We start from the raw sequence: 131,728 nt of genomic DNA, 5'->3' as shown, positions 1-131,728 counted from the left end.
CGTGCATGTGTGAGTGTATGTCTCTCTTTTAAGATGCATCATTTTAAGGCAGATAAAAGTAAATCCTTAATCATTACAGACTGCCAAAGACTTTATCCTTTTAGATTCTCAGTCTCTTTGTTGTGTGTTGCAAGTAAATCATCTAGCAACATTTACATTGAATTAGGAAATCTAACTTGCTTTGAAAAGTTACCCAGGTTGTGTATAAAAATCTTGCTATTTGTTGTGTCTTGGCTTTACATAAGCACTTTTGTTCATGTGACTTCGCACTTTGCACTTATTTTTTTTTTTTTTTTTTTGAGACGGAGTCTTGCTCTGTCACCCAGGCTGGAGTGCAGTGGCCGGATCTCAGCTCACTGCAAGCTCCGCCTCCCGGGTTCACGCCATTCTCCTGCCTCAGCCTCCCGAGTAGCTGGGACCACAGGCGCCCGCCACCTCGCCCGGCTAATTTTTTGTATTTTTAGTAGAGACGGGGTTTCACCGTGTTAGCCAGGATGGTCTCGATCTCCTGACCTCGTGATCCGCCCGTCTCGGCCTCCCAAAGTGCTGGGATTACAGGCTTGAGCCACCGCGCCCGGCCCTTTGCACTTATTTTAATCCTCTTTAAAGGGCTACAGGCAAATTCTACTTTGCCATAATCACACTAAGGCATGGAAGAATAGCTTGCCCAAAATCTAGCAGGTTGGTGACAACTGGGTTTAGAATGAGTGAGCACACTTTTCTAGTCCCATGTCATGCATATAAAATTACACTGCCTCAAATTATGAAATTCAGGGATCTTGTACGTAATTCTAAGTTTGGGACAGAAATTTACAAGCATTTCTCATATATACGTACATTTATATGTGTACATGTTACATAAATTTAGATGTATTCTCATATACATATGAAACACATTTATGATGAATAGAATTATAAGATATGTATGTATCTTTTACTGAATCATAATTTGAAATATTCCATGAATTCATTTACTTCTATTGACTCCCAAAATTCTAACTGCAAGCTAGCTTCAGAACCTGTGACAATGCCACCCACCCAAGCAGCTGCCTAGATTTGTCTACTGCTATCATTTTGTGTAAAGCAGTTGCTCTAACTTGAATGAGTCTAGAATTCATCATTAAGATTGTGATATTTATAAAGCATCCAATGTGGAGATCATGATACTTTAAATATAAAAAGGAAAATATGATAGAATTGTTATTGACAAATGCTTGTAATGATTGAAGGAAAGTATCTCAACATTGTATCAGTCACATATATTTCTGTTGCTTTTACCATTTGCTATTTCTGTTGTAAGTTTGGTGGTAGATTTGTTGTTTTGTTTGGTTTATCTGTTTTGTTTGTGTTCTGTCTCCCGGCAATTGATTAGTGTTAATCATTAAATCTATTTTGACACAAGGTTTTATATGTAATTAGATCAGTTTTCCACTTTATTACAATTAAGAAATGAGTAAAATGTGGATATAAAAGGAGAACTGGATTGAAAAAGACAAATACACATTTACGAGGTTATACTTTCGGTAGGACAGACAATCCTATATAGAATATTCTCTTTTGATAATGAAAAAAAGTTAAAGAGAGCGCAAACTTTGGCTATGTCAAAATATTTTTATTTTTAAGTTTTTGCGACAAGGTCTTGCCGTGCCACCCAGGCTGGAGTGCAGTGGTACAATCACAACTCACTGCAACCTGAACCTCGGGGCTCCCACGATCCTCCCACCTCAGCCCCCTGAGTAGCTGGGACTACCAGTGCGCCTCAATACACCTGGCTAATTTTTGTATTTTTTGTAGAGACAGGGTTTCACCATGTTGCCCATGCTGGTCTCCAACTCCTGAGCTCAAGCAATCCACCCACCTCGGCCTCTCAAAGTGCTGGGATTACAGACATGAGCCACCACACCGGCCTGCTGTGTCAAAGTTTTGCATCTTTTTTTTTTTTTCCAGAAGTCTCGCTCTGTCCCCCAGGCTGGAGTGCAGTGGGGTGATCATGGCTCACTGCAACCTCCGCCTCCCAGGTTCAAGCGATTCTCCTGCCTCAGGCTCCTGAGTAGGTGGGATTACAGGCACCTGCCACCACACCTTGCAAATTGTTGTATTTTCAGTGGAGACAGGGTTTTGCCATGTTGGCCAGGCTGGTCTCAAACTCCTGACCTCAGTTGATCCGCCCGCCTTGGCCTCCCAAAGGGCTGGGATTACAGGCGTGAGCCACCATGCCTGGCCCCAAGTTTTGCATCTTTTAACGCCCTCTGAGCGAATAGAGAAAACTCTTAGACCAATTAAAAATTGCAGAGCAACAGTTCTTCCATGTCTTAGGTTTCAAGTTTGCCTCTAAAATTCTAATCCATAGTTTTCTACTTCTCAGATAATTCATATGTGTATACTCTTCCTAGACGTACAGGAGACTTTTTAATGCTAAAAGGTTTGTCAGTGCTTAACAAAAACTCAATTTCACATTACTCATATTGTTTTTGTTTTAACTGAATGTGAATTAAATTTTTGTTAGTTATTTGATTTGGAATGTTATGTATGCCATTAACACTATTAGGGGAATCTCTAGCATTTCTGTATTTTTAAAGAATTTAATTCTTGTGTAGGTTCTGCCTGTGTGGTCATTTTAAAACAAGTGTGACATATATCAGTACCTTCATTCTTTTATATTGTATGTCTCCTCCAACTTTTTTTGTTTTTTGAAAAATGTTTCTCTAACACCTCAACAGTTTAAGGTATTTCAATACACATGTATCAGTATTTTCATGATCTGAAAAAGCAACCAATTTTTTAAATTCATATTTTTCCTAAAACTTTATTATGTTTTTATTTTAAATAAACTTTATACCAAGTGAATATTTATTGCTTGTTTCATTTAAGCATTCTTCCTCATATAATGGCATACAATGAAATACATTAATTAAATCTGAACAACACATTGCGTGTTTTCAAAACAATATTTATGGCATGATGTCGATGTATATCTTTCACCCAATGGGGCTAGCATTCTATTTAGACAATTTAGTTGCAGTTGTGAACGTGGTATTTTCTTTAACAAAATTTTAATATTTAATATATTGTTTGAGGCAAATATATTACTCCTTAATACTAAAATTATTTTGAGCTATATCTATACGTAATCGAAAAAAATCAGTAGTAATGTTATACTAAATGATAAGAGTAATACAGCAAGACTTCCAGCTTAAAAGAGGTAATACAAAGTATCATACATATAAGTGAACACTGATTATTATTCAGTATTACTTAATGTTAAACATTTAGACCACCTTAAATTTTTTTGGATCTAAATGAGTTAGACATAAATGTTAATATTTACACTACTTAAAATTACTTTTATCAAGAGAATGAGAAGACTTCTCCCAGTCTTCTCATTTGTGATATTTGCAAAAGACATGTATGATAAAATGTAATGTGTCCAAAAGTAAACAAAGACCTCTTACAACTCGACAACAAGAAAACAAATGAGCCAATTTAAAAATGGGCAAAAGACTAAGACACTTCACCAAAGAAGAGATGCAGATGGCAAGAAAGCATATGAAATGATGTTTGACATCATAGGTTATTAGGGGATTACAAATGAAAGCAACAGTGGGATGTCACTACGCACCTATTAGTATGCCCCAAATCTAAAACACTAACACCACAAAACATCCTGTTGGGGAGGATGTGGAACAACAGGAACTCTTGTTCATTGCTGGTGGGAATGCAAAATGGTATAGCCACTTTGGAAGACAGTGGTAGTTTCTTACAAAATTAAACATATTCTTACCATATCATCCAGCAATCATGCTCCTATTTACCCAATAGAGTTGGAAACTCATGCCCACACAAAAACCTGCACACAGGTGTTTGTAAGCAGTTTTGTTCATAATTGCCAAAACTTGGAAGCAACCAAGATGTTCTTAAGTAGGTGAATGGATAAATAAACTGTGGCACATCCAGACAATGGAACAAAAAAGACTTTTGAATTCTTTTTTAGAGACAGGGTCTCGCTCTGTTGCCCAGGCTGGAGTGCAGTGCCACAGTCATCGCTCACTGAAGCTCACTGCAGCCTCAAACTCCTGGGCTCACGTGATCTGCCCACCTCAGCCTCTGGAGTCTCTGGGTTTACAGGCTCTAGGAGTATGACTCTTTTAGATTCCACATATAAGTAAGATCATACGGTATTTGTCTTTCTAGGCAATGCGAGTTAGCATGTATTGAACACTATACTAGTTTTCTATTGCTTCATAATAAAATACCACAAATTAGCAGCTTCAAACAACACACATCTCACAGTTTCTATCAGTCAGAGTCCAGGCACAGCTTAGCAGAGTCCTCTACTTAAGCTTTGACAGGGTCGGAATCAAGGTGTCGGCCAGGGTTGGAGTCAAGGTGTTTTCATCTGGAGGCTTTGCTATAGAAACCTCCACTGTGAAAGCTCTCTTGAGTTATTAGCAGAACTCATGCTGATGCATCTGTAAGACTGAAATAGGCCGGAGACAATAAGGCAACCATAGCTCCAAAAGCCACCTGCAGTTCCTAGAAGCTACCTGTAGTTCCTTGCCACATCAGCTTCCTCCGCATGGCCCTCACTCTGTCAAGCTGGCAAAGAGACCTCTAGAATATGCCTACTGCAAAATGAAGCCTTATATAATATGACGTCTTCAAGAGTGACATCTCATCACCTTCTATTAGTTAGAAACAAGTCACGGGTTTTATTAACTCATCAGAAGAAGATTCTACACAGGAGTAAATACCAGAAGTGAGCAAGCCCTGAGAATCACTGTAGGTTCTGTCCACCAAAGGCCCTATCATGTGCCTGTTTCTAGGCCTTCATGTGCCTTCCATATGATCTTTTCTTTCATATAAGCATATTTAAAAAGTCTTTCAGGCCAGGCGTGGTGGCTCATGCCTGTAATCCCAGCACTTTGGGAGGCTGAGGTGGTTGAATCACCTGAGGTCAGGAGTTGGAGACCAACCTGGCCAACATGGCGAAATTCCATCTCTACTAAAAATACAAAAATTAGCCGGGCATGGTGGCTTAAGCCTGTGATCCCAGTTACTTGGGAGGCTGAGGTAGGAGAATCACTTGAACCTGAGAGGCAGAGGTTGCAGTGAGCCGAGATTGGGCCACCGCACTCCAGCCTGGGTGACAAAGCAAGATCTTGTCTCAAAAAACAAATAAATAAATAAAAAGTCTTTCAACTGTAAAGTGATATAAATATCATATAACACCTAATGCTAATATCTTAATGTTTCTTGAAAACTTTGTGACATCTCACTATTTACTAATTTTACCTGTTCATTTCTCTACAATTCCTAGCATTAAATAGCCATAAACTGATTAAAGTGCTCATATCAGAAACAATAAACTGAGAGCAGCTTGGGAAACTGGTCCTACTTCTTAGCTGACCAAGGCAGATTCACCCATATGGAAAGGAGCTGAAGAAGATCTGATCAAACTCACAGTTCTAGAATATCCCTGAATGTCTTCTTTACCCCACATTTGATTTATAATATGGCTGTATATCGTGTTCTAGGTTAAAAATTATTTCCTTTGGCATTTTGTAGATATTCCTCTAATGTCTTCTAGCATTTGATTGCAAAAGAATTCTAACAATATTCTGATTTCATGACTTTGCACATGGCCCTTTATCCCACTGGAACCTTTCAAATATTTTCATCCCTGGTGATCTCAAATTCATGATTATGTCCAGGCATGGTGCCTCATGCTTCTAATTCCAACACTTTAGGTAGGCTTGAGTCCATGAGTTTGAGACGAGCCTAGGCAACATAGTGAGACCTGTCTCTACAAAAAAAAATTTTAAAAATTAGCTCGGTGGTACAAACTCCATACTACTCTGGAGGCTGAGGTGGGAGGATCACTTGAGCCTGGGAGGTTGAGGCTGCAGTGAATCGTGATTGGGTCACTACACTCCAGAATGAGCAAGAGAGAAAGACAATGTCTCAAAAAAAAAAAAAAAAAAAAAGGAAAGGAAAGAAAAAGAAAGCTGGGTGCGATGGCTCATGCCTGTAATCCCAGCACTTTGGGAGGCCAAGGCAGGCGGATCTCTTGAGCTCGAAGTTCAAGATCAGCCCGGGCAACACAGTGAAACAACATCTCTACCAAAAATACAAAAAAAATTAGCCAGGCGTGATGGTGCCTGCCTGTGGTCCCAGCTACTCGGAAGGCTGAGGCAGAAGGGTCACCTGAGCCTGGGAGGTGGAGGTTGCAGTGAGCCAAGATTGCACCATTACATTCAAGCCTGGATGACGGAGTGAGACCCTGACTCAAAAAAAAAAGATTATGATTCTGAGGCTTGGGATAAGTTTTCATTTATTGTTCATAGCACCCAATGCCTCCCTTTACTCTAGAGATCTGTGCCTTCTAATTCCAGGAAATATTCTTGTGTAGTTTTTTGCTAGTCTCCTTACCTTTGTTTTCTCTGCTTTTTCTGTGATTCATATTGGCTGAATATTGTACTTCCTGGGCTGATCCACTATTTTCCATTTCCTTTTCTATTCTACTTTTGGCATAACTGTAACTGAACCCAGGTTCAACTGCTTGCTGCTGAAAAGCCAGACATAAGAGACAAGGGTTGATGGGAGGAAACCACGTTCATTCAGCAAACCAGCAAAACTGACAAGATGGTGAACTAGTGTGCTAAAGCACCATCTTAAATTTTCAGGTTGGCTGGAGAGTTTTTATGGGAGGGGAATAAAGCGAAGAGGAGGAGGTTGGGATCAAAAGGTGACCGAGGACTGCAGATATCTGGGCACCAGCGAGGGTCAGAGGAGGTTGGAAACTTCTTTGTCCTTGGTCAGTTCACAATGCGCTCCTGTAAATCTTTAACAAAACATAGTTAGTTGTTTTGATACTTACCCTTTAATCCCAGACTTAGTTGTAAAAATTACATGATTACTGTTTTTGCATATTATTTCAGTGCTCTAAAATTAGCTGGAATGGGGAAAGACCACTTAAACAAAAATTGAGTTAGTTATGTTAGTTCTTTGCTATTTCACTGTTCAGTTCCCCACTGTCAAAGGTTCATTCCACAATCTTGTGGAATTAGGGACAATGGGATGTTGTCTCTCATCTGGCTACTCCCTGTTGAACAGGGTTGATGTGGGCCAACTGTGAAACGAAACCATTTAACCTGGTAGCAAGCTGACGTTCAGGTCCTTGTTCCTTTCAGGTTTTTAGGAGGACCTGATCTCCTAGTTGAGAAGGATGTAGGGCCACGTTTGTGGGATAAGTGATCCTGCTAGAAGCAAACTCATGAATAGAATTCAGTATAGTGCCTAGAGTCTTAACTCATATTTGGCAATTGCTAAATTATTTATTTCGAGTTTGGTTCATTTTTTTTCAGTTTTTCCCATTGATCTTGGTCTCCAAGATGACAATCTAAAGGTTAAAGGAAGAAGCAAATCAAAGTTTTCCCTGACATTTTCATAACCATCATTGTCTTCTGTCAATCAGGGCATAGATAGGTATTAGCTATAGAATATGTGGCCCCCATATCCATAAGTTAATATACCTGTTCCTCACCGTCAATTGTAGCCAGGGCTCCTGTGGGGATATGATGACAAGTTGGCTAAATATACATATTTAGCAGGTTACAGAAGGAACTATAAATATTTGTGAAGGTGGTCCTGACACATACATATTGAACAAACATATATGTAACATATGACCCATGTTTTCCTTGGAGTGGAGACTTAACTCTTGCCTGGCATGGCCTTAGATCTTATTTATACTTTGGTATCTTATTGCCACAAAGAGTTTGTTATGTTTTAATGTTAACTCTGGTCAGTTGATGTGTCTAAACCATAAAAGGAAAGGGGTATAATGAGGTGTGTCTGACCTCCTGTCCTCTCATGGCTGGGAACTATGTTTTTTTTTAAGTTTTTTTCTTGGGGGTTCACTTGGTCAAGGGGGATCCATTTGATTGGTGGGGTGCTTAGGACTTTATTTTTTAGTTTAAATTTCTGTTTTTTGATCAAGATATGCCAGAGGTAGCATCAATGGCTAAACTTTTATTTTGTCCCATATTGTTGCCAGGATGGTGCGGCTACCTGTCCCAGGTCCATCATGTCCCTTGGTGGGATCCCTATGGCCAAGGGACTTAGAGTAAAAAACTTATAGCCAATTAATCATTCTAAGCCAGGTGGGAACGGAGGTGAGTAGACACTTGACCCTTAACACCCTTTTAAGTAACATAAAAGCCAAAAACCAAAAACCAAAAGGCAAGGTTACAAAATTGACTTATCTAAAAGCTTTACATGTTGAAAGAATTAGCAATGTTTATTTGATTTTGAGGACATTTGTCAAAGAGGTAAAAATCCTCAAAATATTTGATAAAAACAGAATAGTTATTCATTTAACCAAGAGTGACAGTCAAAATAAGAGCAATACAGAAAGTGACATGAAGGTACAAATTTTAACCCTTTTATTTATTTTTATTGTTTTGAGATAGGGTCTCACTCTTGCCCACGCTGGTACACAGTGGCACAATCTCGGCTCACTGCAAATTCTGCCCCCAGTCTCAAGCAATCCTCCCACCTCAGCCTCCCCTGAGTAGCTGGGACCACACGCATGCACCACCACACTCAGCTCTTTTTTAATATTTTTTTGTAGAGACAGGGTTTCACTATGTTGCTCAAGCTAGTCTCAACCTCCTGAGCTCAAGCGATCAGCCTGCCTTGGCCTCCCAAAGTGTTGGAATTACAGGCATGAACCACTGTGATTGGCCTTATCTCTTTTAAAGCTCAAGTTTCCTAAGGAAGCAAAACATTAACACAGACAATATAGGAATTATCTTTTTAATTTAATTTTTATTTTTTTGAGGCAGAGTCTTGCTCTGTCGCTCAGGCTGGAGGGCAGTGGCACTATCCCAGCTCACTGCAACCTCCACCTCCCAGGTTCAAAGGATTCTCTTGCCTCAGCCTCCTGAGTAGCTGAGACTACAGGTACGTGCTACCACACCTGGCTAATTTTTATATTATTAGTAGAGATGGGATTTTGCCATGTTGTCCAGGCTGGTCTCGAACTCCTGACCTCAAGTGATCTGCCCACACTGACCTCCCGAAGTGCTGCTGGGATTACAGGCATCCTGCCAGGCCAGGAATTATCGTAATAAAATGCAAACTCTTGTTTCTTAAGCCATTTGCCAAAAAGGCAAAGAAAAACCATCTGCAGTGTGATTGCTTCTCCTCATGAGAAGCCCATTTAGATAACCTAGAAATCAAACCTGAAGAATAAAGTACCTGAACTTAATCAGACACAGGAAGAGTATTTTCAAAGTTATCAGTATAGCATAGCAAAGGAATACATGACTCTTAGTAATTGCATGAGAAGTTTCCTAATTACATTTAAAAATTTAGACATATCAAGAAAAGTCAAGAGTACAGAATCAAGTTATACTGGAGGAAAGCATTGTTTTTTTAGACTTTCAAGTTACCACTTTTCAGCATTAGGCCACAACAACAGTTAGAACCAGAGGAAAAAAGTTATAGAAGCTGATGAAAAAGCAGAAGGAGAGATTTCTCATTTCAGGCCTTCTCAAGAGGAAAATAAGCTGAAAGCAGTGAGACACAACAAAAGCTGAACTTCTAAGATAAGAATCTGAGAAGTTTTCAAAAGAAATAAGTTTCAGAATTAAAAATCAAAATGTCTTATAATTTCACTAAGATCGGCCATGCCTGGTGGCTCATGCTTGTAATCCCAGCAGTTTGGGAGGCTGAGGCGGGTGCATCACCTGAGGTCAGGAGTTTGAGACCAGCCTGGCCAACACAGTGAAACGCCATCTCTACTAAAAATACAAAAAATTAGCTGGGCTTGGTGGCAGGTGCTTGTAATCCCAGCTACTCAGGAGGCTGAGGCAGGAGAATCGCTTGAACCTTGGAGGCAGAGGTTGCAGTGAGCCAAGATTGCGCCACTGCACTCCAGCCTGGGCAACAAGAGCAAAACTCCATCTCAAAAAAAAAAAAAATTCACTAAGATCAAATTAATACCATAAGAAAATCTAGTTTTAATATAGAGGACCAATATTAGAAGGACTATTATGAATAATTCCTTTTAAATTGTAGTCAACTTAATCACATACAAAATTCCTCTTGTAAATCCCCTTTCACGAACCTTATCACAACTTATACACAACACTCATGACTTGCTTGGACACTCTGATTTGTCCTACGCTTTTTTCTTTTTTAAATAATCATATTACTTTAAGACAAACATGTGCCATACAGAATCCTTTTTTATATACAATCCTTTTCTCTTTATAATTTTTTCTACCAAAAAAAAATTTTTTTTTTTTTGAGATAGAGTCTTACTCTGTCACCCAGGCTGGAGTGCAGTGACACAGTCTCGGCTCACTGAAACCTCCACATCCCAGGTTCAAGTGATTCTCGTGCCTCATCTTCCTGAGTAGCTGGGAGTACAGCACCACCACACATGGCTAATTTTTGTATTTTCAGTAGAGACAGGGTTTCACCATTTTGGCCAGGCTTGTCTTGAACTTCTGGCCTCAATGATCTGCCCGACTTGGTCTCCCAAAGTGCTGAGATTACAGGTGTGAGCCACCATGTGCAGCCAAAAACAAAATTTTTGTTAATTCATAACTTTTCTTATACTTTCCTCTCTTACTTGTTCCTTTCTACCTTCCTTCATAAATAACTTTTAAATAAGCTCTAAATTATATAGAATTTTTTCTCCATTAGAACATAACTTACAAAATTATGTATTAACTAGAATTTTTATTTTTAGTAACCTTAAATTTTAATGAAAATCTAGGAAGCAAGAAATCCTGAACTATTTATCAGATAATAGCATTTTATAGATGAAACCATGCCACAATTTTTAGAAACATGTTGCCCTATACCACAAAAATTTCTTAGTTGGTAGTGAACCAGACATCCAATGCGCATTTGTTATTTAATTTAAAATAATTTTGAGACTTTAAATTACATAAAAAGTTCACCTACAAGCACTTGTTACATTTACATGTAACAATTTTTTCATTTTTAACAGTTTATCTAGATTATTTTATTTCTAAAAACTGAGCTATCACAAAAAGCTAGTCATTATTATTATTATTATTTTTTTTTTTATTTTTTTTTTTTTGAGACGGAGTCTCGCTCTGTCGCCCAGGCTGGAGTGCAGTGGCGCAATCTTGGCTCACTGCAAGCTCTGCCTCCCGGGTTCACGCCATTCTCCTACCTCAGCCTCCCGAGTAGCCGGGACTACAGGCGTCTGCCACCACGCCCAGCCAATTTTCTGTGTTTTTAGTAGAGACAGGGTTTCACTGTGTTAGCCAGGATGGTCTCGATTTCCTGATCTCGTGATCCGCCCGCCTCAGCCTCCCAAAGTGCTGGGATTACAGGCGTGAGCCACCGCACCCAGCCAAAGCTACTCATTATTTAAAGTTATTTTCCTATTAACCATTTTTAAAGTCTGTGAACATCAAGTATTCACCTAAGTAAAAATCTTAAAGTGAAACACATGAGCAAGTTGCTAATAACTCAGAAGATTCAGGTGTTTTCATTGAACCACCAATCCTAAAACAGTCTTATGTATCAAAACACACACACACACACACACACACACACACACACACACACAAAGATTATTCTCATTTTGACTTGGTTTATACTCTTATAATCTTTGCGTCAAACCCTGACATCTTAATAAATCTAGCAGAGACAAATACAAAACTGTTTGGTCAATAAACTCAGATAAAAGTGTATGTTGACAATTCTGAAGACATTTTTATCTTACCAATAATTTTAAAACCAGCTTATTTATTAAAGATTTACTTAAGTCATATGAACTTGAAAAACACTTGGACTTATTTACTTAATTTATCAGTGCTCTTTTATTTATAATCCATTTTGGTATCATGTAGACACAACTTATAATACATGTACAAGATACAAACACGCCTAAACATATATATACACACACGTATAAAGATCCTATAGCTTTTACCTTGGTAATCTAGCCATGAGATAGAAAGACAAACTAACCAGTTTACAAAAGATGGCTAGATCCAAATTATTTCTGACAAAATTGGAACCCGTTCACGTGGTTAAACTGTTTGCCTAATTGGTAATTCAATGAAGGCTGTAGGCCAAATTTTTGGGAAAAGTCATTTTCATGGCAGTTTATTTTTTTTCATATTTTGTATTTATTATTTATTTTACCTTTTTTTGTATTTTTATTTATTCTCTCTGGCAGTTTATTTTTAAAAACTCTCTTACCCTTTTTTCCTTCAGCTTCAAATGAGTTTCCAATGTTTACATTTTAGCTAGAACTGGCTGAACTGTATAAGAAAAACAAAATTTCCAGGTATTCTTGAATTAGTGAGCTTTATCTCAATAGCAGTAGCTTAATAACAGCAGATTCAAAGTAGCCAGGAAAACAGCCAGGCACAGTGGCTTATGCCTGTAATCCTAGCACTTTGGGAGCCTAAGGCAGGTAGATTGCTTGAGCTCAGGAATTTGAGGCCAGCCCGGGCAACAGGGTGAAACCGCTACAGAAAAAAAGCAAAAATTAGCCAGACATGGTGGCACATGCCTGTAGTCCCAGCTACTCAGGAGGCTGAGGTAGGAAGATCGCTTGAGCCCAGGAGGTCAAGGTTGTAGTGAGCTGAGACTGTGACACTGCACTCCAGCCTGGGCACCAGAGAAAGACCCCATCTCAAAACAAACACACAAACACATAAACAAACAAAAACCCAAAACCCCAAAGGAGACAGAAAAGAGAGAAATAGAGAAATTTAAAAGACTCTACTTAACTCTATAGTTGCAGGTGAACCATTTGAACTCAGAATTTTCTTGCCATAATTTGCCAATCAGTTTAAAATGTGCACAAAAATGAGCCATAATGTATAACCAGCTGGAGTCCCAGAAAAATCTAGCATGCCTTTGAACTTTTCTGTTTTTAAATAATTTTTAAAAAGAAGAGAGAAGATCCAAATAAACACAATTAGAAATGATGAAGGGGGCTGGGCATGGTGGCTCAGGCCTATAATTCTAGCACTTTGGGAAGCCGAGGCAGGTGGATCACAAGATCAGGAGTTCAAGACCAGCCTGTCCAAGATGGTGAAACCCTGTCTCTACTAAAAATACAAAAAAAAATAGCCAGGCCTGGTGGTGGGCACCTGTAATCCTGGCTACTTAGGAGGCTGAAGCAGAGAATTGTTTGAACCTGGGAGGCGGAGGTTGCAGTGAGCCGAGATCACGCCACTACACTCTAGTCTGGGCAACAGAAAATGTGGTACCTATACACCATTGAATACTATGTAGTCATGAAAAAAAACAAGATCATGTCTTTTGCAGGAACATGGATGGAGCTGGAGGTTATTATCGTTAGCATACTAATGCAGGAACAGAAAACCAAATCCCGCATGTTCTCACTTATAAGTGGAAGCTAAATAACTCATGAGCACAAAGAAGGGAACAACAGACACTAGGGTCTACTTGAGGGTGGAGGGTGGGAGGAGAGAGAAGCAGAAAAAATAACTATTGGGTACTAGGCTTAATACCTGGGTGATGAAATAATCTGTACAACAAACCCCCATGACACAGGTGTACCTATATAACAAGCCTTCACATGTACCTCTGAACCTAAAAGTAAAAAAAAAGAGTAAAAAATAAAATAAAGTGAAAATAAAATAAAATAATGTGAGTAGAAATAAAGAACTACTTGTGATAAAATAATCCATCAATTTATGGCTCAAAATTAAAGTTTGTTTTAATATAATTTTAAGGTAAGCTATGTCTCAAGATAAACTAACTGAAATTCTTTTGTTTGTTTTGTTTTCCAGACGGAGTTTCACTCTTGTTGCCAAGGCTGGAGTGCAATGGCGCATTCTCGGTTCACTGCAACTTCCGCCTTCCAGGTTCGAGCAACTCTCCTGCCTCAACCTCTGGAGTAGCTGGGATTACAGGCGCGAGCCACCACACCCGGCTAATTTTTGTATTTTTAGTAGAGACAGGGTTTCACCATGTTGGCCAGGCTGGTCTCAAACTCCTGACCTCGGGTGATCTGCCTGCCTCGGCCTCTCAAAGTTCTGGGATTACAGGCGTGAGCCACTGTGCCAGGCCTGAAATTATTTTAAAAAATAATAATTAAGGCCAGGCGCAGTGGCTCACGCCTGTAATCCTAGCACTTTGAGAGTCTGAGGCAGGCAGATCATGCGGTCAGGAGTTCGAGACCAGCCTGACCAACATGGTGAAACCCCACCTCTACTAAAAATACAAAAATTAGCCAGGCGTGGTGGTGCACACCTGTAATCCCAGCTACTCAGGAGGCTGAGGCAGAAGAATTGCTTGAACCCGGGAGGTGGAGGTTGCAGTGAGCTGAGATCGCTCCACTGCACTCCAGCCTAGGCAACAGAGCGAGAGTCCATCTCCAAAAATAAAAATAAAATAAAATTTAAAAATAGTAATTAGGCCAGGCCCAGTGGCTCATGCCTGAAATCCCAGCACTTTGGGAGGCTGAGGCGGGTGGATCACCTGAGGTCAAGAGTTCAAGACCAGCCTGGCCAACATGGTGAAACCCCGTCTTTACCAAAAATACAAAAATTTGCTGGGTGTGATAGCTCCTGCCTGTAATCCCAGCTACTCAGGAAGCTGAGACAGGAGAATCGCTTGAACCCGGGAGACGGAGGTTGCAGTGAGCCAAGATCGTGCCACTGCACTCCAGCCTGGGTGACAGAGCAAGACTCCGTCTCAAAAATAAATAAATAAATAATAATAATAATTTAAAAACTAATAAACACATAGAAACCAAAACAAATGGAGCACTCCCAAACTCATTCCTGAAAAGGGACACTGGAGAAATGTCTTTAAGAATCTTATCTTACACCAAATGGTACACAGGCAACCCATGCTAGGTCCAAATGACACAAAAGCTCAAATAGCATAGACAGAGGATTTCCTGTGTGTGTCTGGTTTGACTTACCCAGTCTTGGGACCCATCAACTCCCTTGGATACGACTTCTTGCACCACCAAAGTGTTCCAGGCTGCTGATTCCATGAAGGGGACAGAAGAGAAGGTCCCAAGGACAAAAAATTTCTCAGTTGCTGCTAGGACACCCCTGGAATCCCAGCCACAGGGGCAGCTAGCCATGAGCAGCAACCGGCACTCATAAGCGGTTGTTGCTCTGCCCGATAACATGAACAGGTAATCCCTGGTGCACTGCTGCTGCCAATTGCTCCATCCATGGAAACCAGGCAGGCTAGACCACCAGAGGGCACACAGCCCCACGTTGGGTGCCAAATTTTGTAACTGAACCTATGTTTGGCTGCTTGCCGCTCAAAAACCAGACACAAGAAATGAGGGTTGGTGGGAGGAAAAGCCAGATTTATTTGGATAGCCAGCAAAACCAATAACATGGTGAACTCATGTTTAAGAAATCATTGTGTACTCAAGGTTGTGAGGATTTTTGTTTGTTTATTTGTTTTTTTGAGACGGAGTCTCACTCTGTTGCCCAGGCTGGAGTGCCGTGGCATGATCTCGGCTCACTACAACCTCCGCCTCCTGGGTTCAAGCAATTCTCCTGCCTTAGCCTCCCGAGTAGCTGGGACTACAGGCACACGCCGCCACCCCCGGCTTTTTTTTTTTTTTTTTTTTTTTTTTGTATTTTAGTAAAGACAGGGTTTCACTGTGTTGCCCAGGCTGTTCATGAACTCCTGAGCCCAGGCAATCTGCCAGCTTCAGCCTCCCAAAGTGCTGGGATTACAGACATTGAGACACCACACCCAGCCAGAAGATTTTTTTTTTAATGTTTTCTTCTAGTCACTTTATAACTTCAGCTTTTACATGTAAGTCTAAGTTCTATGTTTATCAGGTAAGAACTGAAGCTTATTTTCTTCCATGCAACTATGCAGTTCTTTTAGAAACACATCTTTAAAAGGCTGTCCTTTCTCCGCTGAATTATCATGGTCCCTTTGCTGAAAATCAATTGATCACACATATGGGGTTCTGTTTCACTCATCATTGTTTATCCTTATATCAGTATCATATTATCTTGATGACTGTAGCCTTGTCATAAGTCTTCAAAAGAAGTAGTCTAAGTTCTGAAACTTCATTCTTTCCCAAAAATTTTCTGGCTATTTAATACATTTAACATTTGCATACATTTTGGAATTAGCCAGTCAATTTCTAAATCAAAAGACTGCTGAAAATTTGACTAGAATTGCATTTAATTTATAGAAAAACTGGCCGGGCACGGTGGCTCAAGCCTGTAATCCCAGCACTTTGGGAGGCCGAGACGGGCGGATCACGAGGTCAGGAGATGGAGACCATCCTGGCTAACCCGGTGAAACCCCGTCTCTACTAAAAAATATAAAAAACTAGCCGGGCGAGGTGGCGGGCGCTTGTAGTCCCAGCTACTCAGGAGGCTGAGGCAGGAGAATGGTGTAAACCCGGGAGGCGGAGCTTGCAGTGAGCTGAGATCTGGCCACTGCACTCCAGCCTGGGCAACAGAGCGAGACTCCGTCTCAAAAAAAAAAAAAAAATTTATAGAAAAACTTACATGTGTTAAATTAAACAATCCAAGCCGGGCGCGGTGGCTCAAGCCTATAATCCCAGCACTTTGGGAGGCCGAGACAGGCGGATCACGAGGTCAGGAGATCGAAACCATCCTGGCTAACACGGTGAAACCCCGTCTCTACTAAAAAATACAAAAAACTAGCCAGGTGAGGTGGCGGTCGCCTGTAGTCCCAGCTACTCGGGAGGCTGAGGCAGGAGAATGGCGTAAACCTGGGAGGCGGAGCTTGCAGTGAGCTGAGATCCGGCCACTGCACTCCAGCCTGGGTGACAGAGCCAGACTCTGTCTCAAAAAAAAAAAAAAAAAAATCCATAGTATTTTCTCTTTTTTTAGACAAAGTCTTGCTCTGTCACCCAAGCTGAGTGCAGTGGTGCGATCTCAGCTCACTGCGACCTCTGCTTCCCAGGTTCAAGTGATTCTCCTACCTCAGCCTCCTGAGCAGCTGGAATTACAAGTGCATGCCACCATGCCCAGATAATTTTTGTACTTTTTGTAGAGACAGGGTTTCACCATGTTGGCCAGGCTGGTCTCGAACTCCTGACCTCAAATGATCTGCCTGCCTCAGCCTCCCAAAATCCTGGGATTACAGGTGTGAGCCACTGTGCCCAGCCCATAGTATGTTTTCTCATGTATTAAAATCTTTTAAATTTATCTCAGCAATGTTTATAGGTTTCAGTGTATAGGTGTTACGTATATTTTGTTAAATTCATCCTTAAGTACTTAATGTCTTTTTATACTGTTCCAGATGACATCTTTAAAATTTAATTTTCCAACTTTCTTTCCAAGAGAATTCCAATTATGTTTCCAAGAGAATTGAAAATGTATGTTCACATAAAAACTTGCACACAAATGTTTATAGCAGCATTATGCATAATAACCAAAAAGTGGAAACACCCAAATGTTCATCAACCTATGAGTGAATAAACAAAAAGTAGTATATATATACAAGGGGATGTTATTCAGTTATAAAAAGGAATGAAGTGCTGACACATGCCACAACATTGGTGAAACTTGAAAGCATTTCAGTAAGTGAAAGAAGCCAGAAACAAAAGCCCACATATATTGGGTGATTCCATTTATATGAAATGTCAGAATAAGCAAATCCATAAAAACAGAAAGTAGATTAGTCATTGACAGGAACTGTGGGGAGGGGTAAATGATGAACAAGTGCCAATAGATAAGAGGTTTCTTTTTAGGATGATGTAAATGCTCTAGAATTAGATACTGGTGATGGTTACACAATTTTATGTACATATTAAAAACCACTGGATGGGCACGATGGCTCATGCCTGTAATCCTAGCACTTTGGGAGGCCCAGGTCAGGAGTTCACTACCAGCCTGGCCAACATGGTGAAACCAACCCCGTCTCTACTAAAAATACGAAAAAACTAACCTGGCGTGATGGGGCGTGCTTGTAGTCCCAGCTACTCAGGAGGCTGAGGCAGGAGAATTGCTTGAACCCAGGAGGCGGAGGTTGCAGTGAGCCTAGATTGTGCCACTGCACTCCAGCCTGGGCAACAGAGGGAGACTCCATCTCAAAAAACAAAAACACTGTCTTGCATAATTTTAAATGGTGAGTTTTATGGTACAAGAATTATACCTCGATTAAAAAAAGTTATTTTCCAATTGCTTATTGTTAGTATATAAATACAATTAATATTTGGTTATTGACCTTGTATCCTACGATCTTGCTAAATTCAACTTTTAGTGCTATGGTTTGCATGTATTCCCCCAAAAGCATGTATTGAAAACTTAATCCCCAATGCAGCAGTGTTGGCAGCTAAGGCCTAATGACAGGCAATTAGGCCACAAGGGCTCCACCCTCATAAATAGATTAGTGATGTTATTGTGGAAGTGAGTTCATTATTGTAGAAGTGGGTTCATTGTAAAAGGGTGAGTTCAATGCCCTTTTCTCTCTTGCCCTCTTACCTTCTGCCATGAGATCACACAGCAAGAAGTCCCTTGCCAGCCTCTCAGTCTTGGACTTCCCAGCCACCAGAACCATGAGCCAAATAAATTTCCGTTCTTGGGCATCCTGTTACAGTAGCACAAAAAAACAAAAATAGAAAATTGGTACCGGAGAAGTGGGGTATTGTTATAACAAATACCTGAAAATGTGGAAGTGACTTTGAAAGTGGATAATGGGTAGAGGCTGAAGAATTTGGAGGAGAAGCCTAGAAAAAAAAAAAATTGTACAGAGCATTAAGGCTCAGAAGAAGAGAATAGCTGTTAGGAAAGTCTGAAATTGCTTAGAGATTACTTAAAGGGTCATGACCAGAATGTTGGTGGAAATGTGGACCGTGAAGACTATTCTGATGAGTCTCAGATGAAAATGAGGAACAAGGTACTGGAAACTGGAAAAAGGGTCATCCTTGTTATAAAGTGGCAAAGAAGTTAGCTGAATTGTGTCCATGCCCAAGGGCTTTATGGAAGACAGAACTTAAGAACCGTGAACTAGGATATCTGGCTGAAGTTAAAATCTAAGAAGTAAAGCATCATGAAGCTGCGTGGCTTCTCTTAACTATATGTGGTAAATTTAGAGAGGACATACATGATTTAAAGATAGTGATTATCACTTAAAAGGGAAGCAGAATAGAAAGACTTGGAAAATGTCCATTCTGGCCATGTAAAGAGTGAAAAGCCATGTTTAGGAGAGCAAACCAAAGGTGTGGCAAAGCAACTGTTTACTAAAGAGATTAGTAGGGCTGGAAAGGAGTCAGGTGCTATTAATCAAGACAATGAGAGGATGAGGCTGCCCCTCCCATCACAAGCGAGAGCAGGGTATTGAGGGTGAGCTTTCCAGAGAAGCACCAGCAGATGATCAGCATTTACTACCCGCATTCCCCCAAGTCTCTGCCCCCTGCACAGCACTCCTTGGCCACCCCAGCCCTGGCTCAAGTGTGGCCAGGTGCAGCATGTGCTGCTGCTCTAGAGGGCACAAGCTCTAAATCTTGGCAGTATTCACATGGTGCCAACTCTGCAGATGCCAAGAGGGTGCAAGCTATGGGCCATGGCAGCCTTCACCTAGATTTCAAGGAATATCTCGGACAGCCTGAGGGCCCAGGCAGAAATGTGGTATAGGGTCAGAGCCACAGCAGAGAGTATCCTGGAGGTACCAGGGTCCCCATTAGGACATCGCATAGTGGAACTTATTTGATTTCACAGGCTCAAGGCTGGAAGAAGTTTGCCTCAGAATGAATTGTGCCATGAGTCTCTCCCATATCTAATGTAGATGAGACGCTGGACTTTGGACTTTTGAATTGGTGCAGGAATGATTTAAGACGTGGTGTTATTAGGATGAAATGAATATATTTTTCATGTGAGAAGGATGTGAATTTGGGGGGCCAAGGATAGAATACTATGTTTTTAATGTATTCTCCAAAAAGCATATGTTGGAAACTTAATCCTCAATGTAACGTTATTGAGAAGTGGAGCCTAATGAGAGGTGATTAGGCCATGAGGCTCCAACTCTATGAATGGATTAAGGCCATCACCACAGGAGCAAGTTCATTATTTCAGGAATGGGTTTGTTATAAAAGGGCAGGTTCAAGTTTGAACCCCTTCTCTCTCTCTCTTTCTCTCCTTTCTCTCTCTCTGTTGTCTTTTTGCCTTCTGCCCTGAGATGATGCAGCAATAAGGCCTTCACAAGATGCCAGCCCCTCAATCTTGGACTTCCCAGTCTCCAGAACCATGACCCAAATAAATTTCTGTTTATTTTAAATTACTCAGCCTTAGATATTCTGTTATAGCAGCACAAAATGAACGAAGACAATCATTTCTACTTTTCAAATGTAGATTCCTTCAGATTTTTATGACATTCACAAATAAAAAGGGTTTTACTGTTTAATTTTTGTCCTATATATACTTTATTTTTCTATCCTTATTGCTCTAGCTAGATCTCCAGTACAATGTTGAATAGAATGGTAAGACAGAGAGCGATTGATAGCTAATATAAATGTTGATATTTAGGGAATGTTAATAATGGATACAAGGGAGTTCTTTGTACTATTCTTTAACCTTCTTTATGTCAAAATAAATAGTTAAAAAGAAAAAACGGTAAGAAACTATGTGCCACACACTGTTCTAAGTATATTTTAAGTTATTTAATTCTTTCAACATCCCTCTGAGGCAGATATTTTTACCCACTTTTAGAAAGGAGGACCCTGAGGCATAGAAAGGTTAAGTAGCTTTACCAGGATCACACAGTTTGTAGTTAGCAGAAGCAATATCTGAATCAAGGCAGCCTGGCTCCCGAGTCTTTGCCCTTATCCACTATGCTATTCTGTCTATCCAAAGAGCATATCTTTAGTTTTTATTTATTTTATGAGGACATTCACGGGAACTTTCATAATCTCAGCCCCTCTAACTTAATTTTTCCCATTAGGTTAAGTTCTTCAACTAGAATTTCTCTTGGCCTCAGGTTTTGCTTGTTTGTTTATTCATTTGTTGAGGAACTTACGTGATATGTGATAGCTGGAGAAGAACCATGGAACTTTATTGACGTTGATGGATAAGGGTCTGAAAACGTGGCAGAGTGTTGTCACTCTAAATAAGATGGCACAGAAGGTGAAGATGCTCAGGTCAAGAGGATGTCTGGTGTAGGGCTTGAGGCAAAGAGACTTAAATGTAACATTAGCACTATCTAGCACTAACTGTAAACAAAAAAGGGACCAATTATGGTTTTTTGTGTTTTTTTTTTTTTTTTTTGGAGACAGGGTCTTATTTTGTTGTCCAGGCTGGAGTGCAGTGGTGTGATCTCAGCTCACTGCAACCTCTGCCTCTTGGGCTCATGTGATCCTCCCGCCTCAGCCTCCCAAGTAGCTGGGCTACGGGCAAGTGCCATCATGTTCGGCTAACTTTTATATTTATTTGAGGTATTTTTGTAGAGATGGGATTTCGCCATGTCACACACGCTGTTCTCAAACTCCTGGACTCAAGCATTCTGGCCTCAGCCTCCCAAAGTGCTGGGATTACTGGAGTTAGCCACCATGCCTGGTCCCCAATTATGATTCTAAGCTTCTCAAAACCGTAAGGCAAACGACACAAATATGGGTGTTGCAACCTTATTTTCTTTTTTCTTTATTTCTTTTTTTTTTTTTGAGATAGAGTCTTACTCTGTTGCCCAGGCTGGAGTGCAGTGGCACAATCTCAGCTCACTGCAACCTCCGCCTCCCAGGTTCAAGCAATTCTCTGCCTCAGCCTCCCGAGTAGCTGGGATTACAGGCGCCTGCCTCCACGCCTGGCTAATTTTTGTATTTTTAGTAGAGACGGGGTTTCACCATGTTGGCCAGGCTGGTCTCGAACTCCTGACCTCGTGATCCACCCGCCTCGGCCTCCCAAAGTGCTGGGATTACAGGCGTGAGCCACCATGCCCAGCTGCAACCTTATTTTCAACAATATAATTTCAAAGGTATTCATGCACTTGGTGCTGGCACATATGCATTCAAAATAGTACTCTCATGTACTGTGCATGGTAGGGAAACTGATAACAATCTTTCTGGAGAATAATTTGACAATGAGCATCGAAGACATCAAGGCGCATTAAGGATCTGGGCTTGGTGGCTCACACCTAGAATCCCCCACTTCTGGAGGCCGAGGTGGGAGGATGGTGTGACCCCAGGCGTTCAAGACCAGCCTGGGTGACAGAGCAAGATCCTGACCCTAAAACAGAGGGGGGAGCATTCATGTTCCATGACAAAGAAAGTCTCCTTCTAGGACTGTACTCTAAAGAAATCAGACGAATTAGATGTATGCAGAAAGTTGCTCCTTGCAATACTGTTCATAAAGCAAAAAACTGGAAACAACTTAAATACCCAACAACAGCTGAAGGATGAAATTATGGCACGTAAATATAATAGACTGAAATGTAGTTATCAGAATTTTATTGAAATGAGAAGACTTACAGATAAAAATTATAGTACCAAGAATCACCCTCCTGTTTCCTGCATATTAGCAACTCTCATTTCTTTTCTTTTCTTTTTTTTTTTTGAGACAGAGTTTCGCACTTGTTGCCCAGGCTGGTGTGCAATGGCACGATCTCAGCTCACTGCAACCTCTGCCTCCCAGGTTCAAGTGATTCTCTTGCCTCAGCCTCCCGAGTAGCTGAGATTACAGGCATGCGCCACCACACCCGGCTAATTTTTTGTTTGTTTGTTTGTTTTAGACGGAGTCTTGCTCTGTTGCCCAGACTGGAGTGCAATGGCCCGATCTCGGCTCACTGCAGCCTCCGCCTCCTGGGTTCAAGAGATTCTCCTGCCTCAGCCTCCCGAGTAGCTGGGACGGCAGGCATGTGCCACCACCACGCCCAGCTAAGTTTTTGTATTTTTAGTAGTTGTGGTTTCTCCATGTTGGTCAGGCTGGTCTCGAACTCCTGACCTCAGGTGATCCGCCTGCCTCAGCTTCCCAAAGTGCTGGGATTACAGGCGTGAGCCACCACGCCCGGCCACCACGCCCGGCCTAGCAACTCCCACATCTGTGTCCTCCTTTGCTCTCCCGCTGGGCTGTAGCTGCTTGTCTAGCGCAATAGTTTTCAAACTGTTTGCCTAGGGGCTTCAGAGTTCTATCAGGTGCCTTGGGAGCTGTGGGTAAGGGGCAAGAGAGAGGACCCATATGCCTCAGGATTCCACTTTTTTTTTTTTTTTTTTCTGAGACGGAGTCTCGCTCTGTCGCCCAGGCTGGAGTGCAGTGGCGTGATCTCCGCTCACTGCAAGCTCCGCCGCCTCTTGGGTTCAAGCCATTCTCCTGCCTTAGCCTCCCTAGAAGCTGGGACTACAGGCTCCTGCCACTTTTGTATACTGAAGTAACATGTAAGCTTTTGTTTAGAAGGATTGCAATGTTTAAAAAAAAAAAAAAAAAGATGGTCCTGGTGCAGTGTCTCACACCTGTAATCCTAGCACTTTGGGAGGCCAAGTTAGGAGCATCACTTGAGTCTGGGAGTTTGAGACCAGCATGGGTAACATAGGGAGGCTCTGTCTCTACAAAAATAAAACAATTCGCTGGGCGTGGTGGCACACGCTTGTGTCCCAGCTACTTAGGAGGCTGAGGTGGGAAGACTGCTTGGGCCCAGGAGGTTGAGGCTGTAGTGAAGTGTGAGGGCGCCACTGCACTCCAGACTGGGTGACAGAGTGAGACCCTGTCTCAAAAAAGGAAAGAACAAAAAAGACCAAGTTCACTTATTCACCCTCTATGTTGACAGCTTCTTTAATATTGTCCTAGTTCTGACCTCTTGAATATTCTTTTAGGATGAAGCTTTGAGCACTTCTAGCAACATTACTTTGCCTTGTCTCTTTATTCCACTCACAGCTGACAGAAGAAGACCCAACAGGTAATTAGACTTGAGGGCAAGCCCCTTACGAAAGGACATCCATAAAAAGTTAAAATACAAAAACTAAAATTATATATCAAACAGTAATACAAGCAATGTTTCCCCAAAAGCAGATCCCAAGACAAGGATTTAGGTGCAGGTAGCTTATTTGGAAGGAAGCAAGGATGACAGAACAGGGAGAGAGACCGTGAAAACGGACAAGCCAGGGGTATATTATTAAAGTGGCTGCTGTAGGCAACAAGTGCTCACTTCTATGAGCCTCCTAGAGGTATAGGTTGCCTCCTAGAGAAGGGTGCAGAGGCCGGGCGCGGTGGCTCAAGCCTGTAATCCCAGCACTTTGGGAGGCCGAGACGGGCGGATCATGAGGTCAGGAGATCGAGACCATCCTGGCTAACACGGTGAAACCCCGTCTCTACCAAAAACTACAAAAATCTAGCCGGGCGAGGTGGTGGGCGCCTGTAGTCCCAGCTACTCGGGAGGCTGAGGCAGGAGAATGGCGTGAACCCGGGAGGCGGAGCTTGCAGTGAGCTGAGATCCGGCCACTGCACTCCAGCCTGGGCGACAGAGCGAGACTCCGTCTCAAAAAAAAAAAAAAAAAAAAAAAGAGAAGGGTGCAGAATGCCTCCTAGAACAGCCCACCTGGAAGCTGGGAGACTGAAGCAGTTACCCATTGACTTCCTCTATTAATTGAGGATTTATTTTGCTTTGTGGGGTGTGTTGGGAAGGAGATGCACTCAGTGGTGTTAAAGGAGAGCTCAGTGGTGTTAAAAAAAAAAAAAAAAAAAGCAGCAGGCTGGGTGCCCTGGCTCACACCTGTAATCCCAGCACATTAGAGGCTCTCTTGAGGCCAGAAAGTTTGAGACCAGCCTGGGCAAAAAAATGGGAGCCATCTTTACCAAATAATTAATTAACCTGGTGCGGGGTGGCATGCACCTACTCTGGAAACTCAGGTGGGAGGACTGAGGTTGCAGTGAGCTGTGATTGTGCCACTGCACTCCAGCCTGGTGACAAAGCAAGACACTGTTTCTTTTCTTTCCCTCTTTTTCTTTTCCTTCCTTCTTTCCTTCCCTCCCTTCCCTCCCACCCCTCCCTCCTCTCTCTCCTCTCTCTCCTCTCTCTCTCTCTCTCTCTCTCTCTCTCTCTCTCTCTCTCTCTCTCGCGCGCGCGCGCGCGCGCGCGCGCAGGCTGGAGTGCTATGGCACAGTCTCGGCTCACTGCAACCTCCACCTCCTGGGTTCAAGTGATTCTCCTACCTCAGCCTCCCAAGTAGTTGGGACTTACAGGCATGCACCACCATGCCCGGCTAATTTTTGTGGTTTTAGTAGAGATGGGGTTTTACCACGTAGGCCAGGCTGGTCTCAAACTCCCAACCTCAGGTGATCCACCCACCTCAGCCTCCCAAAGTGCTGGGATTACAGGCGTGAGCCACTGCCCGGCCGACACACACCCTCCCTCTTTCTTCCTTTCTTCCTCTTTCTTTCCTTCTTTTTTTCCTTCCTTCCTCTTTCTTTCCTTCTTTTTTTCCTTCCTTCCTTCTTTTTTTTTTTTAATTGTTTTTTTTTTTGAGGCAGAGTCTCGCTCTGTTGCCCAGCCTGGAGTGCAGTGGTGTGCAGTCTCTGCTCACTGCAACCTCTGCCTCCTGGGTTCAAGTGATTCTCCTACCTCAGCCTCCCAAGTAGCTGGGATTACAGGCATGTGCCACGACACCTGGCTAATTTTTGTATTTTTAGTAGACATGGGGTTTCACCATGTTGGCAGGCTGGTCTCAAACTCCTGACCTCAGGTGATCTGCCCATCTTGGCCTCCCAAAATGCTGGGATTACAGCCGTGAGCCACTGTGCCTGCACCACTGTTTCTTAAAAAAATTTAAAAATAGGCCAGGTGGTTCATGCCTGTAATCCCAGCACTTTGGGAGGCTAAGGCAGGCAGATCACGAGGTCAGGAGATTGAGACCATCCCAGCTAACATGGTGAAACCCCATCTCTACCAAAACACAAAAAATTAGCTGGGCGTGGTGGCATGCACCTGTAGTCCCAGCTACTAGGGAGGCTGAGGCAGAGGAATCGTTTGAATCTGGGAGGCGGAGGTTACAGTGAGCTGAGATTGCGCCACTGCACTCCAGCCTAGTGACAGAGCGAGACTTCGTCTCAATAATAATAATAATAAAATAAATAAATAAATAAAGGCCAGGTACAGTGGCTCAGGCCTTTGGGAGGCTGAGAATGGCAAATTCCTTAAGGCCAGGAGTTCCAGACTAGCCTGGGCAAATAAACGAGACCCTGTCTCTATCAAAAATAATAACATTAAAATAAATTAGCCAAGTGTGGTGATGCACACCTGTAGTCCCATCTACTCCACATGCTGAGACAGGAGGATCACTTGAGCCCAGGAGTTCAAGGCTGCAGTGAGCTATGATCACTGCACTCCAACCTGGACAGCAGAGTGTGACCTCGTCTCTTAAAAAAAAAAAAAAAAAAAAAAAGGCTGGACACCATGGCTCATGTTTGTAATCCCAGAACTTTAGGAAGCAAAGGCAGGAAGATCACTTGAGCCTAGGAGTTAGAGAGCAGCTTGGGCAAGATAGGGAAATCCCTGTTTCTACAGAAAAAAAGTAATATAGCCAGGCATGGTGGCGTGTGCCTGGAGTCACAGCTACTAGGAGTCTGAGGTAGGAGAATCCTTCAAGCCCAGGAGGGTCAGGCTGCAATGAGCTTTCATTGAGCTGCTGCACTCCAGCCTGGGCAACAGGTGATACACTGTCTCAAAAAAAAAAAAAAAAAAATGGAGAAAGGAAAAAAGAAAAAGAAAAGAAAAAGCGAAATATAGAAAGACACGTGGCAGGGTCTTGAGGAAAGATGCTGTGAGTGTGAAGTAGGTTTAGAACTGTCTCAGAATTGAGCCAGGGGATGTGACGTGGGCATTCAAGGGGTCTGTTACAACATGCCATGAGCAATGTTCCTCTGAGTTTTTAAAGTTGTGAGCAAGCAACCATATTCCATGAGCAGGAGTAAAATGAGTATACATAAATAGACTGATGGTGCAATAAAATTAAACAGGTGCAATTAATAGTCCAGTGTTCACTTTGTTACTTTCATAAATGTTCTGTGTGTGTATTTTGGTGGAGGGAGGACTCTATGAAGAGGCTAAATTTCAATTTTCCACTGAACAGAGAAAGCACTCATGGAAGCAGAAAGTTGAAGACGTATTGGACAAGAGACTGTAAGCCTCTCCAGAATTTGTAGATATGTGGGAGAGGGTTTTGGACTTCCACAAAAGCTTGAGTCTACCTTTTTGGATCTTAAGAAACAGAAAAATCCCTGTGACAAAATTTAACCTGATATCAAGCAACGATATGTTTAGCGAGTGTATTAGTCTGTTTTCACAAAGCTACAAAGAACTACCTGAGATTGAGTAATTTATAAAGAAAAGAGGTGACTGGGTACAGTAGCTCATGCATGTAATCCCAGCACTTTCGGAGGCTGAGGCGGGCAGATCACGAGGTCGGGAGTTTGAGACCAGCCTGACCCTGGTGAAACCCTGTCTCTAATAAAAATACCAAAAATTAGCTGGCTGTGGTGGCACCACCTGTAATCCCAGCTACTCAGGAGGCTGAGGCAGGAGAATCGCTTGAACCTGGGAGGCAGAGGTGTCAGTGAGCCGAGAACGCACCACTGCACTCCAGCCTGGGCGAGACTCCATCTAAAAAAAAAAAAAAAAAAAAAAAGAGGTTAGGAGGCCTCAGGAAAGTTACAATCGTGGCAGAAGGGGAATGGGAAGAAAGGCACATCTCACATGGCAGCAGGAGAGAGAGCAAGTGGGGAAGTACCACACTTTTAAACCATCAGATCTCATGAGAACTCACTCACTATCATGAGAACAGCATGGGGGAAATCCATCCCCATGATTCAATCACCTCCCACCAAGTCCCTCCCCTGACACATGGGGAATAAAATTCCACATGAGATTTGGGTGGGGACCTATAGCCAAACTATATCAGTTAGTATACATATACTAAAATTAACATGCAGCCTGGTCAACATGGTGAAATCTTGTCTTTACTAAAAATACAAAAATTAGCCAGGTGTGGTAGTGCACACCTGTAATCCCAGCTACTCAGGAGGCTGAGGCATGAGAATTGCTTGAACCTAGGAGGTGGAGGTTGCAGTGAGCCAAGATCATGCCACTACACCAGCCTGGGCAACAGAGCAAGACTCTGTCTCAAAAAAAAAAAAAAAAAAAAAAAAATTAACTTGCATGATGATTAAGTGAAGTCTAGATCTCTCCCAACAAGCTTCCTTTATCACCACCATATCTGGGTCTTTGCAATGAAGGGAACAGAGAAGTACCTAAGGAAAGGGGGAGGATATAACCAGCTGTGCAGAAGGCAGAGTGTGCTTTGGTATCTTAGGCCAGGCTGTAGCAAAGAGAACCTGAGGCTTGAGAATATATGCTCTACAACCCTTAGTTTGGGGCTCAGTTCTCTGGAGACAAACCCTCTGAAAAATATTTGCCTCAAGCTGTGTTTTCAAACAACTGGGACAACAGTTGTACAATGAGACTGTCCTAGGTAATGATTTTTTTTTTTTTAATTTTGTGTGTGTGTGTGTGTGTGTGTAGTATGTGTGTATAAATCTATGAAGGGTCTGTACTTGTCTTGTTGGCATACCAGTTTCAACCAGGCTGAAGATGTAGACTACAGTGGGACATTAGGAAGGGCAAGAGAATATTTTCCATAGCTTTAATCAAATCACCCTCCTGCTTAAAATGTTCTCATGGCTCCCTATTATGAGAAAGTACACTCCCTATTGTGAGAAAGTATATTAAAGTACTTATATGTTTGGATGATGGTCCAAATCTGGGACTATTTGAACACCAAAATAAACAGATGTGGTAATGGATTATAATCCTATGGTTGGGAACCCCTAAGACCACCCTCAATTTCAATGATTTGCTACAAGAACTCAAAGAACTCAGACACATTGTTATATTCATGGTTATGATTCATTACGGTGAAAGGATGCAAATTAAAATCAACAATAGGAAAAGGCACATAGTGCAGAGTCCAAGAGAGACCAGATGCAGGCTTCCAGTGTCCCCTTTCAGTGGAGCTGTGCAGACATTAATATTATGTGACAACACACGGGAAGTATTTTCAATCAGAAGCCCACCTAAGCCTTGGTGTCCAGGGTTTTTATTGGGAGTCATTTGCATAGTCGTAGTAATTGCTTCTATGGCTGACCTGAACTCTCCAGTCCCTCCAGAGGTCAAGCTGATATTATGTGGCCCAAAGCACCCACTATAAATTGCACTGTTAGCATGAATGATCTGGTGTGGCCCAAGGCCTTAACTAAACAAAAATACTCTCTATTAAGAGCCTTGAAACTAGGCAAGGGCCAAACCTTTCTTTGCAAAGTACAGGGTTTGAACAATCCACACCTGCTGAGTTAATCCTTTACAAATCTGCTGAATAAAATAAAAATCCATGAGTACATATTGATATGAATAAACAAGGAATGTTAAATTAAGCTTAGCCTAAAGCTGCTGCGTTACATATTCTAACGTCAGCCTAAAAGTTTCTCCGTACATGGCGAACTACAACCTAACGGGATGTGTAAATAGATTTACCTATTCTTGTGCCAGTCACTGAGTTTTAGCCAACCAAGGGTGGCCAACTGTTCAAACCATGTTCAAATAAGGCAAACACTGAGCCGTAACCAATCAGCTGTTTGTATACTTGTATTAGTCCATTCTCACACTGCTATAAAGAACTACCTGAGACTGGGTAATTTATCAAGAAAAGAGGTTTAATTGACTCGCAGGCTGTAAAGGAGGCAAAGCTGGAGAGGCCTTAGGAAACTTACAATCGTGGGAGAAGGCAAAGGGAAAGCAAGCAATTCTTCACATGGCAGCATGAGAGAGAGCGAGCAAAGGGCAAAGTGCTACACACTTTTAAACAACCAGATCTCGGGAAAACTCACTCACGATCACGAGAACAACAAGGGGGAAACCCGCCCCCATGATCCAATCACCTACCACCAGGTCCCTCCTCCAACACTGGGAATTACAATGCAACATGAGATTTGTGTGGGGACATAGAGCCAAATGATATCAATACTCACTTCCATTTTCTGTATATCACCTTCCTTTTTCTGTCTGTCAATCTTCCACCACCACACAACTGTGCTGGAGCCTCTCTGAACCTATTCTGGTCTGGGGCTGCCCAATCCAAGTCATTTTTTGCTCAATTAAACTCTATTAAATTTAATTTGTCTGAGACTTTTCTTTTTAACAGGGATAAGGAATAATCATTCTTGGAGAATGATAACTAATGATTGTAGAAGGAATGGTGAAGTTAGAAAAATCACTACAGTTGGTCCTCTGTACGTGTATAGCAGAGCCTCCAGAGGGAGCGTGACCCTGCCAATGCCTTGAGTTCAGACTTCTAGGCTTTGGAACTGTGAGATAATGAATTTCTATTGTCATGTAGTTTGGGGTCATTTGTGGCAGCAGTCATAGGAAACTAATGATATGAACGGGAGACAGGGAGATTGGGAAATTCTGGGTAGAAGAGGGTGGTTCCCTGGCAAAGGGCCCAACTTCAAGCCTGGAGATCACGGCCTTAAATGGAGACAGGCATTCCTATTTTCATGCCCAAAACATTGCCTTTTGGCCCACCATGCCCCCTATCTTTTACCCATATAAACCTGGAACCTCAGGCTCCAGAAGCAGATGAGCAGACAAGCAGATGAGGAGACAAGCAGATGAGCGGTGGCACAGCACAGCAGGGAAAGAGAGAAGAGGAGGAACGTCTGAACACCAAGAGGAGTTCAGCTGAGGGCAGTCAGAGAGGAGTTTGGCCGCTGGAAGGTTAAACTCTAGGGGATCATCTTCTCACTCCATCCTCCCTTCCAGCTCCCCATCCATCCCACTGACAGCTACCTCTGCTACTCAATAAAACCCCATATCCATCCTTCAAGCCTGTGTGTGACCTGATTCTTATGGGATGCTAGACAAGAGCTCAGGATACAGAAAGCTGTCACACTGGCCCTCTTGCAAAAAGGCAGAGGGTCCACTGAGCTGGCTAACACTCAAGCTGTCTGCAGATGGCAAGGCTAAAAGGGCACACAGTAACACACAACCCCTGGTGCTCCTGTGCCTGCCTGTCTGCGTGCTCCGCCTCCCCTCAGGGGTTTGAGCAGTGGTGGCAACCAAATAGGCAAACCACACCCCCGTCACACATCCTGCCAGGGAGATTAGGGAACACTCTTGTTTCACTAATACATATGCTAAAAGCAGAGGTGAAAGAATGATGCCTTGGGAATTTGTTTTTGTTTTTGTTTTAGATGAAGTCTCACTCTTATTGCCCAGGCTGGAGTGCAATGGCGTGATCTCAGCTCACTGCAACCTCCGCCTCCCGGGTTCAAGCAATTCTCCTGCTTCAGCCTCCTGAGTAGTTGGGATTACAGGTGCCTGCTACCATGCCCAGCTAATTTTTGTATTTTTAGTAGAGATGGGGTTTCACTATGCTGGCCAGGGTGGTCTCGAACTCCTGACCTCAGGTGATCCGCCCGCCTTGGCCTCCCAAAGTGCTGGGGTTACAGGCGTAAACCACTGCACTGGCCTCAGGAATTTACACAATATTCAAGTATCCACAAAATACTTATTGATTACAAAGTAAAATGTAGTAGTAACTCTTTAGAGGAGAAATCTGGCAGTAACTCCTTAACCAAACTTATTTGATTTGGAGTCAAACAGCTGATTTGAAGCTCCACTTCCATCATTGTCTTCTTTTTTTTTTTTTTTTTAAGACAGTCTCACTCTTGCCTGGGCTGGAGTGCAACGGCAAGATCACAGCTCACTGTAACTTCTGCCTCCCAGGCTCAGGTAATCCTTCTGCTGCAGCCTCTCAAGTAGCTGGTATACAGGAATGCACCAGCACACCCAGCTACTTTTGTATTTTTTGTAGAGACAGGGTTTCACCACATTACCTTGGCTGATCTCGAACTCACGGGCTCAATCAATCCGCCCACCTGGGCCTCCCCAAGTGCTGGGACTACACGCGTGAGCCACCAGGCCCTGCCTGCATCACCGTCTTATATCAGCTTGTACAATGTTGGGAAAGTTACTTCATTTCACTAAGCTTCAATTTCCCATAAAACAGGATTAATAATAATCCATACCCACATCTTAAGGATCTTATGAGGATTGTGACAATTCCACATCAAGCGCTTAGCACAGGACCTAAGACATACATGGTCAATATGTATTGGTTATTCTTATGAGAATCACTCTCATCTACAGAATAGGTTTAAATCTCCTGTAATCTATTTAGGGAGATAAAATATCCTCTCAGTGGAAGACTTCATGATAAGGCCACAGTCCTGTCTTTCCAGTTTATACATAAATTGTACTCCTTTCCCAGATGTCCTGGTTTCTAATCATTCAACCTTGCTTATTGCAGGCCTTGATCAACGAAACCATTCATCAGTGCCCCAAAGTCCCTCCATATCCATAGCTCAGAAAACTACCTCTCCACACAAAATTGATGATCAAGTATGTTTCTTGAAGCTCTTTCAGGGACACCCCCTAGTGAGGCTGCAGCTTCCAGAGAAGCAGGATTAAACAGCAGCTTTCCTGATTCCATTGCTGTCTCCCTGGAGGGATATGGCAGGCAATAAAGAGCAGAGTCAAAGATGACTGATAGGGTCAAGCCTCAGAGACAGAGGAAATTATAGTGGGACTTCGTTTCTTTTTAACTTTTTTTATTTGAATTTTTCTTTAGAGACAGAGTCTTGCTCTGTTGCCCAGGCTGGAGCATAGTGGCATGATCGTTCCTTATGATAACCTCGAAATTCTGGGTTCAAGTGATCCTCCCGCCTCAGCCTTTGGAGTAGCTAGGACTACAGGTGCATCACCATGCCTGGCTAATTTTTACTTCATTTCTGATGTTTTAATTTAATTTATGATGTTGACCTAAGAGATGGAAACTAGGGCTGCTCTGGCAAAGATAGGGCTTACAGTTTCCCTCAATGACAGAAGAGAAGGGAAAAATTTTAAACCATATCTTCTTTCCCTGTTCAAATCACTTCTCACACACATATTCCTTGTATTCTCAGTGAAACTGCAAACTTGACCTTCTTGGATCTTTCTTCTTGATGGTTGGTCTATTTGTAACATAGGAGTGTGTGGACTTAACCTACTACATTTCCAGTTAGGCAACCCCAAATTCTGCATTTCCCAACAAGCTAATGAACAAGGCCACCTCAGTGAAGACAGGGTTTCCTGGGTCTCGCCCCAACTGATTCCCTCCATCACCTTATAAAGCAAGTCACTCAACGCCAGGCCTCAGTTTCCTCAACTACAAAAGGAAGGCAATGAACTATGTACTCAATAGAACTACAGTCTTTCTACCAGTTGAAATACTTACTTTCTTTTTCTTTTTTTTGTTTTCTTTTTTTGAGACAGAATTTTGCTCTTGTCACCCAGGCTGGAGTGCACTGGCGTGATCTCAGCTCACTTTAACCTCTGCCTCTTGGGTTCAAGAGATTCTCCTGCTTCAGCCTCCTGAGTAGCTGGGAATACAGGCACACGCCACCACGCCCACCTAATTTTTTTGTATTTTAGCAGAGAAGGGGTTTCACCATGTTGGCCAGGCTGGTCTCGAACTCCTGACCTCAGATGATCCGCCTGCCTCAGCCTCCCAAAGTGCTGGGATTACCGCGCCCTACGAAATACGTATTGATTTTCTAATGGGATGGGAGTTAGGGTGGAAAATGTGGGGAGATTGTTCAAGGGCATGTTCTAAGGCATGACTAATTCTAGACAATAAACTCAAAAGGAAGTGGGAGATGGAGGTGAGGAAGAAGGAAAGAGCTTTTTTTGTTGTTTTTTTGAGACAGGGTCTCGCTATGGTGTCCAAGACTGGTCTTGAGCTCCTGGCTTCAAGCAATCCTCCCACCTCAACCTTCCAAAGTGCTGAAGATTCCTTCTTAAGTGTAGGATTTACTCCAATTCATCTTACAACCAAACTGCCTTTGCTTTTCAAATCTTGTCCCGATTTTAGAACTGAGATAGAAATAGTCTTTTTTTTGGTGGGGGGGGGGGAGAAGGAAAGGAATATGTAAATTACTAATTGGAACTTCTGAATGGGCATTTTTCAAGTAGCATGCATATTTATTCATTCAATAAATATGCATTTAGAGCCTAATATAGTGTCAAGCATACTACTAAATGCTGCAAATACGAGAGTAAATTTAATACAACCCCTGTCTTTATGGAACTTAAGACCTTTATGAGGAAGTAAGTAATTTATGAGGAAAAGAGGCAGACACCCAACTAATTGTAATGCAATAGGATAGTGTTAAACATAATAGAAATTGGAATAGAGCACCAGAGGACAAATGAAAAGGAAGTAATTGATTTTGCCTAAGGCAGTTTGGATAATGTCATGATAGATGTAATATTTTATTTGGATCTTGAAGGATGAGTAGGATCTGGGCAAAGAATAAAATGAACATTTTTATTTAAAATGAGACCACGGCTGGAGGCTGGAGGCTGAGGCAGGAGAATCGCTTTAATCGGGGAGGCAGAGGTTGCAGTGAGCCGACATCACACCACTGCACTCAAGCCTGAGCGACAGAGCGAGACTGTCTCAAAAAACAAACAAACAAACAAACAATCAAAAAACGGGAGACCAACAATGCTCATTCTAGAGTTTGACACTACCTGGATCAGACTTGAAGCAGTTTGGTTATGAATCATTTGAGAGATCCCGAAACGTTCACAGAGCTGGAAGTGTATTTTCAGTAGGAAAGAAGACATTCTTCAGATAGAATCATCAACTGTACAAATTTTTTAAAGATTTACATATATCAAAGCATCACATTGTACCCCATAAATGTATGCAATTATTTGTCAATTAAAAATAGTATTAATAAAAAATATGATGTTATTTGTAGACATGTAACATTTGAAAATAAATACAATTGTACTGATTTAGAGTGAACTAAGGAAATTTCATTTAAATGGCAAAGGAACATATGGTGACAGAGTAATATTACTAAAAATACTCACTAGAATTTTTCCTTAATATCTTTCTCTGATTTATGTGACATAAACAAACTACATAATGGTATGAGGGACTATAAAGGTTTTATTGCCACTTGTTTGGTATTGCCTGCATAACTCACTCTGAGTGCCAGTTGTGGGTATCTCAAACTAAGTGCCATAAAACATTTATAGCATGCCACTCCATTTCCTATACTTTTCACAGAGACAAAACTTTAGCGCTCACAAAAGTACTTATAATAGGTAGTTGTGAAAACTTTTTAATTTAGATCCCACATTTCCAGTTTGCAGGAAGAAAAATAAATGTAATGAAGATTTACGTTACTTCTCTGCAGGAACTCAGATTAGTCGGCAAATTCCTTTTCCAAGAAAAACCACTTTTCAAAGATATCCTCCGTAAATGCATTTTGTAATTAACATAAAATTGGCAAAGTCGCTGTGCCTACACGTTTGAATTCATTTGTAAATAACGACTACTCACTTCCTTGCTTATCCACCCGGGGACCAGGCTCCAAGCATCACAGGTGCAGAAGACTTGCAAAAAGGAATGAATAGGAACAAAAGGATGTAGGCGCCAGGAGGAAAACAGGATCTTCCAGAACAAAATTAATCTCGCAAGGCATAGCAGATCCAACACCAGATATTATCAAAGTTTAAACTTTTTCAATGGTCATCAGAGATAGTGTATCAAGTTTATTAGGTCTTTCACTACGGCTGTCTGATTTGCTTAAACCTTTACGTTAGGCTTATCTTGAGGGATAGATTTCTGTGCTAAGCACATAATAGGTGTTAAACCAATATTGATTTTTAAAAGGAGGTGGTCATTAAATCGAAACTTTACTGTTATTTTAACCTTTAAATTTATGGCTCAAGGGCCAAACGATGATTTGTACGATTCCCTAGTTTCACTACTCATGTGTTATTACAAGAAATACAAGTCTGCTATGCAACAGAAGAACTGCAAATAGTCATTAAATTACCGCACACCAAACAGCTTGGAAATCAGATAGGAAATGTTTGGAGAGAGAGTCCTGCTTAAGTTCCAAATCTCAAACAAAACCCCTCAACATCAGAGTGCATAGTGAGTTTAAATTTATTGTAATTAAAGTCATCCAGATGGCAGCTGGATTAATCAATGAAGAGGTGGTTGTCTATCTTGGGATAGAAGATTCTGAAACCCAGAGTGAGAAAAATCCTCAAGGTGGGGGTGGGGGCAGCTAATAAGAGCCCTTGGGAAAGGCCCTTTCAGCGAGGATTGGAAAATAATACGTTTGAATTTGAATCTTTTTGAATATAAATCTCCCGTAACAGCAGGAAAAGGCTCCTCTCGCTCAGCAAGCTTTCGGGAGGGAGTAAGCGGAACTGTAGAAGAGCCCGCTCAGCTGTTTCTGGATTGGGGCGCAGGGAAAGAAATCGCGATCAGAGAACTGAGTACTGGAGTCCCTCAAAATAACCTGAAGGGTCAAATAGTGAGCTCCAAGCAAAGCATGACCCGGCCACCCCTACGCAGCGCCCTACGCTGGGTTCCGCTCCACTTCCCCTCCCCCGCGCGGGGCGATAGCCAGGCGCGGTCCCTTCCCACGCGGGACGCGGCGAGTGCGGACACCTCCCTTCGGGGCTGCGAAGGGCGAGAAGTCTGCGGTTCGCGGGCTCCGGCCGGCGGGCGCCCCTCGGAGTCCCTGAAGTCGGCCGGGCCTGGGCCTCCTCGGCCTCAGCTGTCTCGCGAAGCGTCCGGCAGCGGCGGAGGCCTTGCCGCGCCCGCCCCGCGAGCGGCAAGCGCGGGGCTCAGAGGGGAGGCGGGGCGAGGCCGTGGGGCGGAGGGGGGCGGGAGGTGCATCCTGGGAAATCCACCAACATGGGGCGCAGCGGCCGCCGCCGCCGCCGCCGTCGCCGCGAGTCCCGGCCGCGGGTGCCTCCGCTTCCCTGACGCCCAGCTGGGGTCTCGCCGCCCGCCGCGGCCCGGGTCTTTGCGCCCCAGACTCGACAGCGCGCCCTTCTCTCGCCTGCTCGCCGGGGCCATGTGAGGAGGCAGCTCCCTCCGCCGCCTCCTCTTCCTCCCCCGCCCCCTCTCCCTGCCCGCCCCCCTCACACGGAGCCCTGGAGGATCCCCCGCTGCTGCCCGCCCTCCCTACGCCACCCCCACGATGGACAGGAACTACGCGACCTCGGGCTTCACCGAGCCGCCGCCGCCGCCCGCGCCCCCCGCCGCCCCCGCCCCCGCCAGCGCCGCGGCGCAGCCCCCCGCCCCAGCCTGGGCCTACGAACCCCGAGCCGCCGCCGCCGCCGCCAGCAGCAGCTGCAGCAGCGGCAGCTGCAGCAGCGGCAGCAGCCCCAGCCTCAAGGCCAGGTAGGGAGGGTGGGCGGCGGGGTCGCGGTGGACCAGGAAAGGCCGGGGATGCGTTTGGGGCCTTCCCCAAAGGGGCTCGGTTGCAGCGCCGCCCAGAGGTCTGGGCCGGGCGGGGAGCCCTTCGCTCGCCCTCGCCCAGCTCGGGGGAGGCGGCTGATGACTCCTACGGGGTGGTCGCGGGTGGGTGGGGGCACCCGGTGCAGGACTCATGCCTGGGGACGGCAGGTGAAGGGAGAGCTGGGCGGGAGTCGTGGGGCTCCGTCACCTCTGGGGTCCTGGGCTCTCACGTGGTGAAGTTTGGGCTCGTGGCTGAACTCGGGATCTGGGAGACCCAAGATTGGCGCCGGGGGTCCGAAGGGGGCGCCGAAGAGTTTGGGGTAGTGGCGATCCATTGTATTGGAACCTGGGTGGCCGACAATGCAGTCTTGGGGACCCCGGCGTGCGAGGGTTGCGGAGGCGGGAGAGGTGGAGTCGCGGAGCCGCGTCCCGGAGACACTGGGGGACCCGGGAGGGCTGGGCTACGGGAGAACCCCCGGGGCGCAGGGCAGAAGAGGGGGCTCGGCAGGGCGCGAACGCGGCTTCCAGGGCCGGGTGACATATGTTTGCGCTGGTGGCCAAGATTCAGGCGATTTCTCTTCCACTCGTTCAAAGTTGCTCTTTGGTTTCCTCCCCTTTTAACAACAGCAGGAAGTAAGGAATCTTTCTTTGCCTTCTGTGCCTCGGGGTGACGGAGAGTTGGGAAGAAATGGGGCGGAGGTTGGGGTGGGGGTAGTGAAGGCCATAAAGGTTGAAGAACCAAAGCATAGTTCTCCATCTCGGCCTCTAAAGTCCGGGTGCATTATGTAGCAAGAGGTTCAAGAGTTCATCTTTCCTGCAGCATGACCAAGGGAATCTAAAATGTTGACTCCTACTTGATATTTAAGCTCGCGGGAAATGTGTAGTATAGTAGTGCCACACTGTGAAACGGTTCCATTTGAATGATAACTGGAAGGCGTGGTCTGGTTTGGAGGATTGGTGAGCGGGGTGTTTTAAAGCCACCTCTCCCGAACAATACAGAATCTGGTAGGTGCAGCTTCTGATTACATGGACCAGGGAATCCTGGGTTGCTAATGACTTCATCCTCAGCTACCAACAGGAAGCTTCGTGGCTTTATTATCTCATCAGATTTCTTCATTATTTTTCACGACAGAAGTGAACTTTTGTTTTAAGTTTATACATTACCGTGTTCCAGCTTATCTTCTTTGTTTTTATGAAAGTTCCACGGTCATGATTGAGCATATAAGTGTGAAGAGTAGCTGGTCTTTGTCTTAGATTGTCCATTGGGATGATTGTGAAAGCATGAGAAAAATTTGCTTCAAGAATAGGGATATAAGCTTTCTCAGAAAATTTTAGGCCCTTTGTTTGAAAGACCTGGGAGTTAACAAAAATAATGTGATGTGCCAATTTGGAGCTAAGTAATTAAATGCTGAAACCTTTCAGAAATAGCCATAATTTTGTGTTACATACAAGTAAGCCATTTTAAGGAGTTTTATGAAAGACGGTTAGCACTTCACCGTTATTTCTTTTTGATGGTAATTTGACTGTCCTTTTTGAAGTAGCATTTTGCATTGACTAGGATAATTTACAAATTAAAGTTACTTTCTCATCATTGAACAGCATGATAGGTATTTGTGCCACATTTTTTATGTTTTAAATGAAAAGTATTTTATTAGGTAAATGAAACTGAAATACTACCTAGTTACTTCTTTTAGTAGAATACTTCTGAGGCAAGAAACTAAAATCTACTTGTCATGTTTTCCAAATTTGTTTATCAGAGTAACACGGAATGACTTCCCAAACACACTTGAAAACAGTAAGTAGATTCACTTGGCACACATAATCTAAAGGAGATTTATTTTCTGTTTAATGGAAGTTATTGAATCTTAAATGTTACCCCCCATGCCCTCTCCCCCTGCTTTTTTAAAAAATGAGGGGGGCGGGAATTAGCTAAAATACAGCATAGAAAATGCAGGTTTACCCCCCTCCCCCGCCAACCTGCTTTGTTAACATCTTGTATTGGGATCAGGCCATCTGTACAGAGTTACACACACTTCTGAATTAGACCTCATTTTATTCCTGAAACTGTGCAAATATTCCTCTTTGATTTCAGTTATATCAAAAATAGCAAATCTGAAATACGCCCTGTAAGTCTAAATATTCTACATTTCAGAAGCTTATTTATATTTTTATACCATTTTAAAAAGCTTTTTCATAATGCACGTATCAGTTGAATGTTTTTGTTCCCCTTTGTGGCAGTTTCTTCTGAAGGTGCAAATGAGTACTAGTTGTGATGATGTAATATGGATGCTTATCCGTAAAGAATTAGCCTGTCTGACACCTTGTTTCCTGTAACCTATTCAGAAGCTGACAGATGGTAATGACATTCAGTTGTTGCCGACAGGGATCTAACATCCTACTTTATGCCTTCTTGGTCTTGAAATACATCATTTTCATCAGTTTATGGGAAAGTACATGATAAAGAGCTTTTCATGAGTTTGAAACAATACTTTTTTTGAATACAACAGCTCTGTTAGTTATTAGGTAGTTTTATGGTACTAACAGTTGAAAAATACAGTGGGAAACTCGAGCACTTTACCTTAAATAGGGCTTATAGAGAGATTTGTGAATATTTCTCAGAGAGTACTTGCTAGGTACTTGGAAAGTGCAGGAATAAGGACTGGCCATATAAATCTTCATTTATTTGTGCTCTTTTCAGTTAGTGTTAGGAACTAAATGAACGAACATGTCCTTTGCTGAACACCACGCAGTTGGAAATACCTTTTGGGGTGCAGTTTTGGATGTTGTAAATACCTTTGCATGACTTGGGAAATAAGAAGGTCATCAGGAGTCTGCAGATCCACTGCCCTATTCTGTACGTAATACTTATATCTTGGTCACAACAGGAAGAGGCAGGCTGTTTTATGGTGATAATCGATGTGTTTGTATTTGAATATGCACCAGAAAGTAAGGGAATGGAAATATTTTGTATTTAAATAGTTTTATTTATTATTTATTTATTTATTTTTGCGATGGAATTTCACTCTTGTTGCCCAGACTGGAGTGCATTGGCGTGATCTCAGCTCACTGCAACCTCTACCTCCTGGGTTCAAGCAATCATTCTGCCTCAACCTCCTGAGTAGCTGGGATTACAGGCGCCTGCCACCACGCCTGGCTAATTTTTGTATTTTTAGTAGAGTTGGGGTTTCACCACATTGGCCAGGATGGTAATTTTTGTATTTTTAGTAGAGATGGAGTTTCACTACATTGGCCAGGCTGGTCTCGAACTCCTGACCTCAGGTGATCCGGCCATTTTGGCCTCCCAAAGTGCTGGGATTAGGTGTAAGCCACTGTGCCTGGCCTGTTTTTCGCCTTCTAACTTGAAATGATTTTTGGCACCAATTTTTAGAATTCCTAATGCAATTTTTTTTTAGTATGATGTATAATGAGTATGATAAATACTCCTCTGAAAAACCAAAGTAATGATTAGCTCTTCTAAAACCTGTCAGTTTCTATATGATGGACATTTGTTTGGTGCATTTCAAATCTAGAGTTTTCCTCAAGGTTTTTGGAAAAAGACCTTAAAGATCATAATTTGTAAGGAGTAAGAACAATCTCAAGTTAATAAAAGGTTATTTCAGACAAACTTCCACTGTTAGAGTTCAGAAAGTTTTTTCCCATGGAAACCATGTTGTAAGTAATAGTAGCTGTCATTTACCTCACGAGCAACTAATTTGTGCTAGCTGTTTTAAGTCACATATACATACACACATTCATTTATCAAAATTCATTGTAAAAATCCTTTGAGGTAGGCATTCTTTTTACCATCCTTTTATGGATGAGGAAACTGAGGGATAGAGACATGAAGTAATTTATACCTACAGCTATATAGCTAGTAAATAGTGGAGCTGTGATTGAAAACTGGGCATTGTGGATCTGGAGCCTGCGTGATGGCCAGTGTAACTGCACTGCTTTATTGTAAGATAGTGGAATGCTGTAATCCACCTATATGTGAAATGAGCTTCTGTGAGTTGGCCTGGAAACCTAAGCATCATTAATATCCTTATTTCAGTGTTCTTTGTCACTGTTGACCATTTCCTAGTTGAAATATATTCCTTTTCACTTCCATAGCACGGCACTTGCCTGGTTTTCCTCCTACTTTTCTGGCCCACTGCTTTTTCCTGTTCTTCACTGGTGTTTACTCCTCTTCTGTCTAATCTCTGCATGTTAGTGTTTCCTCAGGGCTTGGGATTGGTAAATTTCTTGTTCATTCCTTGCTTTCTCCTGAGGACTCACATCCATGTCCATGCTTTTAAATACTATCTCAGTGGAGATGCCCATATTTGAGCAGACTCCTCTGAGAACCTGATCACATAACCAACTACCTCTTTGACCTTTTACTTGAGCTTAATGATACGCTTTCCCCACGCATCACACCTCTGCTTCTCTAGTGAGGCCCATCTCAGTAAGTCATTAAGTCATACCTCTGTCCACCTAGTTGCCCAGGCCAGACGGTGGGAGTTGTGTGCTTAGTCACTAAGACCTACTGCTTTTGAATCTAATGTCTTGAAACTCTCCGCTTCTTTTGTATCCACTGCTCCAGCTGATCCAAGCCACCATTATTTTTCACTTGGACAACTGCTGTAGCTTTCTAACTTAGTCATCTTGGACCTTTTCTTTCCTCCCTTCAATTCATTCTTCTTAAACCATCCAGAGTGATTTTTAAAAACACAGATCTACAAGTTTGCTCTTGGTCCTTTGCTTAAAGCCTTTCCATGGCTACTCCTACATATTAGGGTCACGTTTTTAAACATCCGTAATATGGTCAGGAGTGGTGTCTCACGCCTGTAATCCCAGCACTTTGGGAGGCTGAGGTGGGAGTATTGCTTGAGCCCAGGAGTTTGAGACCAGCTTATGCAATGTGATGAAACCCTAGCTCTACAAAAAATAAATAGAAAAAAATTAGCCAAGCATGGTGGCTTGCGCCTGTGGTCCCAGCTACTCTGGAGGCTGAGGTGGGAGGATGGCTGGAGCCTGGGAGGTGGAAGTTGCAGTGAGCTGTGATGGTGCACTTCAGCCTGAGCGACAGAGGGAGAACCTGTCTCTCTCTCTGTCTCACACACACACACACACACACAGACACACACACACACACACACACAAACTGTAATGTGCTCTGTATGACTCTGCATTTACTGACCTATTTTTTTTTAATTTATTTTCTTTTTTATTCTTGAGACACGGTCTAACTCTGCCGCCTAGGGTGGAGTAGAGTGGTATGAACACAGCTTACTGTAGCCTTGACCTCCTGGGCTCAAGTGATCCTCCCAAGTAGCTGGGACTACAGGCATGTGCCACCACACCTGGCTAATTTTAAAATTTTTTCTAGAGATGAGGTATTGCTATGTTGACCAGGCTGGTCCGGAACTCCTGGCCTCAAGCAGTCTTCCTGCCTTAGCCTCCCAGGAATGAGCCACCATGCCTAGCACTGGCCCATATTAAATTCTTTGAATCATCCTAAATTCCTTCTTACCTTAATGTTTTCATTCATCGTCTTTACCTTCACCTAGATAACTCTCACCCTATCCCCACCTCACACCCTGACTTCTTAAGGTATCTCATGTGAGAAACCTGCAGTATTTTCAACCCTCACTCCTTGTTGCTTTGTGCAATGGTGTATGTTTTCACAGAATATTTTATTTTACTTTCATATTCTTAGAAATATACCTATGTATTGTCTATGTAATATGTGTCTTCTTCAGAATGGAGGTTATTTGAGGAACCCTATCTGTTTTGCTGTTATATTTGTAGTACTTAGTATTTACTTTAATCCGTGGCATATAGTTGGTGCTTAATACATGCTTATATCATGAAAGCCAGAACTCTGCTTCAGTGTGGGAATTGGAAGCCGCTTTCTTCCTGCTGCAGCCTCTACTGCCATTCCCCCTCTACCCTGTAATTGGGCCCAAGATGAAGGGTAAGTTTGTGATTATCTTTGGTTAGCAGCATGGGGATATGGGCTACTACTTGTTTCTTCCTTTCCTTGCTATGTTCTCTGGAACAATGAGTAGTAAAATATGTGTACCAAAACATAGTTTTCTTTCATTCATTAAACAAATATTTGAGTACCTACAATTGTTAAGGCAGTGTTGCCTGTATCTCCTTGAGTTACTATATTTCTGCAGTGAAAGCTTGAGAAATCAAGTGACAAGCATGCAATCACTCATTAAAATGTAGTGACTATCTCTGAGTTTCTGTTTCTCAGCTAAGTTCTGCAGGGTGCCACAAAAATGAAGAAAACACTGTCTTGCCTCTTAAAGAACTTGTGATCTGGAGGGTGACAGGGTAATGCACTTGCTTCGTCTCTGCTTGGCTTCTAAATGTTGAAGTGCTCAGAAACTTGGAGTTCTGTCCTTTTTTCTTCTCTCTCCACTGACCCTAGGTGTAGTTGCCGTATATATGAGATGACTTTCAAATTTATATCTCTGGATTCATATCTAGCATCTGACATCTTCATTTGAATATTGAATAGGTATTTCCAAAATGACACGTCCAAAACATGATTGTCGATTGTCACCCTGTCAACCTGGGCCTCCTCTAGCCTTCCCCACCTCAGTAATTATTATCACCATTTACTCCATTACTTATGTCCAGAAGGTTAGAGCCACCCATGATTCATTTCATTCCTTCCCATATCGAGTCCCTCAGCAAATCCTGTTGGTTCAGTCTCCATATCCGTAATTTCCTGCATGGATTACTGCAGTTGCCTCTTGTTGCTTTTCTTGCTTCCTTTTAGGCCTTCTATAATTTATTAAGTATGCAACAGCCAGAATTAACTTTTCAAAAGTATAAGTCAGGTAATGTCATTACCCTGCTTAGAACCTTCCAGTGTTAATCAGTAACATCCAATGACTTGGTCGAGTGTGGTGACCCATACCTGTAATCCCAGCACTTTGGGAGACTGAGGCAGGCAGATCACTTGATGCCGGGAGTTTGAAATCAGCCTGGCCAACATGGCGAAACGCTGTCTCTACTAAAAATACAAAAATCAGCTGGGCGTGGTGGCAGGCGCCTGTAGTCCCAGCTACTCGGGAGACTGAGGCAGGAGACTAGCTTGAACCCAGGAGGCGGAGATTGCAGTGAGCCAAGATGGCGCCTCTGTACTCCAGCCTGGGTGACAGAGCAAGACTCCTTCTTAAAAAAAAAAAAAGAAAGAAAAATCCAATGACTTATCGTGGCCTACAAAGCCCTGCATGATCTAAGCCTCAGCTAATTTATCCAACTTCGTGTCATTCCCCTCCCGCCACCATCCTTCAGCCATACTGGCTTTACTTCTGTTCCTGAAACATGCTAAGATTATTTGTGTCTTAGGACTTTTGCACCAGCTGTTCTCTTTAACTGAAGTTTTCTTTCCAGGTCTTTGCTTTGCTGCTTCTGCTTTTGCTGATAGTTAGGTCTTTTCCCACATATTACCTTCTCAGAAAGGCCTTCTCTGACTGCTGTGTCTAAAGTAACGGCACGTCACTAACACATGATAGTTTTACTTCTTCAGAGCATTCTTACTCTCTGGAGTAATTTTGTTGATTTATATGTATCATTTATTACCACCCTTTCCCGATACCACTAACCATCACTGATAGAATGCATGTTCCATGAGAACAGGAACATCTTTGTCTTGTTCACATCTGTACAAGGCAGGTTAGTATAGTAGTTGATAGCATAAGCTCTGGAGTCAGAATGTTTGAGTTTGTATTTTGACTCCACCACTTGCAGTATGATCTTAGACAAGTTTCTTAACCTCTCTGTGCCTCAGTTTCCTTATATAAAATGAGGACACTTTTCGAATTCTTGAAGATTAAATGGGAAAACTTAGAAAAGTATTTAGAGTGATGTCTAGCATATAGAATAGCATATAGATTATTAACTTTATTGTCAGCACTTAGAACAATGTCTGATGCATTGTACCATTAAACATGCAATGAATGAATGAAATAACTATGCTATTAATACTTGTCAGACTATTCCTTTTCAAGAGGTACAAAAATACTTCAGGGACTTAGTGGGGAAATTATATTGAGTTCAAGGGGGATCATGGTAGCATTTGTCAGGTAGATTGCATACAAACTGATCTGAATTATTGCTAATGTTGCTTAGTGGAATAAGGGATTAGTACAAAGAAGGAACTTCCAAGAACAAGTGTTCCAAGAGGGAGGAAATGGAATCTGCCAGGCCAGTTATGGACTGGGCCTTGAACTGGCATAGCATCACTTTTGCCAGTGTGTTGGTCAAAGCAGTTCCTGGTCCATTGCAGAATCATCATGGGAGGGAAACTACACAAAGGTGTGGTTCATTGGGGAGCTCAGCGGAGTAACACTGTATCATAGAGCATTGGTACTAGATTGTAGAGGGCTTCTGATGACAGATCATGGAGTTTAGTCTCTCCACTCTAAAGGATAGGGAGTGGCCAGGTGTGGTGACTTGTGCCCATAATCCCAGCACTTTGGGATGCCAAGATGGGCTGATGGCTTGAGCTCAGGAATTTGAGACCAGCCTGGGCAACATGGTGAAACCCCGTCTCCACAAAAATACAAAAATTAGCCTGGCATGGTGGCATGCGCCTGTGGTCCCAGCTACTCAGGAGGCTGAGGTGGGAGGATCACTCGAGCCTGGGAGGTGGAGGCTACAGTCAGCCATGATCACGCCACTGCCCTTCAGCGTGGGCAAAGAGAGTGAGACCTGTCTCAAAAAAACGACAAAAAACCCACACAAAATCTCTGTTCTTGTGGAGTTTACATTCTTGGGTGAAGGAGTTGGGCAAGCAAAGAATTAAGAAAATTTTCTCCTGGAGGAAGTGCACTTCCCAGTGATCTGAGGAAGCAGCAACTGCAAATGTCCCAAGGCAAGAATAAGTTCCCTTCCCTGGCAGGATCTTACTGTAGCTCAGTGGTACTTCAGAACCACCTGGAGAGCTTGTTGAAACATAGGTTGCTGGGCCCAACTCCAGAGTTTCTGAATCCATAGGTCTTGGGTGGAGCTTAAGAATTTGCATTTCTAACAAGTTCGTAGGTAATTCTTATGCTGCTTGTCCAGTGAGGAGATTTTGAGAACCACTGATCTGGATCTCGTCAGTGTTGGCTTCTTGACATTCTTATCTCTCCTTAAATATTGTCTCTTTACAAAGACCTTCCTTGACCAACAGATCTAAAGTCCCACCAGGTTTCCTTTGTTCTAACACTTCTGTTTTCCCCGAAGTATTTGTCCTTAGCTGACAAGACCAGAGAGCTGAGTTTAGGAGTCTGGACATTTGTATAGAGACAATAGTGGAATCTCAGAGATAAGGTCTTTGGGGGTGAAGAATGAAGGTCTGAGAACTGAGCCTTTGCCGTTGTAGGTGATAGTGTCTATTACATGCCTACTATGTGCTGAGCACTGGCCTAATAATTTTATAGTGTTATTTCATTTAACTTCTCACAATAATTCTAGAATATAGGTACTATTGTTAGCCCATTTTATAGACAAGGAAACTCAAGCAAAGAGAGATTTATTAATTTGTCCAACATCACTGCTAGTAAGTGACAGAGGCAAGATTTGAACCCAGGAGGTGTAACTTCAGAAACTGTGCTATTAATCATAAGCTTTCAGGGAAAAATCCTTTTGGGAAGTTGAGGGTATGGGATTAAATAGAATTGGCAAATGAAGTCAGAAAGAGGTTTAATGATAGAATACTTTAAAGAAGGATGTTGGGTCTTTGTGATTTAACATTGATGCTGGGAGGTTATATTTTCCATTATTTAAAAAATTAGAATCATTTCCCCAGAGCGTACTTTTGCTAAAAGTTTTGGAGAAAACTTGTGGACATGGGCTTATACCAAATTGAATAGTTGCCATAGGGATGGGTAGTTCAGAGATTTGAACTGACCTGAAGCACCTCTCATATTCTAGACACTGTTCTGGGGGCTTGGGATACACGTGAAAACAAAACCAAGATCTGAGACAGTTGATTAAAAAATGAACATAACTGTACATTATCTAGTATGTTGGGAGGTGATACCAGAAAAAGAAAAGCAGAGTAAGGAAGAATGGAATGTGGATGGGGGAGGCGTTTCTGATTTACAAACAAGGTGGACTGGGGAGGCTCATGGAAGTGATAGTTGAACAATGACTTGAAAGTGCTAACTTTTGAAATGAGAAGAAAAAATGTTACATTGGGAAACAGAGTGCTTCAGTAAGTTTTTTATTTGTTTGTTTGTGAGACACAGTCTTGCTGTGTCGCCCAGGCTGGAGTGCAGTAGCGCAATCTCAGTCCACTACAACTGCAACCTCCACCCCTGGGATCAAGCAATTCTCCTGCCTCAGCCTCCTGAGTAGTCGGGATTACAGATGCCCACCACCACACCCAGCTAATTTTTGTATTTTTAGTAGAGATGATGTTTCACTGTGTTGGGCAGGCTGCTCTGGAACTCCTGACCTCAAGTGATCCACCTGCCTCGGCCTCCCAAAGTGCTGGGATTACAGGGATGAACCACCATGCCCGGCCCCAATAAGTTTCTTTTGCCCCTAGTTGAAATGAGACTACAAGTTTTGTAAAAAAAAATTACCTGTTCCTTGGGTTAACTTGCTTACAGGAAATCTTATTTCTTTGTTTAACGTTTATCCCTGTTGCTGCTTCTGGTGTTTTAATTTCAGCCACATGCTAGGTGACTTTCTGTTGCTAGGCTGCTACTAACACAGTTTCCTTACATTGACTCAGGCCAGTCTAGCCGGGGCTTTCCAGTCTAGGCCTTTCTGCAGTCAAGGCAAGAGTAAGCATTTCTTTTTTTCGGCGGTGGTGCAGGGGTGGTGGGAAACAGAGTCTTGCTATGTCACCCAGGCTGGAGTGCAGTGGTGCAATCTCAGTTCACTGCAACCTCCAACTCCCAGGTTCAAGTGATTCTCCTGCCTTGGCCTCCTGGGTAGTTGGGATTACAGGCATGCACCACGACGCTCGCTAATTTTTGTGTTTTTAGTAGAGACGAGGTTTCACCATGCTGGCCAGGCTGGTCTCTAACTCCTGACCTCGTGATCCACCCACCTTGGCCTCCCAAAGTGCTGGGATTACAGGTGTGAGCCACCGTGCCCAGCCAGTAGTGAGCATTTCTTAATGTGCTAGCAGTGAATATGAATGTGTGTATGGATGTTGTATAATATGAAGAGGTAAATGAGAGGATGTGGGCCTGATTTCAGTATATCCACTCATTTTGCTTTTTTTTTTTTTTTGCAGAACCATCTTCTCTTTTATCTTTGAATGAAACACACTGTTTTTTCACTGTTCCTTGAATGGTGTTAGGAATGCTCTTATCTACGGGCTTTGTGCTTTTTCCTGTGCCAGGACCACTTTTCCCTGAGATAATCTGCATAAGTTCCTCATGTTGATCAGTGGCCTCTCCTTAGTACCCTCAAAAGAATGGTATGCACCCCCATCACCATCAACCCTGCTTAAGTTTTCTTCGTAACATTTATCAATCCTTGATAAAAATACTTCTCTGTTCTTGTTTATTGTAGTCTCTGTCCTTTAGCTTGGGTGTTTTTTGACAGTAGAACTTCAGCTGTGTTTCCCCCCACTTGCCTGGCATATAATAAGTGTTAAGTGAATATTGATTTAATAAAGAATATGTTTAATGGGGAATATTCTGCTTTTACTTGTCTAATATTTCAGAGTTTAAATTTGGCCTCTGTAAGTTAAAGACTCTTTAGGGATCCTTACCGTGTAGCTTCTCGTATGTTGCTAGGCATGTAGGCATTTATGGGGTGTAACTAAACGTAAACTAATGAAATTTTCATATGGCCTAATGCCATCATTCTCATTACTGTGTGATCACTGATCCTGTTTAAGTAACTTGAGACCAGATTTGTCTGACCCAGTGAAGCAAACACAAATATGTGGATAAGCTAAAATACTTTTGTGTGGATCTGCTTAAATCAGATGGCTTAACGTTTTAAAACATTTCTCATGTTGAGCAAAACTGCAAGATGAACACTACTCTGGTAAAGCAGCTGGTACTATTTTCACTTAAACAGATATTAAACTACTTCAAGTCAGAGTTTGATTTGGCCAGAGCCACAAGGCACTGGTGGAATGAGGCCAGAGTAAAAGTGTGAACCATTTGGAAGGATCGGAATTAAGTAGAACTGTGCCTATGCGGAAAACCCCAGCTCCTCAAGAAACCCAAAACTTAGAGATGGTCTTTTGCTATTTGTTAATACTTTTGTGTTACTTTTTTTTAAACAGCAGGTTTTTGACTCAAATCTGATCCTCTAACATGGTAATGATTAAAATTGTTTCTAAGACAATTAGTAAGGCATAGGAGTTGAAGGTTCCAAACTTGCTTTAAAAAGCTAATCTAGTATACCAGCTAATTAACCTTGATCTACTGGGCTGCCTTTTAAGAAGGTCATGTTAGCAGTATCCTCATAGATATCAAGCATACTTCACAGTATGTCTACTATTTGCTCTTTTTTTTTTTTTTTGAGATGGAGTCTCGCTCTGTTGCCCAGGCTGGAGTGCAGTGGCGCGATCTCGGCTCACTGCAAGCTCCGCCTCCCGGGTTTACACCATTCTCCTGCCTCAGCCTCCCGAGGAGCTGGGACTACAGGCACCCGCCACCACGCCCGGCTAGTTTTTTGTATTTTTTAGTAGAGACGGGGTTTCACCGTGTTCGCCAGGATGGTCTCGATCTCCTGACCTCGTGATCTGCCCGTCTCGGCCTCCCAAAGTGCTGGGATTACAGGCTTGAGCCACCGTGCCCAGCCTACTATTTGCTCTTAACAGATATGCTTATTAGGGGAAATTTAAAAGATAGTAAACTTGTGTGTTACGACATTTGATTAATGTTATAAAATCTTTTTTAGTGCATAACTTGTATTAAAATATATACTCCTCTAAAATTTATTATAATTTCTTCCTTTACATTAAACTTTGTTGTGAATTCCTGGTGCAAAACAAGAATTAGCCACCTTAAAAGTTGATTTTCTCTACTATAAAAAAGACTATTTTTTAGGTTTTTTTTTTTTTTTTTTTTTTCAGTTAAAAAAAATTGGGGCTGGGCACGGTGGCTCACACCTGTAATCCCAGCACTGTGGGAGGTTGAGGTAGGTGGATCACCTGAGGTCAGGAGTTCAAGACCAGCCTGACTAATATGGTGAAACCCTGTCTCTACTAAAAATACAAAATTAGCCAGGTGTGGTGGCGCATGCCTGTAATCCCAGGTACTTGGGAGGCTGAGGCAGGAGAATCGCTTGAACCTGGGAGGCAGAGGTTGCAGTGAGCCGAGATTGCACCACTGCACTCCAGTGAGGGCAACAAGAGCAAAACTCTGTTTTTTTAAGAGACAGGGTCTTATCCTGTCATCCAGGCTAGAGTGCAGTGGCTCACTGCAACCTGAAGCTTCTGGGCTCAAGCGATTCTCCCACCTCACCCTCCCAAGTAGCTAGGACTACAGGCATGTGCCACCATGCCTGGCTAAATTTGGGTTTATTTTTGTTTTTGTTCATTGTAGAGATGGGGTCTTGCTATTTTCTCAGGGTGGTCTCAAACTTCTGGGCTTAAGTGACCCTCCTGCCTGACCCTTCCAAAGTGCTGGGATTATCAACATGAGCCACTGCATTTGGCCAACAACAACACTTTTACAGAAAATTTCAAACCAAACAAATTTAGAGAGAAAAGTATAATGAACCCCTGATTACCCACCTTCAACAATTTTAGCACATGGTGGGTCTTTCATGTATATCCCTACATACTTTCTCTCCCTACTCCCATGTATCATTTCAAAGCAAATATCAGGCTATGTACCTCTTTCAACCGTAGTATGAAAGAGAACTCTGAAACATAAATACTTAATTTTTTTTTTTTTTTTTTTTTTGCGACGGAGTCTTGCTCTGTCACCCAGGCTGGAGTGCAATGGCACGATCTCGGCTCACTATAAGCTCCATCTCCCGGGTTCACGCCATTCTCCTGCCTCAGTCCTCCCGAGTAGCTGGGACTACAGGCGCACACCACCACGCATGGCTGATTTTTGTTGTATTTTTTAGTAGAGACAGGGTTTCGCCATGTTAGCCAGGATGGTCTCGATCTCCTGACCTCATGATCCGCCCGCCTCGATCCACCTGCCTCGATCCCCCAAAGTGCTGGGATTACAGGCGTGAGCCACTGCGCCCAGCCAGACTTAAATTTTTTTTGACATAACTACAATAGGTAGGATATTTTAAGGCAATCTATACATATTTTATTGGTTTTAGTACTTGAAGTCAATCTTCTAATATTATAGTACAATTGAAATAGTATAAGTAGTATAGTTACAACATAGTTAATAGTATAATAGTACAGTTACAACAGGATAAAATACTACTGGTTTTATTGTAAGTCTTTGGCTTACGAATTTGTGGAATTTTCTTAGGAAAACAGAAGCATCAAACTTTTTAAGCTTCTAAATTATTTCAGATTACTTTTCTAAAAGTTTGTAAGGAAAGAACAGCACATTGAGTATAAAATGAATAATGCAATTTTGGATTTTGGTTCACCTGAAAATATTCTTTTCTACCCTAAAATGTTATTAAATTCTTGTATTAAACTAAAGATGTGTAAACGTTTGTCTGTAAATCTAGTTCATCTCCAGATGTGAATTGTGATAAATATATTTTTAGACAGATTTCCTTTATCTAATGCCAGAAATCATAGACTATGTTAATAATAATACATAAAAGTGTGATGTAGTGAAAAATTGGCTGTACAAGTTTCTCAAACAAGGGAGAAAATTTAATTTGGTAAATGAAAGACTATGCCACAAACAAAAGGATACATTGAAAAAGCTGAAAAAAACATTTCATAGCACCCATACATTTGAATCATGGAAATATGAACTGTGTTATGTGTTGAGAAGTAACCAGCTATATGTTAGTTCATTTTTACTCATTCCTTTGTAGCCAAAATAAGAGATAACCATCCAGGCAAGGCCCATATAACCACTTTTGTCTATCTCTTAAATAAACATGCCTGGTATTTACAGGTAGTTAGTACATGCAAACACAAAATAATTTGCTTTGATGGATGTATTTCTTTTAAAAGAAAAGCATAGGCTGGGCACGGTGGCCTGTAGTCCCAGTGCTTTGGGAGGCCAAGGCAGGCACGGATCTCTTGAGCCCAGGAGTTTGAGACCAGCTTGGGCAACATAGGGAGACCCTCGTCTCTACAAAAACATACATAATTAGCTGAGCATGGTGGCATGCACCTGGAATCCCAGCTACTCAGGTAGCTGAGGCAGGAGAATCACTTGAGCCCAGGAAGTCAAGGCTGCAGTGAACCATGATCACCACTTTACTCCAGCCTGGGCAGCAAAATGAGATACTTTCTCAAAAGAAAAGAAAAGCATTACAAAAACAATATTGAAATATTGGAAATGGGGAAAACTTGGGACCTAAAAATCTTGTCTTTGTTCAGAAGAAAGATTGATAATGCAAATGATGACAGAAATAGAAAAGGAAGATGATGAAATGCAATTTTGGAGTTGTCCATTCCAGGCCTTGGTGGCTGTTATCAGGGATGTAGCCAAGCATATGCCATATCACCATCACATTTCATTATTTCCCTGTGAAACAGCAGACAGAAATTCTTAGCTGCCTTGACTTTGGCAGTATTTTTCTTGGGCATCTGTTACAAATGCCAACATCTGTCTCTTTTTGTTGTGAATACTGTTTGGAACTGATATATAGGTTTTTAAATATACTCTGCCACCCCACTAGATAGGAAATTCCTTACTACTAATTTAACGTTGCTTAGTGAAAACAGACATCTGCTTAACCAACTTGAGTGTATCATTTGTACAAAAAAAATAGGATTTTTGGTAAAGATCATTAATGATGTATATGGCCGAATAATATTTCATTGCATAGACATAGCACATTTTGTTTATCTGAACTCTTTTGATGGACATTTGGGTTGTTTCCACATTTTGCTTATTGCAAATAATGCTGCTATGGACATTTGCATGTAAGACTTTGTATTAACATGTTTCCTGGGTAGATATGTGGGAGTGGAACTGTTTCAAATTTATGTTTAACATTTTGAGGAATTGCCAAATTTCTCTCTCCTAAATTGGCTATGCCATTTTATATTCCCATCAGAAATATATGGGCCAGGCGCAGTGTCTCACGCCTGTAATCCCAGCACTTTGGGAGTCTGAGATGGGTGGATCACATGAGGTCAGAAGTTCAAGACCAACCTGGCCAACAGAGTGAAACCTCATCTCTACAAAAAATATAAGAATTAGCTGGGCGTGGTGGTACACGCCTGTGGTCCTAGCTACTTGGGAGGCTGAGGCAGGGGAATCACTTGAACCCAGGAAGTGGAGGTTGAAGTGAGCTGAGATTGTGCCACTGCATTCCAGCTTGGGCAGCAGAGCAAGACTCCATCTCAAAAAATGAAAAGAAAGACGTGGATGTTCCAATTTCCCCATGTCTGTGCCACACTTGTGATTGTCTTTTTTATTATTGCTCATTCATTTCTTGAAAAGTTTAGCATGTTTCACTCATCTGTCTCTTTTGCCTCTATTTTCTCTAAAATTGGGCTCAAGGAAGGGAAGTATCTTTTACCAACAGCTTTATTGATTTGATATTTTCACTGATTTTTTTTGAAACTAAAAGACGACGTGAGATTATTCACCAGTTGGTAGCCAAGTTCATTAAACTCTAGATCCTTTTTTTTTGAGTCAGAGTTTCGTTCTTGTGGCCCAGGCTGGAGGGCAGTGGCACAGTCTTGGCTCACTGCAACCTCTGCCTCCCGGATTCAAGCAGTTCTCCTGCCTCAGCATCCCAAGTAGCTGGGACTACAGACACACACCACCACACCTGGCCAGTTTTTTTGTATTTTTAGTAGAGATGAGGTTTTGCCACATTGGTGAGGCTGGTCTCGAATTCCTGACCTCAGGTGATCCACCCACCTCGGCCTCCCAAAGTTCTGGGATTACAGGTGTGAGCCACTGCACCTGTCCTAAACTCTAGATCCTTTAACATTTATTTTAAAAGCAATTTCTCTTGAAACTTGGAGCTACTTGGGTAGTCATGTGTATATGGGGGGTGTGGTCATGACATTATAAGGTGTATTTTGATTTTAGGATTCCCTTGGTATTGATTTTAGTTTGGAAACTAAGGTAAGTTGTGTAGCAGGTAGCTATGTTTAAAAAATGTAATTTAGACACTCCCATGCTTAAAAATCCTTTGGTTTTCCATTGCAGTTGGAATGAAATCCAGACTCATTGTGCCCACAAGGCTTTCCATGTCTGACCCGTAACTACTACCTTTCCACGGATCTCCTACTGCTCACCCACTTCCCTTAGTACACTCACAATATGCTGGTCTTCTTTCAGCTTCTCTGTGTTCCAGACTGTTCCCAATTCAGGCCTTTTCCTAACTGTTCTTTCTCTTCCTTTGGTTTGGGGCAGGGCTTGCTTAAGATCCCTTCTTCAGGAGGCATTGCTGATCACTGTGTCCTCTTTCTCCCATAATGTCTATGTTTAGACTTTTTTCTTCTTTATTCATTTGATAGAGTTTATAATTGTTTTATTAGTTGGTTTCCTTTTATTTACCACCCTGCCTCACAACTAAACTGTAAGCTCTTCAAAAACTTATCTTGTCTTTTATTATATCCCCAGTGCCTTGCTTATTGCCTGCCTGGTACATAACATCTAATATTTGTTGAATAAATTAATTTACCCTGCTCTGCTATATATTGTTTTATTCTATTTTGTAGAATTGGCTGGACACTTGTATGCTGTTTAATCCCCCATAGTTAACAACAGGTCATGATGGCAGGAACTTTGTCATTGTGTATGCCTTTCACTCATGCCTTTTGCATGCATATACTCCGTAAAGACATGTAGACTTAAGGTGAAATTTTCCCTTGAAAATAACATTGAGCATGTTGAAATGCATATGGTAGAAATGTTCTGCAGCTACACTGCCAATATAATGAGAAATTGTAAACAAAAACTTTAAGATCAAAGGTAAATAGAGTAAAAATCAGAATGGACATTTTAGATCTAGGCCATAAATTAGGATTTACAGGCACTTTCTTCTTCCTGTTCCCTGCCTTTTCCTACCTCCCTCATGCCACTGTTATAACTGCTTTCTTGTTCCAGTTGGCTTTTTCTGTTTTGGTCCTAGCCTTCTGGTCCACAGAACTTCGTAGTGCAAGGGGTTGTGGGAGGAGATAGTACAATGTAATAATTGTACAGGTAATGTATATGTAATATGTGTGTCATAGCTATGCTTGATTTATTATTACTGTCTCCTCAAACAGTTTCTCTAACTGTCTAATCTTATTGCAGCAGTTAGTCCTCCTTTCTTGAAACTTAAGTTCCTTTAATTTTTGGAGACATTCCTGGTTTTGCTCTCAAGTTTTTGGTTAAACTTTCTTATTCTTTCTTATGGTTTCCTCTTCCTCTACCTGTCCCTTAAATCTGCATCTCAGGTAATTGAGTGTAAAAGTACCAAGTTATGACACGGACACAGGGAAGGGAACAACACACACCAGGGCCTGTTGTGGGGGGTGGGGAAAGAAGGGAGGGAACTTAGAGGATGGGTTAGTAGGTGCAGCAAACCACCATGGTATATGTATACCTATGTAACAAGCCTGTATGTTCTGCACATGTATCCCATTATTTTTTAGAAGAAATAAAAAAATTAAAAAGTACCAAGTTATGAATGATTACTCATTGTCTTTAAATAAGATAGAATCGGTCCCTATGATATGGTTTGGCTCTGTGTCCCCACCCAAATCTCATCTCAAATTGTAATCCCCATGTGTCAAGGGAGGGACCTCGTAGGAGGTGATTGGCCTGTGGGGGTGGGGTTCTCCCTTACTGTTCTCATAGTAGTGAGAGAGTTCTCCTGGGATCTGATGGTTTAAAAGTGGCAGTTTCCACTGTACTTGCTCTGCTGCCTTGTGAAGACATGCCTTGCTTCCCCTTCCCCTTCTGCCATGATTGCAAGTTTCCTGAGGCCTCTTCAGCCATGTTGAACTGTGAGTCAGTTAAACCTCTCCTTTACAAATTACCCAGTCTCAGGTCATTCTTTTTTTTTTTTTTTTTTTTTTTTTTTTTTTTTTTTTGAGACGGAGTCTGGCTCTGTCGCCCAGGCTGGAGTGCAGTGGCCGGATCTCAGCTCACTGCAAGCTCCGCCTCCCGGGTTCACGCCATTCTCCTGCCTCAGCCTCCCGAGTAGCTGGGACTACAGGCGCCCGCCAGGTCGCCCGGCTAGTTTTTTGTATTTTTAGTAGAGACGGAGTTTCACCATGTTAGTCAGGATGGTCTTGATCTCCTGACCTCGTGATCCGCCCGTCTCGGCCTCCCAAAGTGCTGGGATTACAGGCTTGAGCCACCGCGCCCGGCGGTCATTCTTTATAGCAGTGTGAAAATGGACCAACACAGACAGCTGATACTGGGAGAAGGGCACTGCTATAAAGATAACCTGAAAATGTGGAAGTGACTTTGGAATTGGGTACTGGGCAGACATTGGAAGTTTGGAAGGCTCAGAAGAAGACAGGAAGATGTGGGAAAGTTTGGAACTTCCTAGAGACTTGTTGAATGGTTTTGACCAAAATGTTGATAGTGATGTGGACAATGAAGTCCAGGCTGAGGTGGTCTCAGATGGAGATGAGAAACTTACTGGGAACTGGAGCCAAGGTCACTATTGCTATACTTTAGCAAAGAGACTGGCAGCATTTTGCCCTGACCTAGAGATCTCTAGAACTTTGAACTTGAGAGAGATGATTTAGGGTACCTGGCGGAAGAAATTTCTTAAGCGGCAAAACATTCAAGATGTAACCTGGCTGATCCTAAAGGTGTTCAGTCATTGCATTCACAAAGAGATTATCTTAAACTGGAACTTTTATTTAAAGGGAAGCAGAGCATAAAAGTTTGCAAAATTTGCAGCCTGACTGTGGTAGAAAAGAAAAACCCATTTTCTAGGGAGAAATTCAAGCAAGCTACACAAATTTGCATGAGTAGTGAGGAGCTGAATATTAATAGCCAAGACAGTGGAGGAAAATGTCTCCAGGCCTTTTCAGAGATCTTCACGGCAGCCCCTCCCATCACAAGCCTGGAGGCCTAGGAGGGAAAAATGGTTTTGTGGGACCAGTCTGCTGCCCTGTTTAGCCTCAGGACACGGCACCCTGTGTCCCAGTTGCCCCAGTGCCAGCCATGGCTAAAAGAAACCAAGGTACGGCTCAGGCCATTGCTTCAGAGGGTGCAAGCCCAAGCATTGGCAGCTTCCATGTGTCGTTGGGCCTGCGAGTGTTCAGAAGACAAGAGTTGAGGTTTGGGAACCTCCAGCTAGATTTCAGAGGATGTATGGAAATGCCTGGATGTTCAGGCAGAAGTCTGCTGCAGGAGCAGAGCCCTCAGAGAGAGAACCTGTGCTAGGGTGGTGCAGAAGGGAAATGTAAAGTTGGAGCCGCGACACAGAGTCCCCACTGGGACACTGCCTAGTGGAGCTGTGAGAAGAGGGCAACCGTCCTCTAGACCCCAGAAAGGTAGATCCACTGAAAGCTTGCACCACACACTTGGGGAAGCCACAGGCACTTGATGCCAACCTGTGAAAGCTGCAGTGGCTGTACGCCACCGAGCCACAGGGGCGAAGCTGCCCGAGGCTGTGGGAGCCCACCCCTTCCATCATTGTGCCCTGGATGTGAGACATGGAGTCAAGGGAGATTTTGGAGCTTCACTATTTAATGACTGCCCTATTGGGTTTTGAACCTGCATAGGGGCCCTGGCCCCTTTGTTTTGGCTCATTTCTCCCATTTGGAATGCAAGCATTTACCTAATGCCTGTACCCCCATTGTATCTTGGAAGTAACTAACTTGCTTTGATTTGACAGGCTCATAGTCAGAAGGGACTTACCTTTTCTCAGATGAGACTTTGGTCTTGGACTTTTGTGTTAATGCTGCAATGAGTTAAGACTTTGGGGGACTGTTGGGAAGGCGTGATTAGTTTTGAAATGTGAAAAGGGCATGAGATTTGGGAGGGGCCAGGGGCAGAATGGTATGGTTTGGATCTGTGTCCCCCCCCCCCCCCCAAATCTCATCTCAAATTGTAATCCCATGTGTCAAGGGAGACCTCATGGAAGGTGACTGGCTCGCGGGAGTGGTTTCCACCATGCTATTCTCACAATAGTAAAGGAGTTCTCACGACATCTGACAGTTTAAAAGTGGCAGTTTCCCTTGCACTCACTCTCTCTCCTGCCACCTTGTGAAGACATGCCTTGCTTCCCCTTCACCTTCTGCCATGATTATAAGTTTCCTGAGGCCTCTCCAGTCATGCTGAACTGTAAGTCAATTAAACTTCTTTTCTTTATAAATTACTTAGTTTCAGGTCATTCTTTGTAGCCGTGTGAAAATGGACTAATACACCCTATATTAGTATTATTACTCATTTATTTCTGTGATATCTTAAGTGGAAGAGGGAAGAGTGGTACTTCAGTTGAGTTGCAAGGAATTTTGAGTTGCAGACAAATAACATCCTTGAGAAGCGGGAAATTAATATTATTGGTCATATGTGTAAAGCAGTGTCCCTATAATTTCTGTCCTTAGCCCACTTCTGATGTGACTCACTTTGGGACATTTTCATTCACTTCCATGACTTCAAAAAACACTCAATTTGTAATGATTCCCAATTTTTTATTTCCAGCTCAGATTTCTCTTCTGAGTCCTAAGTAGGCATATTCATTACCCCTCTTTCAGTTATTTCTCACAGTATGTCTCTTTTTAACACCTCAAACTCAGTGCTTTCAAAATTGAAACTGTCTGTGTTTGTTCAGCCTTATGGGTGGCTCACTGTCATTCATGATTCCTCTTTCTTCCATGCAAGTCTTCTCAATTGTGTTTTTTAAGAATTCCTAAGGATCTAACTATTGCCACTGTTTTGCCCTCATAATTTCTTACCTGGATTTCTGCAATAGGATCTTGGCCTTCTCTTTTTAAGGTTTGCTCTGTTCTGCACAGTATTTATCAGACTAAGATAGTGATTCTTTTGAACTTTTCAGAGTGAATTTATGGGGTCCTATGTCACATGTCAGAACTACTAATCAATAATTTCTGAAAGGGAGATCTGGATGTATGTAGTTTGAAAAAACTAACCAGGTGATGCTCATGAGCATGCCTGGTTACAAACCATTCTTTAGGACAGGCAAGGTTTCCCATGCCTGTAATCCCAGCACGTTAGGAAGTGGAGGTGGAAGAATTGCTTGAGCCCAGGAGTTCAAGACCAGCCTGGGCAACACAGGGAGACCTTGTCTCTATAAAAAGATATTTAAAAAACTGGCAAGGCATGGTGTCACACATCTTTGTTCCCAGCTACTCAGGAGGCTGATGTGGGAGAATTGCTTGAGCCTGGAAGGTCACACCTAGGATGAGTTATGATCACACCACTGTACTCCAGCCTGGGCAACAGAGCAAGACCCTGTCTCAAAAAAGTATACATTTAACTCTTACTAAAATTCTTCTTTTTTTTTTTTTGAGACGGAGTCTTGCTCTGTCGCCCAGGCTGGAGTGCAGTGGCCGGATCTCTGCTCACTGCAAGCTCCGCCTCCCGGGTTTACGCCATTCTCCTGCCTTAGCCTCCCAAGTAGCTGGGACTACAGGCGCCCGCCACCTTGCCCGGCTAGTTTTTTGTATTTTTTAGTAGAGATGGGGTTTCACCATGTTAGCCAGGATGGTCTCGATCTCCTGACCTCGTGATCCACCCGTCTCAGCCTCCCAAAGTGCTGGGATTACAGGCTTGAGCCACTGTGCCCAGCATACTAAAATTCTTGAGAGGCTCTTGATTCCCTTGAAGATAAAATGTGAGATTCTTATTTTGGTATATAATATTCCATAGTTTGATACCTGTCTACCTCATATCCCTATTCTCTAATACAACCATGCTGAATTACTACAGTTCTAATGTGCTATGTTAGGGTTATTTCTAGGTCTTCGTATATGTGATTTTGTCTTCTTGAAACCTTCTTTTCTTTTTCTTTCCTTGGATAATTTCTCCTCTTCCTTTTTTTTTTTTTTTTTTTGTTTTGTTTTGTTTTGTTTTGAGATGAAGTCTCATTTGTCGCCCAGGCTGGAGTGTAGTGGCTCCATCTCAGCTCACTGCAAGCTCCGCTTCCCGGGTTCACACCATTCTCCTGCTTCAGCCTCCCGAGTAGCTGGGACTACAGGGGCCTGCCACAACGCCCCGCTAATTTTTTGAATTTTTTTTAGTAGAGACGGGGTTTCACCATGTTAGCCAGGATGGTTTCAATCTCCTGACCTTGTGATCTGCCCACCTCGGCCTCCCAAAGTGCTGGGATTACAGGCATGAGCCACTGCACCTGGCCTCTCCTCTTCCTTTTAATACTCAGTTGTTAGGTCCTAGAGGAAGTCTTCCCAGATTGTGTTATGTTTATTTACTTATGCTGTTTTATTTCTGTAGTCCCTAGCATAACACTTGGCAGTCAGTAAATGTCATTTGTTTAAATGCAGACCTTACCTTTAGGTGCAACAATAATAGCATTGATTCAGCATTCATTATGTGCTAGTTGCTGGACTATGCTAGTTGCTGCTGACCATACATGCTTTAATGTTTATTCTCACAACAACCTGATGAAGGTAGGTGTTACTATTACCCATATTTTACTGTTGAGGAAACGGAGACTTGGTTAAATCTAACTAATTATCTGTGTGGCTAGCCTCTAAGTCACAGAATTCATATAGAACTGGATTTGAATCCTGTAGCTTTGTTTGCAGAGCTGTGCTTTTATACAGCTGTTACACAGTTGTTTCAAAGTTTCCTAGTTTATTTTTTAAAATTCATGATAAATAATTTCTTAATAAGAGCTGATTATTCTTAGGCTACATGCTTTTACTTTTAACTTATCAAACTGGATTAACTAAAACAAAATAAAGATTTAAAAATATTTGGCATTTAGGTATGAATGGGATAGGTATATGCTAGAGTTCCATGCAGACTTAATTCAGTGGACTTAGTGTTTATTTCTGTTCAGATTTTACTCCAAAGAATACTGTGTGCTAAATGAAGTAAAAATATTAATCTTAACTGAGAATATTAGAACTACAAAGAACATGAGGCTTTTTAAGTAGGAAAACACGTATTCTACAAGAGTACGCACTTTGCTCAAAGTCTTGTAGCATTTATTTGCAGAAGCAGGACTGGAATTTGGGGCTCCTAATTTCCAATCCAGAATGTTTATCTTTCTCAACTATGAAAAGCTGATATACCTAAAACTGTAACAATATTTTCAAAGCTTGAAGAGAATTCTATTTTTATTATATTCTAGGCATTAGTGACCAAATTATTTAACACAAAAAGGACAAAGTGATATGACTCCTTAAGGCAAAATCATTTATTCAGTGTTAAACTTATTACTTGTGTGCAAGTACTGCTTTGTTTTCTCAGATTTAACATATTTCATGAAACATTTGCTAATTGATTTTTAAACCTGGAATGTGTTTTATTTCTTAAGCATCAAGGAGTAGGTTTATATGTTATTAATATCTGCATATAAACCATAAGAGCATATATTTAAAAGCATTTTATCTTACAGTCATATACCGTCTTCACTGCATGAGTGGACATTTTAGATGAATTTTTTTGCCTTGGCTATATCTGCTTTAGAAATTAATTTTCTTTGTTACAGTGAAGTTGACTAAAAAATGTTCACAATTAAACAGTATAGAAAGTGGTAACCAGATAACTAATCTTTGCTGGTTTGTTTTAGTTTTTTGTTGTTGTTGTTTTTGTTTTTGAGATAGGCTCACTCTGTTGCCCAAGCTGAAGTGCAGCAGCCCGATCACGGCTGACTGTAGCCTTGACCTGCTGAGCTCAAGCCATCCTCCCACCTTAGCCCCCTGAGTAGCTGGGACCACAGGTGCCACTATGCCCAGCTAATTATTTTTTGTAGAGATGGAGTCTCACTATGTTGCCCAGGCTGATCTTGAATTACTGGACTCAAATAGTCCTCCAGCCTTGGCCTCCCAAAGTGCTGGGATTATAGGTGTGAACCACTGCACCTGGCCTGTTTTGGTTTTATGAGGAAATTATAAATTTTTTTTTTAAATGTGACAGTGACTGAAAGAAGATGATACTTCCCTTTGCAAAATTCTAACCTTCCTTGTCCTCAATTTCATACCTTATTCATGAGTGTGTGGGGAGGAGATGGAAGATTTGTTTTATGCTAGGCTGGGAATATGAAGATTGAGACTTCGTTCATTCGGTTCATTCTTCTCTAGGATTTAGCTGAAGTAATACTTGGAGTATGTAAGGTGATGGTAAACGTTTACTATTCTCTCCCTACCATGACTACCCAGGGCTTGGGGATTAAGAAGGGCTATGCTGGGCTACCGTAGGTCCTATCTTACATAAATTGTACATATATTCAAAGCAGAGTCTGTACTGGTCCAAACATGGGAATTAGAAATCAAGACCATGTTTTGAGGGATGCTTTTTCCTTTTAGGATTATAAAAAAGAAATTCTGGCGTTTGTTTAAAAAATAAGCAATCTCAACAGACCAGTGACTATCAGATTATTATTCCTGGGATTAATACCTTCTGAAATGGATTTTAAAACCATAAAGCATACAGATTTTTAAAAAACATTATTATGTGGTATATGGAGATGGGCCAACCTCAAGAGATTGAACACATGCATGACAGCAAGGCTTATCTAGAAACCACCTTCTTGTTTGGTAGTGTTGCATAGTTCATGAAAAATTAAAAATGATCACTAAGGTTGGATGAATATAATTTTTTTCTTTTTTTGAGACGGAGTTTCACTCTTATTTCCTAGGCTGGAGTGCAGTGGCATGATCTCTACCTCCCAGGTTCAAGCAGTTCTCCTGCCTCAGCCTCCCAAGTAGCTGGGATTACAGGCATGTGCCACCAGACCTGGCTAATTTTGTATTTTCAGTAGAGACAGGGTTTCTCTATGTTGGTCAGGCTGGTCTCCAACTCCCGACCTCAGATGATCCACCCGCCTCAGCCTCCCAAAATGCTGGGATTACAGGCATGAGCCACTGCACTCGGCCAGATGAATATAATTTTTTTTGATATAATTTATGTGGATAAGTGACCATTTTAAAGCATACAATGCCATAATTTTTAGAATATTCACAAGGTTGTACAGCCATCACCATTATCTAATTTCTAGAACATTTTCATTACCTAATAAAGAAACACATACCCAGTAGCAGTCTTTTCTAGTTTCCCCTCTCCCCAGTCCCTAGCAAATACAGTAATCTGTCTCCATGGATTTGCTTATTTGGGACATTTCATATATAGCCATGCATCACTTGACAAAAGGGGTATGTTCAGAGAAATGTGTTGTTAGACAGTTATATCACTGTGCAAACATCTTAGGGTATACTTACACAAACCTAGATGGTGTAGCCTACTGCACACCTAGGCCGCATGGTATAGTCTGTCAATCCTAGGCTACAAACCTGTACAGCATCTTACTGCACTGAATACTCTAGGCAGTTGTAACACAATGGTAAGTATTTATGTATCTAAACACACCTAAACATAGAAAAGGTACAGTAAAAATAAGGTATTGTAAGTTGTACATATAGTCTATTGATCGAAACATTGTTATGTTGGGCATGACTCTTTTTTTTTTTTTTTTTTTTGAGACGGAGTCTCGGAGTCTCACTCTGTTGCCCAGGCTGGAGTGCAGTGGCATGATCTCTGCTCACTGCAACCTCCGCCTCCCGGGTTCAAGCAATTCTCCTGCCTCAGCCTCCTGAGTAGCTGGCACATGCCATCATGCCTGGCTAATTTTTGTATTTTTAGTAGAGACGGGGTTTTGCCATGCTGGCCAGGTTGGTCTCAAACTCTTGACCTCAGGTAATCTACCACCTAGGCCTCCCAAAGTGCTGGGATTACAGGTGTGAGCCACCAAGCCCGGCCAGGCATAACTCTAAATGGAATTACATGTGGTCTTTTGTGTTTGGCTTCTTTCATTTAGCATAGTACTTTCTGATTCCTCCAGGTTGTAGCCTGTATCAGTATTTCATGCCTCTTCGTGGTGAATAATATTCCGGTGTTTGACTACATCACATTTTGTTTATTCATTTATTAGTTTTTGCACACTTGGATTGTTTCCACCTTTTGACTATTATGAATAATGTTGCTATGAACATTTATGTACAAGTTTTTGTGTGAACATGTTTCCATTCTCATGGGTATATACCTAGGAGTAGAGTTGCTGGGCCATGTGGTAATGATGTTTAACTTTTTGAGGGAGGCATGAGATTTTATTAATATTTTCTTAATTCAGTTAACTACTATTGCTTTATTCACAGCTAATTTTATGTCAAATGTAATCTTTATCCCATTGCACATAAGATACCAAAAAACCCTATTTTATGGCCAGACATAGCGGCTCATGTCTGTAATCCTTGGGAGGCCGAGGCGGACGAATCACTTGAGGTCAGGAGTTCAAGACCAGCCTAGCCAACATGGTGAAACCCCATCTCCACTAAAAATACAAAAATAACTGGGCGTGGTGGCACAGGCCTATAGTCCCACCTACTTGGGAGACTGAGGCAGGAGAAGAATCACTTGATCCCCAGAGGCGGAGGTTGCAGCAAGCTGAGATCGTGCCACTGCACTCCAGCCTGGGTGACAGTGTAAGACTCTGTCTCCAAAAAAAAAAAAAAAAACAAAAAAAAACCCAGCATTTCTCTGTATTGCTCTTTGTGACTTATGATGTAGAGCTCTCTTGATTTGTGCTTCAATAATTAATATCATTAGATGGTAGCTCAAGTAGGTTTTGGCCTTATATGAAATCCTGATATAATGCCTAAAATTAATAATATTAAGTCTCAGATAATTCAGTTTTTAATTAGCATGGACTGACCTACTGGCTTAATCTTTCATTTCTGAGTCCCTAGTCCTTAGCAGAATGCCTGCCCAGTCAAGTAGGCACTCAGTAAAAGTTTGAGAGATGATTCAGCTCTAACTTGAAGGTGATTTCTCTTCCGATACTGTACATGGGTTGTAATTATTTATGAGTACCTACTGTGTACCACATACTATTCTGGGTGCTTGGGATGTACCAGTGAATAAAGCAAAGGCTCTGTCCTTAAGGAGTTTACCTTTCAGTGCATACTGGGCAAACTAGCACACTATATATAGTAAATATATATAGTATGTTGAGTATTAATGCATGGAGAAAAATAAAGAGGGTTAGGGCATGTGGAGAGAGAGGACAGAGTAAGGATGTTGTTTTATATGAAGTAGTCAGGGAAATCTTGAGTGAGGTGAAATTTAAGCAGAGACCTAAGGGGAAATGAGGAGTGAGTTTGAGGGATGAGGCAAGAGACCTGTGTGGCTAGAGTGAAAAATAGGAGCTAAAATCAGAAGTGTAAGGGAGCAGCAACTAGATCATGTAGTGCCTTGAGAACTTTGTAAGAAGTTGTGGCTCTTACTTGTGAGGTGGGAAGCTGTTGGAAAGTTTTTCGTGATTTGATTTTACCTTTTTAAGAGAATGACTCAGGCTGAGGAGGAGGGGAAGGAGGGGCAAGAGCAGAGGCAAGGAAACCACTTAGGTGTAATAATTCCTTGCCTGTTCAAGAAGTGACTGGAGTTAGCAAAGATTTGTAAGGAACACCCTCTTCCTCCCGAAAACCCCTGATATTTATAAATCAGATCAATAATTATTGTAACTCTTAGGAAGTTGTGTTTAGGTTTAGCATGGCTTACATTTTTTAAAATGTAGACTTCATTTTTGGAAACTGTTTTAGATTTACAGAAAAATCAGGAACATAGTATAGAGTTCCCATACACGCCCTCCCCCCCCCGCCCAGTTTTCCCTATTATTGCCATCTTACACTGGTATGGGACATTTCTTACAATTAATGAACCAATATTAATACATTATTATTAACTGATGCCTATAGTTCATTCAGTTTCCATAGATTTACTTAATGTCTTTTTCTGTCTCCTCTTATCTATAACAGTTTCTCTAGCTTAGTTTGTTGTTTTTGTTGTTGCAGGTTTTTTTTTTTTTTTTTTTTTTTTTTTGGGAGACAGAGTCTTGCTCTGTCATCCAGGCTAGAGTTAAGTGGCATGATCACCTATGAACTCCTGGGCCAAAGTGTGCAGCTGGGACTACAGGCAAGCACCACTATGCCTGGCAAATTTTTAAAAGTTTTTTAGAGACTAAGTATCACTGTGTTGCTCAGTCTGGTATCAAGTACTCCTCTGGCCTCAACTTCTTTTTACTTTGCTTTTGATAACCTTCACAGTTTTCAGAAGTACTGGGCAAGTATTTTGTAGGACACCCGTCTTTTGGAATTTGCCTAATGTTTTTTCTTTTCGTGTTTAGACTGGTGTTACCGGTTTTGAGGAGGGAGACCACGGGGCAAAGTGTCAGTTTCATCACATCATGTCAGTGGTACATACTATCAGTGTGATTTATCACTAATAGGCCTTTATCACCAGTCGATTCTCGTCAGGTTTCTACACTGTAAAGTTACTCCTTTTTTTCCGCCTTTCAATACTATACTCTTTGGAAAGGCATCACTGTGTGCAGTCCACACCTGCGTGGGGAGTTATGGTCTCCCTCCTTTAGGATAGAGAATCTACATAAATTAATTGGGAATTCCTCAAGGGAAATTTGTCTCTTCCTCTCTATTTAATCATTTAATTATCAGTATGGACCCATGGATATATATTTTGTACTTAGGGTTACAATCCAGTACTATTTTGTTGCTCAAAATGTTCCTGCTTTGGTCATTGGGAACTCTTTCAATTAGCTTGTGTGTTCCTTTGACATAAATGTCTTTTTTCTCCCTTCTTTTCTGCCCCCTTTCTTTTTAGCACTTTCTTACTTTCTGGCACTACAAGATGCTCCAGACTCATCTTGTATATTTCCTGCCCCAGTACTAGAATCAGCCATTTCTCCAAGGAGCCTCGGTTCCTTTTTCTTGGAGAATGGTGCAAGAAACCCATCTGGGTACTGGGTATGTTCTTTGCTGCTGGATTGTCATTGCTTCTGGGCTCTGTCCGCCAGAGTAAGGAAATACACATGTAGCCTGTTTTAATATAGAGAATGATTGCTATGATTTTAAAAGCATATAAAATTGTAAGAGTATTTTGAAAATAACAGTTGGGCATTTGGGTTTTTGTATTAAGGGATTTCTACATTGCGCTTTGAGTAGCAAAAGAATGAAGCTGGACTCCTGCCTCACACCATATAAAATAATTAATTTGAAATGGATCAGTCATCCTAAATGTAAAAGCTAAAACTAAAAAGAGAAAACATAGGCATAAATCTTCATGACCTTGGATTACAAGTTATTTCTTAGATATGCTATCAAAAGCATGAGTGACAAAGGAAAAAATAAATTAGACTTCAAAATAAAAAATTTTTGTGCTGTACCTGATACCATCAGAAAGTGAAAAGATAACCAATGAATGGAAAACAGCGATTAAAATAATAGATTTTTCAGGGACTTGTATGCAGCATATTTAAAGAACTCTTGTACTTTAATAATAAAAAGATAACCCAGTTAAAATATGAGCAAAGCATGTGAATAGACCCTTGTCCAAAGAAGATGCAAGTGGTCAATAAACACATGCAGAGATGCTCTACATTATTAGTCATCATGAGGTAAATGCAAATCAGAACCACTCCACACCTGTTAGGATGTCTATTATAGATAATGAGAAATATAGATAATAAATATTAGTGAGAATGTTGAGAAATTATAACTTACACTTTGCTGGTGGGAATGTAAAATGGTACAGCCACTTTGGAAAACAGTCTGGCCATTTCTCAAAATGTTAAACATGGAGTTTTCATTTGACCCAGCAAATTCATTCCTGGATATATATACCCAAGAGAAATTAAAGACATACATCTATGCAAAAACTTGTACATGAATGTTCATTGCATTGTCATGATAGCCCCAAAGTAGAAACAACCCAAATGTCCATCAGCTGATGAATGGATAAACAAAATGTGGTATATTCATACAACAGAATGTTCAGCCCTAAAAAGGAATGAGGTACTGATATATCCATGTTGTAACAAGGTGAACCTTGAAAACATATTTAGTGAAAGAAGCCAGTTATAAAAGGCCACATGTAGTATCATTCAGTTTGTATGAACTGTTTTGAATAGGCAAATCCATAGAGACAGAAGGTAGATCAGTGATTGCCAGAGGCTGAGAAGAGGAGGGAAATAGGACCAAGTGCTCATGGATACATGTTTATTTGGGGGGTGATCAAAATATTCTAAAATTAGATTGTGGTGACAGTTGCACAAGTCTGAATATTCTAAAAACCACTGATTAGCACACTTTAAAAGGGTGACCTTTATGGTATGAAAATTGTATTCCAAGTTTGTTTTTTTACAAAAACATTTAGAACAGAATAGCAAAAGATATTTAGGGATAAATTTAACAAAATACATGTAAGAATTATACACTAAACACTACAAAAGATTGTTGAGATAAATTAAAGACCAGAAACAGCTATACTGTATTCATGGCTGAAAAGATTCAGTACTTTTAAGATGGTATAGTTTTTCCCAAATTGGTGTTTAGATTCAGTGCAGTTTTTTTGTTGTCATAGAAATTGACAAGCTAACTCAAATGTATGTGGAAATACCTAGCACAGCAAAACAGTTTTGGAAAAAGAACAAATTTGGAAGATTTGTGTTATTGAATTGAAGACACTATAAATACAGTTGTATAAAAATATAGTTATTTGTGGATTGATTTATATGAACAGACATTGGTCAGTGTAATACTATAGTCAAGAAATAGAAACCCAAATATATGGTTTATTGATTTTTGACAGAGGTGCCAAGACAATTCAATAGGTAAAGAATAATCTTCTCCATATATAGTGTTGGAACCATTGCACATTGAAATTTTAAAAATGAGTATCAACACTTTACACCACATATAAAAAATTAACTCCAAATGGATTATAGCCCTGAATGGAAAAGTTGATACTATAAAACTTCCAGAAGAAAACACAACAGAAAATCTTTGAGGTTTTAAACTTAGACAAAGATTTCTTAGGTACAGCACCAAAAGTACAATAGATAAATTAAAAACTGATCAAAATTAAGAGCTTTTGCCCTTCTAAAGATGCTGTTACAAGACTGAAAGCCACTGGGTGGGAGAAAATATTTGCAAAACATAACTGGCCAAGAATTTGCTCCAGAATATATAAGCAACTCTCAAAACGCAATAATAGAAAACAACCCAATAAAAATGGGCAGAATATTTCAGTAGTACTTTTACTAAAGATTTCTACGTGGAAGATGGTGAGATATTTATTGCACATCAATTAGAATGGCTATTTTTTTTTTTTCCAGCCAGAGTCTCACTCTGTCGCCCAGGCTAGATGGAGTGCAGTGGTATGATTTCGGCTCATTGCAACCTCCAGCCTCCCAGGTTCAATCGGTTTTCATGCCTTAGCCTCCTGAGTAGCTGGAATTACAGATTTGTGCCACCATGCCTAGCTAATTTTTGGATTTTTAGTAGAGATGGGATTTTGCCATGTTGGCCAGGCTAGTCTTGAACTCCTGACTTCAAGCAATCCACCCAACCTCAGTCTCCCAAAGTGCTGGGATTATAGGTGTGAGCCACCACACCCAGCCTAATTTTTTTTTTTTTTTAAGTAACAACTTACAAACTAATAATACCTAGGGCCCACATGGATGGAGAGTTACTAGACATACATTATTGGTGGGAATGTAATATGTTATAGCCACTCTGGAAAACACGCAGTTTATCTGAGTTAAACATACGTTACTGTATAACTCAGTCATCTCCCTACTCAAGTGAAATTAAAACTTATGTTCACACAAAAACTTATGCACATGGGTATAGCATCTATATTCATGATTGCCCCAGATGCCTCTCAACTGGTGAGAAGGTTTTAAAAAACCAACCGCCCAGGCGTGGTGGCTCACGCCTGTAATCCCACACTTTGGGAGGCTGAGGCAGGCGGATCTTGAGGTCAGGAGATCAAGACCATCCTGGCTAACATGGTGAAACCCCGTCTCTACTGAAAATACAAAAAATTAGCTGGGTGTGGTGGCGGGCGCCTGTGGTCCCAGCTACTCGGGAGGCTGAGGCAGGAGAATGGCATGAACCCGGGAGGCGGAGCTTGCAGTGAGCCAAGATTGCACCACTGCACTCCAGCCTGGGTGACAGAGCGGAGACTCCATCTCAAAAAAGAAAAAACAAAAACAAACAAAAAAAACCAACTTTTGGTGCATCCATGCAATGGAGTACTGCTCAGCAATAAAAAGGAATGAATCACTGATAGAAATAACACATAGATAAATCTCAGAGGTGTTACACTAAGTGAAAAGTGAGACACAAAGACTACGTATTAAATAATTCCATTTATATGACATTTTGGAAAAGGTAAAATCACAGAAGCAGAAAACAGATCTGGGGACTTGATGGTAGGATGTGCTTACTGCAGAGAGACGGGGAATCTTTGTGGTGATGGAGGTGTTCTCTCCCTTGGTTTTTGTGGTTTGTTTATGCAGGTATCAGAACACACACTAGAGGGCCAGGCGCAGTGGCTCACTCCTGTAATCCCAGCGCTTTGGGAGGCCGAGGTGGGCAGATCACCTGAGGTCGAGAGTTCAAGACCAGCCTGGCCAACATGGCGAAACCCTGTCTCTACTAAAAGTACAAAAAAATTAGCCTGGCGCAGTGGTGCGTGCCTGTAATCCCAGCTCCTCCGGAGGCTGAGGCAGGAGAATTGCTTGAACCTAGGAGGTGGAGGTTGTGGTGAGCCGAGATCGCACCACTATACTCCAGCCTGGGCGACAGAGTGAAACTCTTGTCTCAATAAAAAAAGACCAGGCACGGTGGCTCACGCCTGTAATCCCAGCACTTTGGGAGGCCGAGGCGGGTGGATTACGAGATCAGGAGATCAAGACCATCCTGGCCAACATGGTGAAACCTCATCTCTACTAAAATACAAAAAATTAGCTGGGTGTGATGTGGGTGCCTATAGTCCCAGCTACTTGGGAGGCTGAGGCAGGGGAATCACTTGAACCCAGGAAGTGGAGGTTGCAGTGAACTGAGATCGCACCACTGCACTCCAGTCTGGTGACAGAGCAAGATTCCATCTCAAGAAAAAAAAAAGCCCCAGAAAAGGTGAATTCTACCCATGCAAATTATACCTAATTTTTAAAAAGCGAAAATATGAGAAACTTGAACCTTGAACTTTACCTCACACCATACACACAAAAAAATCTCAAAATGAGTCATAGACCTAAACATAAAAGCAAAAACATTAAAACTTATAAAACATAGGAGAATATATTAGTTGACTTTGGGTTGGTGAAGATTTCTTAGGACACCAAAAGCACAAACTATAAAACAAAACATCTTGATAATTCACATTGAGCAAAAATTAAAACCTCATTATTTAAAGACACTGGAGGCCAGATGTGCTGGCTCACGCCTGTAATCCCAGCACTTTGGGAGTCCAAGGTGGGTAGATTGCTTGCTTTAGTCCAGGAGTTCCAGAACAGCCTGGGCAACGTGGATAAGCCTTGTCTCTACAAAAAGTTGGCCGGTGGTGGTGGCGCATGCCTATAGTCCCAGCTACTCAGGAGACTGAGGAGAAAATCACCTGAGCCCAGGAAGTTGAGGCTGCAGTGAGCCATGATCATGCCACTGCACTCCAGGTTGGGCGACTGGAGTGAGACCCTGTCTCAAAAGAAGAGAAGGAAAAAAAAAAGGAATAAATAAATAAAGACACTGGAAAATGAAAGAGAATGAAAAGGCAAGCCAATAGACTGGGAGAAAATACTCCCAATACATATATTTGACAATGAATTTTGATCCAGGATATGTAAAGAACTCTTAAAACCCAATAAGAAGGGAAACAACTCAGGTTTGGTTTTTGTTTTCAGCTTTTATTTTAGATTCAGGGGGTACATGTGCAGGTTTGTTACAGCATGATGCTGAAGTTTGGAATACAAATGATCCTGTTACCTGGGTACTCAGCATACTAGCTGACAGTTTGATTTCCAGTCCTTACCCCACTTCTTCCCTCCTCTAGTAGCCCCCAGTTTCTGTTACTGCCATCTTTATGTCCGAGTACCCAATATTTAGCTCACACTTATTAGTGAGAACATGTGGTATTTGGTTTTCTGTGCCTGCATTAATTTGATTAGGATTATAGCCTCCAGCAGCATCCATATTGCTTCAAAGGACATGATTTTGTTCTTTTTAATTAAAGGTTGTGTGGTATTCTAAGATGTTTGTGTACCACATTTTCTTTATCCAGTCAACTGCTGATGGCACCTGGGTTGACTCCATGTCTTTGCTATTGTGAAAATGCTGCAATGAACATGCGAGTAAATATCTGTTTGGTAGAATGACTTGTTTCCTTTTGGATGTATACCCAGTAATGAAATTGATGACAACTTAGATCTTTTAAAAGGGCTAAAGATTTGAATAAACTTCACAGGAGAAGCTAAAAGAATAACCTTACAAACATACAGGAAGGTGCACCTCCTCGTATGTTATCAGAGAAATGCAAATTAAGCCACAATGGTACTCCACTGAACTCACCTAGAATGGCTAAAATTAAGAAGACTGAAAAGATCAAGTATTGACAGATGTAAAACTACTGGAATGTTGATACTTCACTTTTTTTTTTTTCTTGGAGACAGAGTCTTGTTCTGTCACCCAGGCTGGAGTACAATGGTGCAATCTCAGCTCACTGCAACCTCTGCCTCCTGGGTTCAAGCGATTCTCGTGCCTCAACCTCCAGAGTAGCTGGAATTAGAGACCTGTGCTACCATACCCAGCTAATTTTTGTATTTTTAGTAAAGATGGGGTTCTCCCATGTTGGCCAGGCTAGTCTTGAACTGCTGACCTCAAGTGATCCACCTGCCTCACCCTCCCAAAGTGCAGGGATTATAGGCATGAGCCACCACACCAGGCTGTGTTGCAGACGTTAGTAAGGACACATTACCTTAACCACTTCAAGCTCAGAATCATCAGTAATGAGACAAACTGACATCGTGTGCCTTCTCCTGTGATGCAATAAGAAGTACACAACAGGCCAGGTGTGGTGGCTCATACCTGTAGTCCTAGCTACTTGGGAGGCTGAGGCAGGAGGATTGCTTGAGCCCAGGAATTGGAGGCTACAATGAGCTATGATCCTGCTGCTGCACTCTAGCCTGGGCGACAGAGACCCTGTCTCTTAAGACAAATCCAGAATTTGGGACATCTTATAATTTAGTTGCCCTGGATTCTTCAAAAGGTCAAGGGATTAGGGATTAGGGGTTGGGTGAAGGCACTGATACTAAGTTAGAGAAATAACCAAATGAAATCACTGAATTTTGATTGAATCCTAGTTAAAAAGAGCTTAAAACTTCTAGATGTTTGGCAACAATGGGGGAAACTGGAATATGACCTGTATATTATATGATTATTGAATTAATGCTAAATGTGTTTAAGTTTAATAGTGATATCTGGTTATATAAGAATGTCCTTGTTCCTATGAGATGCACCTGATGATATCTCCCAAGTTATTTTCAAGTTGTTTAGCAAAAAAACGAAAAGTGTGTGTGTATGTGTGTGTGCAGAAAAATAAATGATGTTACAAAATCTTAATAGTTGTTGAATCTTAAGGGACAGGTATATGGGTGTTCATTGAAGTTTTGATTTTTTCTATGGGTTTAAAATATTCAAAATATTTCCCCTTTCCAAGGGGAGGGGGTAAAAAATCTTGTTTTGGACTACTCTGAAAATGTTTAAGCTTGAAGTTTTCTCAGTTATTGGGAAATAGTATTAATTCTTTATTTGAATTATCTGTTATTCCATAGACTACTATAATTAGGTTATGGAGGTTATTTCATCTGGTCCTTTTTTTATACAGATGAAATTAGTCCAACAATAATTGGGTCACTTATTTAAATTACACTGTAAGCCAGAAGTAGAGCCTGTACAATGAATTCAGCTCTCTGTTGTCCAGGATATTGCTTTTTCTGCTGCACCACATTACCTCTCCCAGTAAAAAGACTCTTGTTTGAGGTAGAGTTGAATTAAAGAAAATACTGTGTATTATTTTTCTCCTAATGCATCTTAAATATATTTTCTTCATTGTGATAGTATCGTCAGACTGTGTTTGATCCACTAATCTACAGGTCAGGAAGTTGGTCAAAGGTTTCTACTACTTTTATAGTTGCTCTTCTAGAAGCTTTTTTATCAAATGGTTTGGACTGTATATTTTGTTCACTGATTTTTAATGTCCTCTAGTTTAAGCTATGAAGAAGGACATCCCTCACACTCTGAAACAGATCTCCTTCAGAGACAGAGTTTTGCAGCCTCTCATCAGCTTCCTGGATATGCTCCCACACCTCAACCTACTGGTAACAATTCTCTTGTGAAATATACTATGAGTCTGGGTACATTTAGTGAATAAGAAGGAAAACCAATTTTCATGTGTTGGGTTCTCAATGTGTAGGACATACTCATGCCATGGGAAATGAGAGTATAAGCTTGTTTTTTGTTTTTGTTTTTGACATTGCTGTCTTGGCCGGGCTGGAGTACAATGGCGTGATCTTGGCTCACTGCAACCTCCACCTCCAGGGTTCAAGTGATTCTCCTGCTTCAGCCTCCCGAGTAGCTGGGACTACAGGCGCCTGCCACCATGCCCGGCTAATTTTTGTACTTTTTAGTAGAGACGGAGTTTCACCATATTGGCCAGGCTGGTCTCAAACTCCTGACCTTGTGATCCTTCCCCCTCGGCCTCCAGAAGTGCTGGGATTACAGGTGTGAGCTGCCGCACCCGGCCAAAGCTTTGGTTTTTACCAACAGGGAATATTTATATAATTAATAAATTAAAAGATCTTCTTTCATGCATCTTTGGAGATTTTAAATTATAAATATGCTTGGTCAAATTGATATGTTTACTATCAAAATAAAACCATTTGGGGTTGTAGAATGTTTTGGCCTCGATTTTCAGAAATTTTAAAATAGAGTCAGGAATATAATTTTATACAAGTACATATTTTTTTTTTACTTTGGGATATATTTTATCTTCAAATGTAGGTCTTTCTGGAATATTTGATACTAGTGTGAACAGTGCCAGCAGTAACACTAAAGAGTCTTCAGTGATGAATTTTCTGTCTACTGCTGAATCCCGAACTGCTCAGGCTGCTGCTTCAGGAACTACTCTCTTACCACAGTTCAGGGCTCCATCCTGGCAGACAGGTGATTCTCTGTTTTTAGAATTTTTAAGTCCTATAAAAATGCTGATGAAAAATATACATTTGATGGCCTTGTCATTGTGGCTGGGAGTTTTGTTACAATATTGATTTTCCACTGAACTTTAAGACCTGGAATTTTTCAAAATTTTCAGGTGAATAAAATTCAAGAATTTATTACTGGCAGAAATTTAGTTTTAGCATTCTGACAAAAACTAATAAGTTGACATTGAGGGGTAATGATTAAAGAAGGTCTGATATAAGGTTTATATCTAGCAATTACTTGTCTACTTGAAAGAAGCAAAGATTAAAATTTATTTTAGTGACTTCAAAATGGATAGGTGGTATAGTAAAAAAATTCTTGGGACTCATTTCATTGTTAGTGTTATATAAAGTTATCCTTAATTGGATAGATTAAATCATTAATAAGAGCCATTACAAGTTGATATTATGATGTGCCCATTTTCCAGCAATAATTACAAGGTCTATAATGTGCTTTTCTATTTTTTCTATCATTTTTCTTATTTTACTTTTCAACCGTTTCTCATCAAAAGTTGTATATATGGCCGGGCGCGGTGGCTCAAGCCTGTAATCCCAGCACTTTGGGAGGCCGAGACGGGCGGATCACGAGGTCAGGAGATCGAGACCATCCTGGCTAACACGGTGAAACCCCGTCTCTACTAAAAATACAAAAAAACTAGCCGGGCGAAGTGGCGGGCGCCTGTAGTCCCAGCTACTCGGGAGGCTGAGGCAGGAGAATGGCGTAAACCCGGGAGGCGGAGCTTGCAGTGAGCTGAGATCCCGCCACTGCACTCCAGCCCCGGCGACAGAGTGAGACTCTGCCTCAAAAAAAAAAAAAAAAAAAAAAAAAGTTGTATATATATATTCCTGTTTTTTGTGGTATGACAGGAATTTTTTTGGAGTTTTTTTTTTTTTGAGTTTCGTTGTCTTAAAGAAGAAATGTCATAGTGTATTTGAGAATATGTTTTTAAGGGATAGCTATAGGAAATAGTATTTTAACATTCTCATGTAAATTCCACTAATAGAAGTTTCTCAGTATACCTTAGCGACTTTTTTTTCCTGCTTCTAAGGAGATAATTAATGATTTGGTGAAATAAAATATTTTAAAACACAGCTTTATTTTTACTGCCTGAAATAATTTTATATTTCATGTATTTTCGTATTAGTATATTAGTTAGATTTTCCTATCTATATAGTAGTGCTGAAACTTGAGAGTTGAAGAAATTGTAAAACAAAAGAAAATCTGTTTATGTTTCTGTAAAGTGTTTTTACTCTTGTGTAGTTTGTTTTTAAAGTTTTTTTGGCTTTTTAGGTTTCAATTTTGTTTCGTTTTGTTTTTTGAGACAGAGTCTTACTCTGTCGTGCAGGCTGGAGTGCAGTGGCACAATCTTGGCTCACTGCAACCTCTGCGTCCTGGGTTCAAGTGATTCTTGTGCCTCAGCCGCCTGAGTAGCTGGGATTACAGGCATGCACCACCATGCCCGGCTAATTTTTATGTTTTTAGTAGAGATGGGGTTTCACCACATTGGGCAGGCTGGTCTCAAACTCCTGACCTCACGTGATCTGCGTGCCTCGGCCTCCCAAAAGCGCCCGGCCTAGGATTCAATTTTTAACAATTCATTTTTACAATTATTTGTTAAATTGCATTTAACAATTCATTTGTATCTGATCCTATAATTGAATTGCATTCAGAAAGGCTTGGACTCTCAAGTTAGTAGGTAGAAGTTTTTTTATTTTTATTTTTTCAGAGCATGACTGATATTACTATCATATAGACATTTAAAAGAAATTTAATGGATTTTTGAGCACATTAAACTGGACCTAAACTAATGTACTCTAAATGGGAAATAAAAATGAAATTGAGACAAAAACATACACAACATATAAGGAACATCTTCTTTTGACATGTTTGAGATTATAATATGAGCAAGAGATGCATTTCAAAATAGCTTCTGTGGGCATACTGTGGTGAATTTGCTAGCCTCTGTGACTCCCTTCTACATTAATCTAATAAATCATGCAGAAGTAAGTCAAGTAAGAAAGATCTTTTATCACTCTACTGGATAGAAGGATTTCAAGAAATAGAAGCTCCTTACCACCACTTTAAGCCCCAGATATTCTCTGTCCTTTCTAACTAGCCTCTCCTCATTCTAGGCATAACTGTGATAGTGTCAGTCACCATGTAATTATAATTGGTTCTTTAAATATGATTTGATATATGTGACATAAAACACTTAACCTCATAATAACCATTAAAACTGAATCCATTATTTGTAACTTTACATTTACTTAAATGTCAGTTCTTTATTGCTGTTTACTTATTATGTTTTAACGCCCCCCTCCCCCCACCCCAACACACACACAAAAGAACAACAGGAGATCTCTGGTAAAGAGCAGTAGAGCCAGTTGGTTGGAGTTTCATGAATATCACGTGACCCTCAGCAAGTCACATCACCAGTCAACCCCCGTTTCCTCATTGCTAGAGCAAAGGAGTTGAACTATATTATCTCAAAAGACTATTCTAGTTCCTGTCAGTTTCAGTGTATTTTAAACATTTCTAAGTGTTATTTATTCTTTCAAGTGCCACTAGATATTTTCTATCTTTGTAATAGTAATTCTTTTTGGATATTTAATGGAAAGTGGGAAAATATTTTTCAAAGAGCCAGAGAATTGTTTTCCCCATTTTTCCAAAAATGAAAAAAAAAATTTAATGGAAGTTCACATAAAACATTTAAATAGTAAAAAGGTATATAAAGTGGAAAGTGATAGTTCCTAACTTTTCAAAAAGGAATTAACAGTTTGTTATTTATTTTTATTGGATATCCTTCTATGTCAAAACATATACATCCACCTTCATCAATGTTTATGGCAATAGTATTATTGTGATATGCCATAATTATTTGATTGATCCCTTGTTTATGGACTTTTTGTTGTTTCTACTTACTGTAAACAGTAACTATAATGAACATCTGGTACAAATATTTTTGTATGCACTTATTTCTATAGAATACATTTCTACAGAGCTATCGGACCACAAGGGTATACCCAGTTTTACTTTTGCTATATGTGGCTAAAATGCTGTCCTGAAATGTTAACAGTCTCTTTCTGACAGTACTTTATTAATTTCTGATCAACTTTTCGTGATAAACATGCATCTATTGTGATTGGGAAGTTGTTCATAGGAAGTCAAAGCTTGAAATGCAAGAGATTTTTAAAGTGAATATATTGTGGTAAAAGAAACTGCAGTTCACTGACTGGTTTTTTATATTTATTTATCATGTTAGATGTAGGCAAGTTACTGTTTTTTTTTCCATTTTAATGTTATGTACATTTTAGTTTGTCCAATGGTATTTTGCGTTGGGACTTTGGGATAAATTAATCACTAGAGATAAGTACATTTTTACTGATTTCTTCATTTTCCTATGACCTTATCAAACTATATATAAATTCTCTTATATAACAATTACAGATATGAATTGCTGATATCATTGTAACTTCATTTTTGCTCTATGAAAGCTAGCTAATCCAGGCGTGGTGGCTTGCACCTATAATCCCATCACTTTGGGAGACCAAGATAGGAGGATCACTTGTGCCCAGGAGTTCAAGATAGCCTGAGCAACATTGCAAGACCCCATATCTCTACAAAATTTAAAAATTAACCAGGTTTTGGGGGCATGACCTGTAGTCTCAGCTACTTTGGACACTGCAGCTGCAGTGAGCTATGATCGCAACACTGTGCTTTAGCCTGGGCAACAGAGTAAGACCTTGTCTCTTTTTTTTTTTTTTTTTTTTGAGACGGAGTCTTGCTCTGTCACCCAGGCTGGAGTGCAGTGGCCGGATCTCAGCTCACTGCAAGCTCCGCCTCCCGGGTTTACGCCATTCTCTTGCCTCAGCCTCCCGAGTAGCTGGGACTACAGGCGCCCGCCACCTCGCCTGGCTAGTTTTTTGTATATTTTAGTAGAGACAGGGTTTCACTATGAACATCTTGTCTCTTAAGAAAAAAAAAAAGAGGATGGAAGTGGGAAGCTAGCTATTTTGAAATGTAATTTCAAAATTTACATGCAGAACTTACTAGTCAAGTTTTTCAGTCTTAAGACATTTTAATAGGTTATGTAAGTCACTACTATGAAAACATATTAAAGTAATTGTACCATAATTACATAAAAATCTTTGTGCCTTTTCTTTATAGGCATGCATTCTTCAGCAGCAACTGAGCTGTTTGCTACTGGACCTTTGCCAAGCACTGGAACACTTCCACCATCTCTCTCTGCTTATCAGCATCCCACCACCTTCAGCAATAGAAACTTTGCTACCACTTCACCTTTGGTGCTTCAGGATTCAACTTTTAACACTACATCAAATGGAATTTTAAGTCACCATGACCCTTTGCTACAAATCAAGACTTCCCAGGGAACTGTTCCAACTGCTTTGGCATTTGAGCGCCTGGGCAGTTCTGTATTAAGTAACAGCATACCACCTCAGTCTTCAACATACCGCTCAGCTCAAGAGTCTGCACCCCATCTTTTACAACCTCAATTTAGTTTGTTGCCTTCAGCACTTGGGGGAGCCCAGCAGACTCCTCAAGCCTACAGTTCAACTCTCTTTACTAGTTCTACTGCTTCCATTGAAAGAGCTCTTCTTCGAGAATGTAGTGTTATTAAACACCATCAGCGGCCTTCAGGTACCCAGTCAATTCAGGCACAACTGACTGGTTCACAGCACTCCTTACATAGTTATCTATCAAATTCAAGTGTAGTTAATTTTCAGGAAACAACCAGGCAGTCTTTATCCTGTAGCCCAATTGGAGATTCCACTCAGGTGAGCAATGGAGGATTACAACAGAAGACCTCCCAGGTCTCAGTGGAACTTGCTCAGTCTTACTCATCTGCGATTCCATCATCAGGGTATCCTCCTTCTACTACAAAAGTAAAAAGCTGTTCTACAGAACAACCACTAACATCAACCAAGACCCCTAAACCTCAAAGTATAATTCCTCCTGTGCAAACACTAAGCTATTCCAAACCTTTACATAACCAGAGTTCTGTAATATCGGGCCAAGCACAAATTTATTCTACAGCGCAGCTACCAAGCCTTTTATCAGTCAGTCAGTCCCAAAATTATGGTTTAGTACAGCCACATAATGTGCCATCTATTGTTCATTCACAGGTTTATAGGTCCAGCAAGGTGGAGAAATTGCCACCCTTGTATAAAACATTGACTTTTTCTGGGTCATCTCAGACTATAACTCCTGAAAATCAGACGCTTAGTTATTCATCTAATCAGCAAGAGGTATTGTCTTCAGTTACAAATGAGAATTACCCTGCTCAAACAAGAGATCTGTCTTCAGTAAGTCAGTCTCAAAGTTACTCATCTGGTCACTCTCAGGGTTTATCACCAGTTAGCCAGACACAGGTTAGCTATTCATCTCAATCACAAGTTTTGTCAGTTGTTAGTCCTTCAGAAAGCTATGCTTCAGGGGAGTCCCTAACATTAACAGCCCCTTCTCTTTCTTATTCTTCTGCCTCTCGGGCTCAGAATTTGCCAGACTCTAGCCCGACCCAGAATTACATTTCTATGCATTCTTCTCAAAATGTTCAGACTCAAGAGTCATCATCTCCCCAGTCCCAGAAGTTTTTGCCTGGTGTCCAGTCATCATCTTTTGCATCCTCTACTCATTGTCAGACATTACAAAATAACATAACTTCCCCTGACCCAAAGTCTTATGCTGAAAGAAAGCTTGACTCAGATGTGTATACGTCTTCAAAGCAAGAAGATGGTTTTCCAATGCAAGAGTTACAGGTATTGCAGCCACAAGCATCTCTTGAGTCGTCAACCCAAAGGCTATCTGATGGGGAAATTAATGCTCAAGAATCAACTTATAAGGTGTCAAAAGCAGATGACAGATATTCTCAGAGTGTAATCAGAAGTAATTCCCGTCTTGAAGATCAAGTTATTGGGGTTGCTCTACAAGCGTCAAAGAAAGAAGAAAGCGTTGTTGGTTCAGTGACACAACTTAACCAACAAATTGGCCAAGTCAGTAATGCAGCTACCCTTGATCTTAAGAATGCAACTAATTTAATACAGACTCCACAAATAAGGTTGAATACTAAAGACTTAAAGCAGCAGCATCCTCTTGTACTTAAGGTGCATGAATCCAAGGTCCAGGAACAACACAATCAAATAATTAATGCTTCATCTCAGATTCAAATTCCAAATCATGCTTTAGGGCATGGCCCTCAGGCATCTCTTCCTAATACACAGGTCCTTTTAGATTCTGCCTGTGATTTACAGATTCTTCAGCAGTCAATACTGCAGGCAGGTTTAGGTCAAGTAAAGGCATCTTTACAAGCACAGCGTGTTCAAAGCCCTCAACAAATAGTACATCCTTTCCTTCAGATGGAAGGTCATGTTATTCAAAGCAATGGCAATCATTCTCAGCAGCAACTCCATCCTCAAAATTCTGAAGTTATGAAAATGGACCTCTCTGAGTCTTCAAAACCGTTACAACAACATCTAACAACAAAGGGCCATTTTAGTGAAACAAATCAACATGACTCAAAGAATCAGTTTGTTTCTCTTGGATCGATGTGTTTCCCAGAGGCAGTGCTTCTTAGTGATGAAAGAAATATTTTATCAAATGTAGATGATATCTTAGCAGCTACAGCAGCAGCTTGTGGAGTTACACCTTCTGAATTTTCCAAGTCAACTTCAAATGAAACCATGCAGGCTGTTGAAGATGGTGATTCTAAATCTCATTTTCAGCAGTCATTAGATGTCAGGCATGTGACTTCAGATTTTAACTCTATGACAGCTACAGTAGGAAAGCCACAGAATATAAATGATACTTCCTTAAATGGAAATCAGGTTACTGTGAACCTTTCACCAGTACCTACCCTTCAGTCAAAAATGACTCTTGATCAACAGCACATTGAAACACCTGGTCAAAATATACCAACTAAAGTAACTTCAGCAGTGGTTGGACCAAGTCATGAAGTCCAAGAGCAAAGTTCTGGCCCATTCAAGAAACAGTCTGCTACCAATCTTGAATCTGAAGAAGACAGTGAAGTTCCTGTTGATAGTACATTAAATAATAACAGAAACCAAGAGTTTGTTTCTAGTAGTAGAAGTATAAGTGGAGAGAGTGCTACATCAGAGAGTGAATTTACCTTAGGGGGTGAGGACAGTGGTGTGTCAGTGAACCCAGCTAGGAGTGCACTTGCACTGTTGGCCATGGCCCAATCTGGGGATGCAGTCAGTGTCAAGATTGAAGAAGAAAACCAAGATTTAATGCATTTTAACCTTCAAAAGAAAAGAACTAAAGGAAAAGGGCAAGTTAAAGAGGAAGACAATAGTAATCAGAAACAGCTGAAAAGACCTGCCCAAGGCAAACGCCAGAATCCAAGGGGAACAGATACATACTTACCATATACTCCTCCTTCCTCAGAAAGCTGCCATGATGGTTATCAGCATCAAGAAAAAATGAGACAGAAGATCAAAGAGGTGGAGGAAAAACAACCAGAAGTCAAAACAGGATTTATTGCGTCTTTCTTAGATTTCCTGAAATCTGGGCCCAAGCAGCAGTTTTCCACTCTTGCTGTACGAATGCCTAACAGGACTAGACGGCCAGGGACCCAGATGGTTCGTGCATTTTGTCCCCCACCACTTCCCAAGCCTTCATCTACAATACCCACACCTTCAGTGTCTGAAACTGGCAGTAACAGTCCATCAGATAAAGTTGATAATGAACTTAAAAACTTGGAACATTTATCTTCATTTTCTTCTGATGAAGATGATCCTGGATGTAGTCAAGATGCTTATAAAAGCATCTCCACTCCCTTAACTACTTTGGATGCTACTTCTGATAAAAAGAAGAAAACAGGTAAAGTTTTAAAATTTAGATTCATAATTATTACTTCTTTTTCGGGCTAGAGCCCACATTTTAAGCTTTTTTCACTTAAAGCAGGTCTGCAAGTATATTTTCAGGACAAAATGTATAGGTAGGTATCTTAAGGACTTTTTAAAAAAAATTATCTTGCCTGTAGGAAAGGTCTGGGTTTTAGGTTAAGTAGTTCTGATTTTTCTTGGCTTTTTGCCAAAGGCAGCATAATCTGTACAGTGTGCCATCCAGATTTCTCTAATCTGAGACATCGTGAGGTAATTGAGGCACTGTATCGTGGGTATTGCTGTAGTATAAACCTGATACATTTTCTTAGTTTGCCAATTTTATCTGAAGATTAACATTTTAGTATTAAATATGGTTATGTTTAAATATGTTGCAATAGTCCAAGTGACAAATGATAGCTTTTTTCAGATGAGACAACAGGGATGTTATAGAGTTAAAATCTGAACCATTAAATATGGTTATGTGCAGCATGCGTATAATAAGTAAGATAAAATTTTTAAATGTTGTGCTGGCTCCAGATTATGTACCCAAATCTTTGGGTATGTGTTTCACTTGACTCTGTGGCTAAGGGAGCTTTAGAGGAAATATTTTAAGAAGCATTGACTTATATAAACAATTGGCAGTAAGTATGGAATTTTCTATTGTAAGAAACATGCCAAGGAAAAATTTATTTGTAACAATAATACAACTGCCACCTCTGTGCCAGGAACTAGTAGCAGTGTTGTGAGATACACATTGTTATCTCCAATATACAGATGATATAACTGAGAATAAATGAATTATGTGGGCCCATACCCCTAGTAAGTGACAGAGCTGGAATCTGAACCCAGGTTTGTCTGGTTCTAGAGCCCACATTCTTTCTCAGCTCTTTAGGATAAATAGGGTGGTGCTTGAAGACTTAAACTTTGTTTTGTAACATACTTCCCAGCTTCTCTCTGGACTTGACTACCTTTAACTTCTAAAGTGTTACGTGACAACTGGTATCCAAATAATCTGTTAGCATAAATATCTGATAATACATTTCTAAAGAATTCTCATTTCATTACACAGGGAAATTAACATGATAGAAAGTCAGTCTTAGATTCAAAGACATTACTACCATGGATGTGTCTAATCCTAGTACGGTTTATAACGGCTCCCCCAGTTCAGAGTGCTTTGCAATCACTATTATATTCCCTCTTACATTCCCAGAATAAACCTTTTGTAATCTCGGTTCTAAAACATGAGTCTAAAACTAGTTTCTTCCAGACATATGTTATCTCATTTTTAGTTAAAATCATCACTATCAACCTAATCCTTACTATTATGTCTTCGAAGTTCTCTTACCACCATCCCTGTTGCCTCATCTGAAAAAAGCCATCATTTGTCACATGGACTATTGCAACTGACTACTCATTACAAACTTTTTTTCTTTTTTTATTATTTTAAGAGACAGAGTCTTGCTCTGTCACCCAGGCTGGAGTACAGTGGTGTGATACTGGCTCACTGAAGCCTCAAACTCCTGGGCCCAGGCAATCTTCCTTCCTCAGCCTCCTGAGCAACTGGGACTACAGGCACATGCCACCATGCCTGGCTAATTTTTTTTAAATCTCTTGTAAAGATGGGATCTTGCTATGTTGCCCAGGCTGGTCTTGAACTCCTGGCCTCAAGCAGACCTCCCGCCTTGGCCTCCCAAAGTGCTGGGATTATAGGCATAAACCACTGTGCCTGGCCTAGAATTTTTTCTCACCAGTCTCTATGCCAGTCCATCTTCCACATTGTCAACAGATTCATCTTTATAAAAAAGGAAAGCTGATTTTTACTTCTATTTCAAAACACCTCTGTGCTTCATGGGAAAAATAAAGATTATATGTAAAAATTCCTTTTTCCATGTTTTACTCTCTTTCCACTGTCCCTCTTCTGTGACAATTGAATTTTTCATTGTTTCTTGGATGTCTGTCCCCCTTCCACAGTTGTGAACCTTTGAACACATTTTTCTCTGTGTAGACTACTCTCTTCGCCAGTTTTTAGTCTAGAAGATACTTACTGATCTTTAAAGACTATTTTCAAAGTCATGTTGTAGACATTTTTCCAGACAGAATTAGTGCTCCTACCCTTTCAATTCCCACAGCCCTTAAATGTCAATGAAAGCATTTACTTTTGTGTTTTAATGTGTTCATTTATATTTGCATATTTCATTAGAAAGTGAATTCCTTCAAGCTAGTGCAGGGTTATGGTTGAGAATTTAGGCTTTAGAGTTAAATCACCTTGGGTTCAACTTCTAGAATCATAGCTCTGTGACTTTAGGGCATGTTCCTCATCTGTAAAATGGGACATAGTGATACAGTCAGTATATATAGATATAGTCAGTATATAGTAACCTCTCGGGTTTTTGAAAGGACTCAGGGACATAAGGAACATAATGCATAATCTGAGTCATTAATTGTAGTTATACTGTATTCATCTTTGTATTTGAAAGACCTGAAATGTAGCAGGTACTCGAATAATGAGTGAGGGTATGTAAAAGAAAAGTAGAACATTGAGGTGACCATGAGTTAAAGTAGCCAGGTTTGAGTTTTAATTTTGTGAGTAGAATTCTGAGTTTTGCACATAGGTTGTACAGTCCCAAACAGTTAAAATGAAGTCACAGAGATACGATGAGCCTGTGGTACTCCACATTTCACAGTTCCATGGTAAATAACTTAAAAGCGAGTATATCTTCCACTGATGCCAGTTTCCAAATACTTGTAATAGTTTCTGTAACATAGGCTTGCTGCTAGTTTTTTGTGGACTGCTGTAGCCATTCTAAGCATATGAAGATGTCTTTAGTTGCAGCTGTTTCCTCCTGTTTTTTGACTTTTAAATTATTTTTGACTTTAAATTATTCACATGCCTAAAGGGCATATTCCTTGCTCTAAAATAATAAAGTTTTCTAGTTAAGTTTTTGATAAAATAATTATAAAGTAAGAAATTTACATATTTACTTTCATTATAGGAGTTGGATTAAGAAAAAAAGAAACTAGGCCGGGCGCGGTGGCTCAAGCCTGTAATCCCAGCACTTTGGGAGGCCGAGACGGGCGGATCACGAGGTCAGGAGATCGAGACCATCCTGGCTAACATGGTGAAACCCCGTCTCTACTAAAAATACAAAAAACTAGCCGGGCGACCTGGCGGGCGCCTGTAGTCCCAGCTACTCGGGAGGCTGAGGCAGGAGAATGGCGTGAACCCGGGAGGCGGAGCTTGCAGTGAGCTGAGATCCGGCCACTGCACTCCAGCCTGGGCGACAGAGCGACACTCCGTCTCAAAAAAAAAAAAAGAAGAAACTAATGGAACTGTATCTTGTATCAACAACATAAACTAAATCCTGGGCTCTTTTAGGCAAGATAGTGCACAGTTGTCTAACACTCTGAATTCTATATTTGCATTTAAAAGACCAATGGAATATAAAAACCCACCCCTAGTTTTGAATCCTGAAACGAGGGATGGGTGCTGTTTTCACCATTCCTTACTCCTTTCAGATTGAATTAAAGTTCAGTATAAAACTAGTTTTTATATTACTAAAATGCTTCTGAATCTGTATCAAGTAATTTACTATTATCAAGTCAGTGGAAGCAGAATGTTAGAGTATACAGTCTAGTTACAACTTGATTTCATTCAAAGTGACGGGTATATTTTTTCAAAGTGAAGGCCAAGCTGACGAACAGCACTCAGCCCCGACTTCTTAGGAGAGCCATGGGTATGCAGAACAAACTGTTAAGGACACAAGTGACAGGCACCCAGATCTCAACAATGTAATGAAACCAAAATTGGTGTTTCCAACTTCAGTTTTGTTTGCATCTCTGGATAAAATGGACTTGGCTGAAATGTGTTAAAAGCTTAAAAAAAAATGTGTAATACCACCGTCAGTTTTCTGGGCTTCTTGAAGATCTTTTAAAACTTAAAATTTGGGGCCAGGCACGGTGGCTCACTCCTGTAATCCCAGCATTTTGGGAGGCCGAGGTGGGCGGATCACGAGGTCAGGAGATCGAGACCATCCTAGCTAACACAGTGAAACCCTGTCTCTACTAAAAATACAAAACAATTAGCCGGGCATGGTGGCGGGCACCTGTGGTCCCAGCTACTCGGGAGGCCGAGGCAGGAGAATGGCGTGAACCCAGGAGGCGGAGCTTGCAGCGAGGGCGAGATTGCGCCACTGCACTCCAGCCTGGGCGACAGAGCAAGACTCCGTCTCAAAAATAAAATAAAATAAATTAAATTAAATTAAAATTTGGGTTTTAATTTTGTTTTAAGGTCTGTTTTAGTTCTTTGTCTCTGAAATTTATTTGGCATTATGGGATATTCTGGGTCTTTGTATATTGTGTAATTTTGGATTGTATCTTGGACATTTTGAGTGCTGTATTATCTCTAGGTTCTATTAACATCCTCTGGAGCATATTGATTTATTTTGTTCTGTTTTAGCAGGCAGTTAGACCATAAGTTCTATCTTACTTTGTGTGAATGGTGTTTCCAGTATCAGTTCTGTTTTCAGACTTCTGCTTTGCTGCTATAGGTCTGTTTCAGCAGTTAGCCTGGAACTTGGGTGTATGGTAGACTGTGTTGTAGTTCAGATCTCAAAGACTTTCTTTTGCTAGTTTTGGTCTATCTTACACTTGTGCATCCTAGGTATGAAACTCTGATTTGTGTGGGTCCATACATAGAATGAGAGGATCCCATTCTCCAGCTCCCTTTTCCCTGGGATTTTCCCCACACTGCCCAGATCCCAGAGTCCCCTTTCCTAGTCATTTGCCTGGAAGGCTGGGATTGTTGTTTTTTTTTGTTTTGTTTTGTTTTTGAGATTTATCTGCCCATGCTTAGACATAATTCTCTGCAACTGGGACCGCCCTTGGGGCAATGCAGTGAGAGAAATGAAGGAACAGGGATTCTCCCTATTGTCTTAATCCCTTAGGGGCCTTGTTTCTAGGTTGCTTTTGCCAAAAAGACAAGCGTTCTGTTAGGGTTTTAGATTTCTGATTCATTATTACTGCATTTCAGCTCTTTGACTTGGACCCCTCTCTGGACAGAGTTGGGAGCGAAAAAGAGAAAAAAGAAATAGATTTTCCCCTTACTGTTAGCCTTGCACAAGGCTTCTTTACCCATTCCTCATGCCAGATAGAGGGTTTTGTTGTGAAGTTTCATTGCTTGGGGGTTGTATAGTTTTGCTTAGGGACTATCATGATCCCTGCTTGGTCATGACAGATGATTTTAATCTGTTGAAAGATTTAACTTGCTAGTATTTTATTTGAGAGTTTTACACTTAGATTCATAAGTGAGATTAGCTTGTAGTATTTTCTGTCTTAATCTGACTCACTTTTGTATTCAGGATTATGTTGATCTTACAAATTAAACTGGGAAAATTTTTCTGTTCATCTAAGCTTTGAAAGTTTATCATATATAATAGGGATTTGATAAAACTTTTCTAAGAATAGATCTAATTAACCATCTTTCCAGTTTTTCTTGAGGTTGCTTGGTCTGTCTAGGTCAATTTAAGAAAGTTACATTTTCTAGGAAAAATCATTCATTTAGATTGTAAACTCTGTGGTTGTAAAGTTGTCCATAGTAATCCCTAAGTTTTAGTCTCTTCTACCTCTGTAGTTATACCCTCTTTCTTCCTCTAAATAATTATTTGCATTTTTTCCTTGTCAGTGAAAGGTTTTGCCTAATAAATGGTTTTTTTTAAAGAGCCAAATTACTTTTATTTTTTTGCTCCTGTTATTTTTTACTCTTTTTCTTAATGTCTGTTATTATCTTAATTCTTTTGCCCTGTATTCCTTGGGTATAATTTGATATCTCTTTCTGGCTTCTTGAGTTTAATACTTAGTTTATTTTTGTATTTTCTGTCTAATGGCATTTAAGCTGTAAGTTTTCTTCTTTGCACCATACTTTGACCATATCTAACAGTTTCAGTTTATAATGGTCTCACTTCTTTTCAAACTGGTTTATTATTTCAGTTTTGATTTCATTTTTAGCCCAGGAGTTATGAGGAATGGTCAGGGGTTTTCTACTAGTTTTTGTTTTAATTATTAATTTGACTCTTTTGTATTGTGTTCAGGGAATATGTTCACATTTTGAAATTTATGGAAATGTTGTTAGTAGCTTGGTAAATGGTCCGTTTTTATAGATAGTCCAATTTTTATAAATACTAAGTATTAATAGATTTTATTAATAGTGTTCAAATCCTTTATATCTTTTTTATTTAATAAATGATATTAGGTTATTTAAGAAAATGTTTACATATGAACCAAAATGTTTGTGCTTGTTACAGCTGGGTTGTAGTAGGGTTTGTATTCTCTACTTTTGTGTAGTCTAAAATTTCATAGTAATAAAAAGTTTTAAAACTCCTCTCTACCCTTATTTGTTTTTAGATTGCTTGATCTGTTGATTCCTGAGAAAGGTGTGTTAAAGTTTCCCATTATGTTATATTATTTTTCTAATACTGTTTACTTGATATTTTGAACCCATGTAATTCAGTGCATAAAATTTTACTACAGTTAAATTTCCTTTTATCATAATAAAATCTTTCTTTTTCCCACTTAATGATTTGTTTTTAATATTGTCATACTAATTTTGTTGTTATTAGCATTTTTTAGTATATTTTCCGTATCTATGTTTTCTTTTGGAATATTTTTTCTTGTGAAATACAACCCACATATGAAAATTAAACATGCATAAAGAAAAATACAGAACAAAACTTCCACAGATTTGAAAATGCGGACATTATTCAAGCTACATTCCCTGGATACAGTGCAGCCATTTCTAGAAAGAAAAAAGAAAGGAACGAAGAAAAACTCACCCTTCTAAATAACTCTTGGCTTAAAAAGGAAACCAAAACTGGAATGAATGACAAACTAATTGGAATGGACAGTGGAGCATTATATACTGAAACTAATAGGATGTGGCCAGGGTTTGGTGTGAAGAAGCAGATTTATAGTGTTAAATGTCATTCATTGGAAAGCAAGAAAGTATCAAAATTAATTGAGTATTAAATTAAACCCACTGTTAACCTCGAGAGCAAATCACTAACTGACTTGGATGGTAATCACTTTCTTACTTTTCTTAATATAATTTTACCATGTATGTATGCATCTCTAAAGACTATACTTTTTAGTTTGGGAAACATAGTGAGATCCTAGCTCTACAAAAAACAGCTGGGCATGTTGGCATGTGCCTGTCTTCCTAGCTAATGGGGAGCCTGAGGCAGGAGTATCATATGAGCCCAGGAGTTTGAGGCTGCAGTGAGCTGGAATCACACCATTGCACTCCAGCCTGGGTGACAGAGCTAGTTGCTATCTCTTAAAAAAAGAAAAGACTATTGTTTGGTTTGTTTTTAAAACTTCCTGTAAAGGGCATATAAATAAAGTATTGATGAACTTTCCCTCTACTAGAAGTTATACATTCTTTTCTAAAAAAAATTTTTTTGCTTTTTTCATAGAAATTTTCAAACATATACAAAAGTACAGAGATTGGCATAATGAAACCCAGTTCTGGGGGCATCATCCATTTCAATAATCATTATGTGGTCAGTCTTGCTATTTATTCATATCTTTATCTAGCTGCCCACCCCCTGATTATTTTGGTGAAATATTTTATTCTTTTCCTGGTTACAATAGAAATTACAACATGCACTTTTAGCTTCTCCAAATCTGTCAGTATCTTCCTTTCTCTGAATAATATAGATTTTTGAACAGTGGAGCTCCATTTAATCCCCTCCTGACATAAATGTTATTGTTACACATATTTTAATTCTATCATCATTAATAGTCTTTTAGTCATTTGTTTACATTTACTTATACATTTCCCAGTTTACCCTTCATTCATTCTTATACCTCATAGCTTCTCCTTGGGATTATTTTGTATCTGATTAAAGCAAACTAAATACTAAAATACCTTTAGTATTTCCTTTTCTCAGAGTGTGCTGCAGCATCTCTGTTTTGGTTCACAGATAGCTATGTGATTTGTTTTGCCATATAACTTAGAAAGTATTTGCAAAAGTCAGTGACATTGCTATAACAAAGTCACTTTTATTCCTTAATTTGTCCATTATTTATATGAACATGGTTTCTCAGTTCTTATATCAATAAAAGTGAAGGACAAATAAAATGGGTCGTAAAATCTATCTCAATAAGTACTATCCATGGATCCATGTATGAATAATTTTAAGTGCCATGTCCAACAGAAGCATGATTTTTACATTTAATACTTGTCTAAAATGTGAAAAGATATTAATTTGGATCAACTATACAATTGTATGTTAGAAATGTGTAATATTTTGAGCCTTCAGTTACAAATCAGTTTCCATTTACACACATATTTTTGTGACAGAAAAGTATGACCGTGTAACTATAGCATTATAGAAATATGTTAGGATAAAATAGTATGGGCTCCTAACATGATTAGAATATTCATCTATATTTCCTCAACAGGCCTTTTCCCTTGAGTGGGAAATGCGTAAATGTATGAGGATGGCTTTAATTTGGGACAGGAACAGGTAGGCTGGCTGGTAGCAATAAGGAGGTCTTTACTCTATTTGTCAAGCACTTTAGTTCATTCATGGATTTCCCCTGCTAGTCTGCATTTCCATTTTTTCTGTATTGGAAGTCTGGCTTTGCCTCAGGCCCTGCTTTGGTTTTCTCTCAGCTCCTCCACCATTCTAGGCAAGTAGAATTCACTTTCTTCAGAGTATAGCTTTTGCATTTTAGCCTGTGGTCAAACACCCCTTCTGCCTATAGCTCAGAACAGTTAAAGGGATCACTGGCCTTCCTTTCTTTTTTCTTTTTTTGAGAAGGAATCTTGCTCTGTCACCCAGACTGGAGTGCAGTTGCACAATCTCGGCTCACTGCAACCTCCGCCTCCCAGGTTCAAGTGATTCTCTTGCCTCAGCCTCCTGAGTAGCTGAGATTACAGGCATCTGCCATTATGCCTGGCTAATTTTTGTATTTTAGTAGACATGGTGTTTTACCATGCTGGCCAGGCTGGTCTTGAATGCCTGACCTCAAGTGATCTGCCTGCCTCAGCCTCCCAAAGTGCTGGGATTACAGGCATGAGCCACTGTGCCCAGCCTGGCCTTCCCATTTTTATTGACTTATTGTTGTATATGTGACTATTTTAGTTCATCAGTATTATTCAGACTTACCACTGGAATGCTACATGTTCTTTATATTTGTTCCTCAGCCCAGAGTTCCTCTGTCAGCTCTGGTATTTGAAATATTTTTAAGTTTTATTGAATTATAATTCATACACAATAACATCCACTCATTTAAAGTGTGCAATTCAGTGATTCATAGACTTGTGCAGCATTTCCATCTTTCAAAAAGAAACCCTGTATCCATTAAGGAGTCCATTCCCATACCCACAACCAGCTATAGGCAACCACAAATCTTTCTCTCTCTGTAGATTTGCCTATTTGGGATGTTTCGTGTAAAGGGAATCCTATGATATGTGACCTTCTGTAACTGGCTTCTTTCATTTAGCATAATGTTTTCAGGGTTTATCTATGTTGTAGCATGTTTCAGTATCTAATTCCTTTTTATTCCCTAATGTGGATATATCACATTTTGTATATCCAATTATCCATTGATAGAGTTTTTGGCTCTTATGAATAAATCTGTAAACATTCATGTACAAAGGTTTGTATGGCTATTTATTGTCTCTAGGGTACACATCCAGAAGTGGAATTCCTCAATCATATATCTGCATGCTTAATAGAGGAATGGCCAAACTATTTTCCAATGTGGTTGTACCATTTTACATTTTCATCAGTGATGTATAAAGACTCCATTCATTCCACTTTCTTGGTAACATTTGTTAATGTCTGTATTTTTAATTATAACCATCATAGTAGGATGGTTAACTATTCTTTCTCTATTAGAATGGTTCTGGCACCTTTTTTGAAAATCATTTGCTCATAAGTATAGGAGTTTATTTCTGAACTTTCATTCTGTTTCATTGATCTGTACCTATGTATGTCCGTGTCAGTATCACAGTCTGTATTTCTATAGCTTTATAGTAAGTTTTGAAATTGAGAAATGTCAGTCTTCCAACTTTGTTCTTTTTTTCCAAGATCGTTTTGGCTATTCTGGGTCCCTTTCATTTCCATATGAATTTAGGAACAGTTTTTCAATTTTTTTAAAAAATGAAGCTCAGATTTTTATAGGAAGTGGGTTGATTCCATAGATCAGTTTGGGGAACAGTGCCATCTTAACAGTGTTGCGTCTTCTCATCTTTGAACATGGGATGTTTTTCCAGTTATATAGATCTTCTATAATTTTTTTGAACAGTGTTTTTATAGTTTTTACAATGTAAGTTTTGCAGTTCTTTTGTTAAATTTATTCATAAATGTTACTTTTGATGCTATTATAAATGGAATTGTGTTCTTAATTTTATTTTTGGGTTGTTTACTGCAAATGTATAGAAATACATTTGATTTTTATATATTGATCTTATACCCTGCAATCTTGCTGAACTCATTTTTTAGTTCTGATAGTTTTTCAGTATATTCCTTGGGATTTTTTTTTGTTTGTTTTTTGAAATGGAGTTCTTGCTCTTGTTGCCCAGGATAGAGTGTAGTGGTGAGATCTTGGCTCACTGCAACCTCCGCCTCCCAGGTTTAGGCAGTTCTCCTGCCTCAGCCTCTCAAGTTGCTGGGATTGCAGGTGTGTGCCACCATGCCTGGCTAATTTTTTTGTATTCTTAGTAGAGACGGGATTTCACCATGTTGGCCAGGCTGGTCTCGAACTCCTGACCTCAGGTGATCCGCCCGCCTCGGCCTCCCAAAGTGCTGGGATTACAGGAGTGAGCCACTGCGCCCAGGCCTTGGGATTTTCTATATACAGGATCATGTAACCTGCAAATATAGTTTTGCTTCTTCAGATATCTTTCTTAGGGAGAAAGTTTACAGTTTTAACCACTAAGTATGATGTTAGTTACTGATTTTTTCTAAATGTCCTCTGTAAAGTTGAGGAAGTTCCCAGGTAGTTGAATGTTTTTATCATAAAAGGGCATTACATTTTGTCAGATGCTTTTTCTTCACCTATTGAGATGATCCTGTGCTCCTATGCTGTTTTCTATTAACATAGTGTATTACATTGATTTTCAGGTGTTAAACTAACTTTGCATTCCTAAGATAAATCCCACGTGGTCACATTGTATGATTCTTTTTGTATGTTGGTGGATTTGCTAGTATTTCATTGTGGGTTTTTGTATTTATATACTAAGGGATATTAGTCTATAGTTTTCTCATGCTGTTTTTGTCAGGTTTTGGTATTGGAATAATACTGGCTTCACAGAATGAGTTGGGAAGCGTTTCCTCCTATTGTTTGGAGTTTATAAAAGATTGATATCTTTTAATTATTGATAGAATCATCCAGTGAAGCCATATGGGCCTATGCTTTTCTTTGTGGGATGTTTTGAAATTACTTTTATTTTCTTTACTTTGTATTGGGGTATTCAGATTTTCTATTTCTTCCCGAGTCTTTTTTTTTTTTTTTTTTTCTTGAGACAGAGTCTCTGTTGCCCAGGCTGGAGTGCAGTGGCACAATCTTGGCTCACTGCAACCTCCGCCTCCCGGGTTCAAGCAATTCTCCTGCCTCACCTTCCTGAGTTGCTGGGATTACAGGCACACACCACCATGCCTGGCTAATTTTTGTATTTTTATTAGAGACAGGGTTTCACCGTGTTGGTCAGGCTGGTCTCAAACTCCTGACCTCGTGATCCACCTGCTTTGGCCTCTAAAATGGTGGGATTACAGGCATGAGCCACTGCGCCCGGCCCCAATCTTTGTTAGTAGTTTGTGTCTTTCTAGGAATTTGTTCATTTCATCTAACTTATTTAATTTTTTGGCATACAGTTTTTCATAGTACTACTTTATAATCATTTTAATTTTGATAGCCTCTGGTGCTGTTTCAGAATGTTTTGGGTTTTTTTTTTTTCCCCACATGTATTTGGTTTTTCATCTTCTATGAAGAGTCACAGTTTTGGCTGGCCGACCCTTCCTTATCTTTTATCACTTTCATGTCTTTATTTTTATTATTTTTTTAGGTAGAGTCTTGTTCTGTCACCCACACTGGAGTGCAGTGGCACCATCATAGCTCACTGTAACCCTCAAACTCCTGGGCCCAAGCAATTTTTGCATCTCATCCTCCTGATTAGCTGAGACTACAGGCACACAACACTATGCTTGGCTAATTTTTTTGTTTTTTTTAATAGGGCTGGGACTACAGATGGTGAGTCACTACACCCAGCCTCTTTTAAAAATAGTTTTGCTCTACTTACATGGAATTGGCAATGGGAGGGTAGGTAGATAGTTGTAGGTTTGCAGTCTACTTGTCATTCAGACTCAATTCTCACATCTTTGATTCTTGAAAATTAACATCTATTGTCTAATTTCTTCCTGTGGTTTTGTTTCAACCAATTTTATTACAAAATAATCAAGTCTTTCTTTTTAAACTGTTTAAGTTTTACACAAAACAAGTAAGTGTTTAAATATTTGTAATACTGATTTCCATTTGCTTGGTTTCGTTTCAGAAGCCTTACAGGTGGCAACTACTAGCCCAACTGCCAATACTACTGGTACGGCTACTACTTCCTCCACCACTGTGGGTGCAGTTAAGCAAGAACCTCTCCACTCTACTTCATATGCAGTAAATATTCTGGAAAATATAAGCTCTTCGGAATCCTCAAAGCCCATTGAACTTGATGGTCTTCCTTCAGACCAATTTGCAAAAGGACAGGACACTGTTGCCATAGAAGGTTTTACAGATGAGGAGAACACAGAAAGCGGAGGAGAAGGCCAATACAGAGAGCGTGACGAATTTGTGGTAAAGATAGAAGACATAGAGACTTTTAAGGTGATGTCAGCGTTCACCAGTGTAAAGGTCATAGTTTAGCCGGTGTGCCTGTGATAGCCTTCATTATGACTTTAATAGCATGCATCTACTTTGAATTATAGAAAGTTTTATCCCGTTATAAGTGTTTGATAAAATCAAAATATTAAGAGTAGATGTCAGATATCATTGAAGATAATTTTAACTTTAACTTAGTTGTATGTATTTCTGTACAAATGTAGTCAGTTACATTTCAGTATTAGTAATTACAGTAGTTTAAAAATGTTGACTTTTTTCACGGTTCCCAACTCATTATTAGTAGTTTGGAGAAAATCGTTATTTATATAATTTAAAAGTTTAAACAAAAATAACAGAGGACTATCACATAAAAGTAGAATTAAATTTAATTTCATAATTTCAAGTTGTATAACCATGAAGAGAATGTAATAATTTTATGTAAGAAAGTTTTAGCTGTGTTTAAAATAACATATTTTCGGGTTTCTGTTTGCTTGCTTTGCTTTTGCCTTTTTATGTATTTTTTTAAATAGAGATGGGATCTTGCTATGTTGACCAGGCTGGTCTCAAACTTTTGGCCTCAAACAGTCCTCCCATCTTGGCCTCCCAAAGTGCTGGGATTACAGGCATGAGCCACTGCATCCAGTCACTTTTGCCTTTTTAAAAAACATTGGAATGATATTAAAAAGTGCAGTGAAGGCCGGGCATGGTGGCTCACTCCTGTAATCCTAGCACTTTGGGAGGCCAAGGCGGGCGGATCATGAGGTCAGGAGATCGAGACCATCCTGGCTAACATGGTGAAACCCCGTCTCTACTAAAAATACAAAAAATTAGCCAAGTGTGGTGCGGGCGCCTGTAGTCCCAGCTACTCGGGAGGCTGAGGCAGGAGAATGGCGTGAACCCGGGAGGCGGAGCTCGCAGTGAGCTGAGATCACGCCACTGGGCGACACGAGACTCTAGCCTGGGCGACAGAGTGAGACTCCGTCTCCAAAAAAGAAAAAAAGTGCAGTGAAGAATATAACATTCCATATTCTCATTATTCACAATTAACTACTTTTAATATTTTAATGTGTTTGTTTAGGGTCTTTTAAGATATGTATATATACATGGTTATAAAATTGCATATGTAACATAGGACAGTGTCATTAGAAGAAAACTTTCCACTAGTTTTAGCTGCACAAATGGGTAATGGGCTACTTTGTGTGTTAATGAACTCCCTATTTCTGGAATAATTTAAGCAGAGACTGAATAACCTAATCAGCTTATAAGAATTATTGCAGAATATCAGATAGAGAGGTAAGATAAAAGGTTGAGCTAGGGTAGGCCTTTCAGATTCATCTCTAACATTGTAAGATCTAAAATATGTTGCTGTGTTTTATAAAGTATCATTAATTCTGGTTATTACAGGAGGCTTTAAAAACAGGAAAAGAACCTCCAGCTATTTGGAAAGTACAAAAAGCTTTATTACAGAAATTTGTTCCTGAAATTCGAGATGGTCAAAGAGAATTTGCTGCTACAAATAGTGTAAGTAAAATGCATGTTTATATTAGCCTTATTTTGACAGTGGTCCTGAAAAAAACAGAATGATTTAAATTTAGAAGTATTTTATATTGAATAATTTTGATATAAAATAGCATATAATTTGAACTAGAATATTGATGCTCTTTGATAGTCTAATATAAAAATAAAGTCATTTGTTAAATATCAGCTATTTAAAATTAAATGACCTTGTACTATTGTTTAACTTTTTTTTTTAAATAAAGGAAAGGGATTAATGTTAGCCTATGAAGAGTTCAGATGAACTCAGAGGCTCCTTTATATTGATTGTTCTACTAGTCAAATATCCTGATTTACCAGAAGACTGATGGAAGTTATTCTGTCATACTTATGTAACTGGAAGTAAGAATATGCCTAATGATATTGCTTGTACATATGGACTTGTACATATGAAATCAATAATGAGCCTGGGATCAGTTTTTTAGAGGGTAAAATTAGCCTGGCCAGAGCTGCATTTTAAAAACTTGAAGGTTGGCTATGTGATAGTCAATCGAACCAACAAAGTAGCATTTATATATAGATTGAACAATTATGTAACTCAAAAGTGTTTCTTTCCTCAGTATCTTGGATATTTTGGAGATGCAAAGAGTAAATACAAAAGAATATATGTGAAGTTCATTGAAAATGCAAACAAGAAGGAATATGTCAGAGTGTGTTCTAAAAAGCCAAGAAACAAACCTTCACAAGCTATCAGGTATGTGTTTTCTTAGGTGATATATTTGTGCATATATATTGGTGTATTATTAATGATACCAATGTACAAAGGAGCATATCAATTAAAGAGTTTTTTTTTTTATTATTATACACAAGTCAAAAAAATTTCAGAGCCTGATGAAATAAGTGATTCTTTAGAAGGCATGAGATGGGCACTGCAAAGCTCACGGCTTTCTGTGGTGGGTGGGTGCCCTTTTCTTTTCCCTGAGTTCTTTTGGTGTCACCCTAGTATTGTGAAAAAAAATTGTAGAGGCAAAAAGTTTGAGTCCAGCTTTATGTGACCTAAAGAAGACAACTTCCCTGATGCTCCCTTTTTCATCTATAAAATGTAAATAACAATTCAATAAATTAAATTTAAAATAATTTTTGAGAAAAAAACTATGAGAACTCTACATTACTGGACAAGTGTACACAGTAGAATTATTATTGTGTATTAATGTGACTCTGGGTTTATATTGTGACTCTGGGTTTATATGTGACTCTGGGTTGTCTGGAGCATGAATCTGGAAGATAACTGACTTGACCCTGTGGTCTGTATGAGAAAGCAGGTATGACCCTAGATATTCTTAATCGAGTGCCAAGTAGGTCCAGTTTCATTAACATTCCCACTTACTGGAAGCAGCTTACCTTATTTTTATGATGGAATTTTATCCACTCAAATCTTCAGATCTGGCAGAGAGCAAATCTTTTTTATTTGAGACAGGGTCTCACCCTGTCACTAAGGCTCCAGTGTAGTGGCGTGATCACAGCACTGCAGCCTCGACCTCCCAGGCTCAGGTGATCCTCCTGCCTCAACCTCCCAAGTAGCTGGGACTACAGGTACACACCACTGTACCCAGCTAATTTTTGTAGGAATGGGATTTTACCATGTTGTTCAGGTTGGTCTTGAACTCTTGGGCTCAAGCACTTTGCCCACCTTAGCCTCCCAAAGTGCTGGAATTACAGATGTGAACCACCATACCCAGATGGCATAGAGCAAATCTTGAGGGACTCTAGGACAGATGCATTTGGGTTTCTTTTCTTTTCTTTTTTTTGAGACGGAGTTTTGCTCTTGTTGCCCAGCTTTGAGTGCCATGGCGTGATCTTGGCTCACTGCAACCCCCACCTCCCAGGTTCAAGCGATTCTCCTGCCTCAGCCTCCCAAGTAGTTGAGACTACAGGCGCATGCCACCACTCCCAGCCGATTTTTGTATTTTTAGTAGAGATGGGGTTTCACTATGTTGGCCAGGCTGGTCTCGAACTCCCGACCTCAGGTGATCCACCCGCCTCGGCCTCCCAAAGTGCTAGGATTACAGGCATGAGCCACCGCACCTGGCCACATTTGGGTTTCTACATCAAAACCTGACACCACCAGAGCCTGTGTGAGAGTTTCTTAGGGTCAGAGCTAGATATGGCAGTTATGGTTATATCATTCATTACCTTCCTAAGGCTACTGATCATCTGTTGTACAGCCTCATAGTCTCTGGGAAATAAGTCCATAAATCAAGGAGGGGAATGAGGAAGTAGAAATAAGGACTGAACTGAAAGTCCCTTAGTAACTGAATATTGAATGCTACTGGTGAAAAGAATGTATTTTAAGAAAATTTTATGGGAATCACCATTGAGAGGTATAGGACTTGGACTGTATATTTTGGAGGTATTGGTGAGGGTAATTAGATAATCTTCTCCTGTGATTCTTTTGTATTTTTCTATTTTATTTTAGTTTAACAAGATTTCAGTATATTAATGAAGTTTGTTTATAACATTGCAGAACTGTTCAAGCTAAGCCAAGTAGTAGTAGTAAAGCTTCTGATCCTCCAGCATCAAAAACTACAACTACAAAAACCCCTTCCGTGAAACCCAAAGTTAAACAGCTAAAAGTAAAGGCTGAGCCACCACCAAAGAAACGGAAAAAATGGAAAGAAGAATTTTCATCATCCCAATCTGACTCATCTCCTGAGATCCATAGTAGTAGTAGTGATGATGAGGGTGAGTTTTCCGTGAAATGGCTATCCTGATAACTTTAGATTATCTACATGAGTGGCGAGGAGCGGTGATGCTGACAATTCAAAATGTATTTATTTTTCAGGGAATTTATCTGCCTAATAAATTCTGTTTAGGTTTTTATGAAAGTAAGTTCACATTCCCTGAACATACCAACTGAAGCACAGTTGACCCACACATGCAGCCTTGTAAATAGAAAAGGCAGAACTTACCTTAGTAATGCCAGTCATCTCAACTCTGGATAAGATGGAGGTTAGATCAGATGATTACTAAGAATCATCTAGTTCTAAACTTTTTTTTTTTTTGAGACAAGGTTTCCTTCTGTCACCCAGGCTGAAGTGCAATGGCATGATCCTAGCTCACTGCAGTGTCGAACACCTGGGCTCAAGTGACTCTCCTACCTCAGCTTCCAAAGTAGCTGGGACTACAAGTGTGCACCACCAAACCCAGCTAATGTTTTTTTTAAGAGATGGGCTCTTGCTTTGTCACTCAGGATGTCTCAAACTCCTGGGCTTAAGCAGTCCTTCTGCCTTAACCTCCCAAAGTGCTGGGATTACGGGCATGAGCCTCTGCGCCCCGCCTAGTTCTAAACTTTTGAGTCTAAGTTTATGCTAGAAGAAAAGAATAATTAAGCCTAGGAAAGAGGAACTCAAATTATAATATAGTAATATATTTAATAACGTATACCACTACATTATTTAATAAATGCTTACTACTGTATATCTGCCACTAGCTTATCATGTACCTATGACTAAGGTAGGATATCCTCTTAGTTTTTTCTTTTTTTATAAAATGTAAAGGTTGAAATAATCTGTTATCAAACTTCTTGACTTTAGAACCATTTTACATTCTTAAAAATTACTGAAGATCCTAAAATGCATTTATGTAGGTATATCTATTGATATTTACTATATTAGAAATTAAAATTGAGATAGTTGTAATACATAAGATTATACCAGCACACAAATCATGGTGTGTGATATATGTAAGAAATTTCAAGTGGTTCAGTAGTCTAGTACAGAGGTTGCCAAATGGCTTGCAGACTGAATCTGACCCTCAGCCTGTTTTTATAGTTTTATTGGAACACAGCTGCATACATTCATTTGCATATTTCCATACAGTTGCTTTCCCACTACAGTGGCAGATTTGAGTAGTTCTACAGAGACCATATGACAAAACCTAAAATACCTATAGCCCTTTACAGAAAAAGGTTGCTGGCCCCTATTTTTCTAGAACATAAAGTTGAATATAAGAAAAGAGTAAGGGATGATGAAAGACCTTGTATGCCATAATAAAGCTAAGAAGCTTGGGATCTTGTAAACAAATGAGAGTCCTTAGAGGGATTTATAAAGGGGAAACAATATGGTGAAATTGAATTTGAATTGCAGGACATAATTCAGGCATAAATTGAGTCTGCACCTAAATAGTGGCAGCAGGGATGGAGATGAGGGGACAGTTTTGAGAAATTCAGGATGTAATCTTGGCAGAACTTGAATGATGAATTAGTTGTTGGGGCTATGGTTGAAGTTGATGTCCAAGATGGTTTCTAACATCACAAGTATCATTGCTTGAGAGATTATCTTAGAAATTATCTGATTAGAAATAGAACCATAATAAAAAAAATTCTTCAGTGCTGAAGTCTACTTTAAATTTACTGTTTTTATTTTTTATTTTTTTATTTTTTGAGTCAAGTTCTACTCCATTGTCTAGGCTAGACTGCAGTGGTTCTGTCATGACTCACTGTAGCCTCAACCTCCCAGGCTCAAGTGATCCTCCCACCTCAGCCTCCTGAGTAGCTGGGACTACAGGTGGGTACCACCACACCCAGCTAATTTTTAAATTTTTATCATTGTAAACACAGGGTCTCACTGTGTTGCCCAGGCTGATCTCAAACTCCTGGGCTCAAGCAATCCTCCCACTTTGGCCTCCCAAAGTGCTGGGATTATAGGTATAAGCCACTGTGCCCAGTCTAAATGTACTGTTTTTAAATGCTATTTGTGGGCAAGTGCAGTGGTGCACATCTGTACTCCTAGCTACTTGGGAGGCTCAGGAGAAAGGATTGCTTGATCCCAGGAGTTCAAGACCAACCTAGACAACATAGTGAGACTCCATCTCTTAAATAATAATAATAATAAAAGCTATTTGTAAATGGTTGTTTAGAAATATATACATCAGGCTGGGCGCAGTGGCTGATGCCTGTAATCCCAGCACATTGGGAGGCCAAGGAGGGTGGATCGCCTGACGTCAGGAGTTCGAGACCAGACTGGCCAACACGGTGAAACCCTGTCTCTACTAAAAATACAAAAAATTAGCCAGGTGTGGTGGCAGGCACCTGTAATCCCAGCTACTCGGGAGGCTGAGGCAGGAGAATCACTTGAACCCAGGAGGCGGAGGTTGCAGTGAGCCAAGTTTGCGCTATTGCACTCCAGCCTTGGGCAACTAGAGCGAAACTCCATCTCAAAAAAAAAAAAAAAAAAAGAAAGAAAAAAATATATATATACATCAGAATATATAAGGAAATTCAATGCCTTGAATATGCATAGAAGGCATCATATGTAATTTTTGCAGTTAGCAGTCTTGCCTGCTGCTTAGAATCAAAATGTTTGGTTCTGAATTTGCTCTCAATTATAGTTTCTTCAAATAACATTTTCTTCCCTTGGTAATTTGAGTGACCACTAGGTGTCACTAATAGTTAAGCAAACACTTTTAGTGCCTTTTTGTTCCTTGTTTTACATTCTCAGGCTAACGAATGGATTTAGTTCTCTTAAGTCAAATATTGATAATAAACATATATTCATAGGCTGGTGATTTTCAGACTCTTTGTTTCAGGACTCCAATGAAGTCTTTGAACACATTGAGGATTCTAGATACTTTGGTTTGTGTGTGCTAAATCTATTGATATTTACTAAATACCAATTCAAAGTTTAAAAATATTTATTTAAAATGAACCCATTACTTATTAATGTGAGGTGTGTTTTTTAAAACAAAATTAACAGTATTTAGTGAGATGAGTACATATCTGCTTCTACATTCAGTTCGTTATTATATGTTGTTTAGGCTAAAGTATCAAGAATATCCATACTTAACTGAGAAAGCAATTGAAATATTCCTTCTGTATGTAGTTAGGAAAAGGAGGAGGATTTCAATTGCCTTCTCAGATATTTATAGATGCTCCTGATACTGAAAAGTAGTAGTTTCTTGAGTTTTCATGCTATTACATTAAAATCTATTGGTTTGTCTTAACTTTTACATATCTCTCATCCATGCATGGATTTATAACATTGTTAATTGGTCATGTGAAAATATTAGTTAGCTTGGTGACATAGATTTTCCAGTATTTTTTTCACACTTTAAAACACTGTGGTTAAATATAAATTTGCCTTTTTAACCATTTTTAAGGGTACAATTTATTAGCATTATTTACATTCAAACTGTTGTATAACCCTCACCTCTATTTCCAAAACTTTTATCATCCCAAACAGAAACTGTAACTATTAAGCAACAACTACTTACCCTCTTTTTCCTCCAGCTACTGGTAACCTCTAATCTATTTTTTGTATATTGATTTTATCCATTCTAAATGTCTCATATAAGTGGAATTATACAATATTTTTCCATTTGTGTCTGGCTTCTTTCACTTAGCAGAATATTTTCAAGGTTCATCCATGTAAAAGCATATATTAGAACTTTATTCCTTTTTATGGCTAAATAATATTCTATTGTATGTTTTATTGATGGACATTTGGGTTATTTCTTCCTTTTGGCTAACTGAATAATTGGTGTAATAAACATTGGCATACAAGTATCTAAGTTCCTATTTTCAATTTTGCAGGCATATACCTGAAGCAGAATTGTTACTGTTGTCACATATAATCCTGTGTTTAGCCTTTAGAGGAACCACCAAACTGTTTCCACATGGTTACACCATTTTATATTCCCACCAGGAAAGCATGATGGTTCCAATTTTTCCACATCTTTTGCTAACACTTGTTATTTTCTGTGTGTGTGTGTGCATTTTTTAAAAGTCATCCTAGCAAGTGTGAAGTGGTATCTCATTGTGGTTTCAATTTGAATTTTTCTAGTCATTAATGATGTTGAGCATTTTTTCCATGTCCTTATTGGCCATTTGTGTATCTTCTTTGGAGAAATGTCTGTTCAGATCCATTGCCCATTTTTAAACTGGGTTATTTGTCTTTTTGTTGTTAAGTTGTAGGAGTTTTTAAATATATTTTGGATATTAAACCGTTAATCAGATAGATAATTTGAAAGTGTTTCCTCCCATTTCGTAGGTTGTCTTTTTCACTTTCTTGATAATGTCCTTTGATGCACAAAAGTTTTAAATTTGGATGAAGCCCAATTTACTTTTTTCTTTTGTTGCTCAGCTTTTGTTCACATAGAATCCATTGCCAAATCCAAGGACATAAAGATTTACTCCTACATTTTCTTCTAAGAGTTTTATGGTTCTTGCTCTTAAGGTCAGATATTTCATTTTACACTATCAAAAAATAGTACTCACCAATTCTATGAATGATCTCATCAATGAAGTCTTAATTGGGAAGCTTTCAAACTCACAGTAGGGATAGAAGATGTCCAGAATTCTAATTTTCACTTGAAATCTCAAATTTTATCATTGGCAGCAAATACTGTCAGTTGTTTTCCTTGAATGAACAGATTCTCTTAATTTATTTTTAAGAAAATGTCTGCCAAGGCCGGGCGCGGTGGCTCAAGCCTGTAATCCCAGCACTTTGGGAGGCCGAGACGGGCGGATCACGAGGTCAGGAGATCGAGACCATCCTGGCTAATACGGTGAAACCCCGTCTCTACTAAAAAATACGAAAAAATAGCCGGGCGACGAGGCGGGCGCCTGTAGTCCCAGCTACTCGGGAGGCTGAGACAGGAGAATGGCGTGAACCCGGGAGGCAGAGCTTGCAGTGAGCTGAGAGCCGGCCACTGCACTCCAGCCTGGGCAGCAGAGCAAGACTCCGTCTCAAAAAAAAAAAAAAAGAAAAGAAAATGTCTGCCAAATACCCAAGTCTGGATAGCCATAGTGTATCTGTCAGTCATTCTTTCAAATAAAAATGGTGTTTTGTTGGGGGAAAGAATAGCTAGTTCATCTTGTAACTCACACAACTGTATGGGTGCTCCTCCTGGTCATACCCATTATACTTACACAGAAGTGCTTTATGTGTACCTGCTATTTCATCACACAGAATATTTAAAAGACATCTATGTAAGAGTAGAAATTTCATAAAAGTAGTAATTTTTACTCCTTCATCAAGGACTATTATTTTTTATTTTATCTTTTTTTGAGACAAGGTCTCACTCTTACCCAGGCTGGAGTGCAGTGGTGCAATCACGGCTCACTGCAACGTCAATCTCCCAGGCTCAGGTGATCCTCCCACCTCAGCCTCCTGGGTATCTGGGACTACAGGCGCATGTGTGCCACCATAGCTGGCTATTTTTTTGTATTTTTTAGTAGAGACGTGGTTTTTCCATGTTGCCCAGGCTCTTTTTGTTTGTGTTTGTATTTTGTTTGTTTTTTTGAGATGGAGTCTCGCACTATCATCCAAGCTGGAGTGCAGGGGTGCTATCTCGGCTCACTGCACCACCTCCCAGGTTCAAGCAATTCTCCTGCCTCAGCCTCCTGAGTAGCTGGGATTACAGGCGCCCGCCATCACGCCTGGCTAATTTTTTGTATTCTTAGTAGAGATAGGGTTTCTCTATGTTGGCCAGGCTGGTCTTGAACGCTTGACCTCGTGATCCGCCTGCCTCGGCCCCCCAAAATGCTGGGATTACATGCGTGAGCCACCGCGTCTGGCCTTGCCCAGGCTCTTTTTTAATTTTGTATTTTTAGAGACAGGTCTCACTCTGTCACCCAGGCTGGAGCGCATGGTGCAATCATAATTCACTGTAACCTCAAACTTCTGGCACAAGCAATCTTCTCACCTCAGTCCCCCAAGTAGCTAGGACTACAGGTGTGCACCATCACACCCAGCTAATTTTAAAGTTTTTTTGTAGAGACTGGGTCTCACTCTGTTACCCAGGCTAGTCTTAAACTCCTAGCCTCAAGCCATTGTCCTGCTTCAGCCTTCCAGAGTGCTGGGATTACAGGCATGAGTCACCGCACCTGGCCCTAAGACTATTCTGGTTGTTAATTAAGAGATGGGGTCTTATTCTGTCACCAGCAGGAGAAGAGCGGTACCTTTTTAGCTCACTGCAGCCTCGAACTCCTGGGCTCAAACAATCCTCCTACCTCAGGCTGCCAAGCAGCTAGTACTACAGGTGCATGCCACCACATGTAGCTAACTTAAAAATTTTTTTGTAGAGATGGTATCTCGCTAGATTGCCTGGGCTGGCCTTGAACTCCTGACCTCAAGCAATCTTCCCACTTTGGCCTCCCAAAGTGCTGGTATTATAGGTGTGAGCCACCATGCCCAGCCCCTAGGACTATTCCTAAGTGAAACTGACTTTTTCCTCCTCCAAATACATGGTAGTGACATGACAAAGTCATGCAAAGTATATTACTACTAGTACAGTTTGTTGTCATTGCCTTCATTTGTGGTAAGTAAGGCACCATCAGTTTTACCCAATATTAGTTTTGCAAATGGCAATGCAGTGAAGAAAGTACATAATATCTTAATATTATCATGAAAACAGTTTTGATATCAGAGACCACTGAAAGGGTTTTGGGGTCCCCCCTGGGGTCCATGGACTGTACTTTAAGAGCTGCTGTTTAAAATACATATACCTACTATAGGCCAGGCACGGTGGCTTACAGCTAATCTCAGCACTTTCAGAGGCTGAGACAGAAGGATCACTTGAGGCTGACAGTTCAAGACCAGCCTGGGCAACATAGTGAAACCCCATCTCTAAGAAAAAAAATATGTGTGTGTGTGTGTGTGTGTAAACACATATACACACACACATGCACACTATATACCCACAACATTAAAAACATTTTTAAAACTGCTATTTAAGGGTGTGACTTGATTATATATTTGAATACAAAAAGTCAAAATTGAAAGAAACTTTTTTTTTAGATGGAGTCTTGCTATATTGACCAGGCTGGTCTTGAACTCCCGGGCTCAAACAATCCTCCCACCTCAGCCTCCCAAGTAGCTGGGACTACAGGTGTGCACCAGCGCACCCAACAAGTTAATCTCGTAGTTCTTCCCATTGGATTTGAATGAAATTTCCTCTGTGCACAGGCTATGTTTACATTAAAATGATTTTTTTCTTTTTTTGTTTTTCTTTATGAGACAAGGTCTTTACTCTGTTTCCCAGGCTTGAGTGCAGTGGCGCAATCACGGCACTCTGCAGTCTCAATCTCCTAGACTCAAGCAGTCCTCTTGCCTCAGCCTCTTGAATAGCTGGGAATACTGGTACATGCCACCACACGTGGCTAATTTATTATTTTTTTAATTGAAACGATGTCCCACTATGTTGCCCTAGCTGGTCTTGAACTCCTGGGCTCAAGCAGTCCTCCCACCTTGGCCTCCCAAACTGTTGGGATTACAGGCATGTGCCACTGCACCTGGCATACTTCTAAAAAGTTTAATACATCCTAGGCAAGAATTTTATAGCAAATTATGTGTAGGAATAAAATGGAAATCTATGTATTACTCATACATTGGATGTCATACAATTTCTTTACTACTAAACAGAGAGAAACCATCAAGACTAGAGTAGCACCACCTGGCACCAGATATCTGTGGTGGGATCCAGCGGAAGACAAATAGTTTCTTACCCAGTCTACTTTTTCTGGTGTTGGGCTTCAGAATCACTTAGGAAGGGGCCAGGCGTGGTGGCTCACGCGTGTAATCCCAACACTGGGAGGCTGAGGGGGCGGATCACCTGAGGTCAGGAGTTTAAGACCAGCCTGGCCAACATGGTGAAACCCCGTCTTTACTAAAAATACAAAAAAATTAGCCAGGCATGGTGGTGTGTACCTATAATCCCAGCTACTCGGGAGGTTGAGGTGGGAGAATTGCTTGAACCTGGGAGGCAGAGGTTGCAGTGAGCCAAGATCGCGCCATTGCACTCCAGCCTGGGCAACAAGAGCAAAACTCTGTCTTAAAAAAAAACACACACACCACAGAAGAATCACCTAAGAAGCTTTTTAAGAGCATAATACTTAAGCTTCGTCACCACTACCACGACCACCACCACTACCAAAGATTCTGTTTTAGGAAATCCAGCAGTCTGGTTTTTTGTTCTATTGGTAACAAAGCTCTGCAGTCATTGTGATGTGCAAACCAGCTTTGAGAACCTCAGACCTTTTAAAGGTAAGGTGAGAAGTCTTGAATTTGAAGAAATTGTATCTGCAATCTGCTTCTAGGGTCTCGTTATAGAGAAAAGAATTTTTAAAATTGTCAGGAAGGAAAATTTAATATTTAACCCTTTCTCCCTCCCAGAATTTGATCCTCCCGCTCCCTTTGTCACTCGCTTTTTGAACACAAGAGCAATGAAGGAAACCTTTAAGAGCTACATGGAATTGCTTGTTAGCATTGCCTTGGACCCTGACACAATGCAAGCCTTAGAGAAGAGCAATGGTACAGTCTTCTAAGCAGTACTTTCTTCGTAGTAATTCCTGGAATTAAAAAAAGAAATCTTGTCCATTAGTTATATGTTTATATGTAGTTACATGTTTATAGGTGGCTTGTGTAATATATACCTATAAATTGTCAGTTAAATACATAGCATCTTAATTCTATAAAATGGTCATATCTTTTCATACATTCTCTGAATATTTGAACTTTTATTGCTTTCTACTTGTGGGAAAATTGTATAGCTACTAACCAGTTTCTTCCAAATCTATAATCTAATCATCTTCATAAATAGTTTACTAAGTTTTGGTATTACATGGAAGGTCTGTATGTCAGTGTATTTTATTTTCCAATAATTGAAAAGATGAACCAGATAAAAGTGGCATAAAGATTAAAATCATATACTTGTATATTTAGTAAAAGATACATCATAACAATTATTTTCTAATCAATTAGTATTAAACCAGTAAATGCACTGGGTTATACCAATTAATATTATTCCTTTTAGTTATTTGAGAAATCTCCATACTGTTTTCCATAGCGGTTGTACTAATTTACATTCTCACCAGCAGTCCCACTACTGAGTATCTACATAAAGGAAAATAAATCATACCAAAGAGACACCTGCACACGTATGTTTATTGCAGCACAGTTCACAACTGTAAAGATACGGAAAGTGACCATCAGCCGATGAGTGGATAAAGAAAATATAGTGAATTCTATTCAGCCATAAAAAAGAGTGAAATAATGTATTTTGCAGCAACTTGGGTGGAACTGGAGATCATTATTCTAACTGAAGTAACTCAGGAATGGAGAACCAAATATCGCATGTTCTCACTTATAAGTGAGAGCTAAGCTGTGGGTACACAAAGGCAGCATATACAGTATAATGGACATTGGAGACTCAGACGGGGAGAGGGTGAGAAAGGGGTAAGGGATGAAAAACTACCTATGGGGTACAATGTACACTACTTGGGTGATGGATGCACTGAAATCCCAGACTTCACCACTATACAGCTCATCCATGAAACCAAAACCACCTGTACCCCTAAAGCTATTGAAATTTTTAAAAAGTTGTTGTTAAAGAAGAAAATAAAAGGTACAGTAAGAATATGGCACCATTGTATATGTGGTCTGTCATTGCCAAAAATGTCATTATGCAGTGCATGACTATATACTGTTTTATTATGTTCACATACTTAGGCACATATTCTAGTTTAACCTTAAAACAACTTAGCCATTTTGTGGATTAAGACAGGTTCAGAGAGGTTAAGTGACTTGCTTAAGGGCCCACAGACTGGAAAGTGGCAGAGAAAGGATTAAAATAAAAAGTCTTCTAATTTCTGGTCCAGTTCTTCTTACCACATAATCAGAGACAGTAACCTATATATCAGTCATTTTCGAATAATGTGGAGCTGGAAGGGACTTTAGATATTAACTAGTCTAAAACATTTATTTTGTAAACTAAAGTCCAAAAGAGATTAAAGTTAGATAACAAGTTAGAGGTTGAAGAACCATGATTAGAACTCAGTTAATCCCAGGTCAGCATTTTTGCTATTAAATGTTATATTCCTTGCATCATAAAATATGCTTCTCTTTGTGGTAGTCATTTCTGTGTAGTTGTATTTTGAAAGATTTTTAAAAATTGCTTATCAGTGTTTTCTGATTTTTCTCTAATACAAAGGGAGAAAAATTTTTAAGGTTATTATTTTTAAATCACAAATGTTTAAAACTTGTTTTTGTAGAATGTAAATACAGTATTAGAACAGATTTAATCAGTAATAGAAAGACTATGTAAACAATCATTTTACTTAGCTGTGAAACTTGTGACCTGGATTCTGGGAATTTTTTTTTTTTTCCCCAGAAAGGTTATTAGAGGCAGTTAGTATTATAAAATATAATAAATTACTATGCTGATAAATTAAGAGTCTAATAATCTAAAATGTTTAATGCTACACCAAAACTAATTATATTCTAAAAGTGCTTTTCTTAATGGAGCTTAAAGTTCACAGTGGTGACATTGAAAGCCAAAAGCTTTGAGTAGGAATCTTGGTCATAATTTTACTCTCCCCTCTTTTTCTAAAATAACTATTTTGATTCATATTTTTGGTACTGGGTTTTGATCATTTTTCTTCCCCTACTTTTTCTTTGCTTCAAATTAAAGTGACTTAATATCCCTTGGTCATACTCAGTGTTTTGTTAGATCAGTTTGTATTTTGTAATACTACGATTGTTCAGATTGTTCAGAGGGTAAATGAGGTCTGAAGAAATTAGGCAGCTTGCCCATTGGTCACATAGCTGCCACATATCAGTTCTATTCAGTTAAAAGCCAGTTCTAGTTTATCCAGCAGTTCTAGTTCAGCTAAAACTTAGGACTTTGGATCCTCATATAGTGCTCATCCTATCATCATGAGCTGCCTCTTTCTCACTTGCTATTATAAACCTACTTTTCAAGTTAACTTTTGTTCAGAAAGCTCATGTCCAGTTTTTTGCAATCAATATTTTACATATGCCAATGAATTTAGTGTATGTTAATATGTTTTGAGAAAAAGTTGGAATTTTTATTGTGTTTATTGATAGTTTATCCTGTTAAATTATAATGTTTCAGATGAGCTACTTTTACCTCATATGAAAAAAATCGATGGCATGCTAAATGATAACCGAAAGAGACTTCTTTTGAATCTTCATTTGGATCAATCATTCAAGGTATTTCCTTCTGATGACTTATTACAAAACTCAATGGCAATCATACTCTTCAGTATAATAGGAAGGAAATTTATGAAAATCATTCACTTACAAAATTTTTCACCTAACAAAAATTTGGTTTTTATTCATTGTAAGTCTATTTAGTTTGTCTTTTTTAGTGTTAATCATTTGCTTTTCTCCACTTAAATTTATTTTTTAGGCATTTATAGTTATCTGTTGTATCTTCTATAAAATAGTTTCCAAATGTCTCCAAAAATATTTCCTTTAAACTACTGTATTCTAATTTTTTCTTTTAACATTTCAAAATTTTTACTTTTTGTCTGTAATTAAAATTAGCTTTTCCTTAGCACAGTTATCAAAATTCCCCTTACTTGCCTCATTTATTCAATATCAGAGGAAACATTGATTTTTATAAGGGTAGGAAATGTATATAATTCTATCTGTTAATATATCTTGGCAATATAAGTTGGTTTTGGTGTTATCAGAAATATAGAAAAGAGCTAATCTAAACTCAGATAATTTATCATAGAAGCTACTTAGTAATTTAAAAATTTCTAGCTTTTTTTTTTTGAGACGGAGTCTTGCTCTGGTACCCAGGCTGCATTGCAGTGGCACAACCTTAGCTTGCTGCAACCTCTGCCTCCCGAGTTCAAGCGGTTCTTGTGCCTCAGCCTCCTGAGTAGCTGGGATTACAGGTGCCCACCACTACACCCGACTAATTTTGATATTTTTAGTAGAGACAGGATTTCACCATGCTAGCCAGTCTGGTCTTGAACTCCTGACCTCAGATGATCCGCCCACCTTGGCCTCCCAAAGTGTTGGGATTACAGGCGTAAGCCACTGCACCCGGCCGAGCTTTTTATTTCAATTGGAGAAAAGGCACGCAAATTTATTAACATGCACATGGGAGAGAATCACAGAGTGATTACTCCCTAGCTTTTCTTATTCAAAGTATAATATCACATTGAGAATCATTTGGTTATATCTACTTTGGGGAACATTTTTTAATTGATGGTAACAATATACATTTGAATAACTTGTTCACATCCCTATTTATGTGAACGCCATGTAAAAGTGAACATTGACTTCATTTCAATTAGGTGAAAACTGAGGCTATTAGATTGTGTTCAAAACTAAATGACACTAAACTATCATAGTAGTCATGTATTCTTCACTGCTGTGTACTTGCAGCAGGAAAAAAATGTTAGAAGCTAGTAAGAAATCCAGTACTAAGAATTTGGTCTCCTGACTCATAGTCCAGTTTGTGTTGGTTTGTTTTTGTTTTTGAGATGGAGTCTTGTTCTTTCGCCGAGGCTGGAGTCCAGTGGCGTGATCTCAGCTCACTACCATCACCACCTCCTGAGTTCTAGAGATTCTCCTGCCTCAGCCTCCCAAGTAGCTGGGACCACAAGCATGCCCCACCACATCCAGCTAATTTTTGTGTTTTCAGTAGAGACGGGATTTCACGATGTTGGTCAGGCTGGTCTTGAACTCCTGACTTCAAGTTATCCGCCTGCTTCAGCCTCCCAAAGTGCTGGGATTATTGGCGTGAGCCATGGCACTCGGCTGTAGCCCAGTGTTTTCTACTTAACTGCTGCCTTCAAATAAATGAAATATTCTTTTGTGAAATACTATATTTTGTGGAGACAAGGGAACATTTTTAGATAGGTGTTTTCTAAAGACTTACTAAATTTTAAAAATTACCAGGTTTGGCTAATCACTGTAGAAACGTCAAACCAGTTCTTTAACAAGATTTCTAATTCTGTTATTAGTTATTAATTTCGATAATTGTCATATAAAGCAATTTGCATTTCTTTTTCTTTTTTTGTTTTTTGTTTTTTTTTTTTTTTGAGACAGAGTCTCACTCTGTCTCCCAGGCTGGAGTGCAGTGGTGCTATCTCCGCCCACTGTAACCTCCTCCTCTCCTGCCTCAGTCTCCGGAGTGGCTGGGATTATAGGCGCCCACCACCACACCTGGCTAATTTTTGTATTCTTAGTAGAGATGGGGTTTCACCGTGTTGGCCAGGCTGGTCTTGAACTCCTGCCTTCAAGTGATCTGCCCGCCTCCACCTCCTAAAGTGCTGGGATTACAGGTGTAATCCATGCCCAGCCTTAGCAATTTGCATTTCAAAGCCAAATTACATAATATTAAGAGTTATAATGATTTGAAGTAAAATATTATAAATAGTAGATGAAGAAAGATTTTTCTGTTCTTTAGAAATAATTAGTGTGCTTTCCTGTGTTGATCTTGGTGATGTTAGGAGTCCTGAAGCCTTTTCAGGTTAATGATGTTCTGCCTTTTTCTGAAATCTGTGTACTTCGGATCATCTTAGGCATCTTGTGGTCATTGGAAAGATTTAAATTTTCTTCTTTCATCTCCACTGACTTAGTGTGTGTTGTTTCCAAATTTACAATGTTTAGACTTTAAATTCTATTTGTTGCAAATAGTAATTCTGGATCCAAAAATTATCAAGGTGCATGTTTTAAATGGAAAACACCAGAGTACATGATAAGATCACAAATAATCTGAGAAAGGAATGAAGCTAGAACGTGATGGTAGCTCACTCTGGTAGAAAATGCCAAAAGTGTTATTGTTTCTATCAAATGAAATTGAATTCCTTAATACACTTATACTAAGAAAAACTTAGGTTGCCTGTTTTTAAAAAGGTACCATTTTCAGGGCCCCAGTACCAGGTGCTTGGAAACAATAGATGAGTTTGGAGAAGAGTGGCCTTAAAGGTTGTAACTGTTCATAAAACGTGCTTATCAAATGAGGACTGCATTCTGAATCATAAATATTATAGGAGGACTTCAACATTTTTAGTGTCAAAATAAATGATGGTAGGAGCTTGATTTAATTTTTATAAAGTCATAATCGAACTAGTTAAATGTCACTACAAGTATCATTCAGTTATTGTTTGTAGCTTTTCAGTCAGGCAGGATGATTTGCCAAGTAGGTAAGGGCAATAAATAGGCCAGTGGCTTATTTATTTATTTATTTATTCATTTAGAGACAGAGTCTCTCTCTGTCACCCAGACTGGAGTGCAGTGATGTGATATTGGCTCATTGCAACCTCTGCCTCCCAAGTTCAAGCGATTCTCTTACCTCAACCTCCTGAGTAGTTGGGATTACAGGTATGCACCACCACACCCAGCTAATTTTTATACTTTTAGTAGAGACAAGGTTTTGCCATGTTGGTCAGGCTGGTCTCAAACTCTTGGCCTCAAGTAATTTGCCCACCTTGGCCTCCCAAAGTGCTGGGATTACAGACATGAGCCACCTTGCTGGCCACCAATACCTTTTAAAGGATGGAGTGGAATTGGTTTTACCACATGACCACTGTCAAAAAACCCATCATGCTCTGTTTTAGGATCTTATCTTACAGGTACTTGTCTCGCAGTCAAAATAAGCAAGAGAGGAGTGAAGTCAGGGAAGAACTACAGTGCTGCGTCTCCTCTGTCCTCATCTTCACCAGAGGCAGATGACTTCTTTATAGCAAGGTCCAGCCACATTTCACGGGGCGAGCAGTGGTTTAAGTGGTAGGGCTTTACTGAAACGTATATATGTCTCTTTCTCCTGCCTTGAAGCTAGAGACATTACTAGAAATTAGACATTACTAGGGTTCCCAGTGTGGTGTGCTGTTGCTTAAATAAGCAGGTCATAGAGTTGGCTCATATTCAAGGGATGGCGAAATAGATTACATATCCAATAGGAAGAGCTGCAAAGAACTTGTGACCATGTTTAAACCCCAGCCTGTGTATGTATATGTATGCACATGTGTATATATTTACCACATCCCATCAGTACACACACACTTCTCTGCAAATAGGTGTTTGTGTGCACACACACTTCTAAATTTTAGATAGCTAGAAGTAGTTCAGGTTAGTTTTCTTCTGGTGTCAGTTATTTTGCTTCATTGTTTTCCAGAATGCTTTGGAAAGTTTTCCTGAACTAACAATAATTACTCGAGACTCTAAAGCAAAGAGTGGGGGAACTGCTATTTCTAAAATCAAAATGAATGGCAAAGCTTATAATAAGAAAACTCTAAGGACTTCTAAAACAACCGCTAAATCTGCACAAGTAAGTGTAATTGATTATTAATGTAACTGTACCTTTTCCAATTGTTAATATAATTCCTACTTAAAACATTGAAACAAGCAAATATTTTACTATGTTGTCATTAAGTGTGAAGGTTTTTCAGGTAGGTATAAACAGCACTGGCCTAAGGAAGAGGGACGCATGGTTGTTTATTTTTTTTCTATAGCACAGTATCAGGCATATAATATGTGCTCACAGATTTCTTAAATTGACTAATATGGAAGAAATTATCTCACGTTTGTGTTGATATATTCGTAGGTAGTTTTTTATTTTTTTAATTGCATATATTATGTACAAAATGTTATGTTTTGAAATTTGTATACATTGTGAGATGGCTAATTTGAACTCATTAACATATGCATTACCTGTAATATAGGTATATTTTTAATGGGGTATGCATGCACATAGATAAGTGAGTGTGCACAACACATTCCATAAAAAGATGAAATGTTTATTTCATATCTGCAAAGTCATTAAAATTGGAATTTGCTCATCTTCAAACATAGTATAAATTGTTACAACCTTTTCAGAAAACAGTTTGGCAACATATCAGCTTCACAGCAAAAATGTATTCAGGGTGAAGCACAATGGCTCAACCTATAATCCCAGCACTTTGGGAGGCTGAGGCAGGAGGATCACTTGAGTCCAGGTGTTCGAGACCAGCCTTGGCAACAAAGCAAGACCCCATGTCTACCCTGCGGGGAGAAAAAAAAATTAGCCAGGCATGGTGCTATGCACCTGTAGTCCTAGCTACTTGAGAAGCTGAGTGGGAAGATCGCTTGAGCCCAGGGAATTGAGACTGCAGTGAGCTGTGATCACATCCCTGCACTCCAGCCTGGGTGACAGAATGAGACACTGTCTCAAAAAAAAAAAAAAAAAAGTATTCTGTAGAAACAGATTCAGAAATGCATAAAAATACATACCTTTGCTCGTTGTAGGTTTGTAAGAGCAATCCAATTATGTAGCACCGGTGTGAAGTTAGATAAATGAAGAGCCACCTAATGTCATACTATGTGCTTTTTATAAACAAGAGATAGATTTGTTCATTCTTTCAAAAAAATTTTTTTGAGTGCCTATAGCATGCCAAGTACAGTTCTAAGTACTAAAGATACAACAGTGAAAACTGGTTAAAAGTCCTCACCCTCATACAGGGACAGCTATATGTACTAAATGAAAAGATAATCAATTTTTAGTTAGGTCAAAAAACAAGTGGGAAGAAAGAAGAAAAGTTGCTGGACAATATGTATACTGTGATTCCCTTCTCAATACAGAATTAGTGTTATTAACATACATGTTATACCTAGGGGAAAAACATTTAAAAATATATAACATGCCATCAGCATTGTTTAGCTCTGAAGCAGGAGATTATAGGGAGCTTTTATTTTATAAATCATCTCATATGTTTATTATTTAAATTTTCCTATAATGCTTAAGTTTTTTCAATAATGCATATTTATATTCAGGATAAAGAATAAGATTTTAAAATATAATTTAAATTCTTATTTTGAATAAGTCTCTCCATATTAACACAACTGAATACCTACCCATATATGTCATTTTCGACATTGCCATTGAGACTTTTGATCCAGTATTTTCCTCAAAGTGTTCTTAGCTCAGATACTCCATGAAATATATCTGTAAACTTTTTTCTTTTTATAGGAGTTTGCTGTCGATCCAGAGAAAATACAGTTGTATTCTTTGTATCATTCACTCCATCATTATAAATATCATGTTTATCTGATATGTAAGGATGAGGTAATTTCTTCTCATTTATTTAAAAAAGAAATGTTTTTCAGAACGTTAAGGAGACTCTAGCTATAGTATTTTGGAATGTTTTAAAGAGAATTGTGAAACACCTGTGTGTATATATTTTGCCTATGTGTTCTATAAATAACGACTCGATTTATTGTTCTGAGTCTCTCTGCTATGTTTTGTGCTCAGATTTACCCTAGCCTCACCACCTCTTGTAGCTGCTATAATTGGTAATGTTTTAAAGCTGTTGATGCTTGCTTTACATCTCCATAATAAGTGATGTTTTATTGTGTTTTGTTCTCTCACAAGGTATGATGATCTGCTTTAATTCACTTCAGTCACTGCTTTGACATCTCGCTGCTTTACTTATTACTTAGAAAGGCCTTATCCCACTTAATTGCAGAGAAATGGGGTTTTGTGCCTTGGCATGAAAAATTAAAAGTTAAAATTTAATTGTAGCTTCTAAGTTGTTCAGAAATTATACATGACAAAATATTACCTCATGGATGGGATATAAGCATTAATTTCCACAGACAGGTTAAATGGTTGTAGACAATACTACCTATTTAACCAGCAGTATCACTTCTGTTAATTAAAAAGGGTTAAGTTGGTCCAAGGCTATATCTAATGTGTTTGACAGTAGTCTGGTATGGAAAGATGCTCATAAATCTAACCTTTATATAGCAAAAGACAAAGCAAAGATGGTGATGCAAAATAGGTTGACTACTTTTACAATGCTCTAAAATGCAGAATCAACTCCAAAATTTGTCATTTGGCTTTTAACGTAATTGGAAGAAATAGAGGAAGTTTGAAGTACGTCTTCTAGCCTTCCTTTCTGCCCCCTTGGAGCCAAAGATGAGAGGATTAGATCTCACCCAAATTTATCTGAAATAATAATTCTCCATGGATAGAATTAAGAAAAAAATTAAATACCAGTACTTGTAGTTGAACTTAAATATGAAGTGATAAGTATAAGCTAATTTGGCAATTTTCTTTTTTTAGATTTCTTCGGTGCAGAAAAAAAATGAAGATTTAGGACAGGAGGAAATTGTTCAACTTTGTATGAAAAACGTAAAATGGGTGGAGGACCTCTTTGAAAAATTTGGAGAACTTCTAAATCATGTACAGCAGAAATGTTCCTAACTTTTCCACAAAAATCCCATCTTTCTGTAGCACTAATGAAATGGCAGATATGGGGTGGTCAGAGATAATCAGATGTCAAGTAGTGGTCGTCTGCAGGCCAGCCGCTTCCATCACGGAACTGTCATTGCCACCTCTGCTGAAGGACAGTGGAGCGCCTTTAGGAAGGAAGTTAGTCCTCTGGAAATGGACCTAAGTCCTACCACATTTTTACCCTAATGAATGATTTTTCTATTTTGTAAACCATTGGGTAACTTCAGTTATATTTTCAGAAACATTTTTTGACAAATGATGAAGCATGCACTAAGTATAATTTTTCTTTATTGCTAGAGAAATAACACTTAAAGTAACGATTTTTTTTTTCTGACTCTGGCTAAACACCAGAATGACAGAGAAGTGGCAGAAACCATACGTTTGTACTCACATCTGGCCACAAAACCAGAAATATTGTACATTATGTAAAGAGGTCTGGTGTGGTGTGACATCCTGTATGAGAATATCATCAATTTAAAATATAAAATTTGGAAACTGTTCTGCTTTACAGACTCCTTTTACTCTTAACATGTTCAGGAAACTGGATGTGGAATTGGTGCAATTCTCTGACTGCTTTTTGTGTCAAATTATATTGTGACAAAAAAACAATGACATACTATTTTCCCTATCACAAAGAAAAGTATTTTCGTTTATACTGTGTTTTTTCCTTTGGAAAATTTTCAATTGTACATTTTATTTCACTAATAGTTGTATTTTTCACAAGGAAAATGTTGTGGTTATAATTATGTTTGATATATCTCTACAACACCTTTTGTTATTTTCAGTAAATCTTATTTAGTTATATGTTGAATTTCTATTGTGAATTCTATCTTGAAGTAACCATTTTTGTTCATACAAATTTGCTTCAGTGTTATCCAGAATATGCATTCAGTACTAGAATTAGTTTAGCTTTATAAATAGGGCTGTGTTAGACACTGCAGTAATTTTCTAATTCATAAAATAAACTTCTTACTAAACTAGCACTTGATTAACTTGTCGAGGTAAAAATCTAACTACATTTACATTTTGAAGAATAAAACTGATAATTAGACTATTTGCAGTGTTAAACACAGCTTCCTTAACTCTTAGAACTGGAAGTTGTAGAGCTCTCCTTTTGGTGCCTTTCCAACCTTTATACACACTATTGTAGCTTTCTTAGGTTTGATAGGTAGTGTTTCAAGTAGTTTAGCTGAGACAGTGAATGTATTAGGTTCAACATGACCTTGTGTTTTATTTGTGTTTGCCAACAGGATGCCTTATTTGTTTGAGAAAAAGATTTACTAGTGTCATTCTAAACTATCTCCTTTTTTAGGATTCTAAAGAAGTTAATCATCACCCTTTTGTTTATTTTACCACCATTTAGTGCCTTAAATCCTATCAAGAAAGCAGTGTTACTGCTCAATGCCCAAATAAGACACGTGGATATTGCTATTGTCTTGCTTTTGAGTTAACAGGCCAACTTTTTATACTTAAAACCTCAGTAAACTGGCAAAGAATTGAAGGTAACGTGATTTGATTTGAGAAGAAAACATTGTAGCATTGGGTGAAAAATGAGTATTTCAGTTAAGCTTACATATTTATTTCTGATGGTTATCTTATTAAAAGCAATAATCCTTAATACTGTACTTGCCATTAGACTAGGTACTCAGTAATGGAAGTTTCTCTCAAGGGTTAAATGTTCCATTTTTGAAAGTTTTAAAAAACCTGTTTGGGTGGTTTATTTTGAAAACAAAAGTAACCTATTAGATTCATTTTGCCTAACTCATATGAGAGTCACAGAGTATCAATGGTGAGAGCATCATAAAATGAATTTTCCAAGTGGAGAAGAGTAGGAAGCAGCCATATTTCTTTCTGATATTATTGACTCTGGACAGAATTGATGTCTTTCATTTCCAAAGTGCAGAGTAGGGAACTACATCTCCTAATGTAGCATTATAAATATACATCTTTATATTACTCTTCCAGCTTATGTTCCTAAATCATTGATAATTTAAACATTTTTAAAAGCCACCTTAATTTAGGTGGCTCTTGGAGTCGATGTGTGAATTCACTAGCCACATTTTCTTCATGATATGCGTCGTGGCAAACAAAGATGTTTCCTTAAGATGAATTTTATGTTTCCCATAGAAAATAACTCATTTCCTTTGGCACTGCAGTTGCCCTCAAACTGCTTGCAGTTGTATTCATTTTAGTACAACAAAGGTTTTCATAATACGGGAGGCCAAGTCTATGATACTGCCTCAAAGAGACCCTATTGTTTAGATGCATCATCTTCTCTCATTTGATCCATAGAGCATAGGCAAAGACATCAACCTCAGGCCTTAGAGAAAAGTGGAAATGTTATTATGACAACCATCCATGAGTTACTGCTTTTTATGAAGTTAAATACAGTCATGTGTTGCTTAACAGCAGGGATACATTCTGAGAAATGCATTGTTAGGCAATTCCGTTGTGCGAACAACATAGTGTACTTACACAAACCTAGGTAGCATAGCCCACAACATACCCAGGCTATATGGTAAACCTGTACAGCATGTTGCTGTACTGAATACTGTAGGCAGTTGTAACACAATGGTATTTGTGTATCTAGACATAGAAAAGATACAGTAAGAGTATGGTATTACAATCTTACGGGACCACTGTCAGATATGCGGTCTGTCTTTGAAAAGTTGTTACACGGCGCATGACTATAAATACCTAGCTGGTTAGCATTTACATTCCTTGCCAGGGAGTTTGAAATTTATAATATAGAAATAACTTTAGGTTTTAGGTAGAGTTAAAGAGGTAAAGCACATGTTGCCACAACCCAGGAAAGTATTTTTAAGAAAGACTGGATTTTCCTACCTTTAGAGATCTAAAAAAAATTTAATATAAAAAATCAGTTTGTGCTGGTGTTTATTACTAGTTCAGATGAGTGCCTGCTGAAGGGCCGCCTTGTCATTTTCATTATAACCCAGTTTCCACTTACTTGACCTCTCAGTCATAAATGTGTAATGATTTATGAATTAGCACAGTGAGTTGACACTAGAAACTGCCCATTTCTGTATTACACTATCAAATAGGAAACATTGGAAAGATGGGGAAAAAATCTTATTTTAAAATGGTTTAGAAAGTTTTCAGATTACTTTGAAAATTCTAAATTTCTTTGTTTCTAAAACTTGAAAATATGTAGATGGACTCATGCATTAAGATTATTTTCAAAGCTTTCTTCACATTTTTAAAGTGTAATTTTCCTTTTAATATACATATTTATTTTCTTTAAAGCAGCTATATCCCAACCCATGACTTTGGAGATATACCTGTAAAACCAATATAACAGCAGGGTTATTGAAGCAGCTCTCTCAAATGTTGCTTCAGATGTGCAAGTTGCAAATTTTATTGTATTTGTAGAATACAATTTTTGTTTTAAACTGTATTTCAATCTATTTCTCCAAGATGCTTTTCATATAGAGTAAAATATCCCAGGATAACTGCTTCTGTGTCAGTTGCATTTGACGCATAACTGCACAAATGAACAGTGTATACTCTTGGTTGTGCATTAACTTACATGTATAATTTTTGGCATCTGTGTTCACAAATGCATGTGTTAGCAAATCACCTTTATTTATAAGTGACAATAATTGAAGTTAATGATATAAAGAAACCTGCATTTGTAGTCCAGCATTTTCATTTGGTCCATAACAGAATGTATGGAAATGTGAAAGACAATTTTGTACATTTGTTTGTTACTAACTCAGATCATTAAAATGAAAACAATTTTTTTAAACAAGAAAATCAAAATGTTTGAGGGTGTTTATGTTGTTTGTTTTTTTAAGAATTGAAAACAGGTATCATATAGCCAAAATCATCATCATGTTACAGATTCCTCACACAAACTAAACAGTTATTAGTTACAAATGGTATAGGGCCCACCCATTATTTTCTCAGATTATTTTAAGTTAGTATTTGATGAACTTTGCATCCTTAGCTAACAATAGCAGACCATATTTAAGAGTTTCTGTTTTAAGATGTAATTCTTTTAGTCCTTTTCCACCTATAAAGAGTTACAAATCTGCCAGGCACAGTGGCTCACACCTGTAATCCCAGCACTTGGGGAGGCCAAGGAGATCGAGACTGTCCTGGCCAACATGGTGAAACCCCATCTTTACTAAAAATACAAAAATTAGCTGGGCATGGTGGCGCTGGCCTGTAATCCCAGCTACGCAGGAGGCTGAGGCAGGAGAATCATTTGAACCAGGGAGTCGGAGGTTGCAGTGAGCCAAAATCGCGCCAGTACACTCCTGCCTGGTGACAGAGCAAGATTCCATCAAAAAAAAAAAAAAAGGTATCAATTCATTGACGTATAAATCCGTTAACTTATATCTTTCTAGTTTTATCTGAAAATAGTCCATAACTAGAAGTAATTGATAATATCAAGCTATTTCTGTCATCTCTATTGAGTAAGTTAAAAAAAATAAAAACGTGTCCTGACTGGACTAGTGAGTTGATTTTCTGAATTAGATTCTGCCTTAATCTTCATATAATATTTTTAGCATATTAAGTATTTCAAGTGAAGATACTGTCAATGTGCTTGCTCTCTTGTAGTTTGGATTGTAAATGCAGTGAATCTTCATGCCTTTATACAGTTAGAAAATGAATATTTAATGTAATAGGTGATCTGTATCAAATATTTATCATCTCAGTAAAGTCTGTGAAAAAAATTTTTTTTACTTCTATAACATCTGTTTTATTCTCCATTGGTTGTTGAAATTGCTGTTCATTTTAGTATTTTCCACAAAATATTTTAGAAAATAGTCATTATTTGAGTGATCTATATAAACCTGAATGACAGCACATATACTACACTGCTTGGTTAATGTTTTGTTACTGTCTGTTTTTTTGTTTTGTTTTGTTTTGTTTTGTTTTTGTGACAGAGCCTTGCTCTGTTGCCCAGGCTGGAGTGCAGTGGCACGATCTCAGCTCACTGCAGCCTCAGCCTCCCAAGTAGCTGGGATTATAGGTACGAGCAACCACGCCTGGCTAATTTTTGTATTTTTGGTAGAGACAGGGTTTCACCATGCTGCCCAGGCTGGTCTCAAACTTCTGGCTTCAAGTGATCCCCCCGCCTCAACCTCCCAAAGTGCTGGGATTACAGGTGTGAGTCATTGCGCCCGGCCTGCTGTCTGGTTTTGTTTTACCATACTTTGTCTCAGACACACTCTATAAACTCAACCTGAACCTTCTCTAGGAAGAAGTGAAAGAGGTTACTTCTACTCTTTGGTTTTCCAAATAGAAATTTTTTTTACTCGAAAAATAGTAAAGCTACTCATGGCTTGTTTTTTAAAAACTCAAAACAATATGGAAAAGTGTAAAGAAAGAGATATAAACTACTCTCCACTGAGCCTTTTTTTTTAAGGTGGTGTGGGGTCTCCCTCTCTTGCCCAGGCTGGAGTTCAGTGGTGCGATCACTGCTCACTGCAGCTTCCACCTCCTGGGCTCAAGGGATCCTCCCACCTCAGGCTCAAGTAGCTGGGACTACAGGCATGCACCACCACACGGTGCTAATTTTTGTAGTTTTTGTAGAGATGCGGTTTCACCATGTTGCCTAGGCTGGTCTGAAACTCCTGGACTCCAGTGATCCACGTATCTGGGCCTCCAAAGCGCTGGGATTACAGGCATGAGCCACTGCACCTGGCCCTACTAAGTCTTGATACTGCCCTTAAACATGCTTTCAGTTCAATATGGGATGGGTTACAACATTTGCTACTCTGGGTTGTTCCTTTTCTGTGGTGTAGCTTTAAGTGAATTCCTAAATTTGGCATACCAATGTGTAAATTAAAAAGCGCATTCTGAAGTGAAGTCAAAAATGACCTGGGTTATTGATCATTTTAGGTTATGTATATATCTCTTCTTTAGGTAGGATGAATAATTTAGAGCTGACTGGTTTCAAATTAAAGGAAGATACAATTACCAATTGGTCTATTGTTAAACCTTATCTATTTTATGACGTGAATCAGGAGTCAAGATATTGCTTTACAAAAATAATGTGTCTTGCATATAATTTACCTGTGGGTAAAGTTTACTATTTTCACCTAAAGTATAGATTTTCTTTAATTTTACTCCTTAAAGTATTTAGAATAAGGCAACGACAAAAATAATTTAAGACATAGATTAAAAAATAAAGGGCATAGTAGAAATGCTTTTCTAAACCACATCCAGGAATATCTTTCACCCACCTGCCTTCCCCTCCATGGTGGCCCAGGCCTGAGGGCATCTAAATTCCCTAAAGTATACGGTTTTTTCCTTGCCTCCAGTCCTTCCTATTCCTCCTGTTGAATTAGTCTTCTTCACATCTCAGTCTTCAGATTTTACTTTAACTTCACTTCTACTGAACCAGATTAGGTTTTTTTGTTTGTTTGTTCCCTTGTTTTGAGATAGGGTCTCAGCTCTGTCACCCAGGCTGGAGGGTAGTGGCACCATCACAGCTCACTGCAGCTTTGAACTCCTGGGCTCAAGCAATCCTGCCTTAGCTTCCTGAGTAGCTGGGATTACAAGCACACACCACTGCACCCAGCTAATTTAAAATTTTCTTTTAGAGACGGAGTCTCTCTTTGTTGCCCAGGCTGGTCTCCAACTCCTGGCTTTAAGAGATCTTCCTGCCTTGGCCTCCCAAAGTGCTGGGATTATACTTGTGAACCACTGTTCCCGGCCCAGATTAGGGTTTAATCCAATGGACCAGATTAAGTGCCCTTGGTTCCTCCAGCAAGAGCATGTTTGATGCTTTGTTGTGGTTGTGTGTTTGCTGGACTTTCTTTGCTGCTGGCTCCTATCCTCTGATAATAGGATTTACGAGTTTTGCTCACCACTGCATCCCCATCATCTCATGCACTGTCTGGAACATAGTATATTCTCATTAAACATTTGGCAAATAATTGGACATATGAAAAAAGTCACACGGAATATTAAAAAGGTTAAAAACAGGAAAGTGTTCATTGGATTTTGTAATAAAGACACAACTTTAGGAGAATTGCAACTTCAGAAGAAAATGACTACACCAACAAAAATTGCTGATGTTTTATGAAAGACTGAAATGCAGTAGCTATCATTTTTTACATTTTACCCTCATATGCAGAAAGAGCTCAGGGACCGGGACATACATTCCTCTATCTGGGGCTTGAGATTCTCCAATAGAATAACTGGGGAAGAAAGTACTGTCAAAAAAATTTTTTTTTAGCCTGAGGTGGTGTCACACTCAGGAAGCTGGGGCAGGAGGATTTCTTGAGCCCACGTTCAAGGTTGCAGTGAGCTATGATTCACCACTGCACTCAAGCTGGGCAACACTGTCTTAAAGAAATAAAGTTTCTGTGAGATGCACTCATGAACTAAACACTCTGGTAGGGGGAGTTCATCTACTTGAGGAGGGTAAGGGAAGACTTCGTGGAAAAAATAATGATTAGCTGAACCTCAGCGGTTAGGAAGACTTAACAGAGCTGGCTGACGAAGAAGGCATAATGCTTAGTTTGTTTTCAGGAGAATGGTTTCTGCTCCAGTTTTGCCACTAAACTGGATTGATCCTCAGGCATGCCATGCGAAACCTAATCTGAATCCGTTTTCTCATCCTGAAAGTGAAGTAAGAAACAGTCTTTTAAAGCTATTAATATTCTTTGATTCTAGATAGACCAGAATGTTGAGAGAAATGCAAAGAGGCTCAGTTAGCAGCACCAGAAGATCAGAGCAGCAGAATAGTATGAATGGAAAGGTCTTACTACATTTTTCACTATCTTACAAGATTTATTTCAAAACCATTAAAAGCTATTTTATACATACACACACACCTTAGCCATCTAGTTCATCTTGTGACACTACTGTAAAATTAATTAGAAACATAGTGTCGCCAGTCAATTTTGAAATGCTTAGGGTCTGTACGCACATAGTCTTCATTTTTATATCTCCAACAGCACAAAGTATTTCACTCCATAGGTACTTAATAGGTATGCGTAACAGATGGGTGAATATATAAATGAGAGTTTACTTAGAATCAGTTTAAAGTGTTCAAACTGGCCTCTTAAAATAGGTCAAAATACTCTGTTGTCAGTGGTACATTTCCTGCTTTCCCTTTCTTCTTTTTTTTTTTTTTTCCAGAGGGAGTCTCGCTCTGTCGCCAGGCTGGAGTGCAGTGGCACAATCTCGGCTCACTACAATCTCCGCCTCCTGGGTTCAAGCGATTCTCCTATGTCAGCCTCCAGAGTAGCTAGGATTACAGGCGCCTGCCACCACCCCTGGCTAATTTTTGTATTTTTAGTAGAGACAGGGTTTCACCACGTTGGCCAGGATGGTCTCGATCTCTTGACCTCGTGATCTGCCCGCCTTGGCCTCCCAAAGTGCTGGGATTACAGGTATCAGCCACCATGGCCAGCCTCCCTTTCTGTCTTTAAGAGAAAGCACCTCTCTTACAGTACCAATTATTTTCATATCACTCTTTAATTCTCCTCACTCTGCTTACTTCACAACATACCAGAGTCCATTCTCCTAATTCGTATTTTGAATTTCTATTTAATCCATGGAAGTGAATGGGCTATCATCAGAGAGCAGGTATCTTGGAGCAGTGAAGCAACAGAATTCAAAACACCAGCAACAGGCTAACAGAAAGAACCTGGCTTTCGAATGAAGTTTTAAAATTAACCTTGTTTACTTAGACTTTATCAATGACTTAAGAACCGTTTACGGGTCACTCAGTAGAAGATCTTTATAATGTCAGTCCTCCATTGAGTTTATTATAAGATAATATTTGACTTAAGTAGAAGTCAGGAAGTTAGGGTTTTTCATAGTTGACACTAACGTGAATGCATTAACATCATCACAGGAGTTTGCAAACAATCCACTATCAAAAAGATTACACATTAAAGCACCTTTTAAAGGCACTACAAAACAAAAACTTGCTTTAACTGTGCCCGTACTGTTCATGAACAAATATTCTGCCATCCAAATGAGAAATACAAGTCCACCAGCATGGTGGCTCATACCTGTAATCCCGGCACTTTGGGAGGCCAAGGTGGACAGATTGCTTGAGCCCAGGAGTTCAAGACCAGTCTGGTAACAGAGCAAGACCTTGTCTCTACTAAAAATTTTAAAAGCTGGGTGTGATGGTGCTACTTGGGAGGCTAAGGCAAGAGGATCACTTGAGTCCGAGACATTAGGGCTGCAGTGAGCTATGATCATGCCATTGCACTCCAGCCTGAATGAGCAAGACCCTGTCTCAAAAAAAAAAAAAAGAAAAAAAAGCCATCGCTGTGACTGCTATAGCTGAGAGCCTCACTGTTTTTGTCTCCTCAGGCTGCCCTAACAAAATGCCATAGACTGGGTGGCTTAAACAACAGAAATTTATTTTCTCATGATTCTGGAGCCTAAAAATCCCAAATCAAGGCTGGCAGAGTCAGTTGCTGGCAAACAGCCCTCACATGGCAGAGAGATGGCAAGCCCTCTGGTGTACCTTCTTATAAGATTATTCCCATAATTAGATCCCCATCCTCATGACCTCAACGAACTCTAATTACCTCTCAAAAGTATCTCTAAATACTATCACATTGGGGCTGCACAGGGTTGCTCACACCTGTAATCCCAGCACTTTGGGAGGCTGAGGCAGGAGGATCACTTGAGGTCAAAAGTTGGAGACCAACCTGACCAACATAGTGAAACCCCATCTCTACTAAAAATACAAAAATTAGCTGGGCATGGTGGCAGGCACCTGTAGTCCCAGCTACTTGAGAGGCTGAGGCAAGAGAATCGCTTGAACCCAAGAGGCAGAGGTTGTAGTCAGCCGAGATGGCACCACCGCACACCAGCCTGGGCGACACAACAAGACTCGGTCTCTAAATAAATAAATAAATAAATAAATAAATACTATCACATTGGGGGTTAGGGCTTCAATATAAGAATAGCAGGAGTACACAAACATGCAGTCCATAACAACCACTGACTGAGGTGTCAGCTACAGCACAGAAAAGGTGAAAGCCTTGCAGACAGTCATCACTGATTGGCTTAAAATTCTCTCTAGTCCGGCCGGGCGCGGTGGCTCAAGCCTGTAATCCCAGCACTTTGGGAGGCCGAGACGGGTGGATCACGAGGTCAGGAGATCGAGACCATCCTGGTCTACACGGTGAAACCCCGTCTCTACTAAAAAATACAAAAAACTAGCCGGGCGAGATGGCGGGCGCCTGTAGTCCCAGCTACTCGGGAGGCTGAGGCAGGAGAATGGCGTAAACCCAGGAGGCGGAGCTTGCAGTGAGCTGAGATCGCGCCACTGCACTCCAGCCTGGGCGACAGAGCTAGACTCCATCTCAAAAAAAAAAAAAAAAAAAAAAAATTCTCTGTAGTCTATCCAGAAGCAAGAACATCATTTATTTACACTTTTCTCTTCTGCTGTAGGATTTTCAGATGTTCACAGATAACTTTTAGCACAGACAATAAAGACCAGTAGTAGAGACCTTTGCCACTGAGCAATATTCTTTGAACTTCACAAAGGGAATTGTATTCTGTCAATTCCTAAATAAATCTTACCTTTTTCTATCTCTCTCCTCTGTCTTCTTTTTGGTCCAAACCACCATCATCTCATACCAGGACTACTATAGTAATCTCTGAACTATAGTAATCTCTGAACCCCTTCCCAACTGCTTTCCTTCAGTCCATTCTCCACAAAGCAGTCTGACTTTCAAACAACTCTGATCATGTGAGTCCCGTTGGAAATCCATCAGTGCTGCCTATTGTTGTTAGGATAAAGGCCAAAACGCTAATGGAAACCTCTACTTTGAACCATCATGGACTAACAGGGCCAGATATATCTTTCTGCTTCATTTAAAAGTGAGGACAAAAGAAGTGAAAATTGTTTTCAAACACTGAACAATGTGCAGCACAGGACAGTAATCTTGAGAGAAGGGAAACAAATCACTAGTAAGAAAACAACTCAATTCTTAAAAGGACAAAGGACCTAAGTAAACATTTCTCTGAAGACATACAAATGACCAGCAGGTATACAGAAAAATGATCAGCATTGGTCAGGTGTGGTGGCTCATGCCTGTAATCCCAGCACTTTGAGAAGCTGAGATGGGTGGATCACCCGAGGTCAGGAGTTCAAGACCAGCCTGGCCAACATGGTGAAACCCTGTTTCTACTAAAAATACAGGAGGCGGAGGTGGCAGTAAGCCGAGATCATGCTATTGCACTCCAGCCTGGGCAAAAAAAGCCAAACTCTGTCTTTAAAAAAAAAAAAAAAAAAAAGGGGGGGGGAACCCTCATACACTGTTGGTAAGAATATAAATTAGTACAGCAATTGTGGAAAACAATATGGAGGTTTTTCAAAAAATGAAAAATGCAGGCCGGGCGCAGTAGCACACACCTGTAATCCCAGCACTTTGGGAGGCCAAGGCGGGTGGATCACTTGAGGTCAGGAGTTCAAGACTAGCCTGGCCTACATGGTGAAACCCCATCTCTACTAAAAATACAAAAATTAGCCAGGTGTGGCGGTGTGCACCTGTATTCCCAGCTTCTCAGGAGGCTGAGGCATGAGAATTGCTTGAACCTGGATGGCAGAGGTTGCAGTGAACTGAGATCATACCACTGCACTCCAGCCTGGGTGACAGAGCGAGACTTAGTCTCAAAAGAAAAAAAAAAGGAAAAATACAACTATCATATGACCCAGCAATCCCACTGTTGGGTATATATCCAAAGGAAATGAAATCAGTATGTTGAGGAGTTATCTGCATTCCTATGTTCATTGCAGCATTATTCACAATAGTGAAGATATGGAATCAACCTAGGTGTCCATCAACAAAGGAATGGATAAGGAAAATGTGGCATATGCACATGGTGGAATGTTATTTACCCTTAAAAAAGGAAGTCTTGTCATTTTTGACAACACAGACAAACCTGGAGGACATTATGTTAAGTGAAATAAGCCAGGCACAGAAAAACAATTACTCCACGATCTCACTAATAAGTGGAATTGGAAAAAGCTAAACTCTTGGATGCAGAGAGTAAAATGGTGGTTGCTAGAGGTAGGGAGTGAAGGGATTGGGGAGATTTTGGTCAGAGGACATAAAATTTCAGTAAAACAGGAGGAATAACTTCAAGAGATCTATTGTAATCATGGTAACTATAGTTATTAACAATAAATACTTAAAAATAGGCCGGGTACAGTGGCTTAAGCCTGTAATCCCAGCACTTTGAGAGGCTGAGGTGGGCAGATTGCTTGAGTCCAGGGGTTCAAGACCAGCCTGGGCAGCATGATGAAACCCTGTCTCTACCAAAATGCAAAAAATTAGCCAGGCATGGTGGTGTGTGCCTATAGTCCCAGCTACTTGGGAGGCTGAGGTGGGAGAATCACCTGAGCCCAGGAAGTTGAGGCTACAGTGAGCCACGGTTGTGCCACTGCACTCCAGTACTCCAGCATTCCAGCCTGGATAGCCAGAGTGAGACCATGTCTCAAAAAAAAAGAAAGAGAAAGAAAGAAAATTGCTAAGAGTAGATTTTAAGTGTTCTCATCAGGAAAAATGGCACGTATTTGAGACAATGCATATGTTCAACAGCTTGATTTAGCCACAATGTATACATATATCAAAACATCATATTGTATACCTTAAATATACACAATGTTTACTTTTAAATACAAAAAACTAAAGGCAGAGATTGTCAAATTAGACTTTTTTTTTTTTTTTTTTTTTTTTTTTTTGAGACAGAGTCTCACTCTGTCGCCCAGGCTGGAGTGCTGTGGCTCACAGCAAACTCTGCCTCCCAAGTTCAAGCATTTCTCCTGCCTCAGCCTCCTGAGTAGCTGGGATT

General features: G+C 40.0%; 1 protein-coding gene across 1 annotated transcript; it reads left to right on the top strand.

Annotated features, from left to right (window-relative positions):
* The first annotated feature begins 36,771 nt into the window (after positions 1 to 36,771).
* On the top strand, positions 36,772 to 121,779 carry QSER1 (glutamine and serine rich 1). Its single transcript, XM_030918285.1, has 13 exons — positions 36,772 to 37,291; positions 74,661 to 74,773; positions 75,456 to 75,617; positions 79,821 to 83,510; positions 96,072 to 96,394; positions 97,793 to 97,909; positions 98,503 to 98,636; positions 100,407 to 100,624; positions 109,054 to 109,191; positions 111,794 to 111,891; positions 115,820 to 115,972; positions 117,650 to 117,745; positions 118,745 to 121,779. Exons 1-13 carry the CDS (start codon positions 37,089 to 37,091, stop codon positions 118,883 to 118,885), a joined length of 5,586 nt encoding a protein of 1,861 aa, XP_030774145.1. The 5' UTR covers positions 36,772 to 37,088; the 3' UTR covers positions 118,886 to 121,779.
* Positions 121,780 to 131,728: the final 9,949 nt, after the last annotated feature.

Source organism: Rhinopithecus roxellana, chromosome 15 (assembly GCF_007565055.1).
Source record: "Rhinopithecus roxellana isolate Shanxi Qingling chromosome 15, ASM756505v1, whole genome shotgun sequence".
Lineage (NCBI taxonomy): Eukaryota > Metazoa > Chordata > Mammalia > Primates > Cercopithecidae > Rhinopithecus > Rhinopithecus roxellana.
This window is presented reverse-complemented; position numbering and strand designations above follow the sequence as displayed.

Coding starts and splice junctions, on each gene's coding strand:
- QSER1 (XM_030918285.1), top strand. CDS start 37,089: ATGGACAGGAACTACGCGACCTCGGGCTTCACCGAGCCGCCGCCGCCG. Junction 83,511..96,071: donor TGATAAAAAGAAGAAAACAG/GTAAAGTTTTAA, acceptor GTTTCGTTTCAG/AAGCCTTACAGGTGGCAACT. Junction 97,910..98,502: donor AATTTGCTGCTACAAATAGT/GTAAGTAAAATG, acceptor TTCTTTCCTCAG/TATCTTGGATATTTTGGAGA.